Source organism: Cnephaeus nilssonii (assembly GCF_951640355.1).
Source record: "Cnephaeus nilssonii genome assembly, chromosome: 15".
In the NCBI taxonomy this organism is placed as follows: Eukaryota; Metazoa; Chordata; class Mammalia; order Chiroptera; family Vespertilionidae; genus Cnephaeus; species Cnephaeus nilssonii.
In genome coordinates this window covers 42,456,223-42,578,118 of record NC_137086.1, presented here as the reverse complement: position 1 = coordinate 42,578,118, position 121,896 = coordinate 42,456,223, and the positions used below count along the sequence as shown (strand labels likewise).

Genomic DNA, 121,896 nt, shown 5'->3' with positions numbered 1-121,896 from the left:
AATAGTCCCTTTGATAGAATAAAAGATGCTCTTATCACCCAGGAAATTCCAAGGGTTTTAGGAGTGAGACACTGCTATCACCTCCACCACTGAGGAAATGACAAGCGTTTTAGGAGTTCTGTGTCAGGAACTAGGGGCCAGAGACTAAATATATATATTTCTTATTATGTCACAGGTAGATTTTTCATGAGATCTGGTTTATATTATGCATTAATAAAGCATATATTATTACATCACACATTTAGTTTTCTAAAAAATACTTAGATATCTATATTTCAGTTTAACTTTTGTTGTTTCTTATGTGTTTTAAAATTTGTATTTATTTATTTTAGAGAGAGAGAAAAGGGAGAGAGAGAGTGAGAAATATCAACCCGTTGTTCCACCTATCTATGCACTCATTTGGTTGATCCTTGCATATGCCCCAACCGGGGATCGAACCTACAACCCAGGCGCATCAGGTTGATGCTCTAACCAACTGAGCCACCCAGCCAGGGTTTATCTTATGTATTTTTATCAAAAAAATGAAATTTACCATTTTAACATTTTAAGTGTACAGTTTAGTGGCATTAAATACATTCACACTGTTGTAGCACCATCCGTCTCCAGAACTTTCCATCTTCCCATTAAACACTAACTCCTCACGGCCCTCTCCCATCCCAACCACCGTTTTACTTTCTGTCTCTGTGAATTTGATCACTCTAGTACCTCAAATGAGTGGAAGCATACAATATCTGTCCTCTTGTGTCTGGCTTATTTCGCTTAGCATAATGTCTTCAAGGTTCGTCCATGTTGTATCAGGTGTCAGAATCGCAGGGTTTTTTTAAGGCTGAATAATATTTCATAGTATTTACTCACCACATTTTGCTTATCCATTCATCTGTTGGACATTTGCGTTGTTTCCACCGTCTGACTACTGTGAATAACGCTGTTATGAACATTGGTGTACAAATATCTCGTTGAGTCCCTGCTTTCAATACTTGTTGGTATACCTAGGAGGGGAGTTGCTGTAATTCTATGTTTAATTTTTTTAAAGATTATGTATTTATTTTTATGCATTAAAAATATTATTCTGAGACGAGAAGCATAGCATATGCGTACCCTATTTTTGCATGCCTGTCTCGGCCACTAGATGGGGGACTTCTTGACAAGGGCTGCCGGGCTCCGTGGGCCGCTTCAGTAACTCGTAGAGGTGTAGTAAATGCATTCAGCGCTTAGTAGGCGCCTTGGGTAGTCTGCACTGGGCGAGTTGTAGGCGATACAGAGGTGCAGACTGTACCCCAAAGGAACTCAGCCAGAGTGAGTGTTAGGCTTGAGGATGACTGATCAAAGGCGCCCCAACTCCTGCCTGTACGGCTTTCCAGATGTATAACCTGAGCCAAGGTAAACCTTCCTTGGCGCCAGCTACCCCATCCACGAAATGATCTACATCATCGAATCAATATCCATCAAGACCATAGCGCCTCAAAAAACAAAAACAAAAACAAAACAAAAAGCAAAAAAAACCCCATAAAAAACAAACAAAAAACAAACAAACAAACAGCGCCTCGCCTAGCACAGTGCCTGGAAAAAGGCACTCAACAGTTCTGTCCCCGTTAACCTGCGGGGCAAGAGAAAGCCTGTAGAAAACCTGCCTGGAGGCTTCTGGACTGGTGTTGCTGGGGTGGCGGGTGCGGGGAGAGGTGAGGTCAGGGGGCCCTCCCCTGCCCTGCACCCCTCTCCAGGCTGGCGCGGGAGTGCACAGGGAGGGGCCGAAAGTGGCCTTTCGAGCCCGTATACCGGCGCCGCATCTCCGCCGCTCTGGACCGTCCCGCCCGCCCGGGGTTGCATCACCGACCTCGGTGCAGCCCCGGGAGCCTGGCGATCCGCCCGCGCGCACCTCCCGGGGCAGCTGCAGTTGGCCCTCCGCCCCGGCGGGCGGCGCTACTCTAGACCCGGCCAGGGCGGCGCTCGGGCCCGGCTCCTCTCGGCGGCGGCGCACGGCAGTCCTGCCGTCCGCGGGGCGGGGACGCGGTAGCGGTGGCGGCGGCTCCCTGTAGTCCAAGCCCGAGCGCGCAGGCCCCTCCCGGCGGTCGGGGGCCGGGCGGGGCGGGGGCGCCATGTGGTTCATGTACGTGCTGAGCTGGCTGTCGCTCTTCATCCAGGTGTCCTTCATCACGCTGGCCGTCGGTGAGAGTGCGCGACCCCAGCCCGCGCGGGCGGGCTCCCACCCCGGCATCGGTGCTCGCGCGGGTCGCACCGCTGGGGCGCCGGAGCACCCGGAGACCCCTGCCTGGTGCTCCCGGCCCTCGCACCCCTCCTCCTGCCCCGCCTGGTCTTGCCCCTCCTGCTGACCCCAGCAGCCAGCCTGACCGCAGGTCCTTCCAGGTGTCACGCAGCCGCCCCGCAGCGCCGGGGGTGGCTCTCCAGGGCCCCGCGGGCGCACCGCCTACCGCTGCCGCGCCCACCCTCCTGGCCCGCCCGCGCCGAACTTTCCCCCGACTACCGCCGCCCTGTCGCCTGCGGGCTCGGGCCTTCGAACTTCTTACTCTAACTTTGACACGCTTCCCCCTTCTGGCTAGTTCCCACTGTGGATCTCAGCAGAGATCTCACCTCCTCCAGGAAGCCCACCGTGGGATTTGATGGTCCTACTTTCCCTAAAATAGCACTTGTCACCCTGGAATCCTCGGATTCCCCTCCTCCCCCTTCCCCCCACCCCCACCCCTAGTTGGGTCAGAAAGGGACTTGGCCTTGACTGCCTTCGCAGCACTCAGCCCAGCACCTGGCCCATATTAAGTGCCGGTCAGATATTTACTGAATGAGTGAAGAAATTCCTCTTTATGGGGTCAGAGGTTAGCAGAGTGCTGAGGCATCTGATACAGGATTCCACTTTTGTGAAATCTCTCCTTAGTTGCCCTAATGAAGTTTTACTCCTTCAGACTTTGGAGGGCAACACATGGGCTGTTTGGTTTGTTCCTTGACTTCTGGAGCCCATGTGGGGTAATGGGGACCCAGCTGCAGAGAAAGGGATGCGGTGATGGTGGGAGTGACCCTGGCTAATGTTCTCTCTGCTTGCTCCTCTTCCTGTCCCCCTCCCCCCCACCCCCCACCCCCCCCATCCCCCACCCCCCCACCCCCCCCACCCCCCACCCCCCTGCAGCGGCCGGACTCTATTACCTGGCGGAACTGATAGAAGAGTACACAGTGGCCACCAGCAGGATCATAAAATACATGATCTGGGTAAGTGGCCTCTTCCCCCAGGTTCACCCAATAGCTTCACCCTCACCTATGGCCCTGCCTCAAAAAGAAGTGGGGAAAGTGTGGCATGGATGATGAGTCCTTGATCCCTGCTGTTTCCTGAGGGTGCCACCCCTGTACCTTGCCCTGTTCCTTGGTCTCGGGGTCTCGGGGTCTGCTCTCCTGGGCCCAGGTCTTTGCCAAGTCGCGTTGCTTCACTGCAGACCCCATTCTCTGTCCCTTAAGGTGTCAGCTGAGTGCTCATTCTCTGTTGACAGGACCGTGGCTTTGCCTTTGCTTGGCTGTCTTCCACTGTCCCTAGCCCCTCGCTCTGCTCACAGCATTTAGAACTGAGAGGAACCTTAAGGACAGTTTTGAGTACTTGCTCATTGCCCTCTTTCTCGCTGGATCAAGGGAGTAGTCCTAAGAGGGAGATACCTTCCCTGGCCCAGGCCCTGCCCTCCCCAGGTCTCACGGAAAGTTTCTCTTTCTGAAGGCACAAAGCCTTGATGTCAAAGCCACAGGAGTGACTGCTGGTGGATAGAATCCTGCCGACTGCAGGAAATGTGGGGACGGGGGTGGGAGCACATGTGGACGGGAGCCCAGTGCCTCTCAGGTCACCAGGTGTCAGCAGCCACTTCCACTCTGAGCCTGGCCTGAGGTAGGAGAGGTGGAGACAAGTGGTGGCTCTCAGCTCTGGGTTCAGAGGTCCCGCTCATGGGTGTTGGTACAGGGATTTGACTTTCATTTAACCAACTGTCCTTTGTTAAGCACTGACAGCTAAGTCCTTCAGAACAGCGTTTTCATACTGCAGGCATGATTCATTATTGGGTTGTGTTACCAGTTCATTTGGTCATGATTAGCATAAAAGGTGGACTAGAAAAGACTAGAATTGAAATTTGAACTTGGATCATATGTATGTGTGTGTGTGTTTTGGGGTCAGTGTAAACGTTTTCTAACTGTGGGTTGCCGTCAAACATTTTGAGAATGGCATTGAAAGATGCTACCTTTTAAAGATGCCACCCGAGAGGCTAGGTGGGGAGATAGACCTGTGACTGAAATGAGGTGAGATTGAAGCATGAACCTAGTGTTGCCCCAAGTGGGCTGGGGGCTAATGAGTCCAGGAAGACTGCCTGGAAGAGGCTCCCTGCACTGTGTGCCTCTGGTTGTTTCAGTTCTCCACAGCTGTGCTGATTGGCCTCTACGTTTTTGAGCGCTTCCCCACCTGCATGATTGGCGTGGGCCTCTTCACCAACCTCGTCTACTTTGGCCTCCTCCAGACCTTCCCCTTCATCATGCTGACCTCGCCTAACTTCATCCTGTCGTGCGGTGAGAGGGGGCAGAGTTGAGGAGGCAACTGAGGTAGTTGGATGTGCCCAGCCCAGCTCATGGCACTGAAGGGGTTCTAGAGAAAGAGGCAAAGCACCCAGGTCCTCCACACATGTGAGAAGCCGAGAGCCCACCTGACTCAAGTGACTAGAATTTGGTGGGAGTGTGTGTGTGGGGGGGGGGTACTCAGACAGGGAGGGCTTTCTCAGGGAGGTAAGTATGAAGAAGGTTTGGGAAGAGAGAAAAGGTGGGCTTGCTGAGTACTTAGAGCCCCTAAGAAACTACTTGTTCAGGGAAAGTTCTAAGCCCTTCTCTGGCAGGCGGGCAGCTCCCATCCAGTCCTCTGGCCCAGCATTAGGACTATAGTTTCATGGGGCTGGGGGCCCCCTGCCCACAGCCTTGGGGTTGACGCATGTGTTGGGAGGACCCTGGCCTTCCTGCCTTTGCCCTGCCCCCACTCCCTGACCCTAGAGAGTCATTTCCCCTCTCTGGGCCTTAGCCTCTCCATTTGTTCAAAGCTGACGTGTAGGAGACTCAGTTGGCACAAGCAGATACTTAGAGATATTTGTAGGTATTCACAGAAAAGCTCTGGAAAGTTTTCGGTTACCAGCATTGCCTTTTCTCCCAGTAATCATTATGGGTCATCCTAGCCTTCGGTCAGGACATCAGATGGAATTGGGGGTTTTATAGAACTAGTTTTCTGTTTCTGTGGGAGAACCTGAGGATAATATTATCCACAGGAGGGCACAGTGTGAAAGCTAGACCTGGTCTCTTCTCTGCGTGCCTTGGTATGATTTTGCCAAAGGACTTATTCAGCCCTTCCCTGGAGACCAGGCCCTTTGGCATCTTTTTAGGGAAGAGGGTCCTCCACCCCAGTCCCCCCACTCCTGTCCCTAGCAGCAGGCTGCCCTTCAGGTGCCTTAGTTTTTCTGAAAGATTTTGTGGGCATAAGGCACCATCCTGCCTTCCAGCATCTCCTAGTGCTTGAGTGCTTAGGCAGGGTCGCGCCGCGGTCTCTGCCTTGGAAGGGAGAGGCAAGGGAGGAGACAAGAGTTGGCTGAGAGGTGTATGTGATGGGTGCTCATGGGGATGCTTTGTTCTGGTGCCTGCCGTTGACCAGGCTGGGATCAGGCCGGGGTGCCTGTCTTGAGCAGCCTGTCCCCAGGATCTGCTCTCTCTCTCCCCACCGCATAAATTCGGCTGCACACTAAGGAGGTGTGTGGGGTCCAGAACATATGAGTTTAGACCAGTGGGCCTTACCTTGGGGCAGGTTAAGGGAAGACCCTCTCCCCCAGAATTTTGAGGAACCCTCAGACTGCACCCCCAAAGTGTCTAGCAAACTGTGCCCTTTTATTTTTGAGGAGTGCTCTTCATTTGAGGCGTCCTCCCTGCTGCCGAGTTTGGAGTGGATCTCAGGGGAGTATGTGACCTCACACCCGTGACTTCCTGCACCCACTACCCACAGGAGAGCACTTTAGGACTCACTGAAAACCAGCTTAATGGTCATGGTGCTTTGGAGGATGCAGCACTGAAGTCTCTTTTTTTATAACATACCCAGGGCTTTCCCTGCCTTCTGATTTTACTCATAAATGCCCTCTGCAGTGGGCGGGTGGGGGCTAACTCGCCCATTTTAACAAACAGAAAACTGAGTCTTTGAGTCGGGTGTAAAGTTAGGACTAAAACTCAGGGCTCCCAACTCCCTGGAGCCTTTTGAAAGTTAAAAGTCCGGCTTTTATGTTATTCCCCCCAGACTAACTGACTCTCCATTCCCTCAACAGGACTAGTGGTGGTGAATCATTACCTAGCATTTCAGTTTTTTGCGGAAGAATATTATCCTTTCTCGGAGGTAAGAAGCATTTAGTACATCAAACTACTAACAGGGACAGAAGGATAAAGGGGACTTGCATGATTTGCTTTGTGAACCTAGCTATGATTTGAAACTGAGCCCATTGAGGGATAACACATTGTTTAAAACTTAGTATAGATGATTTTAGAAGGCAGTGTGGAAGAGGAGCAGGGATCCCTTCGGCTGAGATGGGGAGACACCGCTCTCCCCTAGTGAGTCCTTTGGGTCTCCCAGGCTCCCCGCCTAACACCCGGAGGTCAGGAAGGGTGGGTGGAGTGGCCTTATGTGATGCAGATTTCACAGGGTTGGGTGGGCTGCAGCCCCAAACCCTGGTTCCCCCCAGAGCCCTGCCAAGGCCTTCTCCTCTCAGGATTTCCATACCCTGCCACTGCAGTCTGGACCCCTGGGGAAGAACAAGATCGCTTCTTTGGGGAGTGTGGGTCAGAGAAGTGTGTCAGAATTCCTGTCCTAGCGACCAATAATTGGGGATTGTGGCTACATGAGTCCTCCTCAGCCTGCACCTTTCCCCACTGTCCTCTCTCCATGTGTGAGGATGTCCTGTCTCTGCTTCCCAGGCCCTGGCCCCCTTCAGAGACCAGGTGTGGGGGCTTCTGTGCAGTCTTGACCACCTCTCTCAGCTACAGCGTGGCCATGTCCAGCCCACCCTTGGCACCTCCGGGGGCACCCTCTTCTCAGTGTCTCTCGTTGCTAGGTCCTGGCCTATTTCACTTTCTGTCTGTGGATAATCCCGTTTGCGTTCTTCGTGTCACTGTCGGCTGGGGAGAACGTCCTGCCCTCCACCGTGCAGCCAGGAGGTGAGAGGGCTGTGTGCGGGGTCTCGGTGGGAGGACGCCAGCAAGGCCTGAGTCGGCTGGGGGAGCCGGAGCCCCGCCCTGTGACCGAGACACTCGGGTTTCAGGTGGGTAGGGCTGTGCTCACTTTCAGACACACACACACTCATCTCCCTGCCTGTGTCTCCACAGATGACGTGGTCTCCAATTACTTCACCAAAGGCAAGCGGGGCAAACGCTTAGGGATCCTGGTTGTCTTCTCCTTCATCAAAGAGGCCATTCTACCCAGTCGTCAGAAGATGTACTGACGCCCCTGGGGGGGGGATGTTGGGGCGAGATCAGGAGAGTCGGGCTCTCTGTGAGCCTAGAAGGTTCCTTCCCCCAGCCCTGGCCTGACTTCCTGCAAGTCTCCCTGGAGCCTCCATCCCCACCTTCCTCAGGATGCTCAGCTGGGCTCAGATCTGATGCTGCTAGAGGCCGTGACCTCAGAGGCACCAGGGAGGGTGGCGGAGCCTGCGTGGCTGGAGGCCGTGGCCCACCTGGCTGTGTAGAAGCTGAGCTCCTGTGGCCCGCCCCACCCTTCCATGCTGGGTCAGGAGGTTCTGGCTCAGTCGAGGTGGGCAGGGCAGGGGCCTTGAAGCTGGAGAGCAGACAGTGATAGGGTCTTTGGGCGGATGGCCATGGGGCAGGGCCATGGCTTGGCAATTCCCAGGAAATAGTTTTTGCTGTTCAACTGTGATTTCTGTCCAAGTCTGATTCCTGTTTGAATAAAGATTCTAGGTGGCACTGTTGCCTTAATCCCCTGAAAGTTCATCTTCCTTTCTTCCTGCTGACCTTCTGCCCTGTACTGGATGGGCTTTTCTGCTGCAGGGGTTCCTGTTCTGGGATCGGGCCTTGCCTTTCTGAAGGGACTGTTCTTACGTCCCTTAGTGGGAAGGGGGCAGAATGAAGAGCTGAGCCTGGTTAGGGGGTGGGGAGTGGCAGGTGGAGGCAGCCTTTCTTATGCCCTCCCCCGCCCCCCCCGCCCCCCCCCCCCCGTCTTTTCTTCTATCTCTTCTTTCCCCAAGGCTCCATGACTGTCAGGCGGGGGGCAGAGAGAGAGAGCAGTTTGGGACTGGGTTAGATTTTCAGAGCAACATCTACAATGCCCTATTTATAAGTCTTCCCCTGGAGAAAAGGAGTGGTTTCTGGCAGAATTCTATGTCAGGCTCAAGGAGAAACAAAACTCGACCGCCAGCAGCCTGGGCTACAGCCTGTGTTTTAAGAAATAGGCCTAGTGGAGGAAGCCGTGTGTCACTGAGAGCCTGGCCCTCTTTCCTGTGTGCTCGGCTCCTGAGGAGATGACCTCAGGCTTCTAAGAAGGCAGGCAAGGTCCCAGGCACAGACCAGCATTTGTTAACCTTGCACTCCAACTACAGTGCCTTGCAGATACTCAGCAGTACATACCGGAATGAAGTCCCCGTGAGAGCCGTTACTGGCCATGTCTTATACCTCACAGTGAGGGTAGCAGGTGCAGCGACGGGCTGCACACGTGTAGTATCTTTAAGTCTCTGTGCTGCACATCTTTCCTCCACATCCTGCCTCAAGTCCCACTGTAGCCCTTCACTTCCTTGGCTCGAGCATTTCCTGTTCTCTTAACACCAGCCTTCCCCTTTCCCTGGAAGGAGCAGCAAGCACATCTGGGTCTTCTCTCAGTGGGAATTAGGTTGACAGGCCCCTTCATCCTATGCAGTCTAGGGGGGGGGGGCCCAAGGTCGACACGGGGCCAACACCATCCTCACTGCTGGGCCACAGCTGGCCCTGCTCTCTCCCTCACTGTCCTCTTGGTTCCTCACCCTGAGGACGTGGCTCCACCTCCTCCATTCGCTCCACTGTCAGTGCGCTCGCTCGCGGGGTTGCCAGTGGTCTTTCTGTGCAAATCCAGTGAGCCCTTCTCCCCCCTTACGGGGTCTCTGCAGCACCCGACAGGGCTGACCACCCCAGCTCCTTGAATCGCACTTCTGTGGCCGTTTCTCCTCCTACCTCTGGCTTCTTCCGGTGTCCTATGCAGGCGTCTCCACTCGCCCACGCAGTGGGGTTTCTCAGGGTCCTGTCCTGGGCTCCCAGGAGCCCGTCCATGCTCATGGCTTTGACTCTTCGCCAAGGAAGTGAGAGTTGACTTCCAGCCCCAACACCCCTCCTGGGCTTCTGAACTGGTTCTGCCGCCTTTGGGTGCACAAGCTCCTTCACAGCCCAGGTGGCGCCTGCTGTCCTCTGCGCACCTGCCCCTTTTGGGTACCTGCTGTGGCCCCAAGATCACTCAGGAGCCAAAACAGAAACCGCTTTTTATCCCTGCTTTCTCCTTTTGCCCCCCACATCCAATCTCTAAAAACTGTCAAGTTTGCCTCCTTAACATCCCTTGATTAGAGTAGAGCCACTCCCACTGTCATCAACTTTCACCTGGGTTATTGTGACAGCCGCCTCCTGCTTCTCTGTCCCACAGCTAGAGTTGTCTTTCTAAAATGCATAGTTGATCAAGTCACTTCCTGGCCTGCAGCCTCCCATGGCTCCCCTCTGCCTTCAGGACAAAATCCAGACCCTTAGCATGGCTGTGAAACACGTGGTATCCCTCTTCCTGCTCGCCTCTCTGGCCTCATCACTTGCCATCTTGCTCTCTAGGTCCTGGCCTCCTGTACCCAGAGATGCCACTTTGATTCCCCTTCTATTCACCAGGGCATCTTCGTTAGTTCTCAACTTAAGATTTTACTTCGTCCAAGGAGCTTTTAAAGTCCCCTCCCCCTGCCCACGCCAGCACACCACACACATCACTGTGGGCTTACTTGCCTGTGTACTGGTCTGTCTCCTTACTAGACTGTAAGCTCCTTGAGGGCAGGGACTGTCCTTCAGTTTTTGTATCAACAGCGCCTCGCTTGGTGCCTGGCACATAGAAAGCACTCAATAAATGTTTGTTTAATGAGTGATTTGTAGTGATGTGTACAGCGGGTAGCAGGGATGCAGGCGAGCTTCCTGGAGGAAGGACAAGTGTGTTTATGATCTCAAACTAAAGCCATGGGTCCTTTCTTCCTCCCCCACACGTGCCCCTGTGCCTCCCTGGCCTGCGGAAGCCACCGTGGCAGGGAAGCCACAGCAGGTGACACGTTAGCCGTCTTCCACCCCATTCTGGCTCTGGAGGTGAAGCATGAGGCCTGGAGTGTGTAGCAGAAGGACTTAGTCTGAACAGGAGGCAGATTTCCCAGGGGTTCCTCAGCCTGTCCCTGGTGGGCTGTTTGGAGGGAGGGAGGAGCAGAGGGGACACCAAAACGTTACTTTCACAATGCCAGAGCTTAGGATACAGACGGACCCCCTCTCTGAGATTTGGGCTGCTGCCCTAATTTGAATCTCTTAGGTGGGTCTCCAAGGATCTGGGCTTTTGTTGGGGGGCAGGGGCTCTGATCCTTCATCTCGGGAATGGGAAGCCTGTGGCCACTCTTTCCCTTGTTCCCTGTCCGCAACATAAATGACCACACCTCAGCCTTCACTAGGCTGCCTCAGCTCGAGAGGCTACCAAAATAAGTTTATGGGGGGTGGGGGGTGGTTAGGGGCAGGGCAGAATGGGGAGCCCTTGATGGGCTTGCACTGTTGCCAGGAAGGTTTCATCAAATGTTTCACGTAAGTTCATGGCCAGAGTGTCAGTCCAGAAGGTGTTGTCGCCCAAGTACCGCTTCCGGTCCACGTCCCTTATGCTGACCGAGTGGAAGCCCTGGGGCACCTTCATCCTGCACGGCCGCACCTGAGGGTACAGCTCACGGACTATCACCTCCAAGGGCAGCCGAGGCACAGGGGCCACCTGGTTGCCAGCCGCCGTGCGCAGCTGCGCACCACCTTGCCCATCAGACCTGATCTTGAGGAATCGGCGGAAGTCGTGCTCCAGGCTGGGGTCTGGATGCACACCCAGACGGATGCCCGGTGGGGAGCCGATCTGGGCGGTGGGGGATCTGGCGGGGTTGTTGCTAATATTCCACGGCTTGGGCTGCCTCACTGTGGGCTGCTTGTAGAGGGGTGTGGCTGTCAGCGGGGGCTGCAGGTTGGGCTGTGGTATCTGTTGCAGGTGCTCCTCTGGGGAGGGGTGGAAGCTCTTGGGCAGCTTGGGGGTCTTGGAGACGGCCCAGGGAGGGGCTTGGGGCTCTTGCTCAGTGCTGTGGGTCAGAGATTGGCCTCGAGGCAGTAGCTTGCGATGGAGCCACTTCTTGAAATCAGCTTGTCTCAGAATTTGTAGTTCTTTCTGCAATGTCAGAGGCGTGAGATAGTGGAGGAGGGCTGCTCCCTCTGTCTCCGGTGGAAGGAGAGCCTGTGGCGATAGCCCTTGGAAACCTCGGGTGTGATTGGTCAGACAACGTCCTACCCTAGGGAGCTCTGAGTCTGATGGGGAATTCCCCTGCCTAATGGGAGCCCTTGTTCTGATGGGGAGACAACTATTGCCCCAAGGGAGCCCCTGAGCTGAGGGGCTCCAACCTGACGGAGACCCAGCCTCCACCCTCGGTGAGGTCTTCAGCTGGAAGGGGAAGATGCCGTCTCTGCCCTACAGAAAACCTTGCATCTCGAGGGAGGATCCCATATTGGTAGAGAAGACACATCCTGCCCTAAGAGTCTCTGGTTTGATGGGAGAGAAAGGCCTATGAGAAGTGCAAGCTGCATCCTTGACCCTGGATGGAGAAAGCAGAAAGGCTGGGAAGGCCTGGAGCTGGGTGGCGCTAATCTGGGCCGGCTTCTTGGAAGGAGTTAGTTGGCCTTGAGCAGTCATGTAGGGGGACACAGTTAGCTGGCTCTCCAGGCTGGGTGGGAATCACTTGGTCTAGCTGTCTGTTCTTGCTTCCACTACAGTTGAACCTTCAGCTCATCACAGAACTGTCCCCTCCCCACCCCCTGTTTCATGGCTCACTCCCCAGGCTGTTGCTAAGCTATCAGGTGGTTTGGAGACTGACCCAGCTCTGGAGGTAGGTTCTGATTAGGCTAAGCCTCTCATAATAATCCCATCAGCCTTGCCCCAGACCTAGGTCAGTCAGCACATGGCTTTCCTTTAGCTTGAGGGATTGGAACAAGAGTGGACATATGATCCAACTGAGGCCAATAAGAGATGAGGGGAGATCTGCAAGGGCCTTATGGGAAAGTTTAGAGACAGGAACAGATGGGCTTTGCCTATTCTGGACACAGGTGACTGTGAGGACGGAGAGGAGGTAGGGCTGAGAAAACGAGAGAAGTGCGGCCGGAACAGAGCTGGAGCCCTAGATTTGCCAGCTCCCAAGCCCTCCCCACTTCTGGATCCACTTAGGGTTCCCAGCATCTTCTTTCTGGGTTTTCTGGGTCTTGCATCCTATGTAATTATACCTGCTTAAAATCCTTTAGTGACTCTTCTTCCCCAGCCAAGGCCTGTCATTGACCTGGGCCCCTGCCAAATCTCTAGCTTGTCACATCAGAACCCCTGACTGCACTGAATTTGTACTTCTTGGCATACACACTTCTATGTGTCTCTATCCCCACCCCCCCGGCCCCCCCCGCCCCAAACACAGGGCTGTCTGTTCCTTCAGCCCTACTTCCTCATATGGCCAACTGCTACCCATCGTTAAAGACTCCTCTTAAGTATTATCCTTCTGGCACCTCCTGAGCCCCCTTCTCCTCTATGGGAATATAGCCCACCTCCTCTACTAAACTCTAAGCTCCTTGAGTGAGATACCACCTCTCATTGGTCTTTGGAGCCTCAGGGTCTAATAGGTGCCCAGCAGAGAGTATGTTGGAAGGTTGTTTTTTTAATCTTCACCCCAGGATATTTTTTCCATTGATTTTTAGAGAGAGTAGAAGGGAGGGAGAAGGCGGGGGGGGGGGGGGGGGGGGAGAGAAACATCAATGCAAGAGACAGACATCTATTGATTGCCTTCCACAGGGGCCCCTACTGGGTCGGGGGAACCTGCAACTGAGGTACATGCCCTTGACCGGGAAGCGAACCGAGACCCTTCGGTCTGCAGGCCAATGCTCTAACCACTGAGGAACCAGTGAGGGCAAGATGGGTCTTTTTAACCAGTGTACTTCCCAATAAGGCAAGGACCCAGGTCTCATTAGAGATTCTCCTCCTCACCAGAAGGGGGCACTGCACTAGGGGGGAGGGGGCTTCATAAATGCTTGCTAATTTAAGCTGCTTTAGCTTTCTAACAAAAGACAAGACTTTTGACCTAAAGAAGTGGCTTCTTAGGGTAGAATTTTAGTCAGAGGACAGGGAGAAGGAGGCTATCTGGATGGGACTGCTTCTCGTCACTAACTGCACATGCGGTTCATGCCTCATGCGGTTCATGCCTCTGCTCACATGCCTAGGTAGCAGCTGATGCCCGGTGCCTCGGCAGCCCTGCCCCTTACTTGATACTCAGTCTGGTAGTCCTGCTCCATGAGGGCCAGCTGGCCTTTGAGCCTCTTCAGCTTCCCCATCTCACAGGCAAAGTCCTTCTTGTCCCGTTTCCACATGGCATCCTTCAAGAACCTGGTGCCAAGGTGAGGGTGTGTCATCCTCAGTGACTGGGCTTCAGCCTGGAAGACTGGCTGCTGCTGAGGGCCAGGGAGGGCATGGGAGGGGCTGCCAGAGATGAGATGAGCAACATGATGCACCCCCACTGTCCAAGGCCCCTCTGGCTAACTACTTCCTGTGCGGTGAGAGGCAAGTGTCTGAGGGACTGATCACTACCCTCCTGATGAGGAGCCAGGGGCAGGAAGGCAGTGCCAAACCAAAGGGGTGAGGCCTGTGAAAGCCCCTGGGAATAATATCCTGGGAAGGGGCCAACTCCCAAGACTTAACTGTCCCCCCTCCGCCACTGGCTTCCCAGACCCCCCTCCTAAAGGCTCTGCCGTGGGTGAGGACCCCAGGGCCAGGGCTGGGAGAGGGAAGGGGTGGCAGGCTGGAGGTGGTTCTCACACTCACCGAGCACAGACGCGGTGGTTCCATATTTTGCAGTAGTCGATGGGCTTGCAGCCTATGGCGTCTCGGGCGTGGACATTGGCGCCATTCTTCACCAGGACCTTCACACAGCTCAGCAGGCCCTCCCGGGCTGCCAGGTGCAGCGGTGTGGAGCCATTGCGTGTCTGACTGTGGAGGCCCGCCAAGGGGAAGAGGGCAGTGAGGAAGGACCAAGGGCATCTATCCGTCAGGTTGGCGGGCAAACCGGCTTCCAGGCCTGCTCTGCCACCAGCCCATCGGGTGACCCTGGCATGTCCCTTCTCTGTCCTCAGCTGTAGGAGGGGGATTTGGACTAAGACCAGTTATGGGGGTGTGGACAGTGCAGAGCTGCTGGAAGGAGAGCTGGGTCTGCTGGACCTCAGAGACCCCTAACCTCATCCTCGGAAATCACCCAGCCCTCCTGCCTCTTCCCCATGCCCGGCCGTGGCCCACAAGCCTGTGCGCCCTGGGCCCTGCCTCATCCTCCACCTCATCCTCTGACCTTGCCCCACTCTTTCCTAACACGTGGCCTTTGCACATGATGTTCACTCTGCCCGGGACACTTTCCTCTGGCTCTTTGCATGGCTGGCTCACCACCTTCAGGTGGGACTTTAAATGTCACCACCTTAGAGGTGACTGTCCCTTCCAAAGAGCCTCTCCCCGCCCTTTCACTTCCCACCCCACACCCTGTTTGTTCTCTTCATACTCGGTCATTTTCTTCACTCATTATTGTGCTCATTTACTGTCTGCTCCTGCACTCGGAGGCTATCAGCTTCATGAGGGCAGGGAACACTTCTGTGCGCTCCCTGCCGTATCCCTCACCTCTGGCACGGCACTTAGCACGTAGTCTGTGCTGTGTGAGTGAACGCAGTCTCCTGTCTGCCACCCAGGCACTTCCCATGCATTTTCTCAAGAATCACAAGAGTGACAGGCACTGGCATCCTCCCAGATGTTAGTTGAAGACACTGAGGCAGTAAATAGCTCCCAAGCTTTGCCGTAAACACATGTGGAGCTTTTAAAGCTTCCAAAGCCTGGGCCACGCCCCAAACTACATAACCCTTTGCACTCGCTTGCTTTTTTCTCGATTCCTTTATTCTAATGCTAACCGTGTCGAGTCACACTCGACATCCGAGTGCAAAAGGTTAAGTTACAACCTGGAGACTGGCACTCAGGCACTGGGCTGTTTGAAGCTCCCCAGGTGGTCCCAATGTACTGAAGAGCAGTGAGGTTGAGGGTGGAGTGATTTGCTTGGGATCTCGATGTTTGCTAGCAGATGGCAAAGCTGGGGTGTGAACTAGGCCTGACCTCTCCCAGAGCCCAATTTCTTAACTGGTACGCCCTGTGGGCTTTATGTGGGACCCAATTCTTGTCCGTCCGCAGCCCCTCTGCCTGTCCCGCATGGATCTGCCCAGCCTTCACGCGGACGCAGGCTGGACTCACGTGTTGAGGGCTGCCCCGTGCTGAAGCAGATAGCGAATGCACGGGAGGACCACGTTCCTGTTTTCCTTGTGGATGACGAGGTGTAGTGGTGTCTGGCCATTTTTGGTGGGCAGGTCCACGGGAAACTGGTACTCCTCTACCAAGACCTGCAGGCATTCTAGGTTGCCCTTTTGGGCTGCAAAGTGGATGGCAGTGAAACCCTGTGGCGGCCAGAGGAGGGCAGGAGGGGGCTGAGCAGGAGGGGGGCCCCAGGGTCCAAAACCGAACCTAGGTAGCAGTTCCTTGGGTTTCCCCTGCCCCCCAGGAGTCACTCACACCCCTTTCCCACACTAGTTTGTGCTCACTCTTCCTTGATGCCCCCAAATGGCCCTCTCACAGTGGGGAGGTGAAGCAGGACGACCTACCCAGAAAAGGATACCTCCGGGTGCTCTCTGCCAGGTGAGCACTCTGTGAGGAGCTCCGGGTGGGAGGGGAGGATCCTTGCTCCTGCACACCAAAGCCTTACCTTGTTATCGGTGAGGATTCCCTTAAGGTCCGGATTCAGACAGAACCGCAACCATTCCAGGTTGCCCAAGGCGGCTGCGAACCACTCGCAATAGCTGCCATCCGCTCGCTCCCTGACCAGGCTGGAGTCAGCGCGGGGGTGGGGAGGAAGGAGGGAGTGATGGGGAGCAGCGCAGGTCCTCATGGCTGGGCCCGGGCTGGCTGGCCGGCCGAGCGAGGAGGAAGCTGCAGCTCTCCTGAACCGCCCCCGCCCCTCGAGAAGCCGGCCCGGGCCCCAGCCCAGCTTTCCGGGCCTCTCAGCAGCCCCCACCCATCCGCTCCGCTCCAGGCCCTGCCCCTCCCGGGAGGCGCCGGGCGGGTTCCCACGCTGCAGCCAGGCCACCTACTCCCCTGCTCACCTGGGCTTTTTGAACGTAGAGCTACTCCTGGAGACTCTCTCCTCCGACTTTACGGAGGCGCGTGCTGTCTCCACCGACTTGACGGAGGCGCGTGCTGTCTCCACCGACTTTACGGAGGCGCGTGCTGTCTCCACCGACTTGACGGAGGCGCGTGCTGTCTCCACCGACTTTACGGAGGCGCGTGCTGTCTCCACCGACTTGACGGAGGCGCGTGTTGTCTCCACCGACTTTATGGAGGCGCGTGTTGTGGGCGGGGGCTGCGCGCTCCTCCTCTCCCAGCCCCCGCCCACGGAGTAGCACCGCAGAGTCTCCAGGGTCCTGCGGGCCAGCGGAGCCGCGAACTCGTGCTGCGGGCGGGGCGGGGGCGGGGCCGAGCCAGGGCGACGGCGAGGGCCCTGGCCTCTGCCGAACCTGACGCCCCCGCCGCCCGCGCTCACTCGTCCTGGAAACTCGGCATCAAACGCGCCCGCCGCAGACCGAAAGGCCATCGCCTTTGTTTCTGATTGTGACATTAATGAGTGCGGATTGTAAAACAAAAACAAAAACAAAACAGAAGACAATGAAGAAAGCAAAACCACAATCCCACCACTCGCAGAAATCGCGGTCTATTACGACACGTTACATCACTCAGGGTTATATTATGAGCTAACTTCGACCGACCTCCCCCTTAACAAACGCACATTGTGACGTAACCCTGGCCCAACCTCAGGACGGATGCGCTGTCATTTCACACTCGCGCTGCAGGGAGCAAAATGGCTCCTCTTTGGCTGTTTCCTCCGCATGGATTCCTGGAAGTCGAATTACTGGGTGACAGGGAATGAACATTTTATTAGCTGTTGACATGTTTCCAAACTGCCCTCCAGCAAGGTTTTACACATCAGCGGTGTGACAGGTTACTTGGGGCAAGTTACGTGACTTCTGTATCTCAGTTTCTGCATCAGCAAAAGGGGATAACGGAACCCAATTCACAAGGAGGGAAGGGATGCAAACAATGAGAGGAGGCTGGCTGAGGAATTTGCTATTAAAAGGAATTCTTCCAACCAGCACTGGATATCACGATTTTAAATAAATGTTCACTAATTTGTTAGTGGCAACAGTGTTCTAATTTGACTCTTTGCCAGCAAGGGTTAAACAATTGATTATCAGTGTTTTTCTCTTCTGGGACTTAATGCACCTCTTTTATTTCTTCGAGGGACTTAATGTATCTCTTATTGACTTATAAAACTTATTAACATAGTAACCCTTTATATATTTTTGTTGTTAGTATTTTCCTCAGTTTGCCTTTTAACTTTTTACAATATACAGTAGTCAATCAGTGTTGCTTGAGTCAGTGTTGTTACTGAACAATCTATATTCTCACCCCTTCTCTATTAAAAATGGGAAAAGGACCTGAATAGACATTTCTCTAAAGAAGATATATAAGTGGCCAATAAGCACATGAAAAGAAGCTCAATAATGATCATAAGGGAAATAAAAATAAAAATCACAGTGAGCTATGTCACACCCACCAGAATGGCTATAATGCAAAGCACAGGTAAGTGTTGTGCAGGGTGTGGAGAAATTGGAACCCTTGTACACTGCTGGTGGGAATGTAAAATGGGATAGCTACTCCGGAAGTGCATTTGCAATCTGGCAGTCCCTCAAAACATTACACATAAAGTCACCATCTGACACCCAGTCATTTCACTCTTCCTTGATGCCTCCAAGTGGGGCATCAAGAGAAATGAAGACATATGTCCACACAAAGACTTGTCCATGAGTGTTCATAGCAGTATTATTTATTATAGCCAAAAGTGGAAACAATCACATGTCCATAAACTGATATATGGATAAACAAAAGGCGGTCTATCCATGCTGTGGAATATTATTTGGCAATAAAAAGAAATGAAGTAATGATACATGCAACAACATGGATGAACCTTGAAAATATTATGCTAAGTGAAAGAAGCCAGTCACAAAAGATCACATATTGTGTGATCCCATTTAAATATATTTGTATTGATTTCAGAGAGGAAGAGAGGAGAGAGAGAAATATCAGTGATGAGAGAGAATCATTGATCTGCTGCCTCCTGCATGCCCCACACTGGGGATCAAGCCCACAACCTGGGCATGTGCCCTGACTAGAAATCTTACAGTGACCTCCTGGATCATAGGTCGACACTCAACCACTGAGCAACACTGGCCCTGCTGTATGATCCCATTTATATGAAATGTTCAGAATAGGCAAAGCCTAGGGCTTGGGAAGGGGCAGAAAAGGGATTTGAGGGGTTGGTTAGCAGTACAGCGTTTCTTTTTGAAGCAATGAAAATGTTCTAAAATTGATTGTGGGGATGGTTGCACAACTCTGTGAATATATTAGAAGTTGTTGAATTGTACAGTTACAAATTGGTAAATTGTAGAGCAGGCGTCCTCAAACTATGGCCCGCGGGCCACATGCGGGTGTTTTTGCCGTTTTGTTTTTTTACTTCAAAATAAGATATGTGCAGTGTGCATAGGAATTTGTTCATAGTTTTTTTTTAAACTATAGTCCGGCCCTCCAACAGTCTGAGGGACAGAGAACTGGCCTCCTGTTTAAAAAGTTTGAGGACCCCTGTTGTAGAGTATGTAAATTAAATCTCAATAAAACTGTTATTAAATGAAAACAACCCTATGTGGATACCCAAAAGCTTTCCCTAAATGGCTGTGAGTTGTCATGGGAATGGGACTTTTATTCCCAGGGTCTCCTTTGATGTCAGTTCTTGATCCAAGAATTCTGGCTGGTTCCACAACACAACGACCCAGAAATGGAACTCAGCCCTTTTTCTGAGGTTCCATTCCTCCAATCCTCCTTGCCACTTAGGAAGTGTTCATGGCTTCATTGTAGATGGGGCAGAGGAGACAGGAGGGATGGTGTCATAGAAGGGCAGGCAGCTTTCAAAGCAACATCCAGTATCCTGGATGCGCTTTACCCATTTTTTAAAATATATTTTATTGATTTTTTTTTTTTTACAGAGAGGAAGGGGGAGGGATAGAGAGTTAGAAACATCAATGAGAGAGAAACATTGATCAGCTGCCTCCTGCACACCTCCTACTGGGGATGTGCCTGCAACCAAGGTACATGCCCTTGACCAGAATCAAACCTGGGACCCTTCAGTCCACAGGCCTACGCTCTATCCACTGAGCCAAACCGGTCAGGGCTCTTCACCCATTTCTAATTGGGGGCTTCTCCTCAGCCTTTCACCCCCTCCCCATGTCACTCAGGCTCTCTCTCCAGCAACTCCCCTCCCTTCCTGTCACCGAACTCTTCCCCAGCATCTCTCAGACAGAGCTGATGAGAATCAGACAAATCTTTTGTGGCCTGGAGCCCATCCTCCACCCAAGAAATGTATCAAGATATTTCTTAACAAAGATAAATATCTTCCAAAGAGAAATTCTGTTGTCGGCTGTAAAAGACACTAATTGTGGCTAGGGTTTCTTGTTTGTTTTTAAAGTGGAGAGAATAGTTTAACAAACCTCCTGAACCCATCATTTGCAGCTTGAACTATTATCAATGCTTTGCCAATCTTGTTTTCACATAAGATAAACTCTTCATCTCAATTGCTTTTCATTTGGGAGCTTTTAAAATGCAAATACAAATGCTCCTATCAGAACAAGACTTAGAATACGGGCTTGACAATCTGTTCTTTCCCAGCGCTAGGAGGCCAGGGAGAGGGGTGGAGCGTGGCCGGCGAGGGCTGAGGGTGGCGCGGTTGGCTCAGGTGTATGGAAACTGGAGGATTGGGGGGCGGGGGGAGCGAGAGGAGGGGTGCTTGGACAAGATGCGGAGGGCAGGGTCCCAGGATGGTGCTGCGGGCGAGGGCTAGAAGGCAGTATCGGACGTGGTGTCCTGCGGCGCCCCCTCGCGGGAGTAGAACTCATCGATCACGCTCTGCGGAATGCGCTTCAGCATCTCCTTGGGGAAGATGCGCAACAGCTTCCAGCCCAGGTCCAGCGACTCGAACACCGAGCGGTTCTCATAGGGGCCTAGGGACCGAGCACGAGCACGAGTGTCAGTGTGCGTGTGTGTGTATGTGTGTGTGTGTGTGTGTATGTGTGTGTGTATGTGTGTGTATGTGTGTGTGTGTATGTGTGTGTGTGTGTGTGTGTGTGTGTGTGTGTGTGTGTCTCGGGGTAAGGGGGTTACTGCCTGAACGCCCCAAGCGCCTCACCCTGGTTGATGAAATTCTTTTCGAACTTCTGCAGGAATTCCAGGTAGAGCAGGTCCTCCGAAGTGAGCGCCTCTTCCCCCACCACTGCCTTCATGGCCTGCACGTCCTTCCCGATGGCGTAGCAGGCGTACTGGGGAGGGGCAGAGCGGGTAGGCGGGCACCGCAGGCTCCTCACCTAAGCCCTGGGGCCTCCGGCATGGCTGGGCTAGGGAGCCACTTTCGGGGAGGGGTTTTGCCAGGAGACAAGCTTGTGGTCTAGATAGGTCTCAGACCTTCAGCATCTGAAGCCAGCCCCGCCCCTCCCCAACCTCCACCTCCTGGAGCCCCTGGGCCCGCTCCTCCCTACCAGCTGGTTAGAGACATCGCCATGGTCCTTTCTTGTCATGCCCTCACCGATGGCGGACTTCATCAGTCGCGACAGGGAAGGGAGCACGTTGATGGGGGGGTAGATCTGGGGGAGCAGAAGGTGTGGCGGAAGGCAAGGTCCAGACTTTCCCCTCCTTCCCACCCTGCTATTCCCCCACCCACCCCATGGTGGTCAGGGGTCCCCCTTCATGCTAAAGAGAAGTGGGTCACACCGCCCTCCTTCATCTCTCACAAACCCCAGGGTTGGGTGTGTAGGTGTCTGCATGTCCAGGGGGGAGATGACATGATAGCGGTGAATGAAGCCTCACTATTTCAAAAAGTTTGATGGTTGGACGAAACCAGGTTGAAGCTTAAGTTAGTAGCTACACAGAAAGAACCGGCTCAGCAAAGAGGAAAAAGTCATGGGGGTTGCCTTGAACACGTGGTCTAACCCAGTGGTCGGCAAACTGCGACTCGCGACCCACATGCGGCTAGTCTGTTGACTAATGAGTTTGCCAACCACTGTTCTAACTCATTGGCACATTATTTACCATCTACTCATGCCAGTTACCCATTGTTTTCTGTTCGGAAAAGGGAAGAGAGATGGTGTTTCTTTAGTATCTACTATCTGCTAGGTGCTTTCTGTTTGCCAACCTATTTTATCTTCCAAAGTGCAACTATGTGATAAGTATTGTTATTCCCATGTTAGAGGAGAGGAAACTAGGATCAGCGAGGTGGAATGATTTCTCAGGTTCCCAGAGCCAGGTCGTCTGGATTCTACCCAGATCTGCGCTCTGTGCCTGAACCACAGTCTTCCTGGGGGTCACCTCCTGTATGGGGTTAGCCTTGCCTGGCTACTCCTAATTCATGGAGACCTGAGGCACAGGAGGGGGTGGAGAGAGCAGAAGGTGGGTGGGGCGGGGACAGTACCTGTCTGTTATGAAGCTGTCTGTCCACATAGATCTGCCCCTCTGTGATGAAGCCGGTCAGGTCTGGGATCGGGTGGGTGATATCTACGAGGAAATTCACCGGCCTCAGTGCAGATGGGGACCAGGTCTCCACCCACTCAGGGCCATCTGGGTCCTTTCCCATTGTGAGAGTGAAGGAGTAGACGGGGCTAAGCAGAGGACAGTGTCTACCCTATGGAGGAACAGAACTCCTGCACATCTGGGCAAGGAAGCTCGGGCCCTTTAAGTGGGGGTGGGAAGGGAGGGCGGGGCCTGCGGAGAGCAGTGGGCAGTGAGGAGGCTCACCATCATTGGGCATGGTGAGGATGGGGATCTGAGTGATGGATCCGCCCCGGCCGGACACACGGCCCGCCCGCTCATAGATGGTGGCCAGGTCTGTGTACATGTATCCGGGGAAGCCTCGGCGCCCCGGCACCTCCTCTCTGGCAGCTGAGACCTGCACCATCCATGGGCATTGGGGTAAGAAGGGGGTGAGAGGCTGAGACAAGGAATGGTGAACGGAGGCTCGGTGACTATGGGAAATGGACGGGGGCCGGCCTGGGTGGGCGTGCTCCGGGGTGCAGGGGCTGGGATGGACCTGACGCCCCTCACCAGCCACCTCACCTCCCGCAAGGCCTCGGCGTAGGAGCTCATGTCAGTGAGTATGACCAGCACGTGCTTCTCACACTGGTAGGCGAGGAATTCCGCAGCGGTCAGTGCCAGGCGAGGGGTGATGATCCTCTCGATGCTGGAGACGCGGTCCGGGTTAGAGTGCCTGTGCTCTGTGCAGCCCCAGGACCGAGTGGGAAGGGACTGGGGGGCTGGGACTGTGCAGAGCAGCAGGGGTGTGGGCACGACCAGCCCCTCTCCCAGCCCCCAGGTCAGGGCTGTGGCTCCCGGGAGTGAGCACTCTACCAGGCTCACTCTCGGCCCGTGGTCCAAGGTGGGAAAGAAACAGAGGCTGGGGCAGGCGGGGAGTTGGGTGAGAGTGGGGCAGGCAGGCCTAGGAGTATCTGAGGAGGATGACAGCGCCCCGTTTCTGAGGCCTGAAGGTGAGAGGCTCTGGCACATCAGAGGGAGGCCTCTTCCCCTGGGCATCGCCTGGGGTCAGCTGGAGCCCTGTCACTGCTGTCCCCAGGGCCCTTTCCTCACTGTCCCCCACTGTCCCCCACTGTTCCCGAGCACTTAGTGTGACTGCTGGGCCCTGGCCACCCCTTTCCGCTCAGCATTCCTGAGTCCTGGGGGTGGGGGGGTGGGGTGGGGGGGCGGGCTGGTGGCTGTGGGTCCCTCCTTTGGTGATGTCATCCCGGCCTCCAGAAGTCTGTCCCGTGGGTTTGGGAGAACTCTCAATACCCAGGACAGTTCATTAGAATTTTTTTTTTCCATCCACTTGACCCCCACTTTAAATGCACATTTTCTAAACTTTAAAATAGCAGGTTTTTTTTGAAACAAATGGTTTAGGGCAGTGGTCGGCAAACTCATTAGTCAACAGAGCCAAATATCAACAGTACAGTGATTGAAATTTCTTTTGAGAGCCAAATTTTTTAAATTTAAACTATATAGGTAGGTACATAGGGAGTTATTAACTTAATTAGGGTACTCCTAAGCTGGCCTTTGCTAAAAACTCAAGGGGCCAAAGAGCCGCATGTGGCTCGCGAGCCGCAGTTTGCTGACCACTGGTTTAGGGAACCATCTCGTTAGTGGTGACTTTTGGAAGGATGAGGAGCCCTGACTCGGGACGTGGTGGATCGCAGGCTGTGGCGGGGCAGAGAGACTGCAGGCAGCAGGCAGGGGGGTGGTCCGGCTCCCTCTGTCTCTTCCTGAGCGATCCCTACCCCTTACCAGCCTCAGTTTCCCCCGCTGCACAACAAGGGCTTGTTCTCCCAGCCCTGGCCCCTGGCTGTAGCTCTGGGAAACCCCTGAGCCCCTGGACTCTGGGTCCTGGAAGGAGACAAGGCCCGCTGCCTCGGGGCAGTCGGCCCCAGGAGAGGACTCACGTGGGGTCGTTGGCCAAGTTCAGGAAGAGGCAGACGTTCCCCATGCTCCCATTCTGCTCAAAGTCGGACTTGAAGAACCTGGCCGTCTCCATGTTCACCTGGACACACAGCAGGGAAGCTGGGGGCGGGCCCTGTGGCCGGAGGGCGGGGCCAGGCCCCTCCAGCCTCTTCTCAGCAAAGCCTGTGGACGGACTGTCTCAACCGCTCTGGGGTGGAGAGGGCAGAGCTGGTTCGCTGCCCAGTCCTGGGTAGGGTCTCATCAGACCCCAGAGTGTCAGGCTTCTCCAGGGTGAGCTCTGCTCAGTGCCATCCCGCCTTCTGGGCCAGCTGCTTCCCATTAACTTCCTGCCCACCCCCCACACCCGGGCCTTTGTATCTGGCCCCCCAAGCTGTCTTGTCTCCCCAAATTCCCTTGTGGACTCACCTTATAGCTGCCATGGCCTTTGGGGTGCCCTGAGGGACACATGGCCCTAGTCACCGAGCCCACCGCACCCCTTCAGTCACGCTCTTGCCTCTCCCACCTACAGGCCCAGATGCTGACAGCTTCTCTCGGAGAAGGAGTGTGCCGCCCCCGGCAGATCAGGCCATGCCAGGGCCCAGGGAGACAAAGCTGCCCACCCACAGCTTCCAGAACTTGCCACCTGCTAGCCCTCTTACCCCCATGGCTGCAAAGACGATGGCAAAGTTGTCATCGTGGTAATCCATCACGGCCTTGGACTTCTTCACTAGCCCGGCCTGGCGGCAGATCTGGGCAGCGATCTGGGGGGAGGGGAGGGAGGGTTAGGAGGAAGGACGTCAGAGCCCTCCGCTCAGAGGGCCATTGGGGAGGGTGGACGGGGCAGCCCCGAGTCTGTCCCCTGCCAGGACTGCAGTGGGAGGGACCCACAGAGATGAAAGGGCTACCCCCGGCCCTCCAGCTCCTCCCATGGGAGACACTGCCCTGGTCTGCGGCTACTAGGGCTGAGGGTGCCTGTCAGAGGAGCAGGCGGAACCACAGTGCCAGAGAGCAAGGGCCTCAGCCTGGGTGTGGGGCAGCTTGGCCTTCAGAACCCCTGCGCCTCCCCCACCACCCCCCACCCGCCTGCCGGGCTTTATCTGGGCACAGACTTGCCCCGGACGGCGGGGTGAGGAGCGGGCAGCCACACAGACCAGACGTGTGTGTGAGGTGGAGGACAGGGGTGCTATGCCCTCTGGCCACTCACACAGTTCGAGGGTGAGCTGGGGCACAGCCGGGAGTGTCCGGGGGGTGGGCAGGGGAGGAGCATCTGGCACCCTGGCACCCCCCTGCCACTCTTGGTGGCAGAGGCGGGCAGGGACCTGCCCAGGGGGGCTCCGGGTGGCCGTGGGGCTGGCATGAGAGGGGTTCACTCGGTGCACAGAGTGAAGCCCGTGACAAGGCCCAGTGGGTAGAGCTGACAGCTGAGCAGGGCTGTCGCCACGGGGCTACCCATGGGCTCTCTCGTGAGCCAATGAGCGCCCCACTCGCTTGGGCAGAGGTGTGAAGACCTGCTTGGGGATGACGAGGAGTCCTGTGCACCCTGCAGACCTGGGTTGCCAGGGGACAGTGCCAGTCTGGATGCCGAGGACCCCCGCACAGCGGACCCTGCCTACGCAGCAGAGGCCTTCCCGCTCACCTGCGATCGCCCGCCTCTGCCCTGTCCCTTGTCCTTGGCGGTGCCTGGGGGCTCCCCGGGCCTTACCTCGTTGTGGGGGAGTCCAGCTGCTGAGAAGATGGGGATCTTCTGGCCACGGGCAATGCTGTTCATGACGTCGATGGGCGAGATGCCCGTCTGGATCATCTCCTCCGGGTAGATGCGGTCGTAGGGGTTGATGGGCTGGCCTGGGAGACGGCAACCAGGGACCTGTGCTCAAGGGTTCAAGTCCGCCCTTGCGCTCCCCAACCCTCCTCCACCTCCAGAGCAGCACTGTGGACAGCATTCTCTGCCGTGATGGAAATGGGCTCTCCGGCACCACCTCCTAGGGGAGCTACTGAGCCCGTGAAATGTGGTTTTGTTTTCATTTTATTGAAATGAGAGTAGTTTGTTAAGTAGCCCCATGTCCAGTGCCCCCTAGGACAGTGCCGCCCTGGGACACTGGAAGCCACAAGGGGGCGGGAGCTCAGGCTGAGAGCCCTGTGGTCAGAGCCGGGGCCTCCTCCAGACTGACAGGTGCTGTGCAGGGTTAGGACGACCTGGGGGTGGGCTCAGAGGCCTCCTGTTTGAGGGGATATGTGTTCCGTGCTCTGCCTCCGACTCGCTGTGTGACCTTGAGCCAGCCAAGAGGTCCTCCATCACATCCTCAGTAAACAGATGTGGTAGGGATGGAGGACTCAAGACAGCCCCCCTTTGAATGGGTGAGAGCCTGGGAGGGGCTGAGTCTGCCTGTGCAAGCCACCCAGCCAGCTCTCCTGGGCGGGGCCGGGAACCAGAAGGCAGGAGAGTGGTGGTCCTGGGGCACCTGTGGAACCCTGCACAACGATGATGGCATCCTGCGGACTGGACGTGGAGTGCTGATGGCAGTACTTCAGGGTGAGGGGCCCTGGGGGTTCAGAGGGCCTTTGCTGCTCTCCTGTCACATGCCATTGGCCATGAGTCTGATCAGCCCTGGAGGTGAGCCCTGGCCTGTGTTCGGTGCGGAACGTCCAAGGACAAGTGGGCAGAGGTGATGACTGGGCGTGGGGAAGGTGGATGAGGGCTGGATCCCAAGAGCCACGTAGGCTCTCCCGTCACTCACCATTGATATCCAGGAAGTCCTCCGCCATGACCATTGGCCCCTTGTCAATGGGTTTGCCAGAGCCATTGAAAACCCGACCTGGGGGTGGGCAGGGGCATTGGAGAACGCTCAGGGCCAGCCCTGGGTCCCTCCCTGCTGCCCACCTCCCACACCACCACCAGCTCCCACCTGCCCCCCACATGCCAAATGCTCTGTCTCCTTCCCCCTCTACCCTCGGTGACCCCAGAGAGCTGGCTACAGTGACTGTCTCCTTGGGAGCCTTCCTTTCTTTCCTGGAAACCTTCATAGGCAAGGCCTTGGCCCAGAACAACCACTCTCATGGGGTGATTTGGGGGGCTGGGAAGAGGAGAGGGCCAGGTAGAGCAGATCTTGGGAGAAAATTAGGGGATGTGCAGTCCATGTCAGGCTGACCCCATATAGATGGCTGCCTGCTGTGCCTCTAGTTTACTGAGGCTGCCTTCCTCATTCACGGAACACCTGCTGTAGTCAGGCCCTGAGCTGGGGCGAGGGTCAAGGAGAGAAGAAGACGTGACCCCTGACCTCAGAGAGTTCACAGGTGAGGCAGACATGTACACAGGCAGTGACAATGCAGCGTGCTAAATGCTTGGTGGAGACGTTGGATGGCAGGACAGACGAGCATACCCACCCTTGTCCCACCCTCACCCTCACCCCTCACCCAGCATGTCTTCTGACACCGGAGACCGGAGGATGTCCCCTGTGAATTCGCAGGTGGTCTTCTGAGCATCAATGCCAGAGGTCCCTTCAAATACCTATGGGACAGGAGGTTAGCGACTCTAATAAGGGGCTTGCACAAGAGAAGGGACCCCCATTCTCCCATTTATGCCCGCGCTGAGCAAGGCACTCTCAGGAAGATGGGACATTTCCTGCCGTTGGAGCTTGTCAGATAATGTGGGAACGTTGTGGGTGTATTCATTTATTCAACCAGCCAGCATCTCATTGACACCACTTACCTGAACAATTGCCTTGCTCCCAGACACCTCAAGCACTTGCCCACTCCTCTGAGTCCCGTCTGGGAGGGTGAAGTTGACGATCTCAGCATACTGGGCGAACTGGCAGGAAGGGAGAGCAGCCCAGAACAACACTAAGACCAGAGGTGAAGCTCCTGTCCCCTCCCCAGCCCTCCTTGGTCAAGTCCCACGCTTCTGTCCCCCCTCTTGTGCTCAGACACTGTGGGAAACAAATTGAGGGGCCGGAAGTGGCAAGTTTGAATTCTTTTCCGCAGGCAGTATACCTGAATGGGTAGAAGCACCAACGTTAGAGTTGGAAGACTAGAGTTCGAATTGAAGCTCTGATGCTTAGAAGCTGTGCCGCCTTGGGAAGTTATAGAATCTCTCTGAGCCTTAGTTTTCTCATCTTTAAAATGGGGGTAATAATAATAATAGCTACTTCACAGGGCTGCTATGGGGAAAAAAAGAGATAACATATGTAAAGCCATTAATTGAGGTGTGCTCAGCACCTCATAACAGCTCAATACAATTTAGTAGCTATGATGGCTGTTTAGGTCTGTGGGATGGTCCAGTTGCCGCTGGAGACTAACAGAACACACTGTGCACACTCCAGGAGCCAGGTTCCCATCTTACCCATGTCTAGAGGAAGCTATGAGCCGGGTCAGGGAAGCTGGGCTGGGCCCCTCCACACTGACACTGGTCCTCAGCTCCCATCAGCACTGAGAGAGCTAAGTCCCGTACCTACACTTCCTTCCCAAGGGAAATGCCGGAGAGAATGCATAGCAATCTGGCTTCCCAGATTGCTGACTTACTTCAGGGAGTAAGTTATAATCTTAAGCCAATAAAAATAAACGGTAAAAAGACAACTCCCCTCCCTACAAAGTTTCTAATATTCTGGAAAATCAAAGTACTTTTCTAAATACTCCTTGGACATTAGAGGAAAGAAAACAAATGACAGGTGAAATAGAAGAGACTAAAAAGGCATCACTTCGTGTCATGACCGATAGAACACATCAAGCTGCGCCATGTTTTCTGATCATAATCAGAGGAAGACAGAAATCAGTAACAAGACAGACACAATTCATACTTTGGGGAATTTAAAGGCATTCTAAATATAGATGAACTTATTTAAAGGCATTCTAAATATAGAAGAATTAGAAAACATTTAGTACTAAACAATAATGAAAACCTATATATCAACATAGATGTGATGCATGTAAAGATTTATGCTTATATTAAAAAAGATAAAAGGTTGAGGAAACTAAAAAGAACAGCATTAAAACTCCAAGAATGTAGAAGAAATAATAAAAGGACAGAAATCATTAACAGAGAAAAACATATAATAGAGAAGCTCAACAAAGCCAATTGGTTCTTTGAAAGCCTAATGAAATAGATCTCTGGCAACACTGATTTAAAAAAAAAAAAGCAGGCATGAATAAATAATTGTTGGAACAAAAAAGTCAAAAGAAGCTATACTAATAATACTGAAAAAGTAATAAGAGGAATTATGAACAACTTTATGCAATATATTTCAGAACTTAGATGAAATGATTAAAGACTTAGCAAAATTCAACTCAAATCAAAACCAATTAAAAACAAAATGAAAAGTCAGAATATTCCTATAACCATTAAGTTATTAAATAGTTTAAAATTTTCCCACAAAGGAAACACCGTCCCAGGTCGTTTTACCAGAGAGTTCTAACAACTAAGGAACAAATAGTTTGAAACTCATTCAAGCTTTTCAAAAGACTGGAAGAAAGATATGATCTTTAATTCATTTTATGAGGCAAGCATAACCTTGTTGCTGAAATAAGAATTGTGGAAAAATTATAGGCAATCTTACTCATAAACATAGAGACCAAAATCCTAAACAAAACTTTAGCAAACCAAGTTCAGCAATGTATATATTACATACCTATATGTCTATATATCTACATATACACAAGTTACAAGTAAACCAAATCATAAAAAAATTTTAAAGCAAATATGAAAACAAACACAAACAAGTAACAATAATAAAAACCAAGTTGGGATTATTCTAGGAATTCAAAATTAGTCTAATTTTAGAAAGTCTATTCGTGCAATTTCTTTATTAGTGGATAAAAAGGTTTTAAAAACTTGTCATCTGAAACATTTTTTTAAAAAGTTAAAAACCCTCAAAACTATCCATGATTAAAAACGAAAGACAAGAACAGGGATCGGGAGGTCAGATATAAGGTGATGAAAGGAAACTAGACTTTGGGTGGTGAACACACAATGCAACATACTAATGATGCATCACAGAATTGTACACCTGACATTTATATAATGTGTTAACCAATGCTGCCCCAATAAAGGTAATTTTTTAAAATGTAAGAACAAAACTACTCTATGAAAACAGAGAATAAAAGGGAAATTCCTTTACCCCCAAAAGTATCCCCCAATCTGAAAATATTATCCTCGATGGTATAACGTATAAACATCCCTTTCAAAATTAGGAGCAAGACAACAGCACCTGCTGTCATCATTCTGTTCAGTGTGCACTGGAGGAACTAGACAAAGTAATAAGATGAACAGAAAATGAAGATTAGAAGGAAACAAAACGGCAAAATGAAAATCCCCAAATCCTAAACCAATAAAAAGCATAGCCCTCCAAACACTGTAGACCAAGATGCAGAAACGATAAATTGGTACTCAGTAAATCAATCAGCGTATTAAATAAATTACAAGTAGGGTTTATTCCAAGAATGCAAGCCTAGGTCAATCAACATTAGGGAATTTGCCAACAATTGACAGCATAATAATAATAATAATAGGGAGTTTGTCAACATAAGTGAGAAGAAAAACTCCATAGGCTTAGGTAAATAGAAACTTAAAAGGTGTTTGACAAAGTTCCGCAGCTGTTTCTAATACGATTTTATGTAAAACAGGAGCGGAAGGCAACTCTTTGAACACTAGACTATTTACCAAAAGCAACATCAACATCCTGGTAAACGGTGAAATGCTAAACATTTTCATTTCCAGTAAAATCAGTAACACAGAGCCGCCTGTATCACTGTTGTTACTTAATTTTGTTTTTTTTTGGGGAAAAACCTCCAAACAACCAAACCAAACCAAACAAAAAGAAAAAGAAAAAAGTATGCCAAAACCATAAATAATGTTCTTTTTTTTTTTTTTAAGTGGTCAGAGGAGGAGACTCTATCCTTCAAAAATGTCAAAGTCTCTCTGGAAATGTTCCAGATTATAGGAGACTAAACAAACATAATGACATAATAATGACCAATAGCAAGAGACATAATTTCCTTTACGTGCACATGATATTATAGAGCTAGAAAAACCCAAGAGGCTCTAGTCAAAACAAAAACAAAACGACAAACCCCCGGATTAATAAGAGAATTTGGCTGAATACAAAATAAACATATAAAAATTAAATGCTTTTTCTTCCTTTTCCTAGCAACAAGCAGAAGAGGAAATGAAAAAAAAGCATTCCATTCACAATAGGGCCAAAACTCATAAAAAGTTGGAAATAAATTTAACAAGAAAGATATGAGAAAAGTAATAAAATTTTATAGGACATAAAACAAGCCCTGAATAAATGGAGAACACTGTTTTTCAAGACAGAATGACTTACCATCATAAAAATATAAATCCTTTCAAGAGTATATAAATTAAATGCATTCCCAAAAGATTCTTGTTTCTCCTGGAATTTAAAATGACCTTAAAATTCACATAAAAATGTCTGAGAATATCCAGAAACAGTTATAGAAAAGATCAGGGGTAGATTGCCTTAGTGGTGCGTGTTGGTGTGAGCAGACAAATGGATAAGTGGGACAAACTAAAGAATCTGGAGACAGAAGCCAGGTTTTAGGGACTAAATATGGCATGTTAGTTCACAGGGGGGAAATAATTTATTGAACAAATGGTGCTAACATAACAGGTACCTACTGAGAAAACGCCCACATTAGAAACACAAATACATTCCAGGCATGTAAAATTTTTATATATAAAGCTAAGACAAACAAACAAAAGTCCTAGAAGAGTTTTTATTCTTCGCCTTCTTTCTGAATAATCCAGGTAAAAGCAGGATGGGAGAGATGGCTTTAAGACAAGACATCCAGAAGCCATCAATGAAAAACTGGAAATGTTGGATGATATAAACATTTTTCCTTTCCATTTGGTAAAGATACCATACACAGATGTGAACAATAAACAAAGCGCTCCCCCGACTCAAGCCACACAGCTCACAGAGTGAAATCTAAACAGATAAAAAGATGCTCATCCCCCCTCGTCCTCAGGGAAAAAGGCACAGAAAAGCAAGCCAGGACTCATTTTCATCTATTTGACAGACAAAATGAAAGCAGAGAACATAATCAGGTCGGGCAAGGGTGTTGAGAAGTGAGTCCACTCTTATAGGGTTGGTAGGAATGTGAGTTACCTGAGTTTTGCTGGGATAAACCCCAAACTGTCAATGTCTATTTAAAAACAAACATACACTTTGAGCCAGCAATTTATTTCAGGGCATCTCTCCCATAGCAGCCATAAATACATCAGTATAAAGAGGATATATATTGTTGTACTATTTGGAACAGCAAAACCCAGAAACATGCTGACTGTCTATGAATAAGTCACAGGACAGCCATACTATCCCCTGCTATGCTGCTAGAAAAAAAAGAATGAGTAAAATGTGCATCTATTAGATGCTTTAAGAGACTGACACCAATGTAAACCTCTGACATGCCTATATTTGCCAATATATAGCAGGATGCTTACATGGGTTATTTCAATAGGTTAGGGGCAGATAGTTAAATTGTATGTCTTCTCTTTGTTTCACTAGATCCAAGGAGCATTTAAAAAAATTAAAATGTAATAAACATTTGGAACATGTTCAAATGGTTATTCACCATCATTACTGTCATCGTATCCCCTGCTCTTCACAAATTAGTGACCTGAATGGCCAGGGAGGCGGGGCGGATGGCTCAATTTGCCAACCGGGTGTGACCAGCGAGGGGTCCACTCCCCCGGGGCACCCCTGCTGGGGTTGAACCTGAGGCAGGAGGGTAGGCAGCACTGACAGTCACCGAGGGAAGCTCTGGCTTGGGTCCCTCCTCGACCTGTGAAGAAGATGCCTGGAAGGCGACCAGATTCTCCTCAAAACCACCCCTCCAGACCCTTTGGAGTGGGGGTTTTGGGAGAGGGGGCTAGGCCCAAGAGGAATGCTCAGAGGTCCGCGGGGCGGCTAACTCCCAGCCGTCTTTGGCTTCTCCGCCACAAGAGGGAGCCCGAGAGCAAGGGCTGTGTGGCCTGGGACGCAAGAGAAATGAGTCCCGGCTCTGTTCCCTCTGCTGCTCTCTGAACCCGCCACCGGCCTCTTCGCGGAGCTGATGGTGGACCGCTCACCTCCGGAGGAAAACTGCTGGACCGAGCAGAGGCCAGAGTGGGCCCAAAGGAAATCAGACAATGGGCCCCATAGAAACCAGGCAGCAGGGTGATAAAAAGGCATCCTTTTAATGTGGGTTTATGTGGGCGAGCGAGGGTGGGAGGAAAGGAGAGTGAAGACGGAGTGGCCCAGTGTGTGTCCCTGAAACATGAAATCAGAGAAAAGGAACTTTAAATAGCAGAGAGACCACAGTCACACAGTAGGACGAACTGTCAGAACCATCACACCCAGGCATGGGACGTGCAGCCTGGGATCCTTCAGGAGAATGCCAGGCTCTGGGTGTTCCTGTGTGGATATGGGTATCCATTTGTAGGGAGTGGTGGGCACAGCCACTGAGTTCGGAGCAGAATTCCATGGAGCGACAATGAGCTTTCAATGGGAGGAGTACGTTTCCCAGCCACCTCCTGAGCAAGCCTGATTCCCTCGACTCTCACTGTCGTTACCAAGAGCATTGCAGGGAGTGGGGACAGTACAGGACAACCCATCTCCTCTGCTGGGGAGTCAACTGGGTTCTCAACCAGCCCTCTCTCAAGCACGGGGCAGCTGCTGTACACACTCGGAGGGTCAGGGAGTTCTTAGGAAGACTGGCAGGAGCTTACAGCTCGGAAGATCAGATGAAACTGTGGGAACTACCCAGAAAATGCACAGAGACATGAATACATACCTTCAAACGTTTGCATGCAAGTTCAAGGCCCTTATATATCTGATCTACACAAAATTCTTCCCCCCATATTTTTCTATCTGAGGATGGAAGCCGGAAGTTAATTGCCTGTGTGATTCAATGCGGACGGGAGGTGGCGCTGTAGAGGAGGCATTGTGGCATTTTGCCCAAGCAACTCCAGAACAGGGGAAGGGGTGAGAGACAGTGACGAGGGGTGCATAAAGGTGCCTTCTGAACTCATAAAACGAAAACTACCGATTCCTCTCCTTCCCCTCGCAAGCCCAGGGTCCATCTATCAGTTATCCTGTTCTTTAAGAGTTCCAGACGTATGCGATCATCATAGAACCGTAGGTCTGGGGAGCTAATTCCAGTTTCCTAGTCCAGCCCATTTTACAGTTGAGAAAATGGGTGTCTGCCTAGGTACTGACTCTTCATATGGCAGCGAGTCCTACAGACTGACAGGTAGAGTAGGGAGTGTGGCGGAGGTGGGCGGGGGCAGAAGATGGCACCAATGTTGAGTCAGGCATATGAGTGCATCTGCCTTCCAGCCAGAGCTATTGGAGAACAATAATTACACATTTACCCGATGGATCCTCACGGCAGCACTATGGTCACTTGATAGATGAGGAAACTGGGACCTGCAATCCTAGTTCTGTCAATTGGGAGTGGAGCCCAATATTCTGTATTTCTAACAAGTTTCCAGTTGGTGCTGATGCCGCTGATCTAGAATTGACAGGTGGCTAGCAGAAGGGTGGAATGAAGCTGGGATTAAAAGTCAAGAAGCCTGAGTCAGACTGGCCCCAGTGCACACACACATAATGGCTCCACCACACTGCCTCTCAGGGCGTCCCCAACATTAGTGGGTCAAACAGTAATGTTCACTGAATGTGGAATCAGTTTTTCAGAAATGAGTGGGTCTGATTTCTTTAGTATAGTTGGCTCAGATTTTGTGTTTTTTGTTTTTGAATATTTTTATTGATTTCAGAGAGGGAGAGAGATAGAAACATCAATGATGAGAGAGAATCATTGATCGGCTGCTTCCTGTACACCCCCTACTGGGGATCAAGCCCAAAACCTGGGCATGTGTCCTTGACTGGAATTGAACCTGGGACCCTTCAGTCTGCAGGCCAACACTCTATCCACTGAGTTAAACCAGCTAGGGCTGGCTCAGGTTTTGACAGGTCCATATTTAGTCATGCTAATACTTATTTATTCATTCATCTCATTCACTTATTCATCCTTCCTTTGAACACACTGAGTTCCTACAATGGGCTGGGTGTTCCACGAAAGTGCAGTGAGGGGCTCTGGGAGCTCATCAGGATTGATAAAACACCATCCATGCCCAATAGGAGGGCACAGAGGGGAGAAATGGACAGGGAGGTAACATGTTGCCGGGTGGTGACCAAAGGCCCCAATGGATGGGATACTGACAATGAGGCAGTGCACAAAGCTGAGGAAGTTACAGGCAGCCATTCTAACGATGAAGAAAGAGGCGCAATAGTCTGGATTCCCCAGCTCATTGGTGATAGAAGCAGGCCCCCCAAAGCCTAGAGTAGGACCCCCACTGGAAGGGCAGGAAGGGGAAACTTTGGGTGGCTGGGCGAGAGCTGGGGAGGAAGATGTGGGCGTGAGTGACAGGGGGCATCTAGGGGCAGGGCAATTTAGAAGAAATTCTGCAAATCCTGCCCAGGGGTCAGGGACTCCTGGGGTTTGGCCTTGGTGCCTGGGAAGAGGCGGAAATCTTACCTTGACCTGGTCCAGCACCACCAGGGGCCCATTGACGCTGCACACGGTCCTGTAGGCTGGGGGAGGAGTGGGGGAGGGTGTCACATCCAGATACACACACACACACACACACACACACACACACACACACACACACACACACGGGCATCTTTGGCCTTCCCTTCCCTCCCTCTAAGCACCAGCCCCTCCCCTCCCTGGCCTGGGCCATCAGGGTCATTAGCTGTGACAGAGCCAGCCACCATTGCTGTAAGGGTCATGCCCCTGCCTGCAGGGCTCCGCCGCCTCGGACACCTGCAGGAGGCTGGGGGGGGGGGGGGCAGGGGCCAGGGCAGAGGTCCCTCGGAGTCCTCCCCTCCCCCGCCACAGAGAGGCCTTTCTCCTCCCTGAGGCGGCTTCCCCTCCGGCCTCCGCCCCTCCTCACCCACTCCCTCCTCTCTGACCCCCAGTGTTTCCCAAAGCTCCCAGCCCCCAGCCGTGGCCGATGGCCCCCCCCCCCGCCCTCACCGGGACCACACTTCTCTCTATCACCCCACGCTGACTGAACACTGTGTGTGGAGGGGGTGCAGGCACGAGTGAGAAAAACCAGCCAGCACCCCTGCTCTGCCAGGAGGCCCTGCCAGGGCGGCTCCGGGACTCCCCAGGTCCACCAGGGGCCCGTGGGGGAGGAGAGAAAGCGACCAGGAAGGAGGAAGCCGCCCAGCAGTGGCCGCAGAGACCCACAGAGGGGGAATGCGCTGCGCTTGCAGGGAGCGATTGGGTTACACATCAGAAACACTTCCTGGCCGCTGTTGGGGCCCCAGGAGAAGCAGCCCTGCCCGGCAGGCAGGAAGCCTACTCTGGCTCCTCGAGGGGCCGGCTGAGGGGCCCTGGGGCCCTCCCTCGCCCATACCCCTCGGGTACCGGAGGCCTTCGCTGGGGTCCTGATAAAGCCCCAACGAGACAGCTGGGGGGCAGGAAGTTGGCAGGCAGGATGGGCAGGGTCTGTGAGGTCGCTGGGTCACTCCCAGGCTGGAAGGACAGCCCAGGGGCGCGTGGTCCACACACACTTTTAGCCGATGAGGAACACGGGGCCCCTGTCACACAGCTCGCAGGTGGCAGAGGAGGGGCTGCGACCCTTCTTCTCAGACACATTGCCTTAGGCACCAAGCCACCCCACACCGAGGAAACCAAAGCCCCCGCTCACGCCCCCTGGTGGTCAGACTCCTTACTTTTGTTGGATATGAGTCACTTTCACTGAGACTCAGGCTAGGAAAACCCACTGGGTGAGGGTGTTTTTGCCCAGATAACTGCAAGGCTTTCCTGGGTTTAGACAAGGAAGGTAAGTCCCTCTTGGGTTTGGGCCTGGAGCGGGGTGGTACTGGGGCCGGGTGCTGGACCAGAGGAGCGGGAGGGCACTTCCTCCGTCGGCCCTCCTGAGACTTTGTGGCCTCTCCTCCAGCTGCTGGCCCAGCCCCTCTCCATTGTCCTAGCTGACACTTCGGGTTGCACTTCGGGCTGCAGGCTCGGGGAGCCCCTCCCTGACCCTGTCTCCCCACCGCCTTCCCTGTCAAAGACTCGGCAGGGGGCTCGGGCAGCCCACTAATTAGGGCGGCCCCGCCACACACCTGCAGAGTCCTGGGAGCGGGCTGAGGCGGGCGCCCAGGCGTGAGGCCAGGGTGGGGGCAAGCCCGGGGCAGCAGGTCCCTCACCTCCTCCCTGATCCTGCCGGAGGGATTAGGGAAGGGGGGCAGGGGCTAGAAGGGGAGGGCTCTTAGAATCAGCCCGAGACCCTGCCGGGTGGAACTCTCAGTATAACCTCTCTGGCCTTTCAGTTGAGGAAACTGAGGCAGCCAGGGGTGTGGCGCTCAAGCCCCTGGGCAATCTGACCTGGTTCCATCCCTCCAGCCAGGCCACCAGCCTGGCCATCATCACTTCTGCTCATGCTGTGCCCCCACCCCTTACCCTACCAGCCTAGCAACTTGTGCCCCACACCACCAGATAAAGCTCCATGCCGCCTCCTCCCCTGGGGAACAACTCTCGCTCTGGGGGTGGCAAAGGGGCCCCTTCTTCCCTGGAGTGGACATTGTTGGGGTTCACTCCTCACCCCAACTCCACCTCCCAGCTTCTTTCTGGCTCATTCCCTCCCCAGCCACTGAAGTGCCTCAGGCCACCTCCTCCTCCAGGAAGCCTCCTGGATTCACCCCACCCATGGGCCCCATGAGCCCTGGGGCTGGGAGCCAGCTGCCTTCCTCCGGTGCTCCTTCTGTCTCTACACAAAGTTCTCCTGGGAGTGCTTATAGGCCCCGGTAGAAGGCCAGACTCGGAGGAGGAGTCCGGCCCAGCTTAGGAGGGCGGCAGCTCTGGGTTTTGTGCCTATTCATGCCCCTCCCCGCAGGGAGAAACCCCTCAGGCCCTGAGGAGGAAAGGAGGGAATTGGTGAAAGCTGAAGGTGCAGGGCACAGGGGGAACCCTGCCTGCCCTGGGGGTGGGGGCTGGCAAGGCGGGCGGGGGCTGGCCCCAGGATGTGCCCTGTGAGGACCCTGGGGGTGGCCTTTGTCATTGCAATGACATCTCTGATGCAGCTGTGGAGCCTGAAGGGGCTCCCCCTGCACTGACCCTGGCCTCTGGGTCAGCGGTTGTGTGTGAACACACTTGTCCGAGTGGGGTCCACACAGAGCAACACACTTGCAAACCTGGGGCTGGCGGGGGGGGGGGGGGGGGACGTTGCTGCCACCCCTGGATTCCAACCTGGGTCAGACTTGACCCAGGGCTTGTTGACTATAAACAAGGAACTGGCTGGGAGGGATCTGACTGGGGGTGGGGGCAGGGGTGCAGCCTGCAGGGTTCCTGGGAGGGTACATTCCAGGGAGAAGGAAAGCAAAGCATGTCGGTCCAGACTCCAGGACCCACAGCCCACTCAGGACCCCGGGATCCCGGCAGCTCTCCCGTTCCCACAGGGAGGAGGGATGACGGGAGAAGCGGACTCCTCTCGGGTCTCCAGGCCTGGGCTCTGGACCCAAATGGGGCCCAGACACTGCATATTTCTGGGCCTTGAGGACCCCTCTGCCTTGGGGCGGATCTGGGCCTCCATCCTCCCTCACCCACACAGGGCAGAGCTGGCAGGGCATCTGGATCAACCTTACACCACTCCCCTTGTGCTCACACCCCCTGGGCTCCTCCCGGGGGGGGGGGGGGGGGGGGGGCCTTGGGGCTCCGCTCCCAAACGCAGACTGGGCTCTCAGCCGCCTCTCAGGCCACTCCTCCCCCCATCCGATGTGTAACTGGAGAGGAGGGAGGGGTGGCTGTGCTAGACCAGCTTCACCCCAAACACACCCTCCTAGCAGCCTCTGGCTCTGCTCAGCTGGTGCTGGCCAGGCCGGTTTCCTCCAGTGGGCTGGGCTGCTGAGAATTCTAGACTAAGCTGGGCAGGGAGAGTGACCTTGGACTAGGAGAGATGGTGGGGGGGGGGGGGGGGCAAAGGGCTCTCTTTGGTCCTCAGGGCCTCACCGGGTTCTCTGTCCCAGACACCTGAACTTGGGCCACCTCTGCAGGGCAGGCCCTCAAGCCACTGCAGGGCCACGCCCTCTGCAGCCTGCAAAGATGCCCTCTGGCACTCACACCCGTACACCTGGATGCCAGGCGCTCCCCCTCCCCTGCTGCACACACACAGACATGGACAGCACCTGAGCACACCTCCCCGTGTTCTCCCCGTGAGCATGCACGCTTGAGCATATACACCCACACGTACACACCCTCACCCTGAGTGTACAAGTTGCACACACAGTGTCTCCCTTTCCCACTTTGTCCAAAATGACATAGATACCCACATTTCTTCACTCTGATCACACACACACACTCAAGCTGCCACACCCATTCACACATATCCTCACGGGAGTGAAGATGGGAACACGCAGGCACGTGCCTTCCCCGGTTACACACACAGGCATCCACCCCAGAACGCACACACGGCACGCACCCATTGATGTGACACACGCAATGTCACGTAGGTCCCATCCAGAGGATGCACCCAGCTCTGCATTGCTACACATCCCCCCCAGTGAACACTCGACCACACGTTTCCTCATGCTGGGCCTTGATGCATACCCCAAACACACACGTTCACACACACACACTCTCAGGGGCAGTTGGGTGCTCTCCCTGGACTTGGGGTCTCCATGCAGGTCCAGAGTGATGACAGGGAGATTCCTGCACCTACCCCCCTGCCCTCTCCTCTGGAGTAACCTGGGCTCGGACCCCCATCTCTCCACCTGCCGAGGTGGCTCCTGTGCAGGCAGCTTATGGGATCACTCCACTGGACTGAGAGCCCCCTAGGTCACCCCCCCTCTGGTCCCCCTCTTTCCCTGAGGCTAAAAAGCAGCAGCGTCTGAGGACCCACAGCCCACCCCACGCTCACCCACGGGGGGTCATACTCACTGACACGGGGGTGAGTAATGTAGTTTCGGGTGACCGCCTGCATGTGCTGGCGAGCTGCGCCCAGGTCGCTACCACTGCTGGGGAGCCCCCCAGGCCTACTGTCTACCTCCATGGCCATGGCGAGGTGTGGAGCTGGAGCCGAGTGTCCGAGCCTGCTGACGCAGGTCCAGCACTCCAGACCCGGCTGGAGCTGGAGAGAGCCGACCAGCCTGCCCCCGTGGCTACCCCTCCCCTCTCTCCTCCCCTCCTCCCCCTAGTCAACTGTAAACAGGGAAACTTGGTTTCCTGGAGCAATTCCAGGTCTGGGAGGCGCCCTAGGCCACCTGAAGCAGAAGGATGGGGGAAGGGGGCACCCGGGTCTGGCTGGCTTCTCTCACCTCTTGTGGTTCCTCCACCCCAACCTGCAGCCAGTGTGAACTCATTTCCTCCCCCGCCGCCCCCCCCCCCCCCCCGGCCTGGAACTTCAGGTGCTCTTACAGCCCCACACCCCTCACCATATCTCTTCCTGGTCTCCCCCCCTCAATCTTCGCTTCACCGTCCCCCCCAGCAACCTGCCGTCACCCTGCACCCCTTTCCCTGACCATACGGGGTACTTCTGCCCCTGTACAACTCCATTATCATCTTTTTTTGAGCACCTAGGGAGGATCATTCTTGGATCAGCTTCAGTGCCACCTCCTACAGGAAGCCTCCCCTGGATCCTCCAGCACAACAGAGTCACCACACATCTGGTCTCTTGCCTGTGTCATGCCCTTGAAGGGGACCAAAGTTCTGCCACCCCAAAGCTGCCTTTTGGGATTTTGGGGACTGATTTTAAACTGGTTATTAAGAAACAAGAGGCTCAGAAAGAGCCTTTGACCCGCTCCCCGTTCCTGCCGAAGAGATCAGATGGCAAACCGGCTTCAGGAAGGGACCCTTAGCACAACCACCTGACATTACTTAGTTAGGCCCCAGCAGGAGCCTGTTGATGAGACCCCCACCCCCCCCCCCCTCACCAGGCCCGTTGGTTTCTGGGTTGCCGAGCCAAAATCTACCTCCAGGTGTTCCGCTCTTCCCCAATTACCTGCAAATCACCCACTTTTGCTTTTAAAATCGAATACCCCACTGCCCCCTTTTCTCCTTTGTCCAAAATGACACATATATCCAGTTTTGCCTCGCTGTCTTTGGATGAGTCATGCTTTTATGAATTCTAGGTGTGCACGTATCACAATCCCGTTTTCTCCTGTTAATCTCTGGCCATGTGGTTACTAGCCCAGCTAGAAGAACTCAAAAGGTGGGAGGAAACCTATTATGTCTTTAGCCCCCACACCCCTTTGGAGAGTTCTCTTTGGCTGCCGTCCCTGGTCGGTGAGCCCCAGAGTTGAGCCTGTCTCCCCTCCATCAGACTTGGGTTCCTTTTGCCTTTCTGTCTCATACTATTGACAGCTCCCTGAGAACCAAAACAGGCCTCTCTCCACCTGATCACAGAACCTGTCTCATTTCCGATGTTCCACTTCGGCGTCCCGTGCAGCCGGCCTCTCCTGGCATGTTTGGCCCAGGGCAGCAAGTACAAATGGAGGAGCGTCTTTTGGGCGGGGTGGCTGAACAAACTGTGCTTTCCCCGGGGCCAGTGCGGTGCAACACAGGTCTGCTGGGCAAGGCAGGGTGGACACTGGGTGGTGGCTGGACTTGCCCAACCCAGCTCCGCCCCAGACACCCATATGTCTCATTCCAGACTCAGGATTCCCCTCCCAGCACCCCATTCTGGGTGACTCGGGGCAGCCAATTTGAAACCAAATACTGGTATGTGTTTTCCAGAGCAGACTGGGGCAGACTGTTTCTCCCTGCAGAGTCCCAGTCTTACCCCACATCCCCCTGGCCTAAGGACCCATTGTAGGGTCCCTCTCTCACCAATCCCCACTCTTTCCAATAACTCTCTTGGGCTGCGGCAGGGATGGGGGTGACCAGGAAGGGCTAGCAGGGGGCGCTCTTGGTGGTGACGGACAGTTCCTATTGCTGATTTCAGTGGTGGCCCATGAATCTTACACGAGTGATGAAATCACGTGGAACGGTGCACATGGTACCAATGTCCATTTTCTGGTTTTGATGGTTACCATAGTTACGGAAGGAAGATGCGACCATTGGGAGGAACTGAGTGAAGGGTACAAGGAGTTTTCTGGACTCTCTTTGCAACTTCCTCTACAATTATTACAAAATAAAAAGTTAAATGAAAGTTTCTTAAAAATACTCATATTGCTGTGTCTGTGATGGCTGGGCCCCCCAAAGCAGGTGGGGGGTCTCACCTGGGTTTACCCTCTCTCAGGCTCTCTGGACCCACCCTTTTAAAGGAGTTAGCACCTCCTCCCTCAGGTATTTTTATGTTTGAAAGAGGAGTTTGCAAAGGGCAATGCTGAACCGGGAAAAGCGTGGATGCTGCTACCACGGGCCTGGGAGTGCCCGGGTGGGAGCTCTCACGGGGAGTGGGAGCCAGGTAGCCGGATCCCCCATAACCGTGAACATGGCCCCAGTTTCTGCCCCTCCCGTGAGAGACCCCCCTCCTCCACCTTAGCCAAGAGAGGGATGGGGGAGGGGGTCGCGGGGCAGGTGCTGTGGGAACTGTTTCCCTTCGTCATTGTTTTCCTTTTATTTCCGTGAGAGCACACACGCACACCGCACTCACACACACAAGCCGCGTGGCCACGGCTCCGGTCCTGGTCCAGAGTCTCTGGCGGGGGAGGGAGGGAGGGAGGGGGCAGGGCGTGCGGCTGCCCACCCGCACGGGGCCTGGGAGGCGGGGTGGTGCAGTGCTCGGGGACAGAGTGTCTGGGGGGGGGGGGGGGGGCTTAAGCGCTCGCTTTCTTGGCGCCCCGGGGGCTGCCGCCTCTCCGCTCCAGCCGGCTGCAGGGCGGGCTGTAGGGCTCGAAGGCCGAGGAGCCCAGGCCGCAGCCGGCGGGCAGGTCCAGGAGCGGGGCGGTGGAGAAGCAGAGCGCCGGCGGGAGGGGCCGCAGCGGCGGGGACCCGGAGGCCGAGCCCAGCGGGGCGAGGCGCGGGGAGCAGTTCCTGGGGCCGCCCAAGGCGGGGCCCCTGTGGCCGGCAGGCAGGCCCAGCAGGCCGGGCGTCAGCGCCAGGAGGCTGGGGGCCCTGGGCGCCGACAGCAGCCGGCCCTGCTCCAGCAGCCGCAGGATGTTGGACGTGGCGAAGGCTTCGGACGCCGCCGAGGAGGACGCCCGCTGCTCCAGGTCTCTGCTCTGGTCTTTCTTCTGTTTGGTGCGGCGGTTCTGGAACCAGACCTTCACCTTGGGGGAGAGGGGACAGGCCAGGCAAAGGGGGGGCAGGTGGGAGAAAAGGAGAGGGGTGCAGGGGTATGGGAATGGGGGAGCAGGGGTGGAGTGAGAGGGGAAAGAAGAGCATTCAGAGTGTCATTAAGGTCTTCCCCCAACCAGCCTGCTCTGGGTGAACTGATAAGGGCCCCTGGCCCCCGAAATCATCGGTCCCCCTTCACTGCTAAGCTGACTGTGGCCTAGGATGGAGGAATGGATTGGCAGATGGAGGGTGGAGTTTGGAGGCACAAATGAAGTTCCCTTCTTGGTGCAACATATCTTCCATTCTTAGCCAAGGTGATGGTTTCAGCCATTGATGTGCTAGTAATTCCCAACTTGAGATCCAGGCCATTATCCAACTGCCTGTTACCCTCCACATGTACATCGCTGGCTGGTGTGGCTCAGTTAGTTGGGTGTCGTCCTGTGCACCTGAAGGGTTGCCGGTTCGATTCCCAGTCAGGGCATATGCCCAGGTTGCAGGCTCCATCCCCGGTAGAGGGAGTGTGCAGGAGGCAGCTGATCCGTTTTTCACTCTCACATTGATGTTTCTCTCTCTCTCCCTCTCCCTTCCTCTCTGTAAAAATCAATTAAAAAATCTTTTAAAAAATATATTTTTATTGATTTCAGAGAGGAAGGAAGAGGGAGAAACATCAATGATGTGAGAGAATCATTGGTTGGCTGCCTCCTGCACGCCCCTCACTGGGGATTGAGCTTGCAACCCAGGCCCTGACCGCGAATAGAACCGTGACCTCCTGGTTCTTAGGTCTATGCTCTACCACTGAGCTACACCAACTAGGCAATAAAAATCTTTAAAAAAATAAAAATAAACTGCACATGTACAGAGCCAGCTCAGATCCACTCCCCCACACAGGGACCTCTCCCCAGCTTCCCCAGCGCAGGCCCTCCCCTCTCTCCTTACCCCTCTCCCTGGACTGTGGCAGCATCTCTCCAGCAGTGCCTCTCAGCTCTGGCCACCCATGAGAGCTGGCTGGGGAGCCTAACGCACTCTTAACCTCAGGCCAATCCACCTGAATGGGGGTGGCTGGGACCCTGACACCCAGTGATCCCAAGGTAGGAGAACCACTGTTTAAGGATCTCTTGCCTCACATCCAAGCCTCAGCATTTGCGGGTCTGGGAGCAAGAAACTGGAAAGCCCTGGCTCATGGCCTGCCCTGGCTCTGACCTGCACGTGTGTGGGCCCCCCAGCCTGTTCTCATTCTGCAAACAGCTCCCATTGGCCACTTCATGGGCCGAGGCTTCTGAAGAATGGCTGTGTGGTCCGCCCTGGGGAAGATTGACGTGGGCAGAGGCCCAGGCAGGTGCCAGGTGCCAGAAGTGGGGTTGGCAGGGAATTCTGGAATCTTGGACACCTGAGGTGTGGTCTAGAAGGTGGGCACAGACTCCTGGTGGTGGGCAGGACCCCTTGGCCTTGCAGAATCCTCACCCCAGGGAGGGGCATGGCCAGAGGAGAGCCAAAGTGGGGCCCTCTAAGGTGTGGGGCTAGGGCAGGAGCTAGTTGCTCAGTCTACGGATGGTCCCACCTCTCTGGTGTGGGCTCTGACACGGCCTCTGAAGTGAGCTCTCTAACCCAACCTGACCATCTCCTGTCTGAACCCATCACAGCCCCCTCTGACCTTATAACCTAAAAAGGCTGGGCTTCTCAACATGATACCAAGTGGAATGGATTGAGTTTCAATAACCAAAAGTGACCAGAGAGTTACAGGATCTACTTGGGACTACTTGCTTTATTCATTCACTCACACATTCATTCAATCGACAAGAATTGAGTGCCTTCTATGTGCCAGGCTAGGGAATTGGCAACGAACAAAGAAGAACAAATCCTGCTGTGTGGACTGGACGGTGTAGAGGGGAGACAGAAGCTAAACAACAAATGAAAACATGACTTTCAGGTGGCGATAGTGCTTTGAGCAGTATCTCTCAAATTCCTGGGAGTGAAGAATTACTTTTTAAATTTTCTAATTTGTCTTGGACCAATTCTTTTGTAAAATACAATTATAGTGAATTACTAGAAAAGTTGCTGTATAATATCCAAACTCTCTCCATTTCTGGACAGACGGCAGTGCAAGGCTGGCAGCAGCCCCAGGACCACACTTTGGGGGGCACCACTTTGGAGAGAGGTGGCAGGATAAGGGGGGAAGAGACAGGGGAGGTGACATTTTTTGTTTGTTTTGTTAATTTTCACCTGAGGATATTTTTCCATTGATTTTTAGAGAGAGTGGAAGGGAATAGGAGAGACACAGAGAGAAAGATCAATGTGAGAGAGAAAGAGAGACATTGATTGGTTGCCTCTGCCCTGACCAGAGCTGGGGATCCAGCCTGCAACCGAGGTATGTGTCCTTGACTGGAATCGAACCCAGGACCCTTTAGTCCACAGGCCAATACTCTGTCCACTGAGCCAAACTGGCTGGGGTGGGAGATGATTTTTATTAATGGATTGGCAAATACAGCTTCTCTGAAGAGGTGACATTTGAAGGAGATATCAGTAAGGAAAGGCCAAAGGAGATATGACCAAGGCTGGCAAAGGAAGTGGGTGGAAAGAAGAAAACCCTTTTACCTTTGTCATTCCCAAATTCAGTTGTTCCATGAAGCAGTCCCACCAGGTGCTTGGGGCCTGGGACTCTGTATGTTGAGCATACTCCCCCCCCCCCCCCCCCATCCTAGCTTCTCTGCCTGGCTAGTACCTACTCTCTCAGGACTCAGGCCAGGCACCAAGCCAAGAACCGGGAGCCTCGGTTTCTCATCTTTAAAATGCGGACAAAAACACCTGGGCTGTTGCAGGGATCAAATAAGGAACTCTAAGCAGAGGGCTTTGCCTCATTAATATTTCCCACTGATTTTTAGAGAGAGTGGAAGGGATGGAGAGAGAGAAACATCGATTTGAGAGAGACACACCGATTGGTTGCCTCCCACACACACTGGACCCAGGCCGGGGATGAAGCCTGCAACTGACTTCGTGCCCTTGACTGGAATCAAACCCGAGATCCTTTAGTCCTCCAGCTGACGCTCTATCCACTGAACCAAACCAGCTAGGGCAGTGGCATTTATTATTTTAAGCTCCGTGGGGCGATTCTAACGCTGCAGACAGTGGAGGTGGGGCTGGAGCTGCGAAGGTGGGAGTGAGGAGACCTGCCTGTCTACTTCCCACCATCAATCCACGGTCCCTGAGGGATGGATTCATGAGGCTCGGGGAACAAGGGACAAACGGAGTGAGGGACAGGCTCAGAGCCTCTGAACTAGCCCCTCCTCCTCCAGGAAGCCTCCAATTTCACCTGAGGGATCACCCTCTTCCCAGGATTAAATCCGAAGTTACTAGTTCTTTAAGGCTCAGTCCAGCTGCACTCTCCCAGGGGCCCAGGCCCCCTTCTGAAGCGCAATGCACTTCCTGGGGCGTTGCCCTCCCCTTGTCTCCCGTGCCTGCTGTGGTCTCCCTGGGGCTGCCACCTTGCTTCCTCCCTCTCCTGGCTCATCTGCAGCTCATGGAATGCTTGGTAGCTTCACCCCTGACCCCGTGGGGGACTCCGCTGTGACCCACGGCTGCACTTCAGGGAGGGGTGCGGTTTCCACTTGGTTGCCAGGACTGGGGACACATTTTCCGGAAGGTCATCCATCACCTCCTTCAGGCTCATGCAGGTCCGTATTAAATTCCAAGACTCGTTGTGTGGGACGCCTGGGTCCAGGGCATGTGGGAAGTGACATTAATATTTAAGAGACTCTTCCTGTGACTGTGGGCACGTACTTCATCTGAGATGAACTGTACCTGTGCATCTGAGTGGCCCTGGCTTTTGTAATCTGGACCAGGAAGATACCACCTATTCTGCTGTTCTGGAGAAGCCATCTGGGCCAGAGGCGGTGGGCACAGGGCTGAGGACAATTGCTGGAGGGCCAGGGCCACTCTTATCCAAGCTGGGTGGTGATCATGTCAGTATTGGGACTTGGCAGTGTGTCAGCCTGGTCCCTGGTCCCTGGTCCTGAAAAAGTCCCCCGGGACAGCCGAGTGAGGGGAATCCTGGAGCCAGCCTCTCGCCTCCCTTTCCTCCATAGCATCATCTTCTTTTCTTGTTTCCTGCTCTGACCCTGGTACCCTGGTCATTCATTCATACAACACATAAACAGCAAGCATCTCATATATGCCTGGAAGACCAGAATGAATAAAACTCTATCTTTACCCACTTGGGTCTCAGACACCAGCAGTGGGAGAGATGGACAGGGCGGCAATGACATGGTATTTTGGTAGCGCAGTGAATGATATGGTGAAGAAGACCCTGAGGTTAGGCAGCCTGGATTCAAATTCTGGTTCTTCCCTTAATTAGTGGGATGACATGGACAAGTTACCTAACCTCTCTGTGCCTTGGTATCCCCATTGGCACATTCTTGTCCTTGGGAAATGCATATGGTTGGTGCTCACCAGACCACACACACACACACACACACACACACACACACACACTTTACAGGTCAAGCCATGTGGGAAAGGTCTCTTGGGAGAAAGTGAAGATGCCTTAGGGACGGCTTTGACCTTCAAAGGCAGGAAATGCAGTGTGTATGGGGGCAGGGCAGGGGAAGGATGAGGACTGAGAGGAGCTACTGCCCTGGACATCTGAGATGCCCTTGGAGAGCAAAGTTTCAGGGGAGAGTTTGGGGGCAAAATTAGGTGAAGCAGAGGATAGTTAGGACAAAGAGGAGGGGCAGGTATTGGGGGTGACTCTGTGCCTAGACTTCAGGGTTTAAGGGTGTCCCCCGAGGTCCCCCAGGAACATTGGCTGGGCCCACTCACTGAAGCTCCCTCTGTGATCACAGCCTGGCTTTCTAGTTCCAGCTAGAGGGAGGGCCCAGCTAGAGGGAGGGCCCAGCTAGAGGGAGGGCCCAGCTAGAGGGAGGGCCCAGCTAGAGGGAGGGTCCAGCCAGAGGGAGGGCCCAGCCAGAGGGAGGGCCCAGCCAGAGGGAGGGCCCAGCCAGAGGGAGGGCCCAGCCAGAGGGAGGGCCCAGCTAGAGGGAGGGCCCAGCTAGAGGGAGGGCCCAGCCAGAGGGAGGGCCCAGCCAGAGGGAGGGCCCAGCCAGAGGGAGGGCCCAGCCAGAGGGAGGGCCCAGCTAGAGGGAGGGCCCAGCTAGAGGGAGGGCCCAGCTAGAGGGAGGGCCCAGCCAGAGGGAGGGCCCAGCTGGAAGCACTGTGGGCCATCTGCTGGGTTGTTGGAGACTCTACAGAGGCCTCTGAAGGAAAACCGATCCAGGTGGCCCAGCAGGCCCCATCCTCCCTGCCTTTTCCTCATCTCTCTCTCTGCCCCGCTCGGGGTTTACCCCAGGAGGACAGGGCAGTCCAGGAACATCTTACTGCCCCAATGAGGGTGGACTGGACAGCATTCTGTTAGCGTGACTGGAGGAGCTGGAGGAATTCTTGTGAGGGAGGTGGTGCAATCCAGACTTAACCGCAGCACCTGGGGTGCCCGGGGTGGGGGTCGGGGGGCAGGACAGCAGCCAGCTGCATAGGGAGCGGCCTCACCCACCCTCCCGCAGCCTTCCCCAGCAAGCGCGCCCCTCCAGCCCACCGGCTTCCTACTCCTCTCCTTCCTCTCTTCTCTCTATAAATCCTGCTTTGGCCTTGTTTGCAATACATCTGTTGACTGATCTCCCTCGTGTATGAGATTTAACTACTAGAGCTGTAGCTAAACGGAGGATCTCCGAGTCCCTCTCTGACAAGCTCCAGGTTGATCGCCCAGTTTACAGGCAGCATAAAGACACCAGGCGGCTTCTCCCAACCCCAGCTCTGGAACTTACTGGTTGTATGACTCCGGGTATAATCTTTCCTTATCTGTAAAACGGGATAATACTGCCTGGCTGGTGTGGCTCAGTGGTTGAGCGTCGACCTATGAACCAGGAGGTCACGATTCCTGGTCAGGGCACATGCCCAGGTTGTGGGCTCGATCCCCAGTGGGAGGTGTGCAGGAGGCAGCCAATCAATGATTCTCTCTCATCATTGATGTCTCTCTCTCCCCCTCTCCATTCCTCTCTGAAATCAATAAAAATATATTTAAAAAAAATAAAAAGGGATAATACTGGTAACTACATCAAAGGTTTGTGGAAGGGATTCATGAACTAACATATCCAGAACTGTAACCACACGGGAACCTTATTTTCTTTAATTTGGCCTTTTATTTTGATATTTTTCCTTTGCCTCAAACTGGCCTCACTTAGCACCCTGACTCCCCCTCCTCCCTCTCCCTTGCTTAATCATTAAGCCCTCAGGACAGTGAGGTCTGATCAGCATCCAGGAACCAGGTCCTGGGTCTATTGACTCCTGAGACAGAGTTTTCAGTCAAACTAAACAAACGATCTTGGCCTCAGTTGTGCTTTAGCTCTGGACCCAGGAAAGTGGAACGATCCACATAACAAATCCTTGTGAAATTGGACGGAACAACTCCAAGGTTACCCCTACCTAGCACCAGCTATCAGTGGAGACCACCACCCTAACTCTGTTGTCACCACGACTACTATATTTCCCACCCCCTGGAAGCCATCAGAGAGCCAGGCCTTGGAACACAAGCTACCTGTGACTTTGGGCATGGCTCCCTCTCCTTAACAAACCCTTACTTTCTTGGCTGAAAAAACAAGCAAATAAACCAAAAAAACACAACTCTACCTCACCACTATCAACCAAAAACCCATATCCAAAGCACTCAGAACAGTGCCTTGACACAAGTAAGTACTAAGTATGTATGATTACTATTGTTGTTGTCACGACGTGGCTCTATCGCCAGCTTGAAATGCCTCCATCCTCACAGGATAAGGACTCAGTTTACAAAAGCCTTTCCTTTGGATTGAGCTCACTGTTGTTAAAATGCTATTCTTGGGTGAGGCGGGTATTCAGACCCCTTCTCTCTAACACGAGAATCTGAGCCACACTGGGATCAAGGGAAGGTGACGGAGGGCTGGAAAAGGCCCAGAATGGGGAAGTGAGGTCCCAATTGTGTAAAATCTTCTCTCTCCCCAAACCTAACCCCTCACCATCCCTTTCTTCGAGCTTCTCTCACTTGCCAACATCCCCCCTAAGCCACTCCCTGCATTAAGAGTGCCCCTCCCCCCAGGTTTCTCCCCGTTTCATCCAAATTGCCTGATGCATCCTGAAGGCCCCCACTGGCATATACCAGTTCTCTCTTGTCAGCACTGGAATTATCTTCTCTGATTTACCTGTAACTTTAATGCATGTCTGAACTCCTCCTCACACTGTTGGTTCTCACACTGGAGGAGTTCCCAGGCTGCCAGGGCAGGGGTGCAGTGGCCCGGATACCCTCTTACCTGGGTCTCTGAGAGGTTCAGCTGGCAGGCCAGCTCAGTGCGCTCACGGCCCACCACGTACTGGCAGCGCTGGAACTCCATCTCCAGGCGGTACAGCTGCTCGGCCGTGAAGGATGTGCGGGTCCGCTTGGGCCGGTCCAGGTCCAGGCCCTTGGGCAGGACGATTTCCCGGATGGTCCCTTTGGCATCTGCAGGAGCGGTTGCAAGGAGGCAAGTTAGTTCACTAGTTAAGGAGTCAGGCCACCAACAAGCATCTTAATTACAGGGGAACTCCTGGGGCTGGGCCTGACTGCGTGACCTCTCAGGGGCTTACCCTCTCTGGACCCAGCTTCCTTAGTCACCCAAGGCAGTACATTGTATCTAATGTTTTTATTTATTTTAGAGAGAGAAGAAGGGAGAGAGAGAGAAACATCGATGAGAGAGAAACATTGATCAACTGCCTCCTGCATGCCCCCCACTGGAGAATAAGCCCACAAGCTGGGCATGTGCCCTGACCGGGAATCGAACTGGCAATCAGGTCTACTTTCATAGCGTGGACAGAAAGGACTCACTCGGACTCAGGCAGGCTTCTGTTCCCTCAGCAGAGTGAGGAACAAATGGAAAGAGATAGCAAGTCTTCAAGTGCAGAGGAGAAGATGGGTCAGCATCGGGTCTGATCAATCAGGTAAGGCTGCTGGAGGGGGTGTCCAGGGCCAGGTCCTGAGCCCTGTGTGTGTGCACGTGGGTGAGCACTCTGCACAGACGCTCCTGGGGCCCATGCAGGGGCAGCTGCTGTGACGCAGAGGACAGCCTGGGGAGCTGGGGTCCCCAGGAGGAGCCAAGGACCCCTGCCTCTACATCAAGCTGTGGTGCCTTGCAGACAGGGGCTGCTGCCACTCCCCATGTACCTAGTTCTGAATAGCAGGGCCACCCTCCCGGGCCCTCCATGTGCGGGGTCTCCAATATTCTGGAGCCTACTTAGGAGAGGCTGAAAACTCTGCAGCCACACTCACCAGATGGTCCCCCTTAAAGAGCTCAGTAATAGCAATAATGTCTTCCACAAAAGTCAAATTTTTTTTGGGGGGGTGTTATGTATATATACATCATGTTTAACTAAAGGGACAAAGATGATCCATGTTTGAACCATACACATGGATGGCTTGAAATCTAGTTATTAGAAAGTTTTATGTTAAACATTAGAGTGTGGAATATGCAGCATTGTATTCTGTAGGATTTACCAAACCACTCCCTATTAGCTTAGCTTTATTGTATGTTGATAACAATAAAGCTAAGCTAACAGAAATTTACCATTTCCTGGGAAGGTTAATGTCAATGGGAAAACTTACCATCCAGGCAGCCTGATCAAGCACAGGCAGCCCTAGCCCGGGTCAAGACACCCTGCACAGTTGCAGGAGCACCAGCCCTCTGTAGGGGTGTGGTGTCCCTGCTTATGTTTTGGTCATAAAAACAGCTGACACGATGCTTGCTCTGAGCCAGGCACTGTTTTAAGCACTTTATCCCTTCCAATATCTCAATGAAGTTGGAACTAGTATTATCCCCACTTTACAGATGGGCAAATAAACAAATTTTAAGTAACTGACCCAAGGTCACGCTGACATTGTTCAGTAAGTTCTAGAAACACCCTTATTTTACTTTATTAATAGCCTCTTTTAGTAAGCATTAATGATTCAATCCATAGGTCATATGAAGAGGACTGTGGTCACGGGTAAAAATGGAAACTTCTGGATGAGATCATGATTGCCCTGGAAGACATAGGAAAGGACATGTATGTGGGATGTGTGACTGGCAGGAGGCTCCTTCTGAGCCACCAGACTGCAGAGCATGACGGATGTGAGTCCTACTCTTGGAATACTGGTGGGAACCACAGGCATTTGGGGACAACTCAAGCTTCCCCTCCAATTCTTTCTACATCCCCAAAAGGTGAGGTCATATCTGTGACCCTGTTGTGACGAGGTCCCACTATTTCCACTTGGGAGCCCAGTCTGAGAACTTCCTCACAACGCCTAAGTGACTCCATCTCCAAGGCATTGGTTTTTATTGAAAGTGTCTTGGGGTGTGGTACTGGGAGCTTCACACCCTCTCCCAGGAAGCCCCCCAGAGCTTACCCGAAGCTCTGAGCCTGTGCTGCTAACCACTGAGGTCAAGTCGCCCACCATCACCACCACCCCCTTCAGCCTGTGGAAGAGCTAAGAGGAGTGTTCCCACCTCAGGGTCAGGGGAGGCAGGAACCACATAAGAAAGGCAACCTCAGACTTGCCTGGCGGGTATCAAAACAGGCCATACAAATAAGTACATGAAAAGATGCCCAACATTAATAGCCCTTAGGGAAAGAAGGATCAAAACCACAGGAACATATATTAAAACAGGTAACAGAAAAAACACGGAGAGTGCCAAATGCTGGTGAGGAGACAGAGAAACCTGACCCCTCAGGCATTGCTGGGAGGAACGTGAATGGTTCAGCCACTCTGGAAACCAATCTGGCAGTTTCTTTCTTTCCTTTTTTTAAAAAAATATATATATTTTATTGATTTTAGAGAAGAAGGGAGAGGGAGAGAGAGAGATAGAAACATCAATGATGAGAGAGAATCATTGATTGGCTGCCTCCTGCACGCCCCCTACTGGGGATCGAGCCCGCAACCCGGGCATGTGTCCTTGGCCGGAATCGAACTTGGGACCCCTCAGTCCGAAGGCTGACACTGTATCCATTGAGCCAAACCAGCTAGGTCTAATCTGGCAGTTTCTTAAATAGTTAAACATACTTACCATAGATCCCAGTGATCATACCCCTGAGCATTTATCCAGGAGAAACAAATGCTTAGGTTCACATCAGAACCTGTACATGATGCCCTGGCTGGGTGGCTCAGTTAGTTGGAGCATCCTCGGGCACACCAAAAGGTTGCAGGTTCGATTCCCAGTCAGGAGGCATACGGGAGGCAACCAATCAATGTTTCTCATATCAATGTTTCTTTCTCTCTCTCTCATCAATAAAAAAATATATCCTCAGGTGAGGATTAAAAAAACTGATCATGAATGTTCATAGCAGTTTTAGCTGTAATAGTCCCCAAATGGAAAAAAAAAAACAAAAAACAGATGTCCCTTAGTAGGTGAGTGGTTAAACAAACTGTGGTATAGCTATACCATGGGACACTAGTCAGCAAGTGAAAGGAAGACTTTTGATAGACATGACAATTTGGACAAATCTCTAGGTCATTATGCTAAGCAAGGAAAAAATAACCCACAAGTCAGTTCCCAAGATTCTGTACTGTGTGATTCCATTTCTATAACATTATTAAAATGACTAAGTTATAGAGTAGAGCACAGATCCATGGTTGCCAGGGGGTTAGGTGAGGGGGAGTGTGACTATGAAGGGGTCTGTGAGGAAGCTCTTTGATGCTGACTAATGGTTCTGTATCTTGATTGTGGTGGTAGTTACATGAATCTATAAATGTGATAAGATGTCATTTGACTATACATAAAGACAAAATATATGTGCAGGCAAAAATGGGTAAAATCCGAGAAAGGTCAGTAGTCTAGTCAATCATATTGTGCCATGTCAATTTCCTGAGTTTGATAATGTATTACAGATACATAAGACGTCATCATTAGGAAAAACTAGGTGATGGATACACAACAGTTATCGGTACTATTTTTACTACCTTGAGAGTCTGAAGTTATTTCAAAATAAGACATTAACAGCAATAAAACATACCATGGAGCTAGAATGATGTTCCGTCACCGAAATGGACAAATCTGTTAGAGGAAAGAATGCAGTAATGTTTCCCCAAAGTACCTCTGCACCCGTGGTTTGTAAGATGATTTAAAGTGGCATGTAGCCCTGACTGGTTTGGCTCAGTGGATAGAGTGTCAGCCTGCGGACTGAAGGGTCCCAGGTTCAATTCCAGTCAAGGGCATGTACCTTGGTTGCGGGCACTTCCCCTGTGGAAGGTGTGCAGGAGGCAGCTGATCGATGTTTCTCTCCCATCGATGTTTCTAACTCTCTGTCCCTCTCCCTTTCTCTCTGTGAAAAATCAATAAAATATATTTTTTTTAAATTAAAAAAAATAAAGTGGCATGTAAATAAACATTTGTCATGTCAATAATTAAGCACTTATTTAATGTTTGCTAGAGAAAGTTAAACCTATGATTTTATGTGCTTAGCATGAAGCTAAAGTAAGTATTAATTTTAAAATGTATTATGCTACAATATTAAGTAAATAAATGGAACATGAATATAACAGAAATGATGAAGATAGTATTCAAATGACTGAAAATTGGAAAACAATGGAATCAAGAGTACACAATTAGACCCATGCATATATAATGAGAGAATTTGGGGAAAGTTTGATCGAGTCAATAAGTGGAGTTAAGTAGATTGATGTCTATAAATTATCTGTTTGGAATAAAATAAAGTATTATTATATTCCTGTCTCATCATAAATAACATTGTTTCAAATGAATTAACAAAGCATAGCCTATGAAATGATAAAGGCACTAAAAAATATATAGGAAAGTATTTTTATAATTCTAAGCTTGCAAAGAGCTTTCTAAGCAAAATACAAAACTGGAGCTGAACAGGAAAAACAAAGGATGCATTTGACTATATTAAAGCTAAAAACTTTTGTATAACAAAAGTGCCAGAACCAAGGTAAAATACCAAAAACAAAAACAAAAAAATCACCCCACACAGAATTGAAGAAAATACTTTTTAAAAAGCAAAGAAATAATATCCAGAATGTATAAAATGCAATTAAGATAAATTATTTTTGAAAAGAGAAAAAGTGTAGTAGACAAAATGCTCAAATAATTTATCTGGGCTATTCACAGGAAATGATACCAAATGGCCAATAAACATGGAAAGATAAGCACAGCTCCACAGAAATCGGGATAATCCAAATTCAAGCAACTCTGGAAATGGTCTCCCGTAAGATGGGAAAGGCATTGAAAGGTGATTAACAAAGCAGTGATGCACCGTGGGAAAGTCCACACTCCCGTTCACTGTGGGTAGCCCATAAACTGTCACAACCTTTTAAGGCTGCATTCGTCCAGATTAAAGATGCACATAACTTTTGCCCCAACACTTTTATTTTATTCAGAAAATCATAGATTCATGTGCTCCGAGGGATATATAAAGATGTCTGCTGCAGCATTGTTCAAAATATTAAACATTTGAAAGCATCCTCAATCTTCCCCAAAAGGCAAATGACTAAACAAATTATGGTAATTCATAATATAAAATACCATGCAATTAAAAAGAATAAGGCAATGTCTATATTAACTGACATGAAGTGAAAGAAAATTATTGAATACTTGTAGTACTATACTATTTATTTACAACTATATATATTCAACCATTCAACATATATTTCATAAGCACCTACTATATGTCAAATACTATTATAGGGTCTGGGTATATAGAAATGAGCAAAATATACAAGGTCCATGTTCCCATAGGCCTTGTACTGGGGAGAAAGACAGATAATAAAATTTTAAAACTAATATGTAAGGTAATGATAAATACTGGGAAGACAATAAAACAAGATAAAGTGATATTACTGACCATCTCCAAATAACCAAAACTCAATAACCATAGTGTATATGTATGTTTGTGCATGAACATGTGCATATGCGTGTGTATGCGTGTGTGTGTGTATGTGTGTGTGTGTGTGTGTGTGTGTGTGTTTGCTATTTTAGCTAGGATGGTCAGAGAAAGCCACTCATTACAGTCAAGTTAGTGGGTAAATCATGAATGCTGCTCACCAGTGTTTCCAACTCCTTCCTGGCACATGGTAGGGCTGCACTAATTTTCTGAAATGACATATGACCATATGACTTGTTTTAGCCAGGAGAAAAGGACGCGGGCACTTCAGGTGAGCACTTTAAAAGCTGGTTGATAACCTGCCACCCCCCCCCCCCCTTACTGTGATGGTCCTTGAAGCAGGGGCCAAGATGGAGCTCCATCAGCCTGGGTTTCTGGGCACCAAGATGAGCCCTTGTTCACTTGTGATGGCCTCATCTTAGGAGAGAGAAATACAACTGTATTTTGTTCAACTGCTGAGACTTTGGGTTGTCTCTGCAACAAAATCTCGCCCATCCTCAGTGACACAGCCTCCTTCCCAGAATCATTCCTTCTCCGGGTAGTTTGAGGGAAGCACCAGAAAGTAGGAAAAGCTTTAATTCCAGGGCCTCTTTGCAGGGAGGTGCTTGTTAGGGTGAAATGCACGAGTCTAAATGGAATGAGTCCTGAGTTCCGCTGCCCTTCAGCTCCTTAAAGAGGGTTGAGCCCTAGGGTACCAGGGAGGACGATTATGTCTAAGGAGCTTTTGCCCTGGGAGAGGTGATGACCCCTGCCTGATAATAGTTAGCTAATGCTCCTGACCTCCAGGACCAAATAATACCCCCTTCTAGAACTCTCCTAAGCGATCACCTCAAAGCCCTACCTGACTTCATCCCCTAGCACCAACAAAGGTCCTTTGCATGACAATCTGTTAATGTGATGATTTTTAAAGCGTGATAAGGTCCTTCCAAATTTAATCTGCAAATATAATGTAATTACTATAAAAATTCCTTATGAAAAACTCATTCTCAAGTTTACTGGAAAATTTGGAAATGAAATAATAGTTAAGAAAAAGTGTTAAAGAATGAGGAGAAAATACTTGCTTGTCACAAAGCAAAATAGATAACAAGTCTAGAGCTACTAAAATGGTATGATGCTGGCACAAGAGTTATGAACCAAATCAATGCATAAATGAGGATTAGGTTTGTTATAAAGATGCAATTTCAAATTAGTTGGAGGAAAGACAGAACTACTAAAGATGTGGCTTTTGGACAATTAGCTCATTACCTGGAATAAAGTAATGGTCTCACACTACATACAAAAATAAACACAAGATGGCTTAAAAATTTAAATGGAAAATATAAAGCTCTAAAGATTGAAAAACACCTTAAAATAATGTTTCAAAAGGAAAGCCAGTGACAGTTTTGAGTGCCTAGAAATAAAAGCTTCTGCAGGGTGAGAGGCAGTTAAAAAACAAATGATAGCTTGGGATAAAATATTAATAATGCATGCATAACAGAGTCTTAATTTCTAATACACACACAGTCTCTATAGACAAACTAGTAAAGCCAAACAGCCCAGTGAGAAACTGAGCAAATGATATGGTGGGTTATTTAGAGAAGAGAAATGCAAGCAGCTAATACATATAAAACATACTCAAGCTCAGAAGGAACTGGAGAAAATGAAAGCTAAAACAGCAATGAGACACAATTATTTTTTTCAGATGCCATATCAGGCTGAGAAAATGGTGCTGGCAAAGGAGAGGGAAAATATAATTTCTTTCAAGCTCTGTTATTAAGAATACAATTTAACACAATATGAGGGGTTTTTTTTGAGGGCAATTTCACAATGCCTAACTCAATTAAAAAATGCATACATTCCTTTTCCTAGAAATTTTATAGAGGTTTTTACCCCTAGGGAAGTATTAGTATACTTAGATAAAGATAGATCCAATGTTTGTAGCATAGTTTGTAAGAGAGAGAGAGAGAGAGAGAAGGAAAAAGCTAGATGTTTATCAGTAGAAACATGTGGATGAAATCACAGTATAATCATGCCTTTGCTATTATGTAGACATTAACAAGAAATATTAACAAGACATTAACCTCTCCATATGTTGACCCAGCTACATAGAAACAGGAAGTATGTATAAACCAATTTTTACAAAGAACAAAAAGTAAAACTAATAATTGTGTCTGTGTGTTTGCGTGTGTGTGTGTGTGCGCACACATGCGAGCATGCTTTTACCTACACAGGGTTAAGTCTGGCAGGACAAACACCTCTCTCTCCCATTTGTTCTGGAGAGTGGAAACTGGTCAGAGGGGTAAGATTTATTCCTTCTTACTTTGTGTACTTCTTTATTGTTTGGTTTGTTGCAAAGACTAACAAAAAAAATTTAAACAAAAATTCTAAGATATATATACATAATATTATATATAATATCTAATATGTTTATCTTTGGTTGGAGAAAACCTTTCTAATTGAGAATTAAAATGTAGAAGCCCAAAAAGAAATGACCACTAGATGTGATTACAGTTTAAATTTTAATTCAGAAAAGAATTCATGGCAAAGTTTTAAAAAAGATAAAAAATTCATAGCAAAGATTACAACTATAAGAAAACAATGAGCAAACCAATACAGAAATGGCTAAGTTCATGAATTTAAAAATTCACAGAATAGGAAATAAAAATGAAAAGTAAGTATATTAAAATTACTTAACCTAATTTAAATTACTAATTTAACTTTTAAATTACTAATTTAACTTCATGCTAATAAAAATAAGATTTTTTTCACTTGAAAAGATTTTACTCTAAAAAACTGAGTATATCCTGGGATGGGAGGATGTGGAGAAATGGCACATTTATACACAATTGCTGGGAGTATAAATTAGCACATTTTTGGCATTTGGAAATATCTATCACATTTTTAAGCATCTATACTTGGATTTTAAATTTTCACTTCTAGGAATTTATCCTGTAATTATACTCATACCAGATATATTTGAAATTATATTTATGAAAACATTTTATTATGAGAAAGTTTAAACATATACAAAATTAGAGAGAACAGTATAATGAGCCCTGATATACATATCCTGACTTCAACAACTATAAACTCAGAAATAATCCTATTTCTTTTATAGCCCATAATTTTAAGCAAATTCCAGACATCATATCATGTCATCTAGATAATTTCTGTATGTATCTCTTAAAAATAAGGTTCCTTTAAAAATAAAAAAACACAATACTATTACCACAACCCAAAAATTAACAATTCCTTAATAGAAAATGTCCCACATATTTTCACATTTTTCAGATTGTTTCATAAATGAGACTTTTAACAACCGTCTGTTCAAATAGGGATACGATGTTCACTGAAGCATTGTTTGGAATAGTGAAAGCGTAGGACCAACCTAAATACCCATCAATAGGGGACTGTTTAAATAAATTATATCTGCATAATAAAATACTATCTAGGTATGTTAGAAAATGAGACAATTCTATATGGAAAGATCTTCACAAATGTTTATTAAATAAAAAAAGCAGTTTGCAAAAAAAAAAAATCCCCACTTTTGTAACATAAAACTTTCATATATTTTTTTTTTTCAGTTACTAGGGAAAAATGGGAGGTTACATTTTGGAAGTGGAATGTATTATATGGGGATAATAAAGAACTTTCAACTTTCACATGATAGAGCAAAGCAGCATGGATTGGTTTTGTAATTAGAAAGTTACTTTAAACTTCAGGAAACAAAAGACATCAGATACAAAATTAAAAGACAGATTATAAACTCAAAAAAATTGAAACACATATTGAAAGCAATGAGCTACTATCCACAATTCAGAGTTTCTGCAAATCAATAAAGACAGGGATATTTGAAAATTAAAAGTGGTCAAAGGAAATGAATTAATAGATAACGGCAGAAGAAATACAACTGGTCAATAAACATGAAAAAAAATAAAGAAACAATTAATAATCAAATAAATAAAAATTAAAATGCCAGCAAGGTACTACTTATTACCTATAAGATTGATAAAGGTTATATATATATGTCCAATGTGGGGAGAGGGCAAAGGTGGGGTTATAAATTGCTAAGCATTTTTTTCTTGAAGAACAATTTGACAATAGCTATCAAGATATAAAGGGTAAACTGTGGTGGTCAGATTTGGAGATACAAGCACTATTTGTGGGGGGTACCATCTTTGGAGGGAAATTTGGCATTATCTTCCAACAGAACTTCTTTGACAGATATACCTATAAAGGTAGAAATGACCAAGGAAGAAATTTATTTATTGCAGCAGTGTATATAATAGCAACAGATAAGAAAAAAGATACACGTCTACCAATATGGTATGGGTTCTATAACATACATTATGGTCCATCCAATCTATGTAAGTGGAATACTATGCATATGTAAAAAGAAAGAGTAATAAATTATTTACATCCCAAGATATACTGGTAAGTGAAAATAGTAAGGTGCAGAAAAATATAGAGATGTTACCATATGAGCAAAAAATAAAAGCAAGGAAAAAGACTATAGCAGTGATGTGCATATTCATCACAATTATTTGAAAGGACATATAAGAATAAAAAGGGGAGCACTTTCAGCCTGGTGAGAACCTGATGAGGATGGGGCTGGGAAGGAGGCTTTTCACTGTGTGCTTAAACCAACAATTTTTTTATCACAGGATTACTATTTTAAAATGAAAGGAAACACGCTTTTTATTTCAAAAACAAACAAACAAACAAACAAACAAACAAACAAAAATTTCAAGCAGCAATTCCACTGCTAGAAACTACTCCTTGGCAATAGTCAAAGAAGTGGGCAAAATATTCACAGTGTTTATATTTGGGGAAAACAACAGGAACACCCACCCATCAGAGGTGAGGAGAATTTCGCTTTCCCCAACCAAAGGAAGCGTGTGACAGGGGCGAGCCTGAAAAGATAACCCCTGCGGATTAAATCATTTAAAAAGGTAAACTGCGAAAACAGGTTATGTAAAATGATTCCACCTTTGCTAATGTTTGTATGTGAAAATGGGAAAATCTCCTGGAGGAACACACCTGAAACTGGAAGGGGGGGTATATCTAAGGAGCCTTCTCCCGCCCTTTAAGCCCTCTCTCCATCTGTGAGTGGCCCTGCCGCGGCGGGTCCTCGCGCGTCCTCCCTCCGCCGCCCTGACTCCCAAGCTCACGGGTGGACGCAGTGGGCAGCGGCCGTAGTAAAATTCAGAACACACCCTGGCTTTCATGTACCGGGTAGTTTCACGTTCCCGCGAAGGATTCGTGTGAATTCGGTGGGGAGGTTCACGCAGGTTTACCTGGTTACTTCTCTCACTGCCTGGCTGGCTTTGCGGTGGAACCGCACACTAAGCAGCCGCAGAGAGCTGGAGACTGGCTACCGCTACCCACAACGCCGCCCTTCCCCGCACCTGCGCTCCCCGACCTTCGGCTCCAGCCCCGCCGGCCTGGGGCGGCCTCTCCGGCCCTGGTCCCAGTAAAAGAACCACATTTGAGGCTTTTCAGGTTTTATTTTCCGTGGTTCCCAAAATGGAGGATTGCAGGAAATTCCAAAAGTATGGCGTTATCACCTTTATATTTTAACAATTATTCTGTGTTCTGGCATCATCATCATTTCATATTAGGAACGACATTTTAAAAATATATTTTATTGATTTTTTACAGAGAGAAAGGGAGGATAGAGCGTTAGAAACATCGATGAGAGAGAAACATCAATCAGCTGCCTCCTGTACACCTCCCACTGGGGATGTGCCCCCAACCAAGGTACATGCCCTTGATCGGAATTGAACCTTGGGCCTTTCAGTCTGCAGGCCGACGCTCTATCCACTGAGCCAAACCGGTTAGGGCTAGGAACGACATTTTGATGTCGGAAAAATAAGGAGGTCATCTTAGAACAGATGTTCCTCCGGGGGAGGGCGCTACGGCCTTCTATTTAGTGAAATACGAGATGCTGCCGGCAATGTCTCCTTTCATTCATTCCACAAATATTTACTGAGCGCCTACTGTGTGCTAGGCTCACATCTGAGCGATTGCGTGGGGACTCCACACATCCCTGCTTGAAAATCAGTCTCTGGATTGGTAAGCCAAGCCAGGTTGGTCCGGCACAGAGTATGTACTGGCTAATGTTTGTGGAATGAATCAAAGAGCAAGCTAGCAAGCTAAGGGGAGAACGTTGGAGAGGTGATTGGAGGGTCCCACCCCACCCTCACTCTCCCTTTCTTTCAGCCCTGGCTGTTCTGGGTCCCACCACCCCTGGGCTTAGTAGGCCAGATGGGTCCTGAGGCTGCCACGTCTTTTAGCATGTCCAAGGGTACCCTGGTTCCCCCACTTGAGACCTTCCAACCTCTTTCTTAAATGGGGGGAAGGCAACCAAGCGCAGAGACCACCCTGGGACCCCGGGGTTCCTGGGCAGGATCACTCAGCCTCAGTGTCCTCTCTCAGAGCTTCTCAAACTGAGGTAAGAACTCCCGGACACACTGCCATGCCCTACAGGCTTCCCCAAGCCAATCTTCACTTTATATTAGGCAAACAGGACATTGAAGGCAAAATTCATACCCTTCCTATGCCCCCACCCACTGAAAACACAAGTCAAGGAAATTTGGCAAACAGAGTGGGGAGCGTAGGGCTACTAAGACCCCAGGCTCCAGTAGAGGGTAATTGAAGAAAAGACACAGAGCCACTAAGTCCCTTAGATGCCTTCTCTCCCTACAGGTGATGAGCAGAGGGTGAAAACTCACATTTGTTTGTCAGCTGAGGCCCAGGGACACATGTCGCCTGTGGTCCCCTCCAGTCCCAAGTGCTCACTGTCTCATCTGTGGAAAGACTCAGGCTTCCAGCCAGCCAGGTCACTGGTAAGCTCCAATCCTGTAGGTGTGTGTGTGTGTGTGTGTGAGAGAGAGAGAGAGAGAGAGAGAGAGAGAGAGAGAGAGAGAGAGATGCGGTAGTGGGTCTACGCCTCCTAAACACCCAGGGCGGTGGAACTAGCATGAGAACACAAGGAGCAGCCCAATGCCCAGCACAGTTCCTTGATAATGAAAACATTCTATCTACACAGACACACCACATCAGACAATACATTTGGTTGCTGGTCTGCTTGTGTGTGTGTGTGTGTGTGTGTGTGTGTGTGTGTGTGTGTGTTGGGAGGGGAGGGTTACAACAGCATGTATATAAAGGGGGAAATTAAAGACCAAAACGATAGAGCCCGGCATAGTCCCTCCAGGAGAATGTGAGCCCTCTGCCAAAAGCAAACAAAGCAAAAGGACAAACATAACAAACAAAACAAAGCAATCCCAGGAAAATAAAAAAGGAACCTAACTCTCAAAACCCCAAAACTAAAAATAAAGGTAAAACCCCAAAGTGTAGTCCCTGCATGAACCATTTAAACATTTCAGCCGCTGCCTGGGGCGCTGGCCCTGGCTCATCTCCTCTATAAACAAACTCAGACCTCAGGCTGTGGTCCTGCCGTCCGTCCGCCTAGGACTGAAGCTCCTCCACTGGCAACTCACAACACGGCGCCTGCCTCCCCGTCGTCCAAACGCCCGCCGGGTGTGCCCTTGTTGGGACTGCTTCCACCCTTGTTTGGAGAGTCCGGGCTGAGCCCCTAGGTGCAGTGGCTGTTGTGAGTCCAAGCACAAAGCAAGGAGACGCTGGGCAAGCTTAGTACAGACTTGGCCGCCGTGGAGGGAGTCTGTTCCCGCAGGTCACAGGCGTCTTCATTGCCAGGCGTCTTCAGCGGTGTCTGTAGCATCCAAGGTCCTGCCGGTCTCGCCTTTCTGCTGTCTGTCAGTGTTCCGGTGTGCAGCTTCTGGAGCTCGGATCCAGCACTGTCCCCGGAATCTCAGTGGGGCCGGGCCCCGTTAAATTCAATGCTCCCTCCCCCCACATTCACATCCACAGCGGGAACTGCCCAGGCGCAGCCAGTGGCCCTGGCCTTCCGGCGCCTCCCGGGTCCCCAGCCACAGAGCTGAGCTATCCACCTGGCTCCCCAGTGAGAGCAGTTGGGCTAGTGGGTGGCGGTGTTGGGGGTGCGGTGGCTGGCAGACACTCACTCAGTCGAGGGGTCCAGCAGTTTTCCTGTCCTCCTCCTCCCAGTCGGGGTGCTGAGCCAGGCAGGGAGCACCTCAGGTCTCTTAGGGCAGCCTCTGAGTCCTACCCCATCGGGGCCAAGGTGGCAGCACAGAGCTGGGGGGGGGGGGGGTGCCGCTGGAAGGAATGGTTTTTGAGACTGAAGGGGTCGCTTCGGGTGAGTAGGGACGGACACCAGGCATTGTTTCGGTGACGCTGGCACACGGCCATTCCAGGCTCTATCCAGACGGGGATTGATCTGGGAATCACGTGGGCGCGTCTGGTGCCAGCCTAGATTGTGAGGTTGCAGGGAGCTTTGGGTGAGAGTTTGCCCCACTTCTTGTGACTGCGGGGATCCCGGGTCCACCGAAAAGGCCTTTGCACCGCGGCTGCCCTTTGCGGTTAAGGCCGCGGCAGGAGGCGGCCCAGGAGGCGGCTGTTCCTTCTCACTGTCTCCAGCCCCGGGTTGACACGCCCTTAGCAAATATGAAACAAAAGGATCCCCATCCCCACCCCTCACCAGACGGGGGGGGGGGGGGGGGGGGCGTTCAGGCAGAGGTGTGGGGGGCTGTAAGGTCCCTGGGGAAGCCCAGCTGTGTCCGTAGTGGGTGTGCACACGCCTGTTATCCCAGCAGCCTTGTTTGTCCCTTGCGAGGCACAAAGCGGCCTCCATTTTGAGGCGGGGAAGCAGGAAGGTCCCTGTCCCTGTTCCCTGACCCGCTTTCCCCTGAGGCAGCCAGAAGCTTGAGTGATTGGCTGAGCGAGGGTCCCTGGAGGGGTTGCGGTGGGGGCTGCAAGTGTGGTCTGCAAGGAGTCCCGGATCCTCTTTACATCAGCCACTTCTTGACCCCTTGGCTGCTCACCTCCAAACACCGTTGGGCCTGGGCACAAAGGAGACGCTGCCCCCAACAGAGGGTGCGTTGGGGGAAGCCTCTAGGGAAGGAAACCCATTACCAGAAGCGGTGTGTGGGTCATCTCCCAGCTTCCCATTTTCCATTCAATAGAACATTTCTGCAGATTCTGCTGCGTGCTTGCAGTTTTATGGGCATCACTCTGACCCTTAGCACAGCCCTTCCAGGTAAGAGCTAAGGGCTTCTTTGTACAGATGAGGAAACTGAGGTATGAAGGGGCAAAGAAACTGGTTCAAGTCCAAAAGGCTGTAAGGCTAGTATTGCGAACCAACTTCTCTTAATTCCAGCACCCCTCCTACTCCCCTGGGTCATGGGGCTGCCCCAAAAGATTTGCTACCTTGGGATGGGGACCCTCAGGGGAGCAAGTGCAACGTGGAGAAGAGGGAGAAAGAAGGGAAAGCCAAGAGAGAATGGGCTCTTTCCCAGAATCCGCAGCCCACCAGCATCCTGAAGGCTATGATGGCAAATGCCTCCATTCTACCTTTTTTTGGTTTCCTCCAAAGATACTTAGGATGTGTCCTCAGCGGTCAAGGGCAAAATGTACCCTCTGCTTAGAGCGTATGGAGGGACATTCATCTCGGGGCTAAGACACTGCTGACTTCCCTGCACTAATGCTGAGCCTTTTATTTGTCAGAGCCTCTGCTCTGGGCCCCAGGAGGGCCTGGAGTGACGCAGGTGACCCTGGCTAGGAGGGATTAGTGGTAAATGACCTACCGAGTATCTCAGGCCTATAATAACCTCCTTGTTACTAAACGGGAAAGGACAGAGGGATTTATGAGGGCCCTGTGTACCTTTTATTTCTTTTAGGTGTGTAAATATACATTCAATGGTATATTTCCATTCTATTGTACAAATGTAATGGCATCGCTGTGTGTGCATATATGCATTTATAAAAGTACACCTCCTGCCAATGCACACAGGTTCATCTCTGCCTGGATGTGGATTATTCCTGGCTTGGGTGTCTTGCACCCCAAAGAACTCACAATTGTCCAGGCAGAGGAAATGCCCGCCCATAGACGGGGTGTGAGGTGGTGAGTGTCACAGGCACTTGAGGGCCTTAGTATGAGAGTATGGGTTTAGCACACTGATTTCCCCAATTCTGTAAATCCTGCAGATTTGTTTAATGGAACTCCAAGCTGGAACTCTAACGCCTTGCACCCAGGACACCCCCCAGTCTATGGAACGGCATCCATCTAATTTAATCCCAGGTGTCCAATAGGTCCATACACCTGTTGGAATCCCTGCTGGATAGGGACTACACCCAGGCCCTATCCTGTAACTCAAGCCTGCCCCAAGAAAGACACTGGGTACCCCATCTTTAGGTGATCACGCCTGATACCAGGAGTGTTTCCCAAGATCAGGGCCCCTTCACACTGGGCTGTCTCCATACTCTACTCTAGCCCTGTCCCCCATTCCCAGAGCCACCTGAACCCAGCAGCTGTTTGTGTTGTGTGTGTGTGTGTGTGTGTGTGTGTGTGTGTGTGTGTCGGGGAGGGGGGGAGGTCGACTAGGCCAAGGTGTCCCAGTCTGTGTGTGGACAGCACAGTTTGGATCAGACAAAACTCAGGATCCTGGCCCTGGAGCAACCTCTAGCTAGAGTCAGGCTAGTTCCCCTTCCCCAGGCGGGATGGTGTGCGTAGGAAAGAAGGGGCTGGACAAAGGCAGGAGAGGGACGCTAGGCCATGGAGTTGGAGAAGGAAGCCAGGGGAACCGTTACCCACAAATGGCCTCTTCTGGGCTCTGGGTTTCAGTCCCGGGGGTTCGGAGATGCTGGGGAAACAGACCTCAGGCTCTGACGGAGGCCTAGAACCGGGCTAAGAGCAAGACGCCAGAATTCCCTTTCTCCTCTCATCTCTCTGGGCCTGCGGGTCGGGCGAAAGCTGGGCCTAGAGTTTCGCTTGAGGCGGGCTTGGAGGGTCAGAAGGCTAGGGAGAAGGCTAGGGAGAGCTGGGTACCCGGGTTCGGTCCAGGGGCGCTTGCAGGAAGAGTGCCGAGAAGGCGAGCTCGGCGGGGAGAAATGGCCCGGAAAGAAGAGAGGAGGGAGCAGGGCGAGGGAGAAAGGGGCAGATCGGGCCCGGAGAAGGCCTCACCGACAGCGGCTGGGCCCAGGCGCCCTAAGGAAGTGGGGACCGAGAGAACGTAGCGCAGGCGGGCAAGCGCTGCGAGAGTCATTCCCCAAGTCCTTGTGCCTCTCCGGGGAGCGACCAGAGCGGTCTGCGTCGCTGGGAATGGGAAACAAGGCTGGGCGGTAGGCCGGGCAGCTCCCCTGCCGCCCAGCAGAGCCCGGGCCCGTCCCCGCCCCGCGGTTCTGGGCTCTGATCCCCCCAGTCCTGACCCCGCTGAGCCGGGACGCCGTTCTCCGCACCTGCCGCGAGGAGTGCAGGGTGGAGTCCCAGCTCCCACCTCTCTCTCTTTCACCCCGTGCGCCGCTTTGTCCCCTGCACTCCTGTCAATGTCCAGCGCACCACGGACACTCGGAATAATATTTACTGACTGAATGTATGGATGGGGAGGTGGGGCCGGCGGGGAGATCGGAGACCCCAGGCGAGGCAGGGTGGGGTCCAGTGGCCCAGGGCCGCGAGCTGCCCTCTTACCTCGCACCAGGATGCGGCGGCAGTGGTCCGTCTCCCCGACCCCGGGCTGCCCGTCGCTGTCGGCGCCGCTCTCCCGGGAACCCGCGGGGCTGGAGGTCCTGGCAGTGTTCTCTGGGCTGCGGCCGCCGGCAGCAGCGCTCCGGGCCTCTGCTCTGCCGCGGTCCGCGCTGCGCTCGCCGCCGCGTGACTCCCGGCGTGCGGGGCCACGGTCGCGCTCCGTGCCCCCATCGCCCATGCCGGCCGCCGCCGCCGCCGCCTCCGCCACCGCTTAGCCGAGCCGGGCTGGCCCAGCCCGGGCTCCCGGCCCCTCGCGGGCCCCGCCCCGACCCCGACTCCTCCCCTGGCCCCGCCCCGCCCGCTTCCCCGCCCCCTTTCAGCTGATTGGGCCCGGGGCGCGGGTCCCTGGCTCCCGGGGCGCGCAAAGGAGCAGCGCGCGCGGGCGGGGGGACCCGGGCGCGGGGGCCCCGCTCCTCCACCCCGGTCCAGTCCTACTCCGTGCCCCAGAGGGAGGCTGGGGCGGCCCCAGGGTACTGAGGAAAGGCCAACATCGTCTGGAGTTCATCAACTCCCTCCCCCAACCGCCAGCCTACGTCCCTTCTCACTCCCCTCCTCCCCAGGGATGCACAGCCTCAGAGGTCCGGCTTTTCAGCCGGATCAATAACCAAAATGCTCCGGGAAGGCGACTCCGAGGAGACTTGGCGGAAAATTGGAGGTTGGCTGGATCGGGCGCTTGGCGGGCTGGCGGTGGGGGCTGAAGTGGGGGGGGGGCTCATGCTGAGGGTTCCCGCTCCACCCTGCCCCCAGATTCAAACCTCCAGCTGCACGCTTGAACTCAGAAGGAAGGGCCCTCCCGGCGCTCCTGGGAGAGAAGGCTGAGAATGTAGTGAAGGAGCCGGAGAGCGTGAGGCAAGGGTACCGACGGCACGATCCACACTCGCCAGGGGAAAGGAAACGAACGTGCAGACACAAAACCGGGTCCAAGAGCCGAGCCGAGGGGGTTGAAAGAGGCCACGACTGATGGGCAGTAAACGCCCAGTTCTCCTGCGGCTCTGAGGCATTCACACCGGGGACCGTACCCTCAGAGAGGGATAGAAAGTGGTATTCCTTGTGTCACGCCCCCATTCGTTGACACTCCCTCCTCGACCCCAGTCCTCCGTCCCAGGTCTGGTCTGTGCTGGGCTGGGGAGAGGCCAGGGCCCAGGTGCGCGCGGCTGGAGGCCAGGCCTGGAGCTGAGCAGTGGGTGTCCCTGGGCATTGCTGGCCGTCTGAGGCCTCCAGGTCCCCAGCACTTTCCGAGGAGCCCGTGCTCCCGAGTTTAGCTTCTTGGCCAGAGCCAAGAGAGGCCAGGTCGGGATTTCCCTTCCTTTGACTCGGAAGGGGCTTAGAAGAAAGATCGAGAGAGACCAGCAAAGATGTGTGCACGCAGGGGGATCTATGGCTTTCCCCCCTAAAGCGCTGGAACAGCAGACTTGGCTTCCCTTTTTTGGCCCTGGTGCTAGGGTGAGCGAGGATGCTTCCGGAGAGTCTGATTGACAGTGGGGCAGGGACGGTGGGTGTGTGGGTGTACATGGCGGTGGCATGGCTGCATGTGTTGCTGGTGCAGCTTCTAGGACTCTGATGAGCTCGTGAGCAGGTATATGAGTGTGCGAGTGTTAGTGCCTTAGTGTTTGGCCAGTGTGCATGTGAACAGATGAGTGTATGTGTCCAATCTCAAATGTCTCCAGCCTGAGGGAGAGCACCAATTATTTAACTGAGTAACTGTGCCTCAGTGCGGGGTTTGGGACACTGGGAAAGGGGACAGTCAAGGGGGCAGGGGAGGAGGCCAGCTGCTTTGTACTAACAGGAAGGAAGGAAGGAAGGAAGGAAGGAAGGAAGGAAGGAAGGAAGGAAGAAAACAAACTTGCCTACAAGGTAATTTGGGAGTGGGAGGGGAGCAGCAGTATTTTGCCCAGGGGCATAGTGTGGTGGTGGTGGGGGGGGGAGGCACTGAAGGGCCTGGGAGAAAACAAGTTCAAAGATATAGGAGGGCTCTTAATCCCGCCTGGGAAGGATGAGCCGTGCACAGGGTCCCATGGAGCCTGGCCCCTTAAGGAGCAACTAAATTCCTCACTGACCCCCACCTGAGCCAGTGCCCCCTCCCTCTGGCCCAGTAGGACACCGGGCACCTGATTTAGCCTGTCATCTTCACTTGCACTTCAGTCATTCTCTTCTCTGGCTCTTTCAAGTTTATTGTCATTATCCAAACATTGTCTAGTATAGGAAAATTCTAAGCAGAAAGCAGACACTTGAACCTGTGCAGCTCCCAAGCCTGTTCCTCTTGCCACAAGCAAGGTTTCTGTTGCCCAGGTTTCTGTTCAAAGAAAAATGAAACCTGCAGGGTTTTGTTTTCACATTTTTAAAATGTCATTTTACGAATGACGTCATTCTGTGTCCTCTTCTGAGGTCTATGGATGGGCTTCCTGGTGATCATTCAGTGAGGAGAGACTAGTGGCCTCCCTGAAGAGCTCCGGGGAGGGTGGGGGTTGTGGACTGGGAAGTGGGGCCGCCTCCCCTTCACTGGCTGGAGGGGAGCCGGCAGGGAGGAGGAGGGAGGAGCTAGGGTACCCTGGCAGTGCATCCCAGGAGGTGGTCTGGGTTTGGAGAGCCTGGATAGGGCTGCCACCCTCTCAACCCAGCCAGAGCCTGGCTTGGTGAGGAGATATACCCGTCCCCCTCTCCTCCCTTCCCCCCCCCCCCAACACACACACCACTTTCTGTCTCCCTACACAGAAGCTTTGAGTTCCTCACTGGATCCCAGGCCAGGGACTATGAAATCCAGGACTCCTGCCCACTCCCATACAGCCCAGAGACAATGTGAGAAAAGAAGAGGGCTGAAGAAAGGGGACAACTGGAACTCCCAAGTGTCAGTTGGGGCTGACTGGCAGCCTCCTACCTGAGGGTTTCCCCTTCCTTCCTGTCCCCTCCCTGGCCTCTCAGTCTCCACCCCCTGCTCCCCTCTCTCAGCCTGCGCGTCTCCCAGCACATTCCCAGAGCCAAAGGCTCAGAAGTCTGAGTTCCTCTGCCCTACCTCACCCCTGTGCTGTCTGGGTCTCTTGTCCATCTTTCTCCTCCTTGGTTTTGGGGCCCCACCCAAAGATCCCCAGGAGATTCTGGGGGGCAGTTGCCAGGCCCCTAGCCATCACTGCTGGAATGGGGGGGGTTCTTCTGCATTGGGGGGTTTGAGGTGAACAGGCAAGGACACTCCTCAAAGCCCCAGCTGGCAAAAACAATCCATGCATCACTATCTTCCCTGACCTTCCTGCGCCCCACACCCCCATGGGCCTGGGAGCCAGACCTCTGCCCTGGCACATTAGGGGGGACCCACTGTCTCACCCTCTGGGAGGGAGGGATTGACATTTTAAAAAGAGAGAAGATGCTGTTTGAGTTGTTTTTCTTCTTCTTCTTCTTCTTCTTCTTCTTCTTCTTCTTCTTCTTCCTCTTCTTCTTTACAATGAACACTATTATTTCTGTAAAACACAAAAAATGTATTTATTTCTGAAGACAGTAGCAGCGCTGAAGGAGGGCAGCTTTTATGGTGAGAAGAGCATTTCCTGGGGGTGATGGAAGATTTGTGGGTCTAGGCCAGGTGTGATGAAATCTTCCAGGGGGTGATGGCAGAAGAGGTGCTGAGGGCAGAATGCGGCCCCTCAAATTCAGTGTTTGGACCCCTCTAAATTGCTAGCTTCAGTCACCCAGTCACCTTCATCACTGGTTCATTTCAGGCCTGTCTGCGGATGCCACAGGGAACAGGACCCTCTGGCCTAGGGGTGCCCATCATGAGGGTGGAGTTCACCGCTGGACAATAGGGCAGGGAACCCAGTTGGCTGGGCTGGGGTGGCACGTGCAGGAGATGGGGGAGCCTGCCAGTCCTACTAGCTGGCATTTACCCTTTCTGGTGTCCAATTGCCTCCAGTTTGACTTGTGTTCTCTGGGGCAGGCAGCTCCCACCTTGGCTCTGGCCTTAGACTAGAAGGCTCAAAGGAGGAGGCAAGGGAGTTCTCAACACCTGCTACATATTAATTCACTCACAGAACGTAGAAAAAGTTACTATTGCTCAGCGGCAGACAAATGGCTTCAGATCTGGTTCCCAGTAGGCTCCCTGTATTTAAAAGGCTTCCAGGAAACCACTAAACTGGGCCAGGCATTGCTGGGTGAAAGGCAGGAGCAAGTGTCAGAAGTGGCCAGTAAGTGGTGATGTAAGGAATGAGAAATAGCAGTTTTAGCCAGGACTTTGGGGGCAGGGTCGGGGAGGGGGAAGCCAGCAGTGGTGGGACCTGGAAGGTGGGGGCAATTTGGGGGTGGGAGGGTCAGAGAAGGTAAATAGGCCTGGCCAGGACCCAACTGGACCCAACCCCCAGGTGTTTAACCAGATCTGAAAAGCTCCCTCAACTCACAGGACTCAGGATTCTCCTGGGGACAGAAACCCAGGGGTGGGGCCAGGCCAGAGGTCAAGTCAACAGCCAGCTCAGCTTGGGAATGGGTGTCCCCAGGTTCCAGGACAGAGCTGGACTCCCAATTTGGTGATTTTCTCTTCCCATTTGCTTTCCTCCAGATTCTCCCCAAGGCTTTTTGGACTTCCTACTCCTCTTCCCAGGCAGTTCTTTGTGAATCTTCCTTCCTCCCCTTCCTGATGACTTTGCCACCTCATCCTTCTCCGTTTGCCTCCTTTCCTGGCCACCCACCCCTTCCCTGTGCTGTCTTCCCCTCCTGGCCCCTAGGACCTCCTTGGCAGGGTCCCTCCATCCCCTCTCCCCAGCGTCTCTCTCCTCCTTTTCCTGGTTCATACTTCACATCCCTCTTCTCACAGTTCTCTCCCTATGGAGCAGGAGTGCCCTCCTTTACTTGTCCATCTTCACCCTCTTTTACTTGTCTTTCTTTGGAAATCACCATCCAATCCAGGTGTGCTACTTAAACTAAGGAAGGGATGCTACAGATGCAACAGAATCATCTAAAAAATGTCCTTCTTTCTTAGCAAAATCCATTCACTCCTACCACGTTCTGATGTTATGTATATCATCGCCTAAACTGACTTATTTTCTAGCAAGGGCTATGTGGTTAACTGCCTGAGGCTGTGCTGGACTCATACTATCATTAAATACCCCCTGGCCAGCTGAGAAAGATAGGAGGTTACCCAGATACGAGGGTGGGGAGAGCCTGGAGGAATTCTTCTGTCCCTGAAAAAGGACTTCTGAAACGGAAGGGCGAGAAGCTGCGAGGCAGCGGTGTTGGGTGACTGTCAGCCTATGTGGTAATGCTGGAAACGCCCTGACCACCACCCAAAGCCACCCCGGAGATCCTCACTTAGGGAGCCTATCCCCTCACCCCACCCGATGTCGCCAGAAATCTGTATCTACTGGGAAGGATTCTCCAGGAGCTGATGCACACATGTTGGAATATTCCTCACCCAACAAATATTTATTGACTCACTACAATATGCCAGGCACAGTGCAGGCACGGGGGAGGGGAGGGGACAGTTGTGAACCAAATAGACCTAAATCAGTGGTAGAGTCTAAATCTCAGGAGCAGTTAACCTTCCCTTGGACAATGACACCTGATGTGGGGTCCAGGCAGGGGACGCCGAGGTCGGTCTCTCAGGGCCACTCCACCTCGTGGCTCACAGGTGCCAGCTGGTGACTAACTGGCTAGAAAACCGCCTCTGACAATAACTCCCCTAAAAGCTGTGCTTATGTCCTGGCCAGGTAGCTCGTTTGGCCAGAACCTGGTGCTGACACACCAAGGTTGCAGGTCTCATCCTGGGCAGGGCAGATACAGAAATCAACCAGGGAGTGCATGAATCAGTGGAACAACACATGGACGTCTCTCTCTCCCTCTTCCTCTCTAAAATCTATCAATACATAAAAATTAAAAGCAGTGCTTTTGCACAGCCTCAGCGGCCCTGTAATAAAGAAGGGCCCAGAAGGGGAACCACGGTTCCTCATGTTCAGTTAGCTGACAAAACAAAACAAAACTACAAACAAAAACCCTCAACAAATATGCGAACCCATGCCGCGCGTGTGTGTGTGTGTGTGTGTGTGTGTGTGTGTGTGAGTGTGTGCTAGTTTGTAAGTGCATATGGTGTGCACTAATTTCATTTACTTCTAAAACTATTTTAATTTTTTTTTAAGGAAAACATTTACGGGTGTGTGTGTGTGTGGGGGGGGGGGGAGAGAAACGCTAAACAACACAAAGGAGTCCAGTATAAGGTGTCTGTTCAGACCCTCAGTCCCATCCTTAGGCGCCCCAGGTTCTTGCACCTTCCGGACATACATTTACACCTCCCTCCCCCCCCCCCCCGTTAAAGATGGGAGTGAAGTCACGCTGTCTCTGTTCTCCGATCTCCGTACGACCTTCTTTTGCCTTCGCCAGCGCCTTGGTCTTTGGCTTCCCCCTTCCGCGCCCTCATTGCGCTGCCAGCTCCCACACAGCGTCGCCAGCTTAGTATGTCACCCGAGATTTTGTTCGTTGTAAGGGAGAACAAGAGAAAGCAAGGAAGGAACGAATGTTTGCAACTCGGGGCTGTTTGTGTGGGTCCGAGGGCGCTGTTGGTTTGGGTCGGAGGGCGCGTGAGGACGTGTGAGCGCGGGCTGGGGTGCTGCCGGGCGGTCCCGGCCTGGGAACCCGATCGCCTGGCACCCGGAGGCCCGCAGCCCGTCCTGCCGGGGCGGGCGGGCGGAGCGGCGGGGCCGCGGGGGCAGCGGGAATTAGCGCGCCAGGCCGCGGCGAGGGATCCCTTCTGGCGAGAGTTCGAGACGGGATTATCAGGTTCCAAAGCAGGTCAGGGGGGTCTGAACCAGGAGGCAGAGGCCGCGGGCGAGGTCAAGGTCCTGGGTGGAGGCGGGCTCGGGCTGGGCTCGGAAGCCGCGGCGGGGGTCTGGGTGGTGCTTGCGGTCGCAGAGAGGCTGCACCCGGAACCCCAGCTCCCAGCGCCTGGAGGGGCTGGGCAGGCTCCGCAGCCAAGGCCGCGGGCTCCGGCGGCGGGACGGGACGCAGCCAGTCTGGGCCCGGCCGCGGGGAGTGAGGGGCTAGAGGAACCCGAAGGCCGGTTCCAGACAATTTCTTTTCCCCCCCCCCCCCCAATATTTTATTTTTAATTTATTTTTTACAGAGAGGAACAGAGAGGGAAAGAGAGTTAGAAACATCTATGAGAGAGAAACATCAATCAGCTGCCTCCTGCACACCTACCACCGGGGATGTGCCCGCAACCAAGGTACATGGCCTTGACCGGAACCGAACCTGGGACCCGGGACGGGACCCCCCCCCCCCCCCCCCCCAGTCCGGAGGCCTACGCTCTATCCACTGAGCAAACCGGTCAGGGTCGGGTCAAGGCAATTTCAATGAATAAAGAGCAAACGTGTCCGCGTTCCGGTACCCGCGCATATTTATGCAGAACAGGGTTTACCTACTTTTCTTTGAGATTTTAATCCCATTTCCTTTTCTTAAGTAAACATTTTATTTTGTTTCTGGCCAGGTAGAACATTTCTTAGGCAAACAAATAGTTCAACAAACTGCCCCGAACAGAGCAAGGCATCTCTGGCCAAGAGCCGGCCTCTCTCCCTCCGCGCGGCCTCCGCTGCGGAGCAATCGCGGGGTGTCACCCGCACTGCACGCTTCTGAGCCCCGGGCGTGGAGGAGGAGGGCGGGAGGGGCCTCTCACCGACCCAGCGCTTCCCCGAAAGCAGGGAGTTGGGGTGCGTGTGCCACTCCGTGAGCCCTGACTTGATTTTATTTTTTGAGGGAGAATGTCGTCGCCGACTACTTGAACCGTCTCTCTCCGCCTCCCTCCCCCCCCCATGCTCCTGGAGAGCAAACGTGGGCAGACTGCGAAGTGCGAGGGGGGCGCCCCACTCGGAAATCCTGCCCTCGGTAGGTGGCCCCCCCCCACCCCCCAATAAACAGACGGGCCTCCGGAGAGGCGCCAGGCAGCGCTCAGCGGCACTGGGTGGAGGTGCCCCGCCCGGGTCGCCGCGCCCAGGGTCCCCACCTCGGCCCTTCCTGCCCCGGGGCCCTGCGCCGCCCTTCCCAGCCCCGGCCTTTCGCCTTCCCTCCCCGTGGGCGCAGCTGGGCCGCTGGGGAGACGCGGCGGGATGCTCAGGCGCGTCTGCACCGCCCCGGAGGCCGGGCCCTCCGAGGGGGTGTCCGCGGAGAACCCTCCGGAAGAGCCCGCTCCTTCGGGGCCAGGCGGGCAGATCCTGGGGTGATGGTGGTGGGGAGGCTGGGCTGGAGGTCGCGGAGTTGGGGGCGGGGTGGAGGGGGTGGGGAGGAGGAAAGGGGTGTGAAGACAGCAGAAAGGGCAGGAGAGAGGGGAGGAGGCCGGCGAAGGGGAAGAAGCCGCGAAAGCTGGGCCTCAGGGGTTCAGGAGTGAGAACGGGGGTGGGGGGGCTAAGAGGTGGGGGGGGGGGGTCGGGAGGGGGGGAGAGTGGGAAGGGCGGGGCCGGAAATCGGGGGGGCCGCGCGTGACCCTAACAAAGCGCAGCCGCGTCTCCGCCGCGGAGAGGGACCTGCCTTTTCCCCGATTTCTCTCGAGCCCTTTCGCGCAGTCCGCAGGCCGGCTGCTCTCGGTGGGGCTGGAGGTTGCTAAAAGGAAGCCAGTGGAAGGGGACCGGTCGCTGGAGAAGTCCCAGCCACGCAAACAGCCAGCTTTCAGCTCCTCCGGGCGGGACTCGTGCACCGGCGCCCCCCCCCCCCCCCCCCCACCCAGGCGTCCAGGCGCGTCGGCGGCTGTAGGTTTGTTCGGAAAGACCCTGGGAATCCCATTGCGGATCCCTGGTCCCCACGAGCCGGTCCAGGTGCCGGAATCCCTTCATTGGAAATGCATTCCTCTGGCTGAAAACACCTCTCCTCTCAGCTTTTGAGTTACATGAACAGTGTTGAAACTCTTTTCAAGCTCTGCACTCTGCCCATAGGGTAGAATAACGATAATGGATTTGAAAGGAAAAAACAACAACAACACCCAATACCCAAGCCTAAATTCATGACTCTCTCTCCTTAAAAAAATAAAAAAGGGACGCCTCCCCCCGCGCCCGCCCCTGCATAATTTATATCATTTTAGTCACGGTAGCCAGGCAGTTTTGTATTCAGCCTTTTCTACTTGAGGTCTGACCTAAATATTTGCCATGTGTTATGATCCTTATAAGCATACTTTTCAATGGTTGAGTAATATTCTATTATGTCACTGTGTAATTTTCTTAACCATTCCATTGTTAGATATCCCCAACTGTCTAGTTTTTAAGCCTGAAATCAGTACTCAAAATAAAATGGACAAATATATAACTCCTTTGGGGAGGATTATTTCTCAGGGTCCCGAGTCAACAAGATAGGTCCATTTTCATTGCACTTAATATATACTATATATTGCCGAACTGCTTTCCAAAGCAGTTTGCACAGGCATTTATTTTGGGGCCATTATGTGCTGGGTACAGTCCTGCCCTCAGGCCTTAAAGCTTCCTCCCCCACCTACCTCCCCTCCTCACCCAGCCACCCTCACCCCACTCCTCCTTTGCTGTGACTGGTGGGGAGCGAGACTTACTTCTCAGAGTGGTAAGACCGCTAGGGAGAGGGAAGACCTGGCAATTGGAGCACTAGGGTTGCGGGAAGGCTGGGAGTTCCTTATCCTGCCCGGAGAAAGACAGGTAAGGCTCCACGGTGGAAGGGACCCGGAGAGGCACCAGTGGCTTCTACTTGGCGGGAGTGTTGAGTGTGGGTGGGAGAGTCCGGGAAGGTGACACTCTTACCAGCCCATCCAAGAGAACTGAAAACTGACAACCGCACCTTTGGGCATTTGCACCATATTAGCTATATTAATAGAGGCATACTTACATAATCATCATTGTTTAAATTTGTGTTTTGTTGAGGAAGGTTACATTTCCTTATTTAATAATATCAATTGTTCTGCCCTGGGCGGGTAACTCAGTGAGCTGGGGTGTTGCCCCATAGTGAAGGTTTCGGGTTCCATCCCTGGTCAGGGCATATACAAGAAGCAACCAATGAATGGGTAAATAAGTGGAATAACAAATTGCTGTTTCTCTCTCCCCCCCCCCCCCCTTTCTCTTTCTCTCTCTCTCAAATCAGTCAATAAATTTAAAAAATCAATTGTTCTGTAAGAAACAGTAATATGTATCTTAAATCATAAAAGCAATACGTGTTATTTCCATCATAAGATTGTATTCATGCATTATATGGTTAATTAAAAATTAACAAATTCACAAATTTGTTAACAAATTAACAAATCTGCAAAATAATCAGACTAGAAGTGTATACAAGTCCTTCTTCTTAATCCTCCCTTTGGGGTAGCATGGCTAATAGTTACAATTAAGCATGTGTGAACTATGTCTTCTGCAACAACTATTTATACTATCCCTGCTACTCTGCAAATTGCTATTAAAAACACTTAGTAGACCATGGCATTCTCCTATGTCAGTGGATGTAGCTCTATCTCGTTTTTAGTAGTTGTCTAGGTAACATCAAATGGATGTTCCACTACGTTTTCCTTTATTTTAAAAATTACATAAATAGTATATGAATGTATTTTATTTTTATCATAAAATAATTCAAACAATGCCAAAATGTAAAGATAAAACAAGAAACAATGTGGGTTTATCTGACAACCCCTCTCTTCATGTTCTTCTCTACTCCTATCACACCCCATTCCTCAGAAGTGTGAGGTGAGAAACTTGGCAGCAGCAGTTGTTAGTCTAGCCAGTTCTCCTGTCTGTAAACAAATTGTTTTATTTAGTCTCTTTAGTTCATACATTCCCATTCTCCTCCCCCTGACCAATAAAGAACCATTGGATTGTGTTCACAGTGTATATCTTTGCTGTTATATAGTCTCACAAAATATGCATTGTTTTGTGTGCGTGTGTTAATTATTCATGTACATTGGGTTTTATATTTCATTTTGTTTTTTACATTCTTTTTAAAAACTATTTGAAAATTATTTCAAATTTATGGAAAGGTTGCAAGAATAGTACAAACAATTTCAGTATGTACATTTTTAGCTGCATTTGCTTTATCATTCTCTCCATGTATTTATAAGATTGCTATTGAAGCATTTGTGAATTAGTGGCAGATGCCATGCCCCTTTATACTTAAAATCTTGAGTGTGTATTTTTTAAGAATGAAGACCTTCACCTACATGACTACAGGGCAATGATCAAAATCGGGAAATTTAACATTGATATAGTGGTATTATAGAATCTTCAGGTCTTATTCAAAATTTGCCAGTTGTCCCAATAATGTCCTTTATGTTATATTTTTCCTGGTCTAGGACCTAATCCAGGGATTTTCAACTCTTTTCATCTCATGGTACACCTAAACTAATTACTAAAATTCTGCAGCACACTAAAAAATATATTTTTGAAGATCTGACAAAAAAATTAGGTATAATTTTGATTCCTTCACACCAGATGGTTATTGCTGTTGTCATTTTTTAAATTTGACAATCTAAGAGAAAAGAGGTCAGGGCCCCTGACTAAATAGTAAGGTATTGCATGTTTTAAAAATTCTTGTGGCACTCGGTTGGAAATCACTAATCCAATACCATTCATTGCATTTAGTTTTCAAGTTCTTATTAATCTCCTTTAGCTGGAAACAGTTCATCGACTTTTCTTTGCCTTTTGTAACACAGACATTTTTGAAGAATATGAGCCAGGTACTTTATATACATAATGGTTTCTTGTTTTATATTACAGAAAAGTCATCAAATATAAAGAACTCGCCCTACTGTCAACCCATTTGAGCATGACTTGCTGAGGTTATTTCATTATTTTGTACTTCCAATAAACAAGGATATCCTCCCTCACAATTATAATACAGTTATCAAAATCATAAGATTAACATTATTGCCATCAAGTACTTACACCTCATTAAATTTTGTCAATTGTCCTGACAATATCCCTGTAGCAAAAGGGCTCAGTTGAGGTTACGTATTGCATTGAGTTGACATTGTCTCTTTAGACTCCTTCAATCGGGAAGAGTTCCAGCCTTTTCTTGACTCCATGGCCAGTTATTCTATAGAATGTCCATCAGTCTGAGTCTGTCTGATGATTCCTCATGATTCAATCCAGATCATGCATCTTTGGCAGGAATATCACTGAAGTGACACTGAATTCTTCTCATTGTAACCTATTAGGTGGGGCTTGATTCTGATTTATCCCATTACTGTGAAGTGAACTTGAATCATTTCAGCAAGGTGGTGTCTGCTGTTTCTCCCTGTCATGTTATTACTTTTCCCTTTGTTATTAATAAATATTTTGGGGAGGGATTTTGAGACTATGAGCATATCCTGATACTTATCAAATTCTCTATGCATTGTTTATATCAATACATGCAATGGATTGTATTCAATGGGTTACTTGGTACTGCCATTATTTACTTGGCAAATTGTTCCAACTGTAGTCAGTGGGAGTCCCTTCAAGCTGGCCTTTATGTCATTTTTTGGGGCAACAGCTTTATTGAGATATAATTCACATACGATACATTCACCTATTTAAAGTATACAATTCAATGGTTTATAATATATTCACAGAGTTGTGCAACCACTCCGACAATCAATTTTAGAACATTTTCGTCATTCCCAAAAGAAACCTTATCATCATTAGCTATCTACTTCCAATCCTTCCATGCCCCCAGGCCCTAAGCAAATATTAATCTACTTTCTGTCTCTATAGCTTTGCCTATTCTGGACATTTCATATGAATTTATCCACATTGTAGTGTATAGCAGTACTCCCCTCCTTCTTAATGTTGGATAATATTCCATTGTATGAGCATACCACCTTCTGTTTATCCATCCATCAGTTGGTGGACACATAGGTTGTTTCCATTCTTTGGCTAACTTGCCTAAACACTGCCAGTTTGCTGTCCAGAATGACTGCTGCAGTCCACACGCCCCAGCTGTGCACACCAGTTTTCTGTATCCACACATCCCCTCTGCCCCAACTTGGTGTTTCCCACTCTCCGGTTTTAGCCAGTTACTAGGCGTCAAGGGCTATTTTGTTGTCTTACTTATCATATCCCTGATTACCAACGACCTTCAGTACCTCCCCAAGTGCTTGTTGGCTTTTCGGTCCGTCCCTCTGCATTTTGCTATATGTTAGTGCTGTATTTTCTTAAAACCTAAAATGGATCTGACTGTTCACATTGTTCTCTAACTTTCTCCCTCACTTAAGATGTTCTGAATCACTTTTTCAGGTCAGGCTGCTGGGATGGAGCAAAGCCATTGGACTCCATGGGATTAGAGCCTGTGGGTGCAGAGTGGCCGATTTGAACTGAGGTCTGAGCAGAGACTCTGTAGGTCCGTGCGTGGAAGCCCCACAACCTCATCTCATCTCAGCTCCGTGGAGTCTAACGTGCTTCCTGAACAGTTCTTTTCATCAGGGCTGGTGCTGGGCACTGGTAAATGCCAAGGTGACTGACTCACTTTATCTAGGCAGGGATCCTGTGGTGGTGGGGGCAGTGGGAGGGGGAGAGGGCGTGGGGAGGAGAGAGATGTACAGACAGGCAATTATGATGCAATAAGAAAAGTGCTGATAAGGGTTAATTAACATTTATTAAGCACCTATTTGTGTGCTCATGAGCTCCATACTGACCCAATAAGGTGGACCCTGCTACTCTCATTTAATAGACAGGGAAGCCAGGGCTCAGACAGGTCCAATAACTTGCCCAAAGCCACACAGTAAACGGTGAGACTGGAATTGAATTCTTTGTCTCAGGGCTAAGCCAGTTTCCTTGACAACCGCTCCCCACGAGCCAGCGTGTAACTACTCTGTCCCTGTCCCGGGGTCAGGGACTGGGGGACGTGCGCCGGGAGTGCGCGCTAATGCCACGTCCCTGTCTTTCCGCTCATTTCAGCGGGAGACTGGGCTTCTTTTCTCTCCTCCTCCAGGCGCCCTCAGACCAGTGCCAGCCTGCCCTCCAGCTCCTGAAGCGGCCTCGTGCTGCCCTCTGCTGGTCGCGATCTTACAGCGGCCACCCGGCTGGGCCCAGCGCCGACCTCCGGTGCATGCGCCCTGGGCTTCTGGTGAAGGCTCTCTATAGGCTCCAGAGGCCTATCCTCTCCGCCCAGGGTTAAGGGTAGGGGTTGGGTTGGGCTGGTGGGATATCTCCAACCCAGTCCAGGACGGAGAAGTTGGGCGCCTGTCTCATTTCTCTCCCTAACCCAGTATCTCCGGAGGAGGTGGGAAGGGGGCGGGATGAGGGACCTTTAGGGCTGAGAGTTCAGAACCAAGGGGAAGTCCTAAATTCGTCCTGAAGTTCGGTCTGAGTACTGAGGATAGAGGATGATGGGAACACACACCCTGATGCAGTGAACATTGGCAGCCCCCACCCCAGGCTGCCCCGTGGCCTGACATCACAGCCCGCCTCCTTTTAGTGACTAGAGGTTATTTTGAATGTCTGACAGGGGAGACAGACATAGAAGCAAATGACACAGGATGATGTGCAGAAGAATAACTGTGGTACCAGGAGGGTCAATTTTTCCTCACCAAGCGGTTGCACCTGAGCAAGGCTTGGTAGGCCCTATAGGAACTCACTAACTGGACTCTCAGAACTGAACCTGTCAGGGCTTGGTGTATTTATATTTTATTGATTTTTTACAGAGAGGAAGATAGAGGGATAGAGAGTTAGAAACATCGATGAGAGAGAAACATCGATCAGCTGCCTCTTGCACACCCCCCACTGGGGATGTGCCCGCAACCAAGGTACGTGCCCTTGACCGGAATCGAACCTGGGACCTTTCAGTCTGCAGGCCGACGCTCTATCCACTGAGCCAAACCGGTTTCGGCAGGGCTTGGTGTATTTAATAATTACCAGCTGGTGGGAGAGAGGCACCTCCACTCTACCTGGGTCCTGAAGACCAAGCCTGCTCGTCTGTGTCAGCTTCTTGGGGACAACGCCCCCAGTTGTCTGCCTTCCATGAAGCCATCTCTCTGTTGAAAGAATCTGGCAACTTTATACATTTACTGAGTCTCATGAGCCCTGGCCTAGGGACCGAGGGACAGAGATGGGATTACTAGGACCACTAGCTGCATTCATGAGGAGTCTGGAGTCCCTGGAAGGCCCGGATTCCATGATAACGATCACGCAGTCCTACATTTCAAGGAGGACCAAATTCACACACACAGTAAAAAAAAAACGGTACTCTAAGCTGCAGCCAGTCCCTCTGCGCCCAGCCTGAGGAAATGGCGCCATCTACGGGTCACCGAAGGAGAGAGCATGGGTGTCACCGTGATCACAGCTGGGCACTCAGGAAAGGGTTCCATGCTCTTCCTGCTGATGAATGAGAAGGGAACCTGATCTTTGTTTAATGACCAGTTGTTTGAAAGTAACACAAGCGATGGGTGGACCAATGTGTGAGCCTGGTTGTGCATTAGGGAGGGGAAAGACGAAGCTTGCAGATGTGTGTCTTACAGAAGCAGTGCTAAAGGCTCCCTTTCTAGAATAGGACAGAAAGGGTGGTGGGCGTGGGGTATGTGCTCATGTGGAGAGAGGCAGTGGGTCACAGGGTGGGGACAAGTTTAGGGCTGGATGCGATCCAATGTAGCTTAGGAAGTCAAATCTGTATCTATTCATAATGTCATAAATACATTTTATTTATTAATACTAAACACTGGTTTACCAGGTGTCAAACATTTTCCTAAGCATTTCAAAACACTCATTAATCCTCACAATAATCCTGTGAGGTAGAGATTTTGTATGTAAGGAACTGAAGCACAGGGAGGTTAAGTAACTTGCCCAAGGCCACACAGCATGGAGATACCAAGCCTCCAACTCCGGCAGTCTGGCTGCAGAGCCCGGGTCTGAACCACTGCAGTCCTGCTTCTCTGACATCTGCTACCAACATCTCCACATCCTTCTACAGTGCATCACACGTTCTGCCTTTTAAACTGGCGCGTGAAGGATATAAAATAAGCATTTATTGATGGTTTTGATGAAAGTGTTCATCACCTCAGCCACACTAACAGTGATGGGTTCAGGGCCTCAGCTGCCAGCTCATTCAGGGCCCTGGAGTCTGTTTGTAGTGGACTTCACCCCACAGGGGCATGGAAAGCTCGGGAAGCATTGTAAGCAGGGAAGAGGCATGGTCCGACTTAGGCTGTAGAAACTGATTTACTAGTAGGCCTTCTCCAAGGATAACAGGCATGGAGACCTGGCAATGACTGAGAGGCCGGAGCCTCTACCGCTGTGGTCTCCTGGCTGGCTGTGGGCACCGGTTCAGGGGGACTTGTGAGTGGGGAGGACAGAGGCTTGGGAGACCCAGGGAGTTGGGGTCAGATACCTTCTCTCCCACCCTCTGCTCTCTGCCCCCGGTGCCTCCCGAGGTGACTCTGTCCTGCCCAGCCGCTGGCCTTTGCTCCGGCTCCATCTCGCTTCACTGGATGAAGGGCTGGGTACTAGGTGAGTGGGAATGGGGGACTCTGGTGACTCCGCACAATGGAGACACCATATTCTACCTGTGTTACCTGGCACTACAGATCCAGCTGGTCAGAGCTGGAGAGTATCTTACCTCCTAGTCCTTTTAGAGAGAACAGAGCCCCAGGCAAATAGTCCTGCTGGTTTCTGCAGCAGTCTTGGGATGGGAACTCTGATGGGGGCAGGCTAGTTCAAGGCCCAGGGAAACAGGAAAGGAGGGGGAGTCTGGTCAGGCACTGTCTCTTTCCCCTCCTCCCTTAAGGTGCTCTCAAGGCATGGTCCTCCCTTGGGGTGCCTTCTGGACACAGCTTTCCCTTCTTGGCCACTTTCTGCTTGGCAGTTGTCTTGTGTAGCTACAGGAAGTCCACTGGGGACGATTTAGGCGTTGTGCTTAAGCATCTTAGCAGCTTCCATTCTAGCCCTGGGTCCAGCTGGGGACCTGGAAGAAGAGGAAGGCAGGAGTTTGAAAGAGTGCAGAGAGGGGAAGATTGTGAGAAGGGCGAGGTTGCTGACCTCAAGAAGGATCTAGCAGCTGCTGAAGGTAAATTAGGAGGAAAGACTCTTCCGCAGGTTTTCCTGAGAGGTCAGTCCTCGTCCCTGTTCTGGGTGCAGAGCCCTGGTTGGGGGATGGGTGGGTACAGTCTGACAGGGAAAGATGAGCTCCATGTCAGGTGCTTCGGTCTCCTGGAGATGTATTCTTCCAGCAGGTGGAGAGGTCAGCCCTGTCCTCCCTCCCATAACCATAGCAACAGCTTGCTGGCCTTGAACAGCAGGGGTTCCCACAGGCAGAGGGCTAGATGAGATGACCTGTAGGTTCTTAACTAGAATGATCATCTTTCTTCTTCTCTCATTTTGTTGTGTGCAGCATGAATCTGAAACACGTGAGGCCTCCAAGAGTGAGGAGGAGGTGCACTTATTTGGCAGAAAGATTTGAGCTGCCATCTCGGTGAGAAGCTCCTTCAGAGAAATGTCATGACCTTCAGGGTTTCTGCAAGAACCCTTTTACTCACTCCCGGTACTTAACCTCCACTCTTTGCTAGACCCTCCCTGTGGTGAGCATGATCTCCAACTCCAGGCAGTGTAATTGACAGTGGTCTTCAGCTGCTCCCTCTGAAAACCATCACCTCCTTGGTGCTGAGGCCACGCTCCCCACAACTGCTCCCAGGCCAAGGCAGAGCGAGGTGAGGATGCTAAGGCAGGATACCATGGGGAAGCCTGGGAGATGTGAGATTCCCTTGATGGGTCACTGGCTCCAGAACTTCCCATTGGTTTTGTGCAACACTCCGTAGATGACCATCAACCTGAGATGCTTTCACTCAACCTCCCCTCCTTTTTTCTTCTCTGGGGTCAGCCTTGCATCACAGTCTGATGGCTCCCCAGCCCCTTCCGTCTTCCTCCATATTGTTGTATATTTGTGGATCTTTTTTTGCTTTATTCTGGGGTGCAGTGAAGTTCCTGGGTGACAGTTCTTTCTGATTTAGCTGTTACGGTTTGTGAGGTGCCCAGTCTAGGGCTAACTATCCTCCACAGTTGAGATAATACCTCCCTGAGAGCTCTACCCGGTGCCCTGTGAAGTATGAACTTTTCCAGTCTGGCCAGCAGGAACAGCCCCCATTGTCGGCTTTGTATGTGTGCCAGCCACTGATCCTCCTAATCTTTTAGAGCAGTGGTTCTCAACCTTTCTAATGCCGAGACCCTTTAATACAGTTCCTCATGTTGTGGTGACCCCAACCATAAAATTATTTTCATTGCTACTTCATAACTGTAATTTTGCTACTGTTAATGAATCATAATATAAATATCTGTGTTTTCCGATGGTCTTAGGCTTTACAGCAGCGGTTCTCAACCTGTGGGTCAGGTTGAGAACCACTAGCAGGGTCGCCTAAGACCATCAGAAAACACAGATATTTATATTATGATTCATTAACAGTAGCAAAATTACAGTTATGAAGTAGCAATGAAAATAATTTTATGGTTGGGGGTCACCACCACATGAGGAACTGTATTAAAGGGTCGCGGCATTAGAAAGGTTGAGAGCCACTGTTTTAGAGTGTCCTCTCCCCAGTCTCACGTGCTTCCCTCACACACATGCACCATCTGTCCTCTGCTGGGTCCTTGAGGGACCCTCTGCAGCTCCCTGGAGTTCCGTGTTTGTACAGCTCTGTCCTCTCAGAGCCTCTGCCCTCCTCCTTCCACCTGCCTCAGGCTCCCTGGACTCTCAGCTCCGTTTCCTCAATCCAGGGAGTCTGCCTGGACCTGCCTGTTCTTCCTCCCTTCGCAGTAGAAACTCCCAAGATAGTAAGTTGGGGCAGTGATACGGCTCACCTCACTCGTTTCTTTCATTTCAGGAATCACATGATGGCCAGTATCTTAAAGACCATTGTTCCCAGAATGTTCCCTCCACCACCACCACCTTCCACCCCACCCCGGGGAGTAAACATGGTTCCTGTTACTCCATCTTGGCCAGAAGTAGGAGTCTTTATTTGATCACTTTAGTTTTAAATTACTAGGCCAAGGCAAATTAAAGAAACATTTTTTTGGTGTGGCGTGGTGGTGGTGGTGTGTGTGCATGTCCTTGGAGACACCACTCGAGGAGTCCCAGTGCATCTCAGGAGGTTTGGGCCCAGCCCGCTCTCAGGTTTACATACTGAGGCATCATGCATCCCCACACCAGCTGCGCGTGGTTGGTATTGCAGCCGTGTGACCTGTCTTGTTCTGTGGTCCCACAGTGGAGTCCTCAGGGATGTATTTCCAGCACTGGCAGGACATAGTCTCTCTGCCTAGTGGGGTGGCATTTTGGCCTTGGGATATGGTCTGAGTAGTCACTTCTCAGTTTTCATGTTTTCCATTAAGACATGTTTGCCCCAAGGGTTCAGGCATTGCCGTCAGAAGGCAACACTTGGACCCAGGAGCACTTGCTGGCACAGAACAATCTTTATTGTGGTTCTAACTGGGGAGGGCTTAGGAGCTGAGCAGCACCAGGGCTGTGGAGCCCAGGGGACACAAGGGAGCCAGACTGGGCCATGGGTGGTGCATACCTGCTGGGTTCCCAGCTCACTCACCACTCAGCACCCAGACCTTGGGGGTCTGTCAAGCTGTACTAACAGTATTTTTTTTTTAAAAAAAAGAAAACCATAACTTGAGACTAATCCTGAGGAAACAATTAGATAAATTCAGAATTGGGACTATTCTACAAACAACTGACTCTCCAAAATGTCAATGGCACGAAAGATAAAAAGGTGTGTGTGTGTGAATGATGATGGTGGGGGAGGTGAGGCTGGCCTAGGTGATAGAACACTCTGGAGTCATGCCAATCAAAGGACATGCACAAATGTTCATTGGGTCTTAGAGTCAGAAACTGCCCCACCCCCCAGTATAAGGGACTTATTTTCAGTTTAGATATTGTATCCACAGTACATTTCTTGGGTGTGGTAGTGGTATGATTATGGAGGAGAATGTCCTTGCTTTCAGAAGATAAATGCCGAAATATCCAATAATCTACTATGCTGCAATTTTCTTTCATTGTTCCTTGAAGATACGCTGCTGTTTTCCCCATCCATCTCTTGTGGTCAAACATGGGGCCTTTGTGGACCTGGAGGTTCTTGCTCCAGGGAAAGCACCCAGGAACTAGGGGGTTTCCTCTCAGATCATCTACTCCCGAGAAGGTGACCACCAGCCACGCCCAGGAAACGGGGCCCTGCCCACATCAGGGAGTTGTGGCTGTGTGGGGCGGCCAGGGAAGAGGAACAGTTCATTCTCCTTGGGACATGAGTGTTGATTTTCCAGAGCAAAGTGTAAGAAATGCTACCTGACAATACTAATATCCTCTTCCCTCAATTTATTTTTCAGTCTTAAACACAAAACTAGCTTAATTTTATTTCTAATGTACCAGGTTTTTTTTTGCTAATCAAATTATCAGTAACTTCTACTTTAATTAAAAACAGCAAGTTCAGCTCTGGCCAGGTGGCTCAGTCGATTGGAGCATCATTCCGTGCACCTAAAGGTTTCAGGTTTTTCAGGTTCAATTCCTGGTCAGGGCAAGTTCAATCCCCGGTCAGGGGTGTGTGAGGATTTAAAACAACAACGTTACAATCATAATAATGTAACTTTCTTCTCTCACAACAATAGGTGAGATCAAACTGTGTTTCAGCAAAAACTGAGCCTTGTTGCGGTCTAAGGTTCAGAGTTTTGGCACCTATCAAGTGCCAGATGTTTTTATTCAGCCAAGACACTGAATCCTTAAGTGAAAAACAAAAAAAACACACCCACATTTAAATCTGGCTGCATTCTGTGGATTCTTTTAAACTAAAAAATTCTGATGTTACAGTACATAATTCAAAAGTAGTTTTAAAGATTAACCTGGCTCAGTCAAGTAAAATTCTTGTGCCCCCCCCTCCAATTTGTCTAATTTTTGGAAGTACAATAAGTTTTCATGGGCTCTCATTAAGTTTTAGAAATGCTGATTCAGTACATTCACTATTGACGACATCAAATTTTACTGAGAGAATCAATAGAGCGAATTGGCTTTTAGAAATGATTTTTAACATGTTTATTATGGGGTAGTAGTGCACTGTTCTTAAAAGGGTGGGTGGGCCTCTCCTTCCATCACCATTTATTTCCCCTACACCCTCTTCCACCACCCCCTACCTCCTCCCCTCTGGGGATTATTCTGTGATTTGACATTTGAAACGATATTTGAGAAGTGTCTTGGGAGCACAGGTAAGACTTAGACCAGCAATTTTCAACCGCTGTGCTGCTGCAAGGATTTTTCAAACATACAATACCTGACTATTTATTCATTCAGGGGCACTGACCTCTTTTTGAAGCTTTAGTCATTTTTTTATTTGACAATCTAAGGCAAAAGAGGTCAGTGACCCTGACTAAATAGTCAGGTATTGCATTTTTTAAAAATTTTTTATTGATTGATTGATTTTAGAGAGGGAGAGAGAGAAATAATAATTTTATTAATATCTGATAGAAGTCTAATTTCAAAGCTGCTTTTAAAACGCACAATAATCAATCCCAGAGGTGTCTGCTGTTGATTAGTTACTCAAATTCCTGAAATTGCTTTGATTAATTGGTGTATACCGAGAAGTAGCATATACCCCACCTGTGGCAGTGTCAGGAATTTCATTTGTTTTGGAATTATGCTTTTAGAATAATAATTTCCATTAGCAGTTGAAGTACAAAACTGACTTTGTAATTATTCAAATTGTGTGTACATTTTTTTGGGGGAATGCAAGATGTCCCCCCAAAATGTATGCACACTTTAACAGCTGATAATGCTCTCCATTGCCTCACCTATAAAATGAATATTTAAAAAATTTTAAATTATTGCTTGCAGAAAGAATTGTATTAGATATTTTAATTCCTTCAATAACACTTTTTAAAAATTTGTAGTAAAACACAAAAATGACTATCTTACCTATTTTCAGTTTACAGTTCATTGACATTGAGTTACATTCATTTCGTTGTGCAACCACCACCACCATTCATATTCAGAAGTATTTTTGTCTTAGAAACTGAAACACTATGCTCATTAAACAATAACTTCTCCTTCTTTCTCCTCCCACTCCCTGATAACAACCATTATGCTTTCTATTTATGTGAATTTTACCACTCTACACACCTCATATACACTAAGTGGCCAGATTATTATGACCACCCCATTAGTACTTCGTGGGGCCACCTTTTGCCTTCAATACTGCGGTGATTCTTCTTGGCATTGACTCCACGAGATGTTGAAAGGTGATGCGAGGAATCTGACACCATGCCTGATGAATAGCACTGTCCAGTTCTGTGAGATTTGATGGTTGTGGAACCAGCTGCCTGATGGGTCTTTTAACTTCGTCCCACAAATGCTCAATTGGATTGAGATCTGGTGATTGTGGGGGCCACCTAAGCAAGGTAAAATCTCCCTCATGTTCTTGAACCACCCCTGCACAATACGAGCACCATGGCATGGTGCATTGTCTTTTTGGAAGAAGCCATCTCCATTAGGATACGCCATCAACATGATAGGATGAACTTGATCAGCAATGATACTTAGGTATGTTGTGCTATTCAGACGTTGTTCCACACGAATTAAAGGGCCCAAATCATGCCAGGAAAACATGCCCCAACACTGCCCCCACCAGCTTGAAGGGTTGTACTCATAAATGTGGGGTGCATACTTTCATGCTGTTTCTGCCAAATTCTCACTCTGCCATCTGCATGATACGTCTGGAAACGTGATTCATTGGACCACATGACTTTTTTTCCAATGCTCGACTATCCAATCCTTGTGTTCCTGTGCGAATTGGAGACGTTTTATCTTGGTAACTGCAGATAGCAAAGGTGTTTGAACAGGCCTTCAGCTTCCATATCCCATACAATGCAGTGTAGGGCTAATTTGCCTACAAACGTCAGGTGGTCATAATAATCAGGCCACTCAGTGTATATGGAATCATACAGTACTGTCTTTTTATGACTGACTTACATCACTTAGAATGATGTTCTCAAGATTTATCAAAATTATCTTCATTCTTAAGGCTGAATAATATTCCATTGTTTGTACATATCACATTTTGCTTATCTATTCCTTTTTTTTAAAATATATTTTATTGATTTTTTACAGAGAGGAAGAGAGAGGGATAGAGAGTTAGAAACATCGATGAGAGAGAAACTCGATCAGCTGCCTCCTGCACACCCCCTACTGGGGATGTGCCTGCAACCAAGGTACATGCCCTGGGACCCTTGAGTCCGCAGGCCGACGCTCTATCCACTGAGCCAAACCGGTTTCGGCTATTCCTTTATCTAACAGTTTGCCCCTCTTGGACATAATTATTCAAGACTTCCCTACTTACAAATACACTCACTCCTGCCCTAGACACCCAATCAGGGCGTCAAGCTACAATTGCAGAATCTCATATTCTAGTCAGATTTGGATGCAGCTCCTCTTACTCTGGAGACCTTTGGAACAAAGGGGAGACTGCCTGCATCCCCCCTCCCCCCCCCCCCCGCCTCACACTCATCCCAACATATAAAGCAGGGGTAGGATCACCCAATAAATACTCCCATTTAAAAGGAGAACAGGAGGCCCCAGTCACTATTGCAACCTATAATAATAAAAGCATAATACGGTAATTAGACTGGACGTCCTTCCAGACGTCCTTCCTTCTGGACAAAGCCTCAGCGGGTGGGGGGGCCGAGGCAAAGGAGGCAGAGGCCTTTGGTAAGAAGTATAAAATACCTAGGAATAAACTTAACAAAGGTGTAAAAGACCTATACAACAAAACAAGATATTGTTGAAAGACATTGAAGAAGACACAAGGAAATTGAAAGATATTCCATGTTCATGGATTGAGAGAATCAACATAGGTAAATGGCCATATAACATAAAGCAATACACAGATTTAATGCATTACCTTTTCTCCCCTTCCCCAGGCTAGACTCAGTCTTGGAAGTATAGGATGGTGGAGGGAGGGCTTGACTTTTTTTGTCTCATTCCCCTCTCTTCTCTCCTTCTCAGCACCCACCGCCCCCCCCCCCCCGCACCCCTGAAACTGTACCTTACTCCAGGTAGCAGAAAAGTCTTGTTTGCTTAAAAGATTTGAAATCTGGTATTTGCAACATCTAGGTGGAGCATATTCTAAATGCCAGTTCATTTTCTTAGGGATGCTTTTGGGGTTTTTTTGGAGGCCTGCATTGTGGGGATCTGTCCCTGGCCAGCCTCCCCTCAGTCCCTGCTTTCCTGTGGTCTCACCACACACTCCTCCAGGTGGTCCCTATTGGCACAGTCCACCTTAATTAACTAGAATAGCTTCCTCCTCGGGGGAAGTCACCCAAAGTCCAAGTTTACATTAGGATTCACTCTTAGTGTTGTACATTCTATGGGTTTTGACAAATGTAAAATGACATGTATCTATCATTACAATATCATACAGAATAGTTTTGCTGCCCTAACAATCCTCCATATGCTCCACCTATTCATTCCTCCTTCCCCTGTAATCCCTGGCAACCACTGATATTTTTATTGTGTCCATAGTTTTGCCTTTTCCAGAACATCATATAGTGAGAGCCATAAAGTATGTAGCCTTTTCAGACTGGTTTCTTTCAGTTAGTAATGTATATTTAAGGTACCTATATGTCTTTTTATGGCTTGATAGCTCAATTCTTTTTAGCACTTAATAATATTCTGTTGTCTAAATATACCACAATTTATTTATGCATTCACCTGCTGAAGGCCTTAGACTTTTAATTCATGTGTCAAGTACCAGACTCTATATCTCTAAAACTCCAGGGCCATCTACCAAACTTTCTGAATGGTTCCATTAAGACCACCCAAACTTAATAAGGGGAAGTGTGGTAGGCAGAATAATGGCCACTATGATGGCCACATCCTAATCCCAGATCCTTGAGTATATTCAGTTACATGGCAAAGTGGAATGGAGGTTGCTAATCAGATAGGGAAATTATCCTGGACTAAGTGGGTGGGCCCAACGTAAGAGTCCTTGAAGTGGAAGCAGGAGGCAGAAGACTCAGTGTCAGTGATGGGATGCGATAAAAACAACCTGCTGACGCTGGCTGTGAGTCAAGGAATGTGGGGTGGAAAAGGAAGGTAATTCTTGGAGATGAGTGTGGGAAGGATGCTGGGAAAAATAAACATGAGCTGTCCCATTCAAAACTTATAAAAATGTACACACAGTTATAGTTAGATAGTGCTATGAATATAAATGTAGATATATGTATATCTACATATACATATATACATGAAAATAGGAAGAATGAACTGGTAAACAGCTGGATTTTCTTCCCTGCGTTGTAGGTAATTTTTTTCTTTTGCTTACCTGGATTTTTTTCCCCTATATAATAAAAGGCTAATATGCAAATAAACTGGAACAACCGAACAACTGAACAGTCACTATGATGTGCGCTGACCACCAGGGGCCGTGTGTGGAACATGGCGGCCATTGGCTGTGGCAGGATGGTGGAGCAGGTGAGTGGGGCACCAGACCAAGGTGGGGTGCCAGTCACTGTCATCGGGGTGAGACTCTGGTGGTTAGTGAACATTCTTTGCTCCCATGCGCTGCAGTCCCGCCTGGCGCTGCGCCTGCTGCGGCACTGGAGCTGCCATTCACACTGATTACCAGCGCCGGCCCCACTTGCACCCACAGCTGGCACCAGAGCTGCTGCTTACACCTGCTGCTGGTGCCTGGCACTGGTCCCAATCACTTGGCACCATCAGCAGGTGCAAGCAGTGGCTGCCAGCCCTGATTGCTCCTGAGGGCTTCTCCACCTCCCCCTGCTCCTGAGGGGTGATCGGGGCAGCAGCCGCCGCTTGCACCCACTGATGGCACCAGCCCCGCTTGCACACGCTGCTGGCGCCGGCCTCAATCACTCCATGCTGTCAGGGGGTGCGAGTGGGGCTGGTGCCATCAGCGCATGGGAGTGGCAGTGGCAAGAGTGGGGCTGCAGGTAGAGGGGACAGGGGCCCACAACAGGAGGGGCTGGGTAGGGGCGTAGAGGATGGGCTGAGACCCATCCCTGTGCCTACCACAGCCTCGCAGCCCATAGTTCCTTTCAAGGTGCACGAATTCGTGCACTGGGCCCTTAGTTATTTATATAATAAAGAAACAAGGGATTTAAAAAGCAACTACTTTTTCCAAGAGTCCTTTGTTACTTTCCTGACATGACTTTGCCCTTCCCACTATGACCACAGCCCATGGGGAAACAGAAAATGAAATTGGACTTCCTTTTCTTTCATGACAGCAGTGATTTTTTGTCACTCCTGGTCTGGCCCCAACTCCCTCCTCTGTTTGGAAGTTATGGCATCTCCGGAGTGTCCAGGAGAACTGCCCACATCTCTGGTTACAAAGCATGGCTGAGCACTTGTCTCCTGCTCCGTCCTGTCTCCTTCCAGGCCGTCAGGGCAGGGCCAGGTGGAGCACCAGAGGGCTGCACGGGAGAGGTGCTCATGCTCAGTGAACACCAGCAGATGGAAAATAGCATGTGACGCACGCTTTCTCTGCAAGTGGGAAATGAAACTCTGTACGGGACTTTTACACCCATCGCCTCTGAAATCCCACAGGACCCACAGCCCAGGATTCTGGTTGCTTCGTGTTTAACTTCCTCCTGCTGGATCAGCCTTTTGTCCAGCGATCAGTAGAATACCTATTTGAGGCCTCCATGTCTATCACACGGGTAAATGCTCCCCAACCCCAGCCCCTTCTTCTACAGGGGGTGCCAGCATGTTGAAGTTCTGGATCCTTTCCTGGGACCACTGAGAGGGCATGTGAATGTGCCATTAATGGCTCATGCTACCACCCAGCAAAGATTTGGGAAAAGTCAACTTTTTGGCAGAGGAGGGGAGGGGCCAGATGCTCCTAAGTTGTGTTGTATGTCAGCTTCTCTCTCAAATGCCTCAGGAGGAGACCTGGACCCCAAGGGCTCCTTCTACCACAGTCTTGAGTAACTTGGATTCTTTCCCACCCCCCAGGCCCTGAACTGTGAATGTAGTTGTGAATGTAGGGCCAGGACCCAGGAGCAGAAGGGCTGAGTTGACTCTAGGGTTAGACTGGGTGCCAAGCATGAGAGTCCAGGAGCAGAACATTCTAACCACTGAACCAAGGCTCTGCAGCTAGATAGCAGCCTGTAGAAAATGGGTATAGTTATAACTGTGCAGAGACAGGCAGTGAGTTAGCGTGAGGCCTTCAGTTTGTGCGATTAACTAAAGTCAAAGGTTAGAACAGATAGAAGTCCTGGAAGCTACAGACAGAATGTGGGCAGAGAGGAGATGAAAGAGGATGAATCCCACCATCCTTGTGACCCAGCTTCCTTCTCAGCACTTGGGAAATGTGGTGTGGAGTTTCCTCACTCAGTCAGAGAAGCAGCTCGAGTCTGAGCCCTAGGCAGCCAGAGAGAGAGCCGCTAGGGGCCTGTAAGAACAATGGGCTGGCCAGATAAGGCTGAGCAGGGAGGCCGGATCCTCTCAATTATCCCCTGAAAGTGTAGTCGCTCTTTCTTCCCCTGCTCATCTAGCTTCCAACCCCGGCCCCTGACACCACTTTGCCATCTGGCTCCACTTGCTCAGCCTCAACTAGGCTGGGCTAGCTTTCTAGTCCTTTGGCCAGAGTTGTTTTACACTTTGGGTAAGGTGTCAATCATCCTTCATTCATGCCTTTGCTGTGGTAATGAATGAGAATTTCCGAAGGCAGTGGGAAGAAGCAGTAACTTCTGGAAGACAGATCCCAGTCCACAGACTGTAGGTTTCAGACTTGAGAAATAATCAGCCATCAATTCTTCCATTCATTTGTTTTTCATGTACCCATCATTGATAAGTACATAATCAATGGATGGGTACATCCATCCACCCACCTATTCATCCATTCCACCCATTCATCCATGTAATTATCTGGACTGACTTCCTTTTCTCCCCCACCCCTACCCCCCTGCCCTTTCCCTTCACCTCTTCCTTCATCTTTTTCCTACCTTCTAAGAAATATTTGTTTAGAAACTGTTAGGTATGAGGTTTCTCAGATTTGGCAGACTTCTTCAAAAGATGAGAAGCTTCCATTTGATAAAGGAATACTGTATCATCTAAGATGCCTTAATAAAAATTAGAATATTTTATCACAATGGTTTTCTTACTGGTCTCTCTGCTTCCAGGATTTTCACACCGTAATCTACCGTATTTTCTGGCATATAAAACGACTTTTTAACCCAGGAAAATCTTCTATACGCCCAGTCGTCTTATACGCCGGAAAATACGGTATGTTTCTCACCATGATCAGAGTAATCGTTTTACAATGTTCCCGTCCTTGTCTCTCTCTCCTGCCTGAAGTCCTTCATTGGCTCCATATCACCCTAAGTCAGAGTCCCAAGCTTCTTAACATAATCCATAAGGATCTTCATGATCTGACCCTAGGTGTCTCTTTAGCCCCGCACCCTCCCTGCTCTTGTCATATACTTTACACGCCAACACCACCAAACTGCTTACAGTTGGCCAGACATTCCATGCTGTCTTATGCCCCTATACTTTTAAATATGCCAATCCCTCTACCTGGAACTTTTTACCTTTACTCCATTCTCTGTACTTCCTTTCAATCGTGCATATGCTTCTATAGTTATAATGATTACCCTGTATTGTAAATTATTTGCTTGGGTCTGTCTTTCCTTCCAGACTATGAAGTGCTTGAGTGCAAATACTCTGAGTTACTCATCTTTGTGGCTCAGCCCTAGTACAGTGCCTGGTACTTAGAAGGCAGTCAATATGTATTTGTGGGATGAATGGACGGGTGGATAAATGATGGATGAGGGGATTAAAGAAGTAGGATAGCCTGGGGACAAGATGGTTAAGGTATCCACGTAACAGACCTCCCGACCCACTAAAGAAGGAGACAAATAACCTCTTCCTGGAATTTCAGACCTTTGAGGAAAGCCCGGAACTGTGACATAGACCAGGCAAGGTGTCTAAGTCAGGAATGGGGAACTTGGGGATTACCTGATGATCCTTTGTGGGACTCACTTCCCTTTTCTTCCAGACAAAAGTTCCTTGGTGAGAGAGCTGGCCAGAAGCACCTGTGCTGCAGAGTGCAGGATGAAGGCTGCAGAGAGTGAGATCCCAGATGCTCACTTCACTGTAGATAAACAGAACATCTCCCTCTGGCCCCGAGGCAAGCACCAGTCCCTGCTCAGAACCCGCTCAGTGCTCTCTGCCTAAACCCGAGTTTGCTGGCCCTTCAACAAATGTTGCCTTCTTCTTCCAACAGAGCCTCCTCCCAAGATGGGTTCGTCTCCAGTTCTGAGGAAACCTTGCACAGTCCGTGCTGCCTTCGTCATCCTGACGCTGGTCCTGCTCGCCTCTGTCGTGCTGCAGGCCATTCTCTGTAAGTCCTCTGGCTTCATCCTGTGAAGCCAGCTCCTTCTCCAGGGCCAGTCAGCTTCCACAACATCCAGCCCTCTCTTTCCTGCTCTCCAGTGGTCTCTCCCGCCGATGGCTTTTTCATTTGTCTCGTTTTATTTGCCTCTTTCCTTGTGCATTCACAGGGTCCCTGTCCTCAATAATATGAACTGCTGTTCTTTCTTTTCCAATTCGGGGGAGATTTTTCTGAATGGGATCAGCACTTGCATGCTTGTGCTCAAAGATATACTCTTTGTTCCAAGGAAACCTTCACCTATTTCTTTATCCCATGTCATTTTTCTCCTCCTTCTCTGAGCTCTATGTCCCTTCGATCCAGAGAGAGCCTTGTGGGAAGTCCCCAACAGTGAGTAAGATGTTTCCAACTCCACAAGGGATGGAATTCCAACTGTATCCTCAACCCCAGCTGACTAGATGGATAACTTGACCAAGAAGCCAACAAATCTCCAGGATTCTTCCCCTCCCCAGGACCCCTTTGTGCTCTCTTCATTCTGTTCCCATGAAGATCATGTCAAGGGAGCCTTCCTATTTCTTCATTAGATGTGTGACTTATCTTGCTTCTTCTCCCAGCTGAGGCCCATGGCTTCTGCAGCTGGCAGAGCCTTCGTCTTCCATCAGGAAGCAGAGGAAGAGGACATCTGTTTTCTCCTTTTAAGGCTTTGGGACATATTTGATCTTAGACTTAGAGCCTCTGAGCAGAGTCTCTTCTGCTTGGAGGCCTCTTGGCTTACTTTTGTGGGGTTTTTAAAGAAATATATTTTATTAGTTTCAGGGAGGAAGGGAGAGGGAGAGAGAGAGATGGAAACATCAGTGATGAGAGAGAATCATCAATCAGCTGCCTCCTGCACACCCCACACTGGGGATTGCACTCACAACCTGGGCATATGCCCTTACCAGGAATCGAATTGTGACCTCCTGGTTCATAGGTCGATGCTCAACCACTGAGCCATACTGGCCAGGCGCTCTTGGTTTACTTTTGGTCTCCTCTCTGGCACCAAACCTGTGACCTAATCAGAGTGTGACAATGGGAGGGATAAGAGAAGGGGATACATTGTTTCATAATTCTCCCTTTCTGTTTTCTCTGGAGAAGTCACTTCCAAGTTAGAAGTGTGCATGGCTGGCTCTTCTCATGGTCACAAAGAGCCTGTGGACAGATGTGGGAGGGGTGGTGCTGCCCTCGCTGATGGCCACTTCAGGAGTCTCTGAAAGGAGAGGCTGGGAATCAGGTGATAAGGCACAGAGGGATGTGGGGAGGGGGCCAAAGGTGTGGTTGAGGGCATCCCTTTACCAAATGTGCTCTGAACACTTAAAGAACATTTAGGACTGGGTTATAATCCCTGGTTCTGTTGCCTGTGAGGTCTTCTAACAGAGAGCCCATGTTTATCAATCTTTGCATTACCCGCAGCTACCACAGTTCCTGGCACATGGTAGGTGCCATCACTTGTTTGTTAAATAACTAGATTAGGAATGAACGTAGGATGAACAACAGCTCCTTGGGTTGAGTCCTTGGGAAACTCGAGCCCATCTCTTCCCTTCCTTTTATCACTCTGGTAACACCCCCACTCCCATCCCTAGGGACCCCTTTGACTGACCCCTTGACTTTCTCAAATCCAGATCCCTGGTTTATGGGCACGCTATCAGATGTAAAGACCAATGCCCAGTTGCTGAAAGGTCGTGTGGATAACATCAGCACCCTGAGTTCTGAAATTAAGAGGAATAGAGGCGGCGTGAAGGCAGCTGGCATTCAGGTCCAGATGGTGAATGCTAGCCTGGATCATGTGCATTCTCAGATCCGGAGGCTGGAAACTGATGTGAAGGCAGCCAATGCACAGATCCAGATGTTAACAACAAGTTGGGAGGAAGTCTACAGTTTAAATGCCCAGATCCCAGAATTAAAAAGAGATTTGGATAAAGCCAGCGCATTAAATGTAAAGGTTCGAGGACTCCAGAGCAATTTGGAGAATATCAGCAAATTACTCAAAAAGCAAAGTAAGTGACTGAGAAAATAATATTGCAAGCTTATCCGTGGCCCATGGGACATTGCTGGTCTCAAGCCTGAGGCCATTGGGGCTGGTGTGTGTGGATGGAAGCAAAAGAGGAGCAGGGTAGACATGGCTGCAAAGCTAAGAAGAGAGGGTTCAGCATTGGGGTTGGGGAGGACTTAGGGGCTTTTCAGGAAAAAAGGAACCAGGACCAACATGGGCTTCCACACAAAGGCACAGAAGATCGCATTAGGGAGTCTCTGTCCTGGCCCAAACCCAGCTATTTTTCATTATGTTTCTTACCTAGAGCCCAGGGTCTCAGCCACTTGTGATGGCCAGTGGAGAATTGCTTCTCTCTCGTGAGAGACAGATTCTCAGTCCATCCTCTCTCACTTCCCCTCTCTGAGCCCAGAGACTCTACTAACCTCAGTCAGACTTTCAGGATCTGAAAGATTGTCCCCAAACATCTACACATGAACCAAGGACCCTAGAGCCCAGCCCCATTCATTGCTATCTCTGGGATTCCACTCAAGTGTCCCCACCTAGCCAGCACCCAGAGAAACAGGAACTCCAGTGTTCACCTTTCACCCTGTTCTCCAGATGACATTCTACAGATGGTTTCTCAAGGCTGGAAGTACTTCAAGGAGAACTTCTATTACTTTTCTCATGTCTCAAAGACCTGGTACAGCGCCCAGCAGTTCTGCATGTCCAGGAATTCACACCTGACCTCAGTGACCTCAGACAGTGAGCAGGTGAGTGCTGTTTCTACTAGAGGTATATTGGTAGCTGTGTTAGGCAGGATGGGCAAGATTATGCTGCCATGACAAAAATCCCCAAATATCAGTGACCTAACAATGAAGGATTACGTCTCACACTACATGTCCAACAAGGGCCTACAAGGGGTTTTGCTCATTGTGGTTACTCAAGGAGACTTCATCTCATGTATGTTTCCACAATTGCTGAGGCAGGAAAAGGAAACATGACGAATTGTGTAATGGCTTTGCCTGGAATTAACACATCTCTACTCACACTGTCATTGTAAAGCAAATTATGTAATACTCCTAGCTTCAAAGAGGGTAGGAAGGGACCATCTTTCTGGATGCCCAGAAAACAGAAATATTTGTAAATAGCATTATTGACACCACAGAACCCAAGAAATCTTCTACCTGGTGAGGCAGGAAATCAAACCCCTTCCATTTGGAAGGTGTGCTAGTAGTGTAGGTAAGAGCATGGTCCTGGGGTCAGAGTCTAGAGTCCCAATCCTGCCTCTAACTAGTCCCAGATGAAACACAAGTAATAATAGTACCTGCCTCAAACAAACAACAATACTCAAGTAAGTGCATATAAATGTATAGTACCTTGTACATATGAAGTGCTCACTAAATTTAGATATCATTATTTGGGCCATTCTCCTGGAGTCCCTATTCTGGAGTTTAGCTAATTCTTTCTTGTGCTCTAGCACCTGCTTCCTGAGGGTCAGAAAGGCCTGAGTCCCGAGTCTGTTAGTTGCAGGGCAAAGACAAATAATTAGGAAGATGGACTCTGGGCTCTGAGCAGGGACAGGAAGAAGCTTGAGAAAGATCAGTATGCAGGTGTGTCTGTGGGTTCAGGGGCTGTCACTGAGGACAGGAGAGGAACACCCAGAGTGACAGGCGCTCTAACTCCGAGTGATGGCAGCATCTCTGCTCATTCTGTCTTCCCTACAGGAGTTTCTGTACAAGACAGCAGGCGGACGTTTCTTCTGGATCGGCCTGACCAAAGCAGGGACTGATGGGGACTGGTACTGGGTGGATGACACTCCATTCAACAAGGTCCAGAGTATGAAGTAAGGCCCCCAGAGCCCTCCTTCCCAGCCTGACTTTTTTTTGGATCAGGGCCAGGGCAGAAGCCTGGGAGAATAGTCCCTCTGACTATAGCGTTTGTGATTCTTCCCTGTCCACTGGTGCCTGGAGCACTGAACCAAAATCCAGCTCACTACTGTCACTAATTGGCTGTGGGGGCGGGGACATATCTGTGGCCTCTCTGTACCCTCTGGGGTTTGGCAGCATGGCTGTCCAGCCAACTTTTTTTAAAAATATATATTTTATTGATTTTTTACAGAGAGGAAGGGTGAGGGATAGAGAGTTAGAAACATCGATGAGAGAGAAACATCGATCAGCTGCCTCCTGCACACCCCCCACTGGGGATGTGCCCGCAACCAAGGTACATGCCCTTGACCGGAATCGAACCTGGGACCCTTCAGTCCACAGGCCCACGCTCTATCCACTGAGCCAAACCGGTTTCGGCTGTCCAGCCAACTTTGGCAGGTGTCCTAGTGTGGTTTGTGTAGAGTTATGAGAGAGGTGGGCCGGTTCAGTCCTAATCTGAGATGATGGCAGGCTTAGAGATTGACAGCTCACCGATTCCCTTCCTCTCAGGTGTGGGTGCAAAAACTTGTGACATTATCACCTGGGACCAAAGCTTGGATTGAACTTACTCCTTTCTTCATTGGAAATAGCTTGTCCTTTGTTTTTTTTCCATTTGATAGGTTCTGGATTCCAGGTGAGCCCAACAATGTTGGGAACAATGAACACTGTGTCAATTTAAAGATGTCCTCACTTCAGTCATGGAATGATGCCTCCTGTGACCATCAGCTCCTTTTCATCTGTAAACGTCACTATATTCCATCAGAACCATGACAGGACTGGCCCCCAAGCTGGCACGTTGAGCCTCAGCGCTTGTCCCAACTCAAGGAAGTGCCACTCGTCCTCCACGCTCCAAGGTGACTTTGCACCTTAACTTTCCTTGCTTCCAAAGTGTCCCAAATGCACCTGGAGTCCATCTGCCTTGGCTGGAAGTTCTTCAACCCCATAGAGGCAGCTGGAATGGAAAGGTCTTGGGTTAAAATGGGAGGGGATGGTGGAGAAGATTTAGAAATTCAAACTGCCTCATGAGATGGATCAGGACCATAATTTGGGGTACACCCTGGAGTTTTGCCAAGATCTGGGTGCCACTGCTTTTGGAGTGTTGCTGCTGCTTCCTGGCTGAGTTAGGTAATGTGTGTGCACACCTGCATACCTAGTTATTTTTTGAAAAAAGTAGAATGCCTGCAATATGGTGACAAGACTTGAGGGAGGTCAGAGTAGAGGCAGGGAGAGCCGTTGGAAGATAATTGAGTCCCTTCAGAGAAGCCTCACATGAGAGCTGCTTCAGATGCCCACGCAATTCTTCTGCTACTGATACCCAGCAGTTTTCCAGTGGATCCCCCAAATTCCCAGTTGCCTGCTTAGATGGCCGTGTTCTTTGGGAAGACTCTGCTCTTGGGGATCCTGTCCGTGCCATGGCCCCATCATCCTCTTCATCGACATCCTCTGAGGTCTGAACCCCTTCTTCCCTGGGACAGGCTCAACTGGTTCAGATCAGGGGTTGACATGGAGACATGTTTCCTTTAGAGCTGGACCAGCATCGGGTGGTCCTTTCCATCCCCCTCACTTGGTAAACTCTGAGGCCCTCTGCTCACCATCCTGCACCTCCTCTTTCTTCTGCATTTCCTCGCTTCACATGCAAAGGAAGTGGCCCTCCGTACCTGAAGAGTTCACCTCCAAGCTTCATTGGAATAAAATGCTGCCTGGGTAAAGGCCTCCCTCTGTGTGCATGTTTCATTCCTGGGTGTACAGGTGAATGTGCAGGAAAGGCCATCTGCTTTGCTAGACATGAAGTTCTGGGGTGTCCTCAGGAACCAGTGGGGGTTCAAAATTAACAAGGAGTAGAGATATCCCACAGAATAAGACCAATGCTTATCCCTGGTTTTATCAAAGTGAAGGAGAGTGAGGTCTCCAGTGTCTGTTTCTTTTAAAAAAATGATTTTATTGGTTTTTTAGAGAAAGAGGATGGGAGAGGGAGAGAGAGAAACATTGATTGGGTACCTCCTGGGAATTGAGTCTGCAGCCTGGGTATGTGCCTTGACCAGGAATCGAACTAGTAACCTTTTGGTGCACAGGACAGCCCTTAACCAACTAAGCCACACCAGCCAGGGTTGTCTGCAGTGTCTTGACCTTCTTGGTGGTCTATCCTCTCAGAAAGTCTTCTATTCTCTGGTTTTACTCTCAAGGGGAAAACTCCTCAGGTTTCCTATTCTTCCCAGAACCATGCTCACAGGAATTGGGTTCAAATCTCAGCCCAGTGGCTGAGGCAGGAATCCAGGCAGCACCAGACAGGAGGGGAGGAGAGTGGAAGCAGGAAGGAGAACAGAGTCCTACAGGGGGGAACATATTTCTTCAATGAAATCAGCTGTCTTCCAGGCCATAGACTTCTTGTTATGACCTCACATGGTAGAAGGTCCAGCAAGCATAAAGGCACAAATCCCCTTTATGAGAATACCACCCTCATGTCCTCATCACCTCCCAGAGGCCCCACTTCCTAATGCTACCAAATTGATGGTCAGGATTTCAGCATATGAATTTGGAGGGAATACAAACACTCAGACTATAGCAGTCACTGTGTGCAGCCCACACTTAAGGATGATGGCATATCTACAGAAATGATATGTAATCTTTCTGTATGGGAGATTTATCTATTTGTCTATTTATTCAAACATTTATTTATATCTATGAATTCATAGATTTTATACTTTGGGTTATAATCCAATACTATATATATATATATTTAAAAAATATAGTTTATTGATTTTTTACAGAGAGGAAGAGAAAGTTAGAAATATTGATGAGAGAGAAACATCGATCAGCTGCCTCCTGCACACCCCCCACTGGGGATGTGCCCGCAACCAAGGTACATGCCCTTGATCGGAATCGAACCTGAGACCCTCCAGTCCGCAGGCCAACGCTCTATCCGCTGAGCCAAACCGGCTAGGGCAGTACTATATATATTTTCTTGCTCAAGTCCTTCCAGCTTTGGGAGCTTCTTTCATTCGCCTCCTGTGTCCTTTTGATATATTTGCATCACTTAAAAACAAAACAAAACACATCTCTTTACTTTCTGACAGTATAAGATACCCCAGGATCGTTTTGTAGATTTCCTGCTCCAGTCCTAGAATCAGACATTTCTCCAAAACATCCTGGCCTTTTTGTTTGTGTGTGTGTTGTTGTTTTTTGGGAATGTTACTAGAAACCAAAATGTGGGTGTTGTTGCTTCTCCTTGGCTGAGAGATCTAGGTAATGCATGCATGGGCATCTAACTGGCTTTTGAAAAGATCATTACACCTGCAATATGGTGACAGGACTTGAGGGAGGCAAGACTAGAGGCAGGGAGAACTAAAGTTAGAAGACTAATTGGGTTACAGCCGGGTGAGATGGTGGCCTGCACGGAGGCCTGTGATGGGACAGATTACAGTTTATGATAAAGGATGCAAACAAACAGCTGTAGAGATATAAAGGGTGTGGTCAGGAAAGGCCCAGAGCACAAGAGCCTCTGTCCCTGAGGAATTGGGGAGCAATTCCCTCCAGGCACATGGATGTGTTCACCAACCAGGAAACTCCTTGAAAGTTTGTGAGCTTTTATAACTCAATCTCGAGGCCCCCTCTCCTACCTGGAGGTGGGGGTGGGATGGTTGGGGTGGGATTGGAGAGGTAGGAGCTTGCTCTTTCTGAGACTACCTCCCACCCTGAAGCCATCTAAGGGTCCACCCCTAGTCACTTTATTAGCATAAACTCAAGGGTAGTTGAAAGGGGCTTGCTATGAATAACAAAAACACTCCTATTACTCAGGAAGTGTCATGGGCTTTAGGAGCTCTGATCCATGAACTGGGACAGAATCCACTATATGTTTCATTCTATCACAGACCCTTACCTGCCATGCCAGCTGTGAGGTCCTGAGTGGACAGCGAGGCCCTGAAAGGGTCTAGGGCTAGGATTAAGTCAGCCATGGGTCACAAGGATTTTTTTCTGCAAAGCTGGGAAGGAACCTCTGATCTCCTCCTAAGTTGCTGGTGAAAGTGTTTGTGATTTGGGGGCAGAGGCTAGCGTTTGGGGGCTACGCTGGAGAGCAGATGTTGGGGTGATGGGCCTGAGGAGAGGGTGAGGACTGGTGTGGACTGGGAAGAGGAAGAGGATAGGGCCTGGGCAGACTGGTGCCTGGGTGTCCTGTGGGGAGGGGCCTTACTGGGGTGCTTCTGCAGAGTCAGCGGGGAGGGGAGAAGGAGGAAGGCAGAGTTTAGGTGTGGTCAGGAGCATAAAAGTCCAGGGTATCTCAGCTTCCTTCCCACCACTACTGGCCCACAGCACAACCTCAGGAGCTGAGGCGGGGAGCAGCTCTGGAGGAGAAAGGAAGCAGAGATGAATGGTGACAAGGCCCACTTCCGCAGAGACAACCAGTCTGTCTCCCTGCACCCCCACGGTGAGGACACTGGGGGCTAAGCCGTCCTCAGTCAGGCACTGGCTTGCTTGTCCCCCAGCCCTCCGCCATTTTCTCAGCCCCCTCTTAGCAGCCCAGAGCTCCCTATGCTCATTGCTATGTCAGCCTCCAGAACAAACAGGCAAGGGCAGAAGGTGGGTCTGGAGAAGACAGAGAGGCAGGACACCCTCCAATCTCTGCACAAAATCCCCAGACCTTTATTTAAGGATGGCAACCTGGCAAGAGAGAGCGTGAACTTAGAATTCGGAGGGACCTGGTTTTGAATCCCATCTCTGTACCCCAGGAGGTTCAGGGGATCAGCTCCCAGACTCCCTGGCACAGCCCTTCTTAGGACACAGACAGGGGGCCTTCTGACCCAGGCAGAGGGAGTCTCCAGGACTGATCCATGTCCGTTTGTGGAGGAGGCAGCAGCCCCAAAGACCTGTGAGTCTTGCTCTGGTCCGGATTCATGGGCGAGACTGGCCCTGGGACTCTGAGGTCAGGATTCTTGCCCTCTCCTTCCCATCCTGCCTCCCTCCATCCTTCCCTCTTCTTTCATTCGAATCACACTTCTGTTGCCCTCCCTGTCCAGGCTAGGTTCTGTACCCTGTACACCTTCGCCAGCCTTTGTGTTGCTACCAGGCTACATTCCCCTTCTCTGTGACAACTGCAGGTGTTCTCATCCCCATCAGACAGGCCAGGAGACTGAGCCCGAGGGGCTAACTCTGCCCAGCCCGCACTCTCCTCCTGGACACTGGTGTCTCCCCCACAGGCCTGGACTCCTCGGCAGTGGCTCCAGCAGCCCCCAAGATGTCAAGGCTTGTTCTGGCCAGCCTGGTATTTATGGTCATGATCATTGCCATCTCTCTTATGGCTCTCTTTGTTGTGGGTAAGCTCCTAGGTAATCGGAATCCCACAGACTCTCCCTTTCCTGGAAAGAGGCCACTGACCAAGGGGGCCTCCCAAGAGCAGAGGCCCAAGAGCAGAAGCTCCGAGGGGTACTGGGTGCCACCTCCCTCCTTCTGGAACCTGACTGGGGGAGGGGATAGCCCGTTCTCAGGCTCAATGCTGAGGGATTGTGCTGACCCAGGAATGGGGTGTCTCAGTTCTACAGAAACCAAGACCTGCACCAGAGGCCTATGCCTACTCCCAAGAGTTTCTGGGAGACAACACTACCTGGCAGTTATCGGTGGAACACGACAGTGAGTAGCCACAGTGGTGCCGATGGGTGGGAGGGAGCTAGGGCATCCGGGTGCCCAAACCCTAGGATGGGCCTCTCCCCTAACACTCCCTGCCCTTGAACGAGTGTCACTATCCTCACAGAAAGGCATGATTTTTTTTTTTAGAGAACAGCTTTATTGATGTATAATTGACACCTAATAAAATACCCATATTTAAAATGTACAATCTAAGAACTTTGGACATATGTCTATACCCATGAAACCATCACCACAATCAAGATAATGAATATATTCATTATCCTTCTCCCAAATTTACTTGTGCCCTTCGCCGTCATTCCCTATCTCCTCCTCCCTTCATCCCCAGGCGACCACCGATCTACTTGCCGTAATGTAGCTCACTTGGCTTTTTCTAGAGTTTTATATAAAAGGGATCATATAATGTATACTCTTTTTGAGTACTCTTTATCAGTCATGTGATTTGCAAATATTTTCTCAGGCCAGGCTTATCTTTTCATTCTCTTAACAAGATTTGAATTTTGATTATGTATAATTTATAGATTTCTTTCTTTTATGGGTTGGTCTCATATCTGAGAAATCTTTGCCTATGCCAAGGCCACAAAGACATCCTTGATGTTTCTTTCTGGAAATGTTATAGTTTTGGGTTTTAGATTTAGGCCTATGATTAATTTTGAGTTAATTTTTGTATATGAGATTCATTTTTTTGGCATATGGATGTACAATTGTTTCAGTATCATTTGTTGAAACAATTATCCTTTCTCCACAAATTGCCTTTGTATCTTCATTGAAATCAATTGTTCATACATGTATGGGTGTATTTCTAGATTTTCTATTCTGTTCCATTGATCTACAATGGAACAGAATCAGCCTGGCCTGCACCCTTTTGCAGTCTGGGACTCCTTGGGAGATGACCGACTGATGGCTTAGGCCTGCTCCGGCCCGGGGAGTAGGCCTAAGCCATCAGTTGGACATCCTTAGCGCTGCTGCAGAGGCAGGAGAGGCTCCCACCACTGCCCCTGCACTCGCCAGCTGCTGGGCTTCTGGCTGAGCAGCTTTCCCTCCGTGGGAGTGCACTGACCCAGGCAACTCCTGTGTTGAGTGTCTGCCCCCTGGTGGTCAGTGCACGTCATAGCCACTGGTCGTTCCACTTTTTGGTCTATTTGCATATTACCCTTTTATTATATAGGATTATTATATAGGATTTGTCTATTAATATGACTCTTGATGGCATCTAGGTTACAGTAGGCAAGTATTTTAATTTTTCTGCCCCACAGTTCACTTGGGATAGGCCTTTATTTTATTTTATTTTTTTTGGCTCATATTCTCAGGTGGCCTGTCCCCAGGGTCTCAGTGGCTGCAGGGAGCAGCAGGTTGCTTGAGGAGCACTCAGGGCTGTGTCGCAGACATTCCCCTTGGAAAATTTAAGAACACTCTGGTTGGCTCCATATAATTAATGTTTCCCTATGTAATGGGCCTCTTTGGCTGCCTTCTCCATTTCCTCCCTCCAGATCCCTACCACTTTGGGGTGGCAGAGTTACAAGAGACCCTCCAGATGTTTAAAGACCACGTGGAGAACTCCAGCACCTGGACCGTGGAGATCCAGATGTTGATGTGCAGAGTGGACAATGTCAGTTCTCAGATCCAGATGCTCGGTGGTCATCTGAAAAATGCCAGTGCTGACATCCAGATGGTAAAAGGCATTCAAAAACAAGCCAGTACCTTGAGTTTGCAGGCCCAGGTGTTAAAAAGTTCCTTGGACAGGGCCAGTGCTGAGATCCGGAGACAAAAGGGAGATCTGGAAAAGGCAAATGCTTTAAATTCCCAGGCCCAGAGTTTCTTAAAAACCAGTTTAGAAAACACCAGCTTTGAGCTCAACATGTTAAGCAGAGGCTTAGAAGATACCAACAGTGAAATTCAGGCACTGAAGGCAGGGTTGGAAATGGCAAATGCCCAGGCCCAATTGGCAAACAATAGTTTAAAGAATGCTAATGCTCAGATCCTCATTTTAAGAGGCAATCTGGATAGTGTCAATCATTTAAGGGCCCAGAATCAGGTTTTAAGTGATAGTTTGAAAAGAACCAATGCTGAGATTCAGAAGCTAAAGGGAAGCCTGCAAAATGCAAGTGATTTAAACTCCCAGACCCAGACCCTTATAAAAGGCAGTTTAGACAATACTACTGCTGAGATCCAGTCATTAAGAGGTCATTTGGAAAGGGCTGGCAATGAGATTCACTTGTTAAAAAGAGATTTGGAAACAACCACTACCCAGACCCAAATAGCAAACAGTCGCCTAGAGCAGACCAATGCTCAGATCCAAGGATTGAAAACAGAACTGGAAAACACCAATGCCTTACATTCCAATATTCAGGTGTTAAACGATCAGTTGAAAAATGCCAGCAGAGAGATACAGATCCTGAAACAAGGAATGAAGGATGCGGCGACCTTACAGTCCAAGACCCGGATGCTAGAGAGCAATCTGCAGAAGGCCAATGTCGAGGTTCAGAGGTTAAAAGGGGAGTTAGAGAGCACTAAAGCACTAACTGCGAAAGTCCAGGAGCAGCAGAGTAGCCTGGAGACCCTCCGTGCAGCCTTTGCTTCTCAGGAGCAGCTACAGAAATCCCAAAGTAAGTGGGAGGGAGGGGTTGGCCTGGGGAAGGTACAGTCTCTTGGGAGGGTGGAGTCTCCTGTCCCTTTGGCCTTTTCTTACTTCACCAGGCATCCCTCTGGGGAGAAGTGTGGGTGCTATAAAGGGGCCAAATCCAACCAAATAGGCTCACTGTGCCCAGGCAGTGGTGGAAGTGGCATAGGCAGCAGAGTCCCTGCATTCAAGTTGTTTATCATTTGGCCAGACTGATACTTGTGGGGGCGGGGGGAGGAGAACTATGTATGGTGACCGTGTGTGGAAAGACAGCGGGTGCTAGTGGGGCCAGACAGCTTTATTTCTGACATCCTGCTATCACTAACTCTGATCAAGTTGCTTACCTTCCATTTTCCCATCTGCAAAGTGAGGACAATAATATGCGCCTCACAGGGAGGATTAAATGAGTTTATACATATAAAGCATTTAACACAGTATCCAGCATTCCTGCATTCATCTGACAAAAAAATTTTGAGGCCCTATTATGTATCAGGGGCATAAAGATGAATAAGGTGTGATGCCCGCCCTTGAAGCTCACAGGCTGGTAGAGCAGCCTTGCATGAAAGGCATGCGGAGAGGCGGAGAGTCGTTAAGAGTGTCATGTGAGAGCAGGTCTAGGAACTGGGGGTGGGCAGGAGGAAAAGAAGGGAAAGAGAAATCTTCTGGGGGCCCATGTCCTCTGGTGTAGAGAAGGGATCTTCCAAGGGGCAGCGGGAGGAAATCTTTCAGAGGAGAAAAGATCAAAAGATGTTTTGTTGAGAAGATGGCCCTTGAACGGAGTCCTGGAAAACTAGTAGGTGTTTGACGAACAAATAGGGTAAGAACGTAGCAGGTTCACAGGCATGGACATGTGAAGCCACGAGGTTCAGGAAACTTCAAGCAGCTTGTCTGACTGGACTGTGGCCAAGAGGGCAGTTGATGAGGTGCAGGCTGAAAGGACCGTAGGCGGGGGGCAGAATGGTGCTATCAAACTGTTTTAAATGCAGCCACAGCATGAATTTCATTTTACCTTGTGACCCGGTATAATCATGTGTCACACACGCGCGCGCACAGACGCACAACACAAACAAAACTTTTACCATACAAATGCACCATGATATTTCATAGTTTATTCTTAAAAAACAAATAACACCTTGACACAACCCACTCTTGGGTTGATAACTGTAGTTTGAAAGACTCTGTGCGAGAAAGGTAGGCACACCTGGAGAGCGACTGGCTAGATATGGAAGGCCTCTGAGCTTGGCTTTCATCCTTCAGGGAATGAGTATCTACCCAAGGGCTTCAAGGAGGCTGACTAGAGAGGTGTCCTGCTGAGATGGGGGATAAAACAGAAGAGCAGCAAGATGTGGACATGCTTAGCCAGAGATGCTGGAGGGATGTTCATGGGACGTGACAAGCAGGCTATCTGGCGTGTAGGAGAGAGGTCCTGGCTGCAGACAGAGATGTGGGAGCCCTGCGTATGTTGGTTCTGGTTGTGGCAATGGGAGTGAAGGTGGGGTGTGCATGAGATAAAATGCTTTATGAGAAGAAGGCTGAGGGTGGAAACAGGAAACCAGTCGTCAGGTGCCCGCAAGGGAAAGAGATGTTTTTGGTTTTTTGAATATGTTTTTATTGATTTTAGAGAGAGGAAGGGAGAGGGAGAGAGAGATTGAAACATCAACGATGAGAGAGAATCATTGATTGGCTGCCTCCTGCACGCCCCCTACTGGGGATCGAGCCCCCAACCCAGGCATGTGCCCTTGACTGGAATCAAACCTGGGACCCTTCAGTCCACAGGCTGATGCTCTATCCACTGAGCCAAACCAGCTAGGGCAAGAGATGTTTTTGAAGGAGACTCGGGGAGGCAGGAGGAGAACCAGGAGAGGGTTAATTAGGGAAGCCAAGGAAGGACAAATTTTCAAGAAGAAACTGGCTAGTCCTGGCAAATACCCTAGAGAGGCCCGGTAAAAACACCAATGGACATTCATGGACTCTGGCCAGTTAGTAAGTCAATGGAATGAAGTTTCAGTGGAAAGTTGTGTGAATGAAAGATAAGGTGCATAAGTCATTCAAGGAGCTTGGCCGAAGAGGACAGAGATGAGGCTAAGGTGAGGGGAATGGCAGGCTAGAGGGAGGGGGTAAAAAAACATGTGTCATCGATATTTACATAATAAAACCTAGATATTAATTATAGGCAATGTGGCAAATACTGAAAAAGAGAAAGAAGAGAAAATAACCACCTGCATGTCCGTGAAAATGTTTATATTTTCTATATCAACCCACTGCTAACATTTTGGTGGACTTCCTTGCGAGGGTTTTTCTAGATTGAGATAGGTTTGATGTGATGTGAGAGAAAGGAACCAGTGGCCTTCCCGGCTTCCCATTGCTCACAGGGGAAAATCCCAAACTCCTTCACAAAGGATGTACGATTCAGTGCTGGTGAACCTGCTCAACTTTGTCTCCTACCTCTTATGTACCGATCACACTGATGATTGAACAGACCAGACCAGGCCATGCTGTTTCACACCTTTGTGTTTTTGTGTCTACTCTTCCCCATGCCAGGAATGCTTTCGTTGGCCCTGACCACCTGGCAGACTGTTCCTCAGTCTTTTAAGACTCCCACCTAGGGTGTCCTCCCTGTGGCCCACATCCAGCCCAGGTGAAACAGACCGTACCCTCTTTCCTGCCTCTATTGTACAATGCACATGGTGTTCAATCAATGCATCTCCAATACCAGTCTTATTTTCTAGACTGTACCTTCCTTGAGGGCATGAATAATGTCTTATTGATCTTTGTGTTATAGTGCCTAGTTCATAGTTAAGGAATGTTGAACAATTAATGTTTTTTTCTATCTTTTTAAAAAATATATTTTTATTGATTTCAGTGAGGAAGGAAGAGGGAGAGACAGATAGAAACGTCAATGATGAGAGAATACCATTGATTGGTTGCCTCCTGCATGCCCCACACTGGGGATCGGGCCTGCAACCCAGGCATGTGCCCCAACCAGGAATTGAACCATGACCTCCTGGTTCATAGGTTGATGCTCAACCACTGAGCCATGCTGGCTGGGCATGAATGTTGATTAAAGAATAAATGGATGAATAAGGGAGTCTGTGTGGCACCATTTCAAAGAGCTGTAGGTATATATGATGTTAAGGAGCAGAGTGCCATGGCAGGGAGGGACAAAGGAGCTGAGAGACTCAGAGTTTGTGCTCAGGGAGGAGCTTATTGAAATTGTGAAGTCAGGCAGACCAGGTGATGACAAGATCCCATCAGTCATTCCCTTAACTTCATCCCCATCCACTTCAGCTGCCCACACCCAGGTATGGTCCTGGGTGTGGGCAGCTGAAGTGGATGGAGATGAAGGCAAGGAAATGAGTGATGCCATGGGGTGGCTGAGAAATCTCCCCGTAGGGAGATGGCAGGGAATTGAAGTACAGAGGACTGTCAGGTGATAGCAATGAGTTGGGAAACAGGGTAGTATAACCAGAAAGCAGGAGTCCACAAAGCTGCCAGAGGATCCCTGGAGTGAGGTGTTCCTGGCTGCACCTCCCTTGCATATTGGGTAGTAGGCTGGGGGTGCAGCCTCCTGGGCCTTGCATGGCAAAAAGCATTGCACGGTCTTGTGACACCCAGTGGTCAGTCCCTGGAGAGGTCAGGAAGCCAGCTCTCAGATACCCACAGCCAGCCCCTGGTTCTCTCTCGTCCCCAACCTTTGCTCCAGATGAACTTCTCCAGCTGATCCTGCAAGGCTGGAAGGTCTACGGCAGCAACATGTATTACTTTTCTCATGTCAAGAAGTCTTGGCAGGAGGCTGAGAAGTCCTGCGTGTCCCAGGGAGCCCACTTGGCCTCGGTGACCTCTGCAGAGGAGCAGGTCAGAGCTTTGGGTTTGGGATGGTGCTGATGGGGTGGATATGGGATAAGGGCCATTGATACTTTGGCTTTGCCCCTCTCAGAGCAGTTGTGGCAGAAACTTTCATGTCATCTCATCAGTTAGGGAGCAAATATTTATTGAGTTCCAGTGACCATCTTGCACTGGAGGTAGAAGCACTGACAGCAAACCCACAAGTCCTCAATGAATGAGGGCCACATCCAGAGGCCCACAGAGGTCAGCAGTGAGGGGAGGGAGGTGGCACCACATGACTGCCCTTAAAGTGTGGGAAACATTCTTCCCTCCCATCCCCTCATTTAGCCCCTCAGCCTCATCTCTGGTTGTCAACTTGATTTTAACGTCAGTTAATCCAATGGCTATGGAGGGTCCATGAACAGGAGACCCAAGCTTCTGGGCAAGGCTAGATGCACAATAGGAATTTGAGGACCACCAAAGGCATTGTAGTTCTGGGTGGCTCATTTGCCAAAGGTACTTAGAATTTACTAGGGTTATTGACAAAGTAGGTTTGGCGTAATTCATTTTATAGAACTGCCCATCCCTGTGGTTATCCTGAGACTGCTCTTGTATGTCTGTCAAAGGACATGCTATTTTGTAAAACAAAACTTCTTAATAAGCCATGGCCAGGTCTCCAGGACTCTCTCTCTCTCATAGTCCAGTCTCTGTGTCTCAGTAAAGCCACACTCCTGATTAAGTCAACATGGGAGAAGCTGAACTTCCCTTGAGGGGACCTGGCTGCTGCCCTAGATCCTGGACAAACCATGGGAGGCGCAGGGGGGACCCGGCTCCTTCAGAGGAGTGGCTGCATGCCCTGGAACCAGGAGGCGGTGCCCTGGACTCCTCTTCTACATGGCTGAGGGAACCAGCTCCTCACTCGGGGTCAAGCAGCACTGCCTTTTCTTTACAGGCATATCTGACAGGGTTCACACGGTCCTCCTACCACTGGATTGGCCTCACTGACAGGGGCACGGAAGGCTCTTGGCGCTGGATTGATGGGACACCATTCAATTATGACAGGAGCAGAGTGTGAGTCCAGTCACTGTCTGGTGTTGTCCCAGGTACTGTCTTGGGCAGGCCTGCTTAGTGATTCCTGTCCTATGTGTGTATACCTGCCCACTGAGTGTTAGTGTTATATGTGTGATATATGTATGATATATGTTTGATGTGTGTATGGTGTATGTGATGTGTATATGCAGTGTGTGTGTGATTATTTATGATGTGTGTGTACAGTGTGTGTTTATGATTATGTGTGATGTATGGTGATATGTTTGTGCATGTGTGATGTGCATGATGTGTGTGATGTGTATGGCGTGTCTGTGTACACATGGGCATATTTGTGATCTTTGCCTGAACCCCTCCTCATGGTCTTGGGGTTGGCAGGCAGCCCATAAGAAGACCTTCCTGTTTATTTGTTTGTTTTGCCTGTCTACACTCTACATAGGCCTGGTCCCCCATCACAAGGTATCTGAATGTGAAATCTGGGGAGGGGGCTCATAGCTCCAGACACCCTTTCTCTCCCTTGATCCTCAGTAACTAAGGACAACCTCAGCAGAGCACCCTGATGCTGAGTCTGGGCCCAGCTTTGTTCCCATCCTGGGGCCACCAGGGAATTAGGGACCCATGTCACTTGAGCTCCTTATGCCACAGTGGAGGCGGGGGGGGGGGGCTTCTTTCATCTAGCCTTCTTCTTTCCAGGTTTTGGTACGAAAATCAGCCCGACAACTGGCAGCACGGGAATGGGCAGGATGAAGATTGTGTTCATGTTCAGCAGAAGTGGAATGACAACAACTGTAATGCCCTCCATCAGTGGGTCTGCAAGAAGCCCATCAGTCAGGGTGTGGCCTGAAGTAAGCCAGAGCTGAGGGCTCAGTGCCCCTGCCAGCTCTGGACCCTTCCCACCATGATGTCCTGTGGAGCCTCTGAACCCAGCTTGTTCTCTGGGGCCTTCCATTTGGCCTTTTGTGTTTCCTGCCCTGTCCTTTTATTTAACCCTTCAAACACGCTTACCTCGCAGGACCCTATGGGATGATCAACTTCTCAAGGCAAGAGCCTTGTTGTGCTTCTGTATCCTCCTCAGCAACCAGTGCAGGCCTGTCAGACAGCAGGTCTTCAATAAACACTTGTGGATGAACAGAAGCTGTGTGCTTATCTCTGCGACAGCCGCCACACTCCCTTCTCCTGGGGCTGGTTCTCCTTCCTCAGTGTCCCTTCTCCTGAAACAAGTCATGGTCATCCCAGGAGTTCCCTGCATTTTCTTTGCTGCAGATGGGCTGGGGCTGGATTTTTCCAGGCCTTTAAACCACTCCAAAACCTTCTTTCTCTCCTTTGGCTGGTCTCGTCTTGTCTTCAGACTGTTACTATCTCTGGCTTTGGCCTCATCTTGTGACCCCGTTCATCCTTCCTGGGACTCAGCTTTCTGCCAGCTCAGTTTAGAATAAGAATTTCTGAGCGGTTCTTTGCCCTGCCATGTGGTGTCCCCCCCACCCTATGCATGCAGAGGGAACCTTAACATTTCTGGAGTGCTTTCACTGCACAGCTCTCTCCCCTTTGTACTCCTTCCCATATTCAAGCACTCTGTCTCCCCAAACGCCCATTTTCTCTCTCCAGCTTAATGAGACTGTCATGCCCCCGTGGTGCCCTCTTCCCTGCACTGTGGTCTGAAAAGAGTGTCAAGGAAGAAACCCTGGGGTGTTGTGGGCTCACCCGGTCTGCTTCCCTATCCAGGAGCTCAAATTACAGTTTTGCTCTGTTGTCCAATGTCTGAAAATAATTGTTTCGTGTATTGTGTCCAGTTTTCTAGTTGCTTACAGCGAAGGGCTGGTCCAGTTACTCCATTTTGATCAGAAATGGAAATATGTTTATCTTTTATGATATCTTTGGTTGAATCAGACTTTAATCTGTGTGCATTCACATTTTCTTTTTGGCTTTTTTTCTCATGGCTTCTTAGCTTTTTATTAATCTTAGAGACTCCTCCTCCATCCCAGGATTGAAATAACATTTTGCTGTATTTCTTCTACTACTTTTATATAGCTTTATTTTTTTACATTTACATTACTAAGCCATCTGGAATTTTCTCAAATATAATTAAATGATAACATACTCTTTTTCACTCACTTGAAAAGCCAACTTTTTCAAATACGAAATTCACAAGTTTGTTTCTGAACTCTTGATTGCATTCCAATGAAGTCCCTTTTCCTTTACGGGAAACATGTTGTTGTAATTATTGTAGTTTTATAATATGTTCGGTTATCTAGCAGGGCAAGACTCTTTTAAGTTTTTCAAAAGTTTTCAGATCTTCATGGGACAAGCTTGGTGATTGGTGGGTTCTACCGAAGGGCATGAAGTGGCTAGCTGCGTTTTTCATCAGAGTATCCCTGCATTTCCGATTTCAGTTCCTCCAAGTGAGTCAGGAGAGTAAGAAGCTAGGGAGATTCCTTGACAAGTGGAATAAGGGAAACCGAGACAATATAATTAAGGCCAAAAATCTGAGCAATCTACATCCAGCTAGTGAATCACAAGGTTTTATCTTTCCTAACCAAGGACACTAAGGAGCAAATGGTTTACATATTCCACACCTTCCGGAGACAGCACAGCCTCAGTCCTGGTCCCTCTTCAACGATGTTCTTGATGACATTCTTTAACAACGAAACCAATCAGAAAATACCGCCTCACCCCTCTATACACACATTTTGATGAATCAACAGATTGAAGGACATACCTGAAAAGCTAATGACTATTTGTTAAGAATAGAAATTTCTGAGCCTCCTCTGAGACCTCCCCAGGATTCTGGCCAAAGAAAGATAAGAAGCCTCAAGACAAAGGATCCATGGCGTGCTCTCTCGCAAACGCACACCCACTCCTTGTACCTCTGCTGTTTTCTCCTAAACTCCAAGGGACCCCACAAGACTTGCAACCAGGGGAGCAGCCGTCAGTGGCAGCTTGACCTGAACTGATCCCCTAAATCAGTCTCTAAGGCCCCCTTTCTCTGACTTTTCCTCTCCTGCTGCTTCTTCTACCTTAAGCCTTCCCTTTATTTCACTGTCCCCAGCTTTACAAAACATACTCTCAAGAGCCACCTGGACCATGCTGTGAAATCTTTCCTACACAAAGTCAAGCACCCACACACTACTAGCAAGCCCTAGGCAGACCCACCCCAGGCCCAGACCCCATCCAGTAACACAAGGGTAACACACTCCACAGAAATAAATTCTTCAGTATTTGGCCTGAGAAATAGAAGCTGAGTGGTGAGCAGTCTATAGGCCCAGAGGGCAAAGGGGGCCGGGCAGCTCACTGTTTTATATATAGAGGCCCCTGAAGCTCCCTGCTTCAGTCTGGCTGTGCAGACCTCTCTGGATATAAACCACCCTTCTGCAATATAGGCAGTGGGGTGTTGCCTGGTTACTGAAGGTGGAGGAGAAGATGAATAAGCCAGTTCTTCTGTTTTCAGTCTGCCCTGCACCCCTGCCTTCAGAGGTAACAGGTACTTCTGAGTTCTGAGTTCACTGAGTTGTCCTGATTTTTATTCACTACCCCTATTCAGACACTACTACTGTGGTAGAGTTCCATTTTCTCAGTTTTGCTGAGTCAGCTACCACTCATCCATTCACTCCCAGCTTCCAAATTTTGTTGAAATGCCTTGTCTGCTATTGATTCTTCTTCTCCCATTCTCTTTGTCATCCTGTGTTTTTCTTGTTTTTATTTCTTCACTGTCATTATAGTAGAGTTTTGGAGAAAAACAGACATGAATGTGTGTATTTTTATTTTTAGGATTTTCCTGGCTTATACAAAATAAAATAGCTGCCAGTGTTAAATAATATGTCCTGCTTTTTTGAAATTTACTGTGATTTTCTTTTGGTCTTGTATATGCTCACTTTTTATAAATGTTCCATAGGCATATTTATTACATTAGGCTTGTGATTGTTATTATTTAGATGTTCTATATCCTCATTTATAATTTGTCTGCCCAACCTATCAATTTCTCTAAGAGGATTAAAAAAACACACAACTCTTGCATGTGTAACATTAATCTATGTGTATCATTTTCTCACAGTCTTGTATTTATAAAGCTTTTGATTTATATATTTCAGAGTTCCTTTGCTTTATGTCTAAGGATTCATAACCTCTAAATCTACTTGAAGAATTTTGCTTTTTTATCAATATTCATTCAATCAAGGAATATTTATTGTGCCTTTACTATGTACCAAGCACTCTTCTAGGTTTTTGGGATTCAACAGTGAAACAAACAGATACAAGTCCCAGCCCTCATGTAGTTGGTATTCTAGTAGGAGGCAGGGATACTCAGCCCCTCACAGTCACAGCAAGGAGTCCTGTGGAGCTTGAAACCTGAGGGAGGTGACATTCTGGAGTAGCAGGCAGCTCTGCATCATCAATCCAGCCGACCACAGCCTGTGGTCCAAAGGTAACGGGACAGGGACAAATAAACATGAAGGATTCTCTCCCGCTCACTCCCGAGTCAACCCTCATGCCTGGGCTGGCCCTGTCTCTCTTCCCAGGGAGGTTCTGAAAACTGCAATTTCCCCAAGAGGGAGTCAGAATGGCAGAGGAACTAAGTTGTCTGCAGACTGAGTGGAGCCAGAGTGAAGTCCTCAGCTATCCTGGGGGGAAGTGGCCAGCTCGCACCCTGGAGGGCCTGCCCCACCCTGTCTCTGCTGTGGAAACCCTGTACAGCTGCCCCTTGTGGTGACCATGGATTGTGTTGGTGGCAGTAGCAGGCTGTGACAGACAACTGTCACCACTTGGGCTGTGCTGTTGGCACCTTGATGTCCACAGCCTTTTCTCCCAGAGCCATGGTTTCCAGTCTTTCTGGATACAAGGACCCAACCTGATCGAGGCTGGGCTCTCCCACTGTGACTTAGGGCAGTGATCGGCAAACCGCGGCTCACCGCTCTGTTGACTAATGAGTTTGCCGACCACGACTTAGGGGACAGCCTGACTCTGGCAGAGGGGGAAGGAAGCATAGACTTCTTTGCTGTCATGAAATGACCTCCCAGGCCTGCTTTTCTGGGGGCAGGGGACCACTTCTCAGTCCGGAGAGTGAACACATTCTGGAGGATGTCTCAGCATTTTGAGGATGAGGAAAGGCACTTGTTTAGAGGAAAATGTGCCCATGTTATAGTCAGCAACTCTGAGTGTCCTCTACTAACACTTGCTCCCATACACTGTACCCAGCTTTAGGCCTGGGCCTTGGCCCAGTCCCCCCAGTATGCCTGCACCATGCCTGCCAGAAAGACCCTCTCCCTTTGTATTGTTCTCACTTAGAAGGAGCACTAATAAGTCACTCTAACTATCTGCTGCCAGCAATTCCTGCAGCTCAAAGCCAATCAATCCCATGGTCAGTGAAGGCCCCAGACCCCAGGAAAAATCACAGAAGAATAAGGAGGCCTGGGTTGCTCTTGGGAAGGGTGATTCAGGATAGAAAAGGGACCTCCAGGACAAGGGTCTTCACAGCACAAATTTGCCTCTTAGCTCCCCCTATCTTCCCCAAAGTAGCCTGCACCCCACTGCTTCTTGACTCTCCCCTAAGCCCTGCTTTTGTTGTAATCTTAACCTTCTTATATCTGACAAGCATTTCCCATTCCCAGCTGTATGGGTCCCAGGGCTGGGGTTCCAGGCCCTCTTCAAGGTGGCCCCAATGAGCCTTTCTTAATATCCCGGCTACCAGGCCATGGGAACCGAGCCCTGTGCCTCAGCGTCCTCTCAGCCAGCTCTGATGGCAGCTTTTGCACTGGTGCTCAGAACATCCCTCTGCACGAGTCCCTTAGGATTTATCTGTACAATAGCTGAATTTCTGGACGTTCTGTCTGGCTCATAAATCATCTCTGCTGTGTAGCCATCGCTCACAGGACAGTGGGAATTACGAGAAGCAGGAGAGATTGGGGGTTATAGACCCAGGTTCTGTGGTCAGACTGTCTGGATCCAATCCCAGCGTTGGCCCTTTCTAGCTGGGAAAACCAGTTACCTGACTTTTGTGTCTCAGTTGTTCTTCTGTGAAAATTTTAGAGTACCTCCCCCTTGAGGCTGTTGTGTGGATTAAGAAAGTTCTTGTATACAGGTTTACAATGGTGCATGGCATACAGATCCCTCTGTGCAACATCAGCTGTTACTGTTATGCCAGTGGCCTAATTAACTCCTCACTACAACTCTGAGGAAGGTTCTATTAAAATCTCCACTTTACAGGTGGAAAGATGAGGCCTAGAGTTTGAATGACTTGTCCAGAGGTCCTATGACCCCTTGTGCTACAGCAGCTCTTCCACCTGACCTGCGACTAACCCTGGGGTCCTGTTTAAGTCTCAGTTGTTCCGTGAGGCCCCACAGCCCGTGGGGCTCTAAGCTTCCACCTACCCTTGTGTGAAGGCTGCCAGGCATCTTTCTGCACCTGCTGAGGCTTCCTGGGGACAAAGCCTGTGGGTCTGTTCCTCTTCTCTCCTCTTGGCAAAGAAGCACCTCTGACCCACTGTTAACCCTGCTGGTGATGTGGCCAACATTAACCCCAGCTCGTGCCCAGTGTGGGTGGAGGAGGAAGAGCCTCAAAGGAAGTGAATGTGGGGCATGTATCACAGACCCTGCTTCTCTCTTGGGGCTCTGCTTGCCAATGGACAAAGTCAACTGGAAGCGCGGAGGGACTGGGCCCACTGACTTAGGGAGGGAGGCCACTCGGACCTCGAGGAAAAAGAACTACAGTGGAGGCAGCAAATCCAAGTTCTAGGCTTGGCTGTGCCACTGACCAGCAGCGTGACCTTGGCTCATCATTCAACTTCTCTGGCATCAATTTTCTCATCTGTACAATGGGACTTAAGTCTGATTCCCAGGGATATAGTGAGATAAAACAGTACATACTATGTGGTAAATAATATGTAATAACTAGAGGCCCGATGCATGAAATTCGTGCAAGAGTAGGCCTTCCTTCCCCCGGCTGCTGGCACCGGCTTCCCTCTGGCACCCAGGACCCAGGCTTCCCTCGCAGCCCCGGCTTCATCTGGAAGGTCGTTCGGAAGAACGTCCGGTCTAATTAGCATATTATGCTTTTATTATTATGGATAATAATACAAATTTATGTGATTATGAGTAACATTGCCAAGTTAATTTGGACAGGAATTCTGGGCAATGTAGACATGTCTCTTTGAAGTTTTTGAACCTTTAAAAATGTCTTTCTTTGTATTCTCTTACTAAAGTTGCTTTTTAGCAGCTCTTTTGTGTCTTGACTGAGCTAAGGAGATTGAAGGAGTTGTGTCTGTACCCCGGTCTGGTTGGGATGATGGGGGGCTGCCGAGTGCACCCAGGATGGCAGATGTAGGAGGGGGTGCTCCTCTCAGTGGAGCCTCAGGGCAACGAACAGGCAACGATTGATGAGGTGAAAATGCTGGGGCATGAGATGGAGCAAGGAGCAATGTCTGTGTCTCAGGGTGGAAGATAAGACGGATTGGCTCTCTCAGCCCCCATCCTCACTGCCCTACTCCAGGCTGCCTTTTCTCACTGCTCCATTTTCCAAGAACCCCGTGTACCCAGGCTTCTGGATGCCAATTACGGCGATTTCATTAGAAACACCTGTGCGCGCTTCCTAGCGTGGAAGTGAGTCAGAGCACACCCCCCTGCCCTTTTGTCTGTTTCCTATGGGCCAGCCCGGAGGTGGGCACTGTCTCTGCACAGGGTTCCAGGGCCCCTGCCCAGCTTTGGGGGACTGAGTGGCAGCTGCAGGAGCAATGGCTCCTTGCTCCCTGGTCTATAGGTTTGGTGGTGTGCGTTCTTGAACTCAGAGCTTCCCCTGTTCCTTCAATCCTCCCAAAGCTCGTGTAAGCACCTAAATCCCAGAACTAATTCCTTGGCCTCTACCTGGTACACCTAGAAGAGTTTCTGACCCTGCTCTGAACCTTGACTGTGCT

The 121,896-nt window shown here is 50.3% G+C and overlaps 6 protein-coding genes across 6 annotated transcripts; 3 read left to right on the top strand and 3 right to left on the bottom strand.

The window, feature by feature from the left end:
• Nucleotides 1–1,991: 1,991 nt before the first annotated feature.
• On the top strand, nucleotides 1,992–10,136 carry TEX261 (testis expressed 261). Its single transcript, XM_079792325.1, has 6 exons — nucleotides 1,992–2,166; nucleotides 3,137–3,216; nucleotides 4,389–4,542; nucleotides 6,321–6,388; nucleotides 7,101–7,203; nucleotides 7,372–10,136. Exons 1-6 carry the CDS (start codon nucleotides 2,097–2,099, stop codon nucleotides 7,485–7,487), a joined length of 591 nt encoding a protein of 196 aa, XP_079648451.1. The 5' UTR covers nucleotides 1,992–2,096; the 3' UTR covers nucleotides 7,488–10,136.
• A 617-nt stretch (nucleotides 10,137–10,753) lies between these two features.
• On the bottom strand, nucleotides 10,754–16,964 carry ANKRD53 (ankyrin repeat domain 53; the record flags this gene model as incomplete). Its single annotated transcript, XM_079791638.1, has 6 exons — nucleotides 10,754–11,440; nucleotides 13,564–13,684; nucleotides 14,120–14,284; nucleotides 15,575–15,774; nucleotides 16,080–16,200; nucleotides 16,477–16,964. 6 exons carry the CDS (start codon nucleotides 16,962–16,964, stop codon nucleotides 10,754–10,756), a joined length of 1,782 nt encoding a protein of 593 aa, XP_079647764.1.
• Nucleotides 16,965–18,238: 1,274 nt separating this feature from the next.
• Nucleotides 18,239–40,110, bottom strand: ATP6V1B1 (ATPase H+ transporting V1 subunit B1). The gene is made up of 14 exons (XM_079792820.1): nucleotides 39,890–40,110; nucleotides 35,477–35,532; nucleotides 27,657–27,755; nucleotides 27,362–27,455; nucleotides 26,686–26,763; nucleotides 25,653–25,792; nucleotides 24,610–24,711; nucleotides 23,953–24,050; nucleotides 22,580–22,703; nucleotides 22,262–22,412; nucleotides 21,939–22,021; nucleotides 21,010–21,114; nucleotides 20,664–20,793; nucleotides 18,239–20,478 (listed from the first exon to the last, which is right to left on the bottom strand). The coding sequence occupies exons 1-14, from the start codon at nucleotides 40,005–40,007 to the stop codon at nucleotides 20,315–20,317; spliced, it is 1,542 nt and encodes a 513-aa protein (XP_079648946.1). The 5' UTR covers nucleotides 40,008–40,110; the 3' UTR covers nucleotides 18,239–20,314.
• A 2,598-nt stretch (nucleotides 40,111–42,708) lies between these two features.
• On the bottom strand, nucleotides 42,709–67,872 carry VAX2 (ventral anterior homeobox 2; the record flags this gene model as incomplete). The annotated part of the gene is made up of 3 exons (XM_079792587.1): nucleotides 42,709–43,161; nucleotides 50,497–50,684; nucleotides 67,638–67,872. 3 exons carry the CDS (start codon nucleotides 67,870–67,872, stop codon nucleotides 42,709–42,711), a joined length of 876 nt encoding a protein of 291 aa, XP_079648713.1.
• Nucleotides 67,873–96,659: 28,787 nt separating this feature from the next.
• CD207 (CD207 molecule) lies at nucleotides 96,660–101,640 on the top strand (the record flags this gene model as incomplete). Its single annotated transcript, XM_079792586.1, has 6 exons — nucleotides 96,660–96,735; nucleotides 96,832–96,948; nucleotides 98,595–98,969; nucleotides 99,563–99,714; nucleotides 100,669–100,787; nucleotides 101,490–101,640. The coding sequence occupies 6 exons, from the start codon at nucleotides 96,660–96,662 to the stop codon at nucleotides 101,638–101,640; spliced, it is 990 nt and encodes a 329-aa protein (XP_079648712.1).
• Nucleotides 101,641–105,228: 3,588 nt separating this feature from the next.
• CLEC4F (C-type lectin domain family 4 member F) lies at nucleotides 105,229–114,842 on the top strand (the record flags this gene model as incomplete). Its single annotated transcript, XM_079792449.1, has 7 exons — nucleotides 105,229–105,292; nucleotides 106,062–106,178; nucleotides 106,396–106,491; nucleotides 107,997–109,112; nucleotides 112,830–112,981; nucleotides 113,904–114,022; nucleotides 114,692–114,842. The coding sequence occupies exons 1-7, from the start codon at nucleotides 105,232–105,234 to the stop codon at nucleotides 114,840–114,842; spliced, it is 1,812 nt and encodes a 603-aa protein (XP_079648575.1). The 5' UTR covers nucleotides 105,229–105,231.
• Between the last annotated feature and the right edge of the window lie 7,054 nt (nucleotides 114,843–121,896).

Coding starts and splice junctions, on each gene's coding strand:
- ATP6V1B1 (XM_079792820.1), bottom strand. CDS start 40,007: ATGGCCATGGAGGTAGACAGTAGGCCTGGGGGGCTCCCCAGCAGTGGT. Junction 21,115..21,938: donor GACAGCTTCATAACAGACAG/GTACTGTCCCCG, acceptor CTGCTCCCCCAG/ATCTACCCCCCCATCAACGT. Junction 20,479..20,663: donor AAAGAATTTCATCAACCAGG/GTGAGGCGCTTG, acceptor CTCGGTCCCTAG/GCCCCTATGAGAACCGCTCG.
- TEX261 (XM_079792325.1), top strand. CDS start 2,097: ATGTGGTTCATGTACGTGCTGAGCTGGCTGTCGCTCTTCATCCAGGTG. Junction 4,543..6,320: donor TAACTTCATCCTGTCGTGCG/GTGAGAGGGGGC, acceptor TTCCCTCAACAG/GACTAGTGGTGGTGAATCAT. Junction 6,389..7,100: donor AATATTATCCTTTCTCGGAG/GTAAGAAGCATT, acceptor TCTCGTTGCTAG/GTCCTGGCCTATTTCACTTT.